General features: G+C 32.5%; 13 protein-coding genes and 6 pseudogenes across 29 annotated transcripts; 11 read left to right on the plus strand and 8 right to left on the minus strand.

Moving 5' to 3' along the window:
* Positions 1-286: 286 nt before the first annotated feature.
* Positions 287-4071, minus strand: LOC111278165 (receptor-like protein kinase HSL1). Its single transcript, XM_022864709.2, has 2 exons — positions 1366-4071; positions 287-1006 (listed from the first exon to the last, which is right to left on the minus strand). The coding sequence occupies exons 1-2, from the start codon at positions 3953-3955 to the stop codon at positions 615-617; spliced, it is 2982 nt and encodes a 993-aa protein (XP_022720444.2). The 5' UTR covers positions 3956-4071; the 3' UTR covers positions 287-614.
* A 15072-nt stretch (positions 4072-19143) lies between these two features.
* LOC111278166 (protein DMP4 pseudogene) lies at positions 19144-20465 on the plus strand (annotated as a pseudogene). Its single transcript, XR_016344135.1, has one exon. The product of XR_016344135.1 is annotated as a protein DMP4 pseudogene (transcript).
* LOC111278483 (uncharacterized) lies at positions 20374-22265 on the minus strand (annotated as a pseudogene). The gene is made up of 2 exons (XR_016344213.1): positions 20791-22265; positions 20374-20467 (listed from the first exon to the last, which is right to left on the minus strand). The product of XR_016344213.1 is annotated as an uncharacterized LOC111278483 (transcript).
* A 2074-nt stretch (positions 22266-24339) lies between these two features.
* Positions 24340-26801, plus strand: LOC111278633 (triose phosphate/phosphate translocator TPT, chloroplastic-like; annotated as a pseudogene). Its single transcript, XR_016344247.1, has 8 exons — positions 24340-24587; positions 24669-24743; positions 24883-24948; positions 25037-25115; positions 25212-25332; positions 25435-26252; positions 26392-26484; positions 26566-26801. The product of XR_016344247.1 is annotated as a triose phosphate/phosphate translocator TPT, chloroplastic-like (transcript).
* Positions 26802-28004: 1203 nt separating this feature from the next.
* On the plus strand, positions 28005-37409 carry LOC111278167 (homeobox-DDT domain protein RLT1-like). Of its 2 annotated transcripts, XM_022864711.2 has the most exons (18): positions 28005-28245; positions 28343-28780; positions 28980-29059; positions 29544-29939; positions 30023-30112; positions 30196-30360; positions 30493-30715; positions 31264-31364; positions 31517-31603; positions 31692-31844; positions 31921-32076; positions 32682-32891; positions 32976-33662; positions 33764-34324; positions 34459-35091; positions 35190-35294; positions 35843-36085; positions 36362-37409. In XM_022864711.2, exons 1-18 carry the CDS (start codon positions 28104-28106, stop codon positions 37109-37111), a joined length of 5220 nt encoding a protein of 1739 aa, XP_022720446.2. In that variant the 5' UTR covers positions 28005-28103; the 3' UTR covers positions 37112-37409. The 2 variants fall into 2 exon arrangements, with proteins under 2 accessions (XP_022720446.2, XP_089621052.1); XM_089764926.1 differs by lacking the exon at positions 28980-29059.
* Positions 37410-37507: 98 nt separating this feature from the next.
* On the minus strand, positions 37508-39472 carry LOC111278168 (uncharacterized). The gene is made up of 3 exons (XM_022864714.2): positions 39024-39472; positions 38352-38782; positions 37508-38149 (listed from the first exon to the last, which is right to left on the minus strand). The coding sequence occupies exons 1-3, from the start codon at positions 39186-39188 to the stop codon at positions 37708-37710; spliced, it is 1038 nt and encodes a 345-aa protein (XP_022720449.2). The 5' UTR covers positions 39189-39472; the 3' UTR covers positions 37508-37707.
* An 860-nt stretch (positions 39473-40332) lies between these two features.
* LOC111278635 (uncharacterized) lies at positions 40333-42331 on the plus strand. 8 transcript variants are annotated; one of them, XR_016344137.1, is made up of 6 exons: positions 40333-40858; positions 40977-41022; positions 41330-41412; positions 41703-41793; positions 41889-42005; positions 42110-42331. XR_016344137.1 is itself a non-coding variant. In XM_089764927.1 (5 exons), exons 1-5 carry the CDS (start codon positions 40745-40747, stop codon positions 41894-41896), a joined length of 342 nt encoding a protein of 113 aa, XP_089621053.1. In that variant the 5' UTR covers positions 40333-40744; the 3' UTR covers positions 41897-42331. The 8 variants fall into 8 exon arrangements, 5 of the variants coding, with proteins under 5 accessions (XP_089621053.1, XP_022720992.2, XP_089621055.1 ...); XM_089764927.1 differs by having other exon boundaries at positions 41889-42331; XM_022865257.2 differs by lacking the exon at positions 41889-42005 and having other exon boundaries at positions 40345-40858; positions 41703-41883.
* An 88-nt stretch (positions 42332-42419) lies between these two features.
* On the plus strand, positions 42420-47629 carry LOC111278169 (myosin heavy chain-like protein). Its single transcript, XM_022864715.2, has 11 exons — positions 42420-42469; positions 42861-42983; positions 44107-44281; positions 44358-44485; positions 44721-44768; positions 44917-45030; positions 45556-45624; positions 45765-45818; positions 46025-46180; positions 47145-47225; positions 47310-47629. Exons 3-11 carry the CDS (start codon positions 44140-44142, stop codon positions 47373-47375), a joined length of 858 nt encoding a protein of 285 aa, XP_022720450.1. The 5' UTR covers positions 42420-42469; positions 42861-42983; positions 44107-44139; the 3' UTR covers positions 47376-47629.
* A 3634-nt stretch (positions 47630-51263) lies between these two features.
* LOC111278636 (protein E6-like) lies at positions 51264-52376 on the plus strand. Its single transcript, XM_022865260.2, has one exon. The coding sequence runs from the start codon at positions 51394-51396 to the stop codon at positions 52093-52095; it is 702 nt and encodes a 233-aa protein (XP_022720995.1). The 5' UTR covers positions 51264-51393; the 3' UTR covers positions 52096-52376.
* A 6590-nt stretch (positions 52377-58966) lies between these two features.
* Positions 58967-61112, minus strand: LOC111278171 (uncharacterized protein At4g28440-like). Its single transcript, XM_022864719.2, has 2 exons — positions 60435-61112; positions 58967-59565 (listed from the first exon to the last, which is right to left on the minus strand). Exons 1-2 carry the CDS (start codon positions 60712-60714, stop codon positions 59375-59377), a joined length of 471 nt encoding a protein of 156 aa, XP_022720454.2. The 5' UTR covers positions 60715-61112; the 3' UTR covers positions 58967-59374.
* Positions 61113-61295: 183 nt separating this feature from the next.
* Positions 61296-67680, plus strand: LOC111278170 (protein DEHYDRATION-INDUCED 19 homolog 4-like). The gene is made up of 6 exons (XM_022864718.2): positions 61296-61744; positions 61862-62001; positions 64120-64197; positions 64338-64621; positions 64970-66971; positions 67449-67680. Exons 1-5 carry the CDS (start codon positions 61660-61662, stop codon positions 65076-65078), a joined length of 696 nt encoding a protein of 231 aa, XP_022720453.2. The 5' UTR covers positions 61296-61659; the 3' UTR covers positions 65079-66971; positions 67449-67680.
* An 844-nt stretch (positions 67681-68524) lies between these two features.
* Positions 68525-75789, minus strand: LOC111278486 (MACPF domain-containing protein NSL1-like; annotated as a pseudogene).
* Positions 75790-79635: 3846 nt separating this feature from the next.
* Positions 79636-80845, plus strand: LOC111278637 (ethylene-responsive transcription factor 11 pseudogene; annotated as a pseudogene). The gene has a single exon (XR_016344139.1). The product of XR_016344139.1 is annotated as an ethylene-responsive transcription factor 11 pseudogene (transcript).
* A 9991-nt stretch (positions 80846-90836) lies between these two features.
* On the minus strand, positions 90837-96528 carry LOC111278172 (receptor-like protein 4). 2 transcript variants are annotated; one of them, XM_022864720.2, is made up of 9 exons: positions 96290-96528; positions 94408-95463; positions 94089-94236; positions 93101-93172; positions 92764-92835; positions 92061-92132; positions 91907-91984; positions 91551-91732; positions 90837-91297 (listed from the first exon to the last, which is right to left on the minus strand). In XM_022864720.2, exons 1-9 carry the CDS (start codon positions 96357-96359, stop codon positions 91173-91175), a joined length of 1875 nt encoding a protein of 624 aa, XP_022720455.1. In that variant the 5' UTR covers positions 96360-96528; the 3' UTR covers positions 90837-91172. The 2 variants fall into 2 exon arrangements, with proteins under 2 accessions (XP_022720455.1, XP_022720456.1); XM_022864721.2 differs by having other exon boundaries at positions 90837-91294; positions 96290-96524.
* A 3666-nt stretch (positions 96529-100194) lies between these two features.
* On the plus strand, positions 100195-105143 carry FES1 (Zinc finger C-x8-C-x5-C-x3-H type family protein). The gene is made up of 5 exons (XM_022864724.2): positions 100195-100454; positions 102340-102871; positions 103003-103229; positions 103305-104725; positions 104946-105143. Exons 1-5 carry the CDS (start codon positions 100295-100297, stop codon positions 104973-104975), a joined length of 2370 nt encoding a protein of 789 aa, XP_022720459.1. The 5' UTR covers positions 100195-100294; the 3' UTR covers positions 104976-105143.
* A 1313-nt stretch (positions 105144-106456) lies between these two features.
* Positions 106457-107038, minus strand: LOC149517673 (uncharacterized). Its single transcript, XM_089765095.1, has 2 exons — positions 106771-107038; positions 106457-106659 (listed from the first exon to the last, which is right to left on the minus strand). Exons 1-2 carry the CDS (start codon positions 107036-107038, stop codon positions 106457-106459), a joined length of 471 nt encoding a protein of 156 aa, XP_089621221.1.
* A 1216-nt stretch (positions 107039-108254) lies between these two features.
* Positions 108255-109307, plus strand: LOC111278638 (auxin-repressed 12.5 kDa protein-like). Its single transcript, XM_022865262.2, has 3 exons — positions 108255-108464; positions 108561-108765; positions 108899-109307. Exons 1-3 carry the CDS (start codon positions 108359-108361, stop codon positions 108936-108938), a joined length of 351 nt encoding a protein of 116 aa, XP_022720997.2. The 5' UTR covers positions 108255-108358; the 3' UTR covers positions 108939-109307.
* Positions 109308-109427: 120 nt separating this feature from the next.
* LOC111278487 (glyoxysomal processing protease, glyoxysomal-like) lies at positions 109428-117397 on the plus strand (annotated as a pseudogene). Its single transcript, XR_016344214.1, has 20 exons — positions 109428-109727; positions 109817-109863; positions 109959-110136; positions 110850-110904; positions 111259-111314; positions 111432-111683; positions 111784-111822; positions 111932-111972; positions 112611-112624; positions 112722-112843; positions 113227-113300; positions 113658-113721; positions 114560-114801; positions 114925-115014; positions 115100-115291; positions 115390-115455; positions 115709-115794; positions 115870-116050; positions 116401-116467; positions 116679-117397. The product of XR_016344214.1 is annotated as a glyoxysomal processing protease, glyoxysomal-like (transcript).
* Positions 117398-118736: 1339 nt separating this feature from the next.
* On the minus strand, positions 118737-121024 carry LOC111278676 (squamosa promoter-binding-like protein 3). Of its 3 annotated transcripts, none has more exons than XR_016344140.1 (3): positions 120300-120821; positions 119376-119554; positions 118737-119094 (listed from the first exon to the last, which is right to left on the minus strand). XR_016344140.1 is itself a non-coding variant. In XM_089764932.1 (3 exons), exons 1-3 carry the CDS (start codon positions 120896-120898, stop codon positions 118974-118976), a joined length of 447 nt encoding a protein of 148 aa, XP_089621058.1. In that variant the 5' UTR covers positions 120899-121024; the 3' UTR covers positions 118737-118973. The 3 variants fall into 3 exon arrangements, 2 of the variants coding, with proteins under 2 accessions (XP_089621058.1, XP_022721038.2); XM_089764932.1 differs by lacking the exon at positions 119376-119554 and adding an exon at positions 120889-121024 and having other exon boundaries at positions 120300-120615; XM_022865303.2 differs by lacking the exon at positions 119376-119554 and having other exon boundaries at positions 120300-120808.
* Positions 121025-139915: the final 18891 nt, after the last annotated feature.

Below are 139915 nucleotides of genomic sequence, written 5' to 3' on the forward strand. Positions count from 1 at the left end.
GTCCATTGACGACCAACTTTCCCTAAGTACTTCATAACGGATTTATTTATAGCTATTCAATTTGATAAACAGAGGGATAAACTACTGTAAAATCTCATAGCAGAGAGTTGTCAAAACCATTTATACCTCGCAAATGGCACAGGTATAAAATGGGATTCTTCCCATGTTTCACACGGCGTATTTACTAAGGTAGTTGGTGATTCAAAGGTTACCTGCCTAAGATGCTAGACAAATCTGCAGCATCACTTTCATCAGTCTGGACATCATTTTCGAGGCCTTAAAATCATAATGCTGGCAGCAACTAGCTTTTCTGTAGACGTGGAATAAAACCTTCATTGTTAATAAATTTACAGTGTACATTAATTCCTTAATAAATGTCCCTCTCCTTTTTTTTCCCCTCTATTTCTTAACTGTGAAAATTTCAACCCCTACTCTCTTTCCAGTTTCCTTCCCACTTAAACAAACCTGTAAAGCAAACATCAAGTGGGTACAATTATTGAAAAGCAAAACTTGAGAGCAAGAAAAAATTAGGGGCATATCACCCTCACACTCCTTTCAGTACCACACCCTTTTGAACTTGTTTTTGTACCAAGCTTGTATGAGTAAAAGTTTTCTCAAGCTACACTTCCTTGATAAGAGGCATCTTCATGGTAATAAGGAGTCAGTTTCCCATCCTTTTTAGCAGCCTTCGGTTGGTTTTCAGCAGCGGCTTCTTGCAACATCTTAACCAACCTTCTCATTGATGGGCGGTTGATTGGGAGTGGATTTGTACAGAGGAGGCCAATGTTGAGGACCTTGTATATTTCTTCTTTGAAACAAGGATCGAGTTTGGAATCAAGAACATGGTCCACTCCTTTCTGATCTAGAGTGGTGCAGACCCACTTTACTAGGTCCTTCTCCCCAAACTCCGGGTCAATTGGGAGTCTGCCTGTGACCAACTCAAGTATAACTACGCCGAAACTGTATATGTCACTCTTCTCGTTCACTCGAAGGGTATATGCATACTCTACACCAAAAGATTCATAGAGAGATTAGTTTAGATTGACTGACATATACATTGAAGGCAGTTAAAGGAGATTTATCAGACAATGTATATGAAATCATAAATATCCAAAATTATTTGAGAATTAAATAGTAGCAAGAGATATTAATGAAGTGTCAAAGAAGCAGTCTAATTAAAGACCGTCCTGATATCCAACACAAGGTTATACATGTACACTAACTGATAAATGGGTATCTATGGTGATTGTTGCAGCGAATATGGTCTATAAAATAGTTCATTTTTTCTGACCGAGCATTCAAAGATCTATAAACTAATAGCAGCAAAAAACACAAGACGGACAGACAAAGATTTCAGCAACTAACCTGGAGCAATGTAACCACAAGAACCAGCAATCACAGACGTAGCACTCTTTCCAGCAGCGTCGACCACCTTTGCAACACCAAAATCAGCAACTCTAGCGCCAAAATCCCCATCCAACAAGATATTGTTGGACTTGACATCTCTATGGACAATTGGAGGCACACAATCATGATGCAAATAAGAAAGCCCCTCAGCTGCATCCATAATAATCTTGAACCTCGTTGGCCAATCCAATAAACCACCTTTACTACTATGCAACAAATCACCCAAGCTACCATTTGGCATGTACTCGTACACCAAAAGCTTGCAATCCCTGGTGGTACAACAACACCACAACTTAACAATATTCTTGTGCCTAATCTTCCCCAACGTCTCGACCTCAGCTCGAAACCCATCATCATGAACCTGAGCCTGACCTTTCTCAAGATCTCCACTCTCAAAACCCCTTTTCACTCCTCCCCAAAGCTTCTTAACAGCAACAGCCTCTCCATTACTAAGCACAACCTTGTAAACTTTCCCTGAAGATCCTCTCCCTATCAAATTATCCTCGTCAAGACAATCCAATATCTCATACTCACTAAAACCCAACTTATGAAACGACATCAAAGTCCACTTAGACTTATCAATAGCCCTTGCTTTCTTATAACTCCTGTACTTGAAGTAAAACCAAACCACACCAACAACAAACACCAAAGCAGCTAAAACAAAAATGGATCTAAGCAACCAAACATAACCTTTGTGCTTATCTCCATCCCTCCCAACACACGAACCAATAAAATTCCCACACAAACCAGGATTCCCCAAGAAGCTGTTTTTGTACATGTCCTTATCAAATAAAGGCGGTAATTCACCGGAGAACAAATTATTCGACAGATTAAGCTGATTAAGCTTCAAACTCTGCAAGCCGAATGGAACTCCCCCTGTTAACTGATTATTGGACAAATCAAGATAATTCAGTAGTGACAAACTCCCTATTCCATCAGGAATCCTCCCTGAAATATCATTATCAGCTAAATTCAACTCGTTTAACTTCTTCAACGACTCAATTCCACTAGGCAATTCCCCTGCCAACTCGTTTCCATGAAGATCAAGAATCCCTAGTTCATCAAGCTTCACTATACTTCTAGGCAGCAACCCACTAAACTTATTGTCACTAGCAGAAAGTTGAACTAAGTTATCTAGCAAACCAATTTCTTCGGGGAATGATCCAGTAAACTCGTTCCTGGATATAATCAAAAGCGACAGGTTCGCAGCATTTGCAATTGATTCCCCAATTTGCCCTGAGAAGGAGTTATTAACAAGCTCAAGTAAATAAACGCGAGGAAGACCCCAGAACCTGGCGGGAATTTCACCGGATAATTTGTTGTAACCGAGTCGGATCCGGGCCAGGCTCCGACACTCGGCTAAAGTCGACGGTATTTGACCCGAAAACGAGTTGTATATCATTAGAATCTCTTCTAGGTTCCCTTTCTCGCATAAACTCGGCGGTATGGGGCCGGTAAATTGGTTGCTGGAGACGTCGAGCCATCTAAGCGGCGAGTTTTTGCCGAGATTTTGGGGTAACTCTCCAGAGAGTCGGTTCTGAAAGAGTCTGAGTTCGTACAGAGCTGGTGAGTCCGCGATACTCGGTGGTAATGTTCCTTCGAAGTTGTTCTGATAAAGGTTGAGACTTTCAAGTGGCAGCCGAGTCAAATCGTCCGGAATCGTTCCTGTTAACTGGTTCATTGATGCGTCAAGGAGTCTCAGATGGGTCAAATTCGAGAACCCGCGAGGTAACTCGCCCGTCAACGAGTTGTTATACAGCTCAATCTGAACTATACTGACCAACTCAGTGAGCGAACTCGGGATCTTCCCCACCAAGTGGTTAATGGCGAGGTCTAAATCGGTGAGTTTCTCGAGTTGACCCAGCGAGTCTGGAATTCCGTCAACTAAATTACATTCTGTGAGCCACATAATCTCCAAGTTGGTTAAGTTGCCAAGCTCAGGCGGGATCCGACCAGGACTAAACGGGTTGTACGATAAATTTAGCATTTTTAACGTACTAATGTTTCCTAAAAATGCGGGGATTGTTCCGTCTAGGAGGTTGTAAACCAGAGACAAAACCTCGAGCTTTTGGAACCGACCGAACGACTCCGGAAAATCTCCCGATATATTGTTAGCAGTTAAATCGAGGTATTTAAGGTTAGGGAGGTCAGCCAAAGTGTGGGGGAGTTCACCAGTGAGTAGGTTTTGAGAGAGATCAAGGTGGACGAGATTTTGACACGTGGAGATGTCGGAAGGGATGGTGGAATTGATGTTGTTGTAGTAGAAGTTAATGAAGGAAAGGTTTTGGAGACGGCAGAGGAGAGAAGGGAAAGGGCCGGCAAGGTTGGTGTTGGAGAGGTCAAGGGAAGTGACAGAGCCAGTGGCTGTGTCACATGAAACGCCACGCCAGTTGCATGGGGATGGGTCACGAGGGTTCCATGAGGAAAGGGTGGAGTCAGGGTCTGAAAGGGAGGCTTTGACTTGGAGAAGATAGAGGCCTTCTTGGTTGAGAGAAAGGGAGGGTGAAGGGAAAGTGAGGAAGAGAAAGGAGAGGAAAAGGAGAAACATTTTTGCTAAAGGGGGAGGGATGAGGAAGAAAGTGAAGAGTTTTGGTGTGAATATATTAGAGTCAGCAAAAGAGAGAGAGTTTGAGTAAGCTTTTTGAACGAGAAAGATGGCGTTCTGCCATAAGAGAGACACAAATGATAATGAATGAATGAGAGAGTGGGGAATGTTATGATGTGGGCATTTTTATTGTTGTCTATGGTGAGTTTTAAACAGAATCATGGAGGGAGAGAAAAAATGCAGCGAATTCAAACTAAACTGCAAACTGAAAAGGGTACAGGCGTACAGCGATAGGAAACTAAAAGCAAAGAAAATGAAATAAAAATGGCTTCTTTTTGTTTTTTTTTTTTTTATTCCAAAAAATTGTAAACTCGAAAGGATGGTTTGGAGAATCAATGGGGTTAGTCGGTCAGACAAGGAAGAGGAAGCCAAGAAGGGCGCATCAAATCGTTCGCATCACGGGGAGGTGATGGGAGGGAATGATCTCGAGGAAGATAATAAAAATCAGATTAATGGTGGAGATTTTGAGAGAGTAGTAAATTATCAGTGAGACAATGAATAATTCTGTGTTTTATTAAAACTGCAGAGCAGCGGCGCACAGAAAAAAAACAGCAATCCTTTTGTTTCGTAGTGTTATCTTTCTTTGTAGTTTCGAGTTTCCATACTTCTGAGTCACTCGTGAAAGCCTTGTACTTGCTTCCAACAGGAAACTGTTGCCCGACGGTTTTAAACTTTGAACAGAGTAAATGTTTCTTCTCAGGGCGAACAAATACGATGTCATTTGGCAGCGCAGAGTCAAATTCAAGAACCAAGATTGACGCTATTTCGTTGTCTCTTCGATGTTTCTTTTACCGTGGCAAAACTAGAGGCAAAGATTTTAAAACCGGTTTGACCGCTGGTCGCATTAAAAAACAAAATGAACGCATAAATTTTATGACGAAATTTATATATTCGTACGATATAAAAATATTAATAATTTATATATTTATATTATATTTTATATAAAAATTATAATATATAATTTTTTATTTTATTAAATTTAATTATAATTTTTATTAAAATTTTAAATTATGTTATTTTTATATATTTTATTTTTATTATTATCATGTTATGTTTTAAATTGTTAAGTTCAAAAGTTTAGTGGTTTTTTTATTATTATTACGACTTCATTAATTTGGTTCTTTAACTACTAGGAGGGAGTTAATGATAAACTCATGAAAAAATAAAGCTACTCCCAACAAGGAAAATCAATGTGCAAGTAAATTTCATTAATAATATGGTGTAACTTTATAGAATTAAGATTGGGAAGTTGAGGCCAATAAGAATGAAAAGTGAGTTTCCATGAAATAAAAAGGGAGTTCTTCAAGTCTTTGTGCTTTGTCATGAAAGTTTTGACTGGTAAGAATGAGATGGTGAAGTGATCTCATTCCACAATTAATTATAGTTAAAGTTTCTAGAATAAAGCACATTTAACATTTAATGCTTTACAAATAAGTAAGACATTTAGATTTATCTGATTTAAATTTACAATAAATAATTAAATTTAGTAATTTAAAAATTTAAGATTTAGAGCCACGCACCATGACAAAATTTGATATTTCGAATTATTACATTTACACATAGTGGACCCAATGTTTTGGTTTTTTCTTTTTAACATCTTTGGTTAGCAAAATTTAGTTTTACTATGACTTTATGTTGAGTCCTTGACTTCTATTTTAGATTAAAGGAAATGGAGTTATATTTACATTAACATGAAATTTGTGATTCCATTGATGTTTTCAGCACTTAAACAGGTCCAATTTCATATTGGTAGAATAAATTTTTTGTTGATGACTAAAAGTTTCGTCTTCATTAGTTGAGATATTTGGATATTGAGGGAAAATAGAAATATGGATCAGATCAAACAGTAACTTGAAAAGTGAATGACAACAGTGAAAGCAAGCTGTGGAGTGCTTGTTAAAAAATTTCCCTAATTTGTTGGTTCAACAAGTCCCATATGATTCCACATTCTCTGGAACTTTTTACGCAAAATGGGTGAGTTTTTGAACCACAAAGCCCTGTATCAAGACACTTGCCTTAACCATGTGGTCAGGACTCAGGATCAGGTTCTTGTTTGGTCTAAAAACTCTTTGAAAATGGACAATGGTGGGCTGACTCTACAGTTTTCTTTGAGCACGAAACAGTATTTCATACAACTGTCATAATAAGGAAGAAGAATAAGTGAAATCGAATAACTTCAATCTACAGGTGACAATGCTACTTTCTCGTATGAAATATCTGTGACTTGTAAGATCAAACCATATAAAAACAAGTAAGTTTAATTCCCATGAACATTTTCCATTTCCATTCTCCAAGCTTTCAGGAAATTTCCTGGATCCGAGAGGATGGAACGAGGATAAATGTTGATTTTTTTTTTTAAAGTTTGCAGATGCTACAGTGCAATTATTTTCAAGATTAAATTATTACTTTTAAATTTTTTATGCCTTTATTTAAAAAAAATTAAAGTATTACTTTTAAATTATTATTATTTTTTAAGTTTCCATTAATCATTATACCAAAAAAAAAATGACTTCCAACAACTAAATTTATGAACCAACTTGAAACTAGTATATATATTTATTCATCATTCTGAGCCAAAGTTAAAACGTAACACAGAAGTTGGTAGACTAAATAAGGATGAATATTAATCTTCGAGCTCCTCATATATTGCTAGTATTATATATGGCGGGAAAGTTTGGTAAGACACATTCAAAATCATATTAACTACTGTTAGAAAATAATTGTACCCACAAAATTTAAAACAACATGACCTCTAATTTTGTAAATATCTAGTCCTGGAAAGGCAATTTCATCTTTGTAAATCAAATCTTTCATTGACTCGTAGAAGGGATATTTCTTCCCAAGTTATCAATAAAGGTTCACTTGGAAGCAAAGTTTACGTCAACAGTGCATGCCTTGGTTGATGAGCATGGGCGACGTCTGGGCTGGCCACTCGAGTCACCTCAATGGCCTGGGATTGGAGCAAAGGGTTATCTGATATGCCTTACAAAAGTAACAAAACGATAATGTTTGGAGTTTTGTGGAACCCACGAAGGCACCAACCGCAAGTGCTGCACTACTGCTTTGAGACATTGAGTAGACTGTGTCAAAATAGATTTGATTAAATCGAAAAACTTGCTACTGAAACTGAAGTCGTGGTACATATTTTTCCAGGTTGGCTGCTCGCTTTCCTCACCTTGGCCATGATGCAACACATAGCACACTGTCTAGTGCTCACCTAACCACAGTTCTGGACCTGCTTGTTTGTATGTGATTGCTATTGGTGGCTATGGAAAAATGAACTTCTGTTTCTAAAAAGATTTGAAAATCAAACAAAAAAGACTTACAATATAACTATTGAGATGGGTCCATGATTTGATTGGAATTAGTAAAATTTTTCATATAATATATGAGAAAAAAAAAAGTAATCCAACGATTGGATTAACTGGATCTAATGTAAACAACCTTATCTTATATTTGTACAAGAATTTGTTTCGTAATTCAAATCCATGACTTCCAGATCATATGACAGTAATCTTATTGTTGGGAAGGTTCTCCTCTTATAATATATAAGAGAATTTAAAAAAAAAAAATCAAGGGAAGAGTAACTTAAATCTTATCCCTGTTAAATCTTAATTTGTTTAGCTAAGATTAGTATGATAGTGTAGTAACAATGTAAATTCCAAACTATGTGGTTTGGATAGAAATTTTCAATTACATTTTCCTTTAACAATTCTTCATTCCTTTTAAAGTCTTAATTCGATTGGTTTGGTACACTTGTTTAAGACAATATTTCTGTTATCTTCAAGACATATGGTGAAACGAAGAAGAAAAAAAAAAAAACTGAAATGGGAAATCGTGTTCAATTCAAAATTTAACAAATGCTGCCAAAATGGGCGTTGCATAAAGCTTGTGGAAATCAAAGTGTCAAAAATAGAAGAGATTAAATCTCCTATACATTGATGGCCTTCATGACAATCAAGTGTGGGCCAAGACAGTTGTATAAAAGATTTGAACTTTTGCTAACTTTCAAGCAATAAAGCCATTTCCATTAATGAACAGGAAATGCTAATCAATACCTCAATATCTAGTTATATAGGTTAAAATAATATTTTAAAAAAATGTAATGAATGACATGTTTCTTTGGGAATTTAACAAAATTAATGCATTTAATATAAAATTTTTTCTAAAAAATAATTAAATAATTTTTAATCAACGTCTAAAAGCATATGTTCATCGAATCTTAATAAATTTAGGTTTGTGGGGTTAGATCAAATTTTAAAATTATAGAATTTAATTAGACAGTCTCGTGGGATCCACTTCCCATCACTTGCAAATCCAATCCTTAATAATATCAACTAAAGACAAAGATGTTTGTGTCAATTAGTATTCGCTTACTAATTAAGCAGCAAATTTTTTCTTTTTATTTTCTTATAAATAAAAGAATTGTTTTAATTGTCGATAAAGTTTCAATTTTTTTTTTAATTTTATAAGCGAATTTGAAATTTCACCATATTAATTTTTTAAATAAATTTTTACCGAATGTACTGGATTGCTATATGTTTTGAATCATATGTCATCGAGTGGGTCAAGAACGGATCCCCCATTAACATTCAAGAGATCCCATGTGGGTGGTTGTCCCATAATTAAGATGTTACCACACATCAAGATCAAGGGTCCCAATGCTCGGCTTAGCCCACACATGGACACACCACCCACCATTTTTCATCCAAGAACAAGTCAAACAATTTCAGATCTTATCATTGACAGTAATTCACAATCATAAAATTAAGTCACCATTTTTGGGTCCCATTGGAATTTATTTTTACAACATTGAACTTAGTCATCCATAAAAATTAATCCAATTGATAAAAATTTTTTTTTCATCTTAATCAAAAGTAAAATTTTGAATTCATTGAATCATATATAATATTATATTAAAACATACATAAAAATTTGATAATATTTATATACGTGGATGCTTAAGTAGACATCTTATATTATTGACACGTAAAATATTTTTCAATAACTTTATTAAATCAATTATTTAATTTTTAAAAATTTTAAAGTTTCAAAATTTACATTTATCAAAATCTTTCAAAATGCAAAAGATTTATCTTAATTTAAATCTAATAAAATATATATTTTCATATTTCACTCTTATCCAATTCAAATAATTTTTAAAAGTTAAATTACTAAATCTTAGGAATCATAAAAAATTATACACCCTCTAAATTAATATTCATATAAATTTAAATAAATAAAAATTTATGGTTGAACCACTATTATTTACCAAATTTTTGTCTTTATTTTTTTATAATTTAAAATAAAAAATATTTTATCTTAATTTAAAATTACACACATCTAAATTTAAAATTATACTAACTTCTTTTATCTTAATTTAAAATTGAACTTAGATAAACTAAAATTTTTTAAATTAAATAATTATTAAATATATATTTATGATTTTTTTCTCACAATCAATATTTTCTTCTTTTCATCATAAAAGTTTGACAAGATAAAGTTTCAAAATTAAATATGAAAAAGTCTTTCGTGATATATCATATGTATAAATCTTAGTTTTTATACTAAAATAATATATTCTTTTAAAAATTTATATAATTGTGAATAAGGGATTAACTTTCTCATTGATATTTGTATATAATTTTACTTTCATAATTTAAAACTTTCATAATGCTTATTTAGATTTTTTCATAATAATTTATATATAGACAATTTTTTTTAATTTTAAACTACAAATTATAAATGATTATGATTATTTTTATTTATCTATATATAATATAAAAATTAATAAAAATTAAAATTTTAAATCATATATATATATATACAACATACAAGGTTATATAATCAAAATTACTTATGTGAATGTCTAGGTGCATAATTTCTTTTAATGACACATGAGATAATATTTACATTATTTTATTTATCAAATAAAATTTTTTAATAAATTATTTAAATTAAATATTTTGGATAATTATTTAAATTGAAATCAATATCTACCTAAAATTAAAATTTTTGCATAAGATTGAATTCAAATATATTAAATCATAATTTATCTTTTCTTTTTAAATTTAATGGCAGTTCCAAATATATATACTTAATAAAATTTTATTTTCTATCAAATAATTCTATTTAATAAATTATTTAAATTTAATATTTTTAGATAATTATTTAAATTCAAATAAAAATCTATCAAAAATTAAAAATTATTTAATAGATTATTTAAATTTAATACTTTTAAATAAGTTAATAAATTATTGAGTGGAAAGTATGTATTTTTAAAGTAATAAAAGCTTGTATCTTTATATGAAAATATGAAATATTTGAATGTTGATTAAAAAAGTTAGATAAAATATGTTTTTGCTTTGAAAACAAATATAATGTTTTATTTATGTTCTAATTCAAATATTTTTATATTATATATTTAATTTAATTTATTTGTTTCTCCTTAGTTCATAACTATTTTTAATTTTGCTTAGATTGATTATAATTAATTTTTTGTATTATATATTTTTTTGTTTTATTTATTTCTTTAATGTTTTTATTCTCTGTTAATTTATTAATATATTTGCTTTTATTATTGTAAATATTTAATCTTGAGAAATTAATATGTAAATTTATATTCTTTATTTTTTTTAGCTATACTTTTTATTATTAAATTTCTTTGTCTACAATAAATGATATGAGAAGAATGATGATCACTACCATATCTAACTCACAAAAAATGCTATCAATTATGTTAAAAATGATTAAAAATAAAAAAAAATATTTCAAAAAAAATTTTAAAGCATAACATAAAGAATTATTGTTTTCCTTTTATCTAAAAAATAATTTTATTTTGTTAACATGTATAGAAATAAATGTTAGCCCAATATATTTGTGTCAAAATAATAATTAATAAAAAGAAAATGATTATAACGAAATTAATAATTGTAATTTGTTATTCAATCAAATATATATATACACCACCTAATCAATATTATGATAAAAATAATTATTAATTTTAAGTCTTTAAATATTGATTCTTGATTTTTTATCAGACAAGAAAAAAGCGATAACAAAATTTTCTATATTTAACAAATAAATTGAAAAAAATATCTTTAATGAAAAAAATTTCATAATTCTTGAAAATTTACAAAAGTTTAAACTTTTTTAAACGAATAATAACATTTATAATATGTTATATACAAATTATCATTTAATTGTAATTTAGCATTTATAAATATAAGATTATATATTAAATAAATAATTAAAAAATAAATTTAAAATTATGAAAAAAGTTTATAAAAATCCCGTACATACGGGTTAAAAAAGCTAGTAAATATATATGATAGCATCCTCGATTTTATTTTTTAAAAAAATTAATACCCCTTTTTGCTACATTCCATTACAAAAATTTGGTTACAAAAATGAGAAGAATATTAACTTGGGAAACTATTGAAACCAATACGTTAGGTGGGACATTATATCAACGAAGATGACAAGTCACCCCGCGTGAAAAAGAGGCGTCAGAGTTGCAGGAAAATGAGCTTGACAAGCTTTGGCTAAAGCATGATATATACATATATATATATATATATATATATTTGATAACTTTGCATGTTTTTTTTCTAACCATGAGTTTTACTTTTATCCCTTCAACATGGACAATCAAATGTGTCTGCCCTGAGTCTAGCCGATCATTCTTTTGTCATTCTGATGTTCGAGGATGATCCTCATGCCCTTGTTTTTTTTTGTTTTAGTCAAAGATTGTAGTTTGTAGCATGTGTAAAAGGGAAGCTATAAAAGAAGAAAGAGGAAATGTTTAATTTTGAACAACTTTCATGAGAAGATTTATGAACAACTTCAATACCATTCAATGGTCACTGATTTTTTAGTTCAAGCTCATAAATCTGCAATTCTTACAATTAGTTAAAGACATTCATTTTCTTGGTTTTTGCTCCATAATGAAATGCCTACTTTCTTACACAGGAAGATCTATATAATTATGAGCTCCAATCCTTTTGCTGTCACAAGTACTGTACCTGTTAGCTTTTTTTCCTCTTTGTCGACAAAAGTTTTAGCTGAAGGAAAATTGTTTCATTTTAAAAATCAAAGTAAATTATCAACCTAATTAAAATTTATGAATTTATCAAATTTTTATTTTGTAATTTTTTTTAATTTATAAATCATTTAAATTTGGGTGCTAATGCATCCAACATTCGCTCTTTATAACCTTTATTGACCCTCATTGATTATCTGTTAGTCTTTATTTATGATATTTTAGGTAACCAATTTCTACATTCTTTTTTATTATTACAAGTTGAATAATGCTGAGTTATTGTTCGAAATGTTGCAAGAAATATAAAAATTTGTTCATGTTTTGATGGAAGATGAGAGAGATAAGATCAGACATAAGCACATAATTCTGTCGACAAGGCCTGTTAAAGTTAGGAAAACTAGGCTTATTTTAATTATATATGGGAAAGGGATTTGGAGGGGAAAATATGTGAGTCCTAAGAACAGGAGAGACGACAGCCCCCTCTCAATGACTTGACAAAGTACTAGGAAGTACAAAGTCAGTTCTTTCGTCGTCACGTTGATGTGTTGCCATGAGAAAGCAGTGGAAGGAAAAGAAAAGAAGCAATTTTTTTCCCGAATGATTTATGGGATGCAATTATTTTCTCGATTAAAGCAAATGGAAACATAAATTCCCCAGCAGCTAAATCCTCAACAAAGGTTATGTCTAATCTAATGCATGCTCTCAATGGCTTTGAGTGTGAAAATATAAGCTTTTTTGGGTTTAAATAGTAGTTAGGTTAATTTTTTTTGACAAAAATTGTTTGTAGATAATTAGGAATATTTTATATTTTTTGATCAATTTGATAAATATAATATCACATTAATTTGGTTATATTATTTTTATTTTTTTTCGATCTTTTTATTTTGAATTCTTAATTTGAGCATTACAATGTGAACGTAAAAAATATATATATTTTTTTTTTTGTTATTTCAAAGTTTTGACATTTATCTCGGAGTTTGGTACCTAACATATGTATGGAGATGGTTTATGATTTTTTGTATGATGAATAAAAAAATAAGTCGAAGTTTAATTTAATTAGTTTATATAATATTTTTAAATTATAAAATTTAATAAATTTAAAAATTAATTTTCAATACTTATAATTTTTTATTTACAAATGATGATCTCCTTTATAAAAATATATATAAACAATTTTTTTTCATTTTAAATTTCAACACAAATTTAAATAAGATTACTCAAATCAAGTTGGTAAAACTGATGAATTGATATTTCTTATCAATCAATAGCAGCAATTTTTCCCAGTTTTCCTATCAAATTAGAATTTCTTATAATTAAATCAGCAAGATAAAACCTATCTACAAACATGGTCCTACAAAAAAATAAAAACAAAATAAGCAGAGTTGATTTTAGCTTCATATGCCTGGTCTAAAAGATAAAATTTTAGTGGTCCAACCACCCAAGACCAGCTTAGCACCTTTTTTTTTTTCTTTTTTTTTTATCTCAATGATTAATCAGTCTTGTTTTGGAATTAAATGTTAAAAAAAAAAAAAACAATTAGTACAGAACATTACACTCCTAGTGCAAGAACTGTTCTAGCTAACCCAATGACAACCCACAACACTTTTTTAAAAGATTAGGAGTTATTTTTTATATGGACCCATTAGCCAAGATTTGAATGGGGACCAAAAATCAAATCCTTTTTACAAACTTTGAGGGAGGTATATGCTTTGATTCATTATAATAAGGTTGATAAAAGATGCAAAAGGTTAGTTGAAGGGCAAATGGTGGCTCCAACCCATTTGAGTCTGTTCTTCAACCACAATCATAATTGTCCTCTTATGCTTCAATTCTACATTTCTACCATTCCCACCAAACCCCAACTTTTCTCACTCTCTTTTTGTAGCAAAAAGAAGCTTTAATTGCATCTGTTATGGCAAAATTTTTTGCCATTTTCATTGTAACTTTCTCTTCTTTTGGTACAAACTTGAAACTCCTTTCTTGCTCTTATGAATGTTTAGTGGGTGATCTACTTGGAAAGATCAGAAAAAGATTTTTTTTTTTTTTTGTTCTTTTGGGTTTATATTTCATTAATCTGTGAGGACCAAGTATGTGATTTTCTTGATTCTGTTTATTCAAAAGCAAGTTCTATTTCTATACAGATCAAAAGGGGAGGGAGAAGATTTGACAGAACATGTTATTTGCAACAGACTGGTTAAGCACTAGTGCATTTCTGCAAACTGTTGCCTACCCACTTTTGATTCTAATGAGAAAATGGCTTTATCACCTTTTTTAACTGACAAAAGGAACTTGTTTTTCCACTGCAAATTAACTCATATCCAGCACTAAACATGCAGTTTTTCTCATGCTAATGATGAATCTAGCATATTTTAAAGATGATTGAATACATTTGTCTATCATGTAAGTTAGAAAAATGTGAGGAATTTTTGCTGTTGAACTCCAGGCTGAGGAATCCCATGTTATGTTAACTAATTCCATTCGAATGTAAGAAAATTCCAAGAACATGAATATAAAGAACTTGCATAATTATCACCACTGCTGTAGTTTTGCTGATTATTATTCTATAATCGTGGTCAACTAATCATCCAAAATCTGTTTCGGTTGAGAGACAATTTTAACCCAAATTATTGTTGAAATTGAAGAGGACAACAAATTCTATTTAGATTGAACAGAGAGCTTGGTCCAAAATTCCAATTTCCCCTTGATCTTTGGTTCTTGTAGGACCTTCTAGTTAACAAAAACAATAAAAAGAAGTTGTGGCAAAGACTTAACGGGGCTTTTGTTGCTTGTGACTGCCTCTTTTCTCCTACACAACTGTCAAACCATGTCTTGTGAAAGAATCATACGATGCAGAAGATCTGCTAAAAAAAACAAGCCATGTTCTGGATTTGGGTCACTCGAACTCAAGGTTTTGGCTGTTTATAGTAGAAGCATATATGAAACAAAGGATGGCATTGAAATTGCACGTCATGCATGCCTGACCACTACAGTTTTTTTCCTCTTTTTATTTCTACTTTTCTATAGTTTTCACATACGACTATATTGCCTGGATATGATATGTTAAATACAGGTTGAGGCTGTAGGCAAGAATTTGACTATACTGTTCAAATAGGCTAATTCCTAAGACAAAAGATGGAATTGGTGTGTGCATTGTGCAATACATATCATTGTAAAATTTTCTTGTAGGAGAAATTACCCATTTTTTATCATTATATTAGCCTGTAAATACTATATACCTTTAATTGACGCTGATAATTTGAGAAGAAAAACAATTAAGGAGTGAAATATAGTACTCAAAGAAAGGCAATTATGAATCTGAAGCTTAATCTAAATGATTCACCTACTTCTCTTAAGAGGTGGATCATTGTAAAGCTGAGAATCAACCTTCGGCATTTGTAAATTTTTCAACCTTAATTTTCTTTTGGTTCGGATTTCCTTTGTAAAAGAAAATAAAAAAGCAATTCTAATGTTGGTAGCTAGTAATTTAGCCTTTGTAAAAAGTGAGGTCATGGCTAAGCCATCATTTAGACTTAATTTCCTAAGGTTATCACCTGAATTTGAGGGAAAAGGTCAGGTAGCTTGTCAATTGGTACCAGAAAACTGGAGTGAGGGGGGAACCCATTGAAGAAAAGGTTGTAGCTCTCAATTATTAAAGAGTGTTGGTGTAAAAGAAATTCCTTGTGATGAAAGAAAGGTCAGACTCTTGAATCAGCATACTTGTTTGTGCAGCTGGGCTAGCCCCATGAGTTGGTTGCAAAAGAGTGGCTCATTCTTATTGCAAATTGAGAAAGTTCATCATCACAAAACTAACTACACAGCCTTTTAAACTTTCCCCTTTCTCTCTCTCTCTCTCTCTCTCATGATTGGAGAAATTAAGAAGGAAATTCTTTTGTGCTGTTAGAACAAGGTTGAGCAAGAAAGAGATTTCAGGGTTACAATTAGACAGAATATATCAGTTAACCATTAATTTGTCTTTTATTTCTTTGTTTTCTGACAGTGCAATAATCAAACATTATAGAGAAAAAACGACATAGGCTTAGACATTGACAACTTCTCATGTTCCTAATTGCTTAGAAGAAAACAAAGTCATAATTTTAGGGTCCATTTTGATTGTGCTATTGCTTGTGCATCTTGAAAACATAATCAGAAGTAATAGCTAATGTTGGAAATGATGATGATTATTTTTCCCTCTCTCTCTAATTTCTAGCCAAGTAGCTAATACTAATTCTTAATGCTACATGTACTAACCGAAAATATTAATAAGTAGATAGGCAAATACACTCATCATTTTAAACATTATAATTTCATTTAACCAAAAAGGCAAATATACCATTAATATGTTTCTTTTTTGTTATCTAGATTTGAATCCATTTAAAGATTGTGAGAATGTAATTTTTTATAATTTTATTAAATTCGACGTAAACAAAAATTATTTGGGTTAATTTAAAAAAAAATGTATTGAATAAAAATAAAAAACTCTGCCATTTAAAAAAAAAAAAAAAAGAGAAAATTTTGGATTTGAGACCCAAGATTTTCGTATTAGGATGTGAATTTAGGCATGCATGGGACCTGCCTTTTATCACCATGAACAGTCACAAGATCATAAGCGAAGAATATTTGAGGTGGGTGTGAACTCAACATTAGAATGATTGCCTAATGGCCCGCAAAAGACAGCAGATTCTTCTTGATTCAATGGCAGTTAATGACAGATTAATTAATCCTGAATTCCCTGATTAAAATAGATTATAGGCAATTTCCAAGCTCTAGCTTGTAAACAGCTACCTAACTATTTTGGACCAGATACTGCAGTCAAGCATTCTACTACTACAAGAAATTCATTAAATCTGGGAAAAATTAATGGATAAATATTCATATATATATATATATATATATATCATAAACAATCTTGTAGATATCCACCCCAAATTGCTTTTCTTTACCAAATTTTTTATGTGTCATCTCTGGAAAGAGGCAATATAAAGCGTCTGTATGTCACAAAACTGATCAACTTGTTATCCTGCCTTCATCATCCGTCATGGGAAGGGCCATCAGGGGCTGAGCTCTCAACCCATTCAATCTAATATATATATCTAATATATCACAATCCATAGTTTATAGTCCAACACTATATATATATCTTTCGGTGGATGGCAATGTTGGACTATAAACTATGGAGTTAATGGTATGAAAGCAGCGAAGTCGAGAAATTACTGCTTACCAATAGCATTCAGAAACCAAGAAAAAAGAATTGATCAATTGAGCAACATCCAAGACTAATCATCTAGTAATTCGACGACATTTATTTTAACTATTATAAACAGCTTTGTAACAATCAAGGTTGGGTGAAAAAAAAAATCCATCTAGCCAACTAATCTAAAACATTTCGCTTTCTAATCAATTTTTATTTAGTAAATCCAAACAATACATCCCTTTTTTCTAAAATTTAAAATTTAATTAAATTAATTTTTACAATCATTTACTAAATTTAATTAAATTGATTCATACCATTATTTTAAATATATTATATTTTATAGTAATACGATTACAAATTAAGAATAGAAAATTGTAGGAATCTTTTTCACCTTCTTTGGTTTAGTTTGACGTTGGAAGTCTTCCAGGAGTTGGATAAACCGAATAAATTTGTAGTCAAGCTTGAGCACATCATCTAAACTTGACCTAATAGCCTATAGATATGGTCTGTTTACCAAATAATTAACAAATTATATAGCGTTCATCCACTTGCCTAACATGATACCAATAATCTTTTGTATGGTTTTTGCACTTTTCAAATCAAGACTAGGATTCTGTCTGGTGTGGTCCGAATGATATCCCCATTGGGCTCAATCGTCTGAACTTTTTGATCCTAAATCACGAAGGCCCAATCCTTCATTGGTCTTTCTGAGGATATATTGGATCACAGTCTTGCCAAACGACTAGTTGGGCTTATGGTTGGCTGGTTGATATTGGGGCTGGCTTACTATGAAAAGCTCATTGTAAAAATGTTCAATGTCTTTTATCGTTTTCGGATTGTGCTTAGCGTTGATTCTTTAGTTGAGTTTCTCTTTCCAATGTAAACACTAACATGATAATCTAAATCACGAAATTGTGACATAATATAAATATTATACACAAATAAAATATAAATATGATATGACTGAAAATTATAGTAATAATTATGTATGGATTTAACAAAATAAAAATTTTATATTTTATATTTTCGTGTTGACATAAATTATGATTTAATAATTTTTATATCAAACATAATATAAATATATGAATTTTAGTATTTTATATAATACAAATACATAAATTATTAGATCTATTAAACACTAAATTAAGATGAAAAATCAAGGAGTTAATTCTTGTTTGGGTAGCTTCTTGAAAATGGGCCAGTTGATGAAGCAGGCCCTCTTTCAAGTGAGTCCATCAGATTGAATGAAATATTTGCGTATTAGCGGACGTTTTCATCCGTTTAAGCAACTCATTACTTGACGGCTTGGTTGCTTTGCTTGAAGATTAAACAAAAAAAAAAACTAAAGAGTATGAGGTCTTCCACCAATTCTCAAACACAAATCACATTAGAAAATACCTTACGTCCTTAAAAACGAAAGCTAAAATCTAAAAACACTAAGCGTAAACTGGTTTGATGGGAGGTTTCTTTTCGTTTTAAAGACTTGTTTTCAGTTCCACAATAACTTGAACTAGCCATACAAAATGCCTTTCTTTACGGGAAAGAAGGAAAAAAAAGATTTGGGATGGACAATCAAGAAATGCCCTTATTTCAGGGTATTATGGTCGGTCAGCTGGCATCCTGCAAAAGTTTTACTGGGAATCAAAACTTACTAAATTATACATAATCCTATGTTTAAACTTGCACAAAGCAGGATTTGCGTCAACCACAGAGGGGATTCCCCATTTGATCTGAAGTTAAAACGTGCAAGCGATGGCTGTATGCATTTCCCTTTTGGCAAATAGATTTTGGGTAAAAAAAAAAAACAGATTGAAAGTGCAGAGATGGTAGCCTCTGAAACAAGCATAAAAAAAATTGATTAATGTGAAGGTTCCCCATAAAAGAAGACAGCCAGTTCACATGCATTGCGTCTCAGCAAAACAAGTGGCTTGCTGATTGGACATAAGCAACAGATTTCTCGTTGGAATCAAACCTAATCGGTACAGGTTTTTTTTTTTTTTTTAACAGACTTTTCTTGGTACAATGTCTAACGGTCATGAAGAATACATGACATTAAACTACATGGACATTAGCCGCTCTTCTTAACTTTATCCAAGTAAACTTTTGCATTAACCAACGTGGAACCAAAACTCCAGTTCTGGAATGGTGGAAGATTGCTTTTTCTATATTTTGGTTCCTTTTCCTTGCAAGGCATCACTTCATTGTCTTCCCTTCCTTTATCTCCACTCAAAAAAATGTTTATTTCCATCTCCATAAGTACTGTTGCTCAGCAAAGACCTTTGACAACCAGCCAAAGTGAGATCAACGTAACAGGAAAAGAGAATTGAGAAAGCTTCAGTTATGGAGATTAAGGTACAAGGTGAAGAATCTCATGAACATGGTGAACATAAAGTACCTCTCCTGCAAGATTTGCCTGAATCTGAAAGTGAAAAGAAAAGCCTCATACAAAAGGCAATCAGTCAAACATTTCAAAGCACAGCACATTTGGCTAATCTATTGCCCACTGGAACCGTTCTCGCTTTCCAACTTCTCTCGCCCATATTCACAAACCAAGGCAACTGTGACTCAGTCAGTCGGTCCATGACGGCTGGCCTCATACTGCTTTGTGGATTATCATGTTTCCTGATGAGCTTCACAGATAGTTTCAGAGACAAGAAAGGCAATGTCTATTATGGCTTTGCCACATTTAATGGGTTGTGGGTCATTGACGGTTCAGTCACTCTTCCACCGCAATTTGCTGCAAAATACCGTCTGCATCTTATAGATTTCATGCATGCCTTCATGTCAATACTAGTATTTGCAGCTGTGGCACTATTTAATCAGAATGTCGTAAGTTGCTTTTACCCAACACCATCAACTGAAGCTCAGGAGATCCTCGCAGCACTGCCAATTGGGATAGGCATCTTTTCCAGTATGCTGTTTGTTGTCTTTCCTACCACACGGCATGGAATTGGCTTCCCCCTGTCTGCAAATTAACATTTTCCCCTTTTTGTAAGAGATTCAAATACCCGTATGTTTCCAACGTCATGAAACTCTTCTAATACCAATGTGCTCATCCTTCACTTCTGATCTCTTCAAGAGTGCAGATGATGAGACCACTTATTGTTATAACTCTATAATCTCAGTCAGCTTTAACCTCTTGGTCCAGTTGCTAAATAAACTAGAATTCTTTGACAATGATCCTGTATTAGTTCCCATTAAGGAAAGTTCTTAGAGAATGATCCTGTATTAGTTCCCATTAAGGAAAGTAAGTAACAAACCATAATACATGGTTCAGAATTCAGAGACATCATCAGTTGCATAAAAACTCAGTCAGTAAATAAGTAAATGAGAAATGAAGTGAAAATCCAACAGCAAACAAGTGTTGCTGAATTATGTCATTGTAGGAAAAGAGAAAAGGAATGGTTTGTTGTACAAGTAATCCAAGTAATTGATGAGACAAATATATTTAAGTGAAAAGTAATCAAGTTAGATTAGAAGGTAAGGCTATACCAGACATACGTATATAATTGGAATAATGGAAGCATAAGACCCATAGTTGCATACCAAATCGAAGGGCTTCATCTTGAATTTCTCTGCAAGCTTCAGCAAATTCACTCATCATCTCAACCTGAAATAATTCAACAGCTTCGTGAACCATTCCTTGATCCCAAAATACACCAAGAAGCATACTCCATGCTCCCTCTTCTGGGATAAATCCGTCAATCACCATTTCATCAACATTGCAAGCAGCTTTGTGTAGGTCCCCTTTCTTACAGAAGGATTTCATAAGAGTCTCAAAAGTCCCAGTCTCAACAAAGCTGCCCATAGTCCTCATGGCTAGATATGATTAGGAAGCTTGACTTAAATCACTCTCGGTACAAAGGCCTTGGAGCACCATACTATAAAACCTAACATGATGACTCCAAGTTAAATTGGTTTGGCAAGGTCCTGCCTAAAACCAACTCATCAAGAAAGTTAGAAGCCTCCTGAATCTTATTAATATCACAGAATTCACTTATGATCTTCCCATATAACCCTGCATCAGGTTGCGGGCCATGAAGTTTCATCCTATCAAGAATCTTCACAGCTTCTTGAAGCTTTCCCTCTTTACATAGTCCATGAATTAAGGTACTATAAGTTATTTTGTTGGGTTTGCAACGTTTTCTAACCATAGTCTCTAGTAGTTCCATGGCTTATGAAGAACGCCCATCCTTGCAGAGGCCATCCATTAAAGAACTGTAAGCAAACACATTTGGCTCAATGCCATTGCTTTTCATCTCCTTAAGCAATCCTAATCCTATAGCTTCATTTATATTCTTTGACTGACATAAAACATGTATCAATGAGGAATATGTAACAACAGAAGGAGAACATCTCTCGTTTTCATCTCTTCAAATAACTCCTTTGCTTGAGTAATCTTTCCAAATCTACACAACCCATTAATCAAAGTCCCATAAGTATAAGAATCTGGAGAATACCCTCAATTAGGCATCTCAAGAAATATATGAAGAGCAGAATCCATTGTTCCATTGTTCTTGCAGAATGCATTAATCAAAATATTGAGAGAGGCAACATTAGTGGAAACTCCCACTTCTCTCATATGCCTATAAAACCTCAAAGCAATCTTTCACTGATTCTCTCCAACCAGAATATCAAAACACAGTAATATAAGATTTTCTTTTACTAGGACCACATTGGAATTCCTTTGTCTTATCAAAGACCCTCATGGCATCCAATGGCCTACGAATCCTTCCATAGCCTCTACAAACAGAAAGGAATATATCTTCCCTTATATCACACTTTTCCACCTTCATTCTATCAAGGAGATCTTCCACCGGTCCAAATTTGTTCGCAGACACTCAATTACAGATCATAACACCAAAAGTGCTGTGATCATTATAAAAACTGTTGGCGTACTCAGCTGTTGCCGAATCAAACATAGCAAGAGCCTTATCTATATCCCTCTCTGCTTTTATTAAGTGCACGAGTTGGGAAGGAGTGGTTTTCTTCAACCATTTAAAACGCAATGTTGATACCCATTAATTTAAACTAATAACGAATACATAACAGCAAATTTTGTCCTTAAATTTATCATCCCAATATACTCAAATGGGAGGCTCTAAAATTTATCAAAAGCCCAGAAAAGAGAAACAAACAATACATTGGAAATTTTACGTGCAATAACATGAACTGTTTATGCATTGGATTGGTAGCGTGAACATTTTATCGAACATTTGGTGGGTGGAAACTAAAAGAATAACTAGCAAATAATCAACGCATAAGAAATCAGATTACAAAAACTTAACGGAAAAAAAAAATACTAGAAACGTCTTCAAAAGCATATTTAAGAGAAAGAAGAATCTTATAATTCACTATCGTGAAATGAATCGAGTAAGACGAAAATGTTTGGAAAATCAAACTGCTAGTGCGGTTCGTCATCGGTGATGACCAACTGTTTTACGGCTTGCGCCGTCGCACTCTCTCATAGTTCATAAACCAGCCCGATGCAGGCCGAATGTGGCCCATTATTATAGCCCATGAGAACCAAACCAGCCCAGTATTTTATAAGCTTAAAAAAATATAGCCAGCTAGCTTTGTTGGGCTTTTTGTCATATCCGCATATCCAACCCAAGATGCACAGTCTCCTTGTTTTTTTTTTTTTTTTCTATAAAGTATAAAAGATAAAATCGAATAAAACGAGTAAAATATTTACAACTCCACCCCCTCTTTATTTTTTTTGTTGATTTCAGTATCAAAACACGTCTTGAAATATTATTTCGCACGCCTTTAATATTTTTTTTATGCTAAAATCTGTTATTCAACTCAACTTTCAGCAAATTTCTTGTTACCTGATAAAAATTGCGTCACAATTGTAAAAGTTTGAACCGATGAGACATTTATGCTTAAATATGGAATTTGATAATATGTTCTATTAGCTAAACTTAACGTTTCTCTCCAAGAGAAAGAGCAGGGTCGACAATCCAACATGTTTTTGACGGTTTCGATCTTACCTACTCCTATGAGATCGATTTTTTTTTTTTTTTTAAGTTTTGGGTTGGATCAGGTAATGTTATGAAACAATCGAAATCGAGTCGAATTTGAATTTTAAGCAAATTCAATCTGATCTGATATTATATAAAAAATTATTTTTTAATTAATTATTTAATTTTTATTTATATATATTTATATAATAATATTTTTAAATATTTATATTTTTAAAAAATATTTTATATTTAAAAAATAATATTTTATTAATTTTAAATTTAAATACGATTTATATAATATCGAATCGAGATCAAATTTAAATTTAATAATACATAAAATTCATTGAATTCAAAACGAGTAAAATCTATCTCGAACTTGACCCATGTCAACTCGAGATAAAAGACAAAATCCAAGATCTTTGGAGCTTGACATGAGGAAAACACCAAAAGACAAGAACATGAAGATGGTTGAAAACTTGAAAGAGGTGTCCTGTTTATTAGACAAACTAACATGTGTCAACACTATAACTGAATTCGAAATCTACATACACCAACCCTCTCATGTATGTTTGCGGTTTTTTAAAGGGATTATCCCTTGGACAAGTTAATATGTTATTTGAAATTGGTATTTAGGGATTGTGAATTTAAAAAAATTTATGTATATAATATTTTTTTCAATTAAGTAAGTAATCGAGTAAAAAGATTGAAAAGTAGATTAAGAATTAACAAAAAAAAAAGAAAAGACGAATCACCTGAAATTGAAATTATTTTTGTGAAATTAATTTTCAATTTTGTGCTAGTAGTTTACACTTTTAACCTCACAAGAAAAAGAGATCGGAGACGATGAGGAGTTTTGAAAGAGAGGCGATAAGATCTGGCCCCACCTGTCGGCTCTCTCCAGTGCCTCTTTTAATACTCCTTTTTTGTGCCCCACACTGTTTCTCCACGGTTGATCAAAAATCCCCTCGGTTTCTGATCTTTATTCTACTTGATCAAGTCAGAGGACGCTGTATATTATCATGGGGGATCAAAACGACGTCGTTATTCCAGAATCACGAACCACTAACATTTAAAAAAATTGTTAATACAATACACACATTTCATTTTCTCTTCCTCTCTCTCAGGAGCAATGGAGTCGCGATTGTTGTCACGCGCTCCCACCGTTACTGGCCTGCCTCAGTTCAGGCCGAAGCTCTCGCGAGATAGCGTCAACGTATCATTTGCTTCGGCTAAGCCGATCGGAGCCGTCGGAAAAGGCGGGAACGTGATATGGGGAATGCAGCTAAGGCGGGCTCTGCTACTCGAGAGCTCGACGGTTAGTAAGCGAGAGATTTTGAAGCCGGTTTTAGCTACGGCGTGGTCGCCAGCCGACGGAGGGTGAGGTCTGTTTCCTCCATTCTGACTCGGTCAGCTCGTCCACGCTTCAGTCTCTAACTCACTGACTCGTTGTTATTGCAGGGACGCAGAGATCGCTCCAGTTGGCTTCTTAAAGAAGTATCCCGCTCTTGTTGCTGGCTTTTTCTTCTTCATGTAGTAAGTACAAAACCCGGTCAACAAGTTTAACCGTCAAACATTACCGGGTCAAACGGTGGTTAAGATTCGGTCAAGATTCAAATTTACTTCAGTTTTGTGAAATTACATCATCGTCCTCTTGTTTTTTTTTTTTTTTCAGGTACTTTTTGAATGTAATATTTAACATTCTGAACAAGAAGATTTACAATTACTTCCCCTACACCTAGTGAGTAATTGAATTTTTTTGTACATTTTTTTTTTAAGAAAAAAATTGGTTTTGATTTAAGGCTATTTTTTTGGCATTTTTAGCGCAGTTTTGTGTCGGTTATTCACTTGTTCGTTGGGGTGGTTTACTGTTTGATCAGTTGGGACGTGGGCCTCCCCAAGCGGGATGTAAGTTAGCCTTCTAATCCCACCATCTCAGTGTTACAGTATTTGTTTTTTTCGTAATTACTGATAATACTATGTAATTGTTGTTTTAATGTGTAGCCTATTGATTCAAACCTACTGAAGTTGTTGATCCCCGTTGCTGTATGCCATGCAGTAGGCCATGTAACTAGCAATGTCTCCTTTGCAGCTGTTGCCGTCTCTTTCACCCACACAATCAAAGGTGATCAATGACATTACATGAATCTCTTCAACGTTCTGTCTCCAGGTTCAGTTCACTACTTCTAATCTGGCTCATGAAGTCATAACTTGTTTGTTTTTTCAGCTCTTGAGCCTTTCTTCAATGCTGCTGCTTCCCAGTTCGTACTTGGACAATCCATACCAATTACGCTATGGCTGTCTCTTGCTCCCGTTGTTATTGGTTATTTCTCTATTCTCTGTTTGATCACCAGCTCATTCGAAATAGTTCAAATGTAAATTGTATTCTCTTAATGGGCTCCAGCTCTAATTGTGCAGATAAACAAACTATAAAACTCTGCTATGATATTGGCATATTGCACTTGAATTGTTAATGTGCCACCATGTTTGGGTATCATTTAAAAGAAAACTGAATGCAGGTGTATCCATGGCATCACTGACCGAGCTGTCATTCAATCTGAGGGGTTTCATTAGCGCAATGATTTCTAACATCTCCTTCACTTACAGGAGTATCTATTCCAAGAAAGCTATGGTGACTTTCTTTGACACTCTTAACCTAATTTCTTTTCGAAAGAATCAAATAGAGCTCCTCCTTTCCTCCTGGTCTTCACTTCCTGATAAACATTTTATGATAATTGTTGGTTTTTCATGTATATGCAGACCGATATGGACAGTACAAACGTCTATGCTTATATTTCCATCATTGCTCTCTTCGTCTGTATTCCCCCAGCCATCATTGCAAGTGAAAAATGCTTTGAGGTTTTAGATAATTAAAAAACTAAAGCACATAGTCTTTTTAAACCTTTTTTTCCCACCAGCCTGTTGCAGTTCGAGGGCCCTCAACTGATCAAGCATGGGTTCAATGATACTATTGCTGAAGTTGGTATGACTAAATTCATCTCGGATCTCTTTTGGGTGGGAATGTTTTACCATCTCTACAATCAGGTGCCTTATCTTCTTTTTTTTCTTTTTTTATTGTTTAAGTTCTATTCTTGTTGTTGATGTATGCTACTATAAATCTGTCCAAACATGATGGCTCTTGCCATTGTACACATGGAAGCTGATGAAGATTTTTGGTATTCAGTTGGCTACCTGGAGCGGGTGGCACCACTTACCCATGCAGTTGGCAATGTGCTAGAACGTGTGTTTGTCATTGACTTCTCAATCCTGGTCTTTGGTAAGTTTATATCTTACACTCCTTTTTGAAGTATTCTTTCCCTTCTAGTGTCAGCATATAATGGCAACATACTTCTTACAGGAAACAAGATTTGAACACAAACAGGTACAGGAACAGCCATAGCAATTGCTGGAGTGGCAATTTACTCTTTCATCAAGGCCAAGATGGACGAAGAGAAACGAGTAAGTAAAAACATTTTGACATTGATTGCTCTTGTAATTGGCCTTTAATTTAAAATTGAACTAATCTAGATATGCAGATTCTTAAAATAATGCAAATGGGATATTTCTTTTTTTTTTTTGCAGCAAATAAAATCAGCGTGAATAAAAAAAAAAAAGCATAAAAATAGATATGATAATTCGTGTATTTATATCATGTAAAATATTAAAATTCATATATTTATATCAAATTTTATATAAAAATTACATGTTAACACAAAAATATAAAATATATATTTTTTATTTTCTTAAACCCATAAATAACTTATTCTGTCTCTCAAATTAAGCTTTATTTCATTGAAAATTGAATAGAACAGATGCCAAAAATAAAAGATATCATGTGAATGGTAAATGATTGCGAGAGTTTACAAATTAAAATGCAAAAAATAAAACATGATTTAAAACAGACATCAATCTATCGAATATAATCTTAACTCAATCGGTTTAATTAATTATTTTATAATCTATTTTTTATCTCAAATTTCAGATTATGATTTTTTTATATTAAAAAAATTAATTTCCATCAATACGGATTATACTATCTTGATTCCGGACGGATGGATTAGAAAATAAAAATATATGATTATTTTTTATGATGATGGAAGAGAGGGGTATACTTTTACCTATAGGGTATAGTTTTTTTTTTATGAAAAATGAATTTAATTCCAAGTGTCCCCAATCTAGCCAGGGTTGGTCCATCATTTCAGCCCAAATTTTATAGATGGACTATATTCATCAATCCGAACATGAGGGGAAAAGGCAGGGCCCCACAACAACAACATAAACAAATATCCGAACCGAAGGGATCCAACCCCCCCCCCCCCCCCCCAACAGGCTCAGAGCTGAGCCTCAAGCCACGAACACAACATCCCTAAAACTAACTCACAAAAAATACAAGAAAATAAATAAATAAATAAAAAAAACAAAAAACAACCAAAAATGAAAAAAAATTTAATTTATTATTATTATTATTATTTTCTTTTAGAAGCCCAGGAACAAACACAACACATCAATTCAATAAAAACAAAATCAGAAAGACAAAAAAAAAAAAAAAAAAAAAAAGGAAAAAGTCAGTGCTACAAAAGAAAAGAAAAAGAAATTTTTATTATGGAATTTGAAGTTGGAGTCAAGAAAGACTTTTATTGTTGTTATTATTGTTCTGTTCCTAATTTCACTTTTTCTTTTCCTTATTTTCCTTTTGTTTTATTTTTATTATTATTTGATTTATTTTTTTTCCTTCTTTCTTCTAATTCATTGTTCTTCTTCCATAATAATTCTCATCCTTTCCCTTTCTTGACTTTCACGATATTTCGTGTTTTTAAAGAGAGAAAGAGGAAAGCAAGAGAGAGATAAGATCTTTTCTTTTGAAACCCTAAATTTTCCTCTTTGATTTTGGATCTGATGGAGTCTGGTTCAGAAGAAGAGAATAATCAGATAAAAAATCAAAATAAAAACGTTAACAGTTCCAATGAAGGTAACGTTAAGCCTAAACGACAGATGAAGACTCCGTATCAACTCGAAGTTCTCGAGAAAGCCTATGCTCGTATGTTGTTCATCTCTCTCTCTTTTAACTTGTTGAGAATTTTAATTTCATTTTTTTTTTGAAATTTCTGGTGATTTTTCTTTTATTTGTTTCTTAGTGGAGACGTATCCATCGGAAGCGACGCGAGCGGGGTTATCGGAGAAGTTAGGATTATCGGATCGGCAGTTACAGATGTGGTTTTGTCACCGGAGATTGAAAGAGAAGAAGGAAACTCGTTTAAAAAAACCTCGAAAAGGCCCAGCGCCACCACCGGAATCTCCAATCGATGAGTTACGGGCCGGGCCAGAGCTGGACTACGGGTCCGGATCAGGTTCGGGATCTAGTCCGTATATGGACTCAAGGAAGTTGGGGGGAAGTTCTTCTCGGGGCACGATGGAGGATGCGCCAATGGTGAGTAGGTATTATGAGTCGCAGCAGTCCATAATGGAGCTGAGAGCAATTGCTTGTGTGGAGGCACAGTTGGGGGAGCCATTGAGGGATGATGGGCCTATGCTCGGAATGGAGTTTGATCCATTGCCTCCCGATGCATTTGGAGGTATAAGTAACTTGTTTTTCTGTTATTTGAAAGTTTGATGATTTTGTTGTTTCATGGAATTTTTTTTTCGTGAAATGTAGACTACATTGGTGCTGCATTATTTATGGATTTATAAAGTTACATATTGTTTAGTGTAGTTTATGTATAGAGCCTTGTTGGTGGAAATGCATGGATTTTATTTCATTTTTTTTGTGAACAGCAATTCCTGAGCCACACAAGAGGTCTGGGCACCCTTATGAGAGCAAGCTATATGAGCGACATGATGGCCAGTCAAGCAAAGTTGGTTTCTCAAACTCCATTTACGTTTAACTGCTAGCATATTAAGAAATTAGAATGATTTTGGGGTTGAAAATGTTGTGATATTCGTAATTTTGTTATAACAATTTCTCTATTGTAGGATGAATTTTCCATTTGTTTTTCCCAATTATTTGACTTAAAATTTAGTGACAATACATGTTGCTGAACCCTTTCATTTTCAGAATGCTAGTTTTCCCTTCATTATGCATGCTTCTTTGGGACAGGTTAACTGGTTCAAGAATGTGGCCTCTTTTGTTGTGCTGACTGTTATGTAGTTGGTTTAGCAGTCAAGGATGTTTAAATTGATATATGGCTAGGATGATTATCATTGATCTTTTTTTTGAGCCAGAAGTTATGCTTTATTTAAAATGCTTATTTACTTCTTGTTGTTTTGATGGGAATGAAAATTATATTACATACTTGATATGGGTTTTTCTTATTTATATCATATGAGCTATAATCCCAGGTTGCTGCAAGGGCTTTTCATGAGTATCAGTTTCTCCCAGAACATTCGAGTCTTAGGTCTGATGCATACGGACAAGTTACTCAATCTCATTTTCATGAATCCCCAGTTGATGGTGCAAGGGCTAGAGCTACATCAATTGTGCATGGAGAGGAACCATTGTCTAGGGTTCATGGATCACGAGTTTGTCTTTTACCTCAACAAGACAAGACAGGAATTATTCTTTCATCATATCAAGTGGCTGATGATTCTCTTGCTGAAAGGGAGTCATTTACAAACGGCAGAATAAATGCTCAGTCTATTTCCCACCCAGTTTTGGGATCTGAAGATTCATATATGTTGTCTGCTGGGCAAACCTTGAATAATGATGCTGATCTACGAAATGATAAGAAGCGCAAGGTGCCTAGTTTGGTAGATTATGTTTCATATATTATTTATTTCCTTCCATGATTTCTAATTTTATATAATCTTTCTTCTTGTAGAGTGATGAAACTATAATTGCAAGGGAAGTTGAAGCACATGAGAACAGGGTCCGGAAAGAACTTGAGAAACTAGATAATAAGAGGCGAAAGGTTTTTTGATTTTATTGACCTTGAATTTGGCTCCCTGGAAAATCCTCTTTAGTCACTCATATTATGAAAATTGTTTTTCTCAGAGTGAAGAAAAAATGAGGAAAGAAATGGAAAGGCATGAACGTGAAAGAAGGAAGGAAGAAGAGAGGTTGATGCGTGAGAAGCAGCGGGAAGAAGAGAGATCGCAGCGTGAGCTAAGGCGTGAAATGGAAAGAAGAGAAAAGTTTTTGCAGAAAGAATATTTAAAAGTAAGTTTGAAAACCTTAGCCTGAGTTATTTTGTGGATAATATTGTGACTTTAATCATGAATGATGAAAACTCTCTCTCTCTCTCTACCACTTCTAGTCATTGGTTTTGATTTTGGTTTTACCTTCTTATAGGCTGAGAAAAAGAGACAAAAGGAAGAGCTTCGCAGAGAGAAAGAGGAAGAGAGACGTAGAGTTGCCAGGGAGAAGGCAACTGCACGGAAAATTGCTAAAGAGTCCATGGATCTTATTGAAGATGAACAGCTAGAACTCATGGAGTTGGCTGCTGCTAGCAAGGGAATACCCTCAATTATTCATCTTGATCACGATAGTTTGCAAAATCTTGAGTCATTTAGAGGTAAATGCCACTTGACATTTGTATTTGTCTGATTGCTATCTTGATTGGTGAGCATTTTGAACAAGTGAAAAAACCCTAAATTTCTGAGGTGACTTCTTTTGAAAATAATAGGCTCTAGTTGACACCGGTTCCCTGGTTATTGAGTATGTTATTTACTTGCTTCACAGTTGAAAATAATATATTTTCAGATTCTCTTGAGCTTTTTTTTTTTCCCTTTCCCTTCAAAATTCAACCATTTGGATGAAAATACTGGATGCAACTAACATAATGAATGTTTTCAATGTGGTTTGTTTGCATAATTTTGTGTTCTCCCTTTAATGAATAATTAGAATTAATTCTTGGTTAGGAGGATATGATGCGAGGTGTATTAGTCATATTTCTTTCACTTGGATTTGCAGAAAGGTTGTTCTGTTTCTCTCTTACTGTCTATGTTTTATTTTTCAATAATTCTTTGATTTTTCATTGTTTGATGGGTCATGTTCTTTTCCCCTCTATTTTGATTCTTTAGCACCTTTGAGCCAATAGTAACACTAATATTTCTGTTTTAGATTCTTTAAGCCTGTTCCCTTCCAAGTCAGTGCAATTGAAAAGACCATTTGCCATTCAACCATGGATTGATTCTGAGGAGAATGTTGGGAATCTTCTCATGGTATGACATACTCATCAGTAATGATCTTTCTTATGCTTTTCATATCTCTGCAGTTTATTTCCTAAATGATTTAAGGTAATATTATAATTTATAAGTTTGGTGCCCTTTATTTCTCAAGGTAAAAGGTCTAAGAACATGGTTTCATTTTTCAGGCATGGAGATTTTTGATTACTTTTGCTGATGTTCTCAGACTATGGCCTTTTACTCTTGATGAGTTTGTCCAAGCTTTTCATGACTATGTGAGTTTCTAAAGGAATATTTTGTTTTCTCATTTTGATTTTTTATTCAGCTTTCTGTTCTGTGATATTCTTACCATTTTGATATCAGGATTCAAGGTTGTTGGGTGAGATTCATGTTGCTCTTTTAAAATCAATAATAAAAGACATTGAAGATGTTGCAAGAACACCAGTGACTGGAGTAGGGATGAATCAGTACTGTGCTGCCAACCCTGAAGGTGGACACCCTCAGATTGTTGAAGGGGTAAGTGGTGTTATAGGTTTGTTCTGGTGCTTATTTTTCATTGTTGCTGAACCCTTTTTCATTTGGTGTCTACTAGGCATATTCCTGGGGTTTTGATATCCGCAATTGGCAGCATCACTTGAATCCTTTGACATGGCCTGAAATTTTCCGGCAATTAGCAATATCTGCAGGATTCGGACCACAGTTGAAGAAACAAAGTGCTGCACGGACCTACATGGGTGATAACAATGAGGTTCTTGTAACTTTGTGGCACTAGTCTTTTTCTTCACGATGATAACCAACTTCTTTCTCCCATAACAGTATTTAGTGTGTCTCTGTGTATTTATGTTATAATGGGATGCTTTAAATGTTGGATATGTTTTTGGGAACTCCCTTCTTTAGAATATGTCCATGATTCCTAACAAATATCCCTTCTGATGGTTAAGATGGTGAAGATAAAAGAGTACTAGTAAGTGATACAATTGGAAATCCTCTTAGATGATCTGTGCTGTTATATTTTTGGTAATTATACTTTTAGTTGAATTTGATTTGTTGTGTTGCATACCAATAATATTTTCTAGAGATAACTATTTTCTATCAGCATTATGTCAGGATGCATCTTAATGTACAATATGTTAAGACGCTAATAGATTGCCTTATTATAATAGATTATTGTTCGTTCATTGTTGCTCTACACTTGATTATTCTAGGGCAGCATCAAATGTTTAAATAGGACAAATTTGAGGCTTTGTGTTAGCATCTTTAAGTTGTTGTTTGCTTAAGTGAATTGGTACCATCAGATGTTAAACATTGGTATTGGCTTATTGTCTGACTGTATTATTGTATCTGTACCTGCAGGGTAAAGGTTGTGAAGATGTAGTTTCTACACTACGCAGTGGCTTAGCAGCTGAGAATGCATTTGCATTGATGCGTGAAAAAGGTCTATTATTTCCAAGAAGATCAAGGCATCGCTTGACACCTGGAACTGTCAAATTTGCTGCTTTTCATGTACTTTCACTTGAGGGAAGCAAAGGATTAACGGTGTTAGAACTTGCAGATAAGATTCAGGTGAGTTTGGATTGTGTTCCTATTAGTGTCAAATTAGTTTGTATCTTTTACGTTCAATTTCCTAATTTATCTGTTTCCTATAAGAAATCTGGACTTCGGGACCTCACAACTAGCAAGACACCAGAAGCTTCTATTTCAGTTGCTTTGACAAGGGATGCAAAGCTTTTTGAAAGAATAGCTCCTTCAACATATTGTTTACGGCCTGCCTATAGGAAAGATCCTGCTGATGCTGAGTCCATACTTGCAGAAGCAAGGAAAAAGATTCGGCAATTTGAAAATGGGTTTTTAGGTGGGGAGGATGCTGATGAAGTTGAAAGAGATGAGGTGGAAAGAGATGAAGACTCTGAATGTGATGTTGATGAGGATCCTGAAGTTGATGATATAGCTACTTTGTCGAATGCAAACAAAGATGCTGAATATCATAAGAATGAAGTAAACACTTGTTCAGGAAGTGAAAAAGTCCATGCAACTGAAGATGCACTAAATGTACCGAGTGTATTTGATAAGGATTTTCCGTCATTCCCTTCAAATACTGTGAAGGATGCCAATGGTCCAATTAACACTAGAACATTTGTTGCTGGTGAGAAGATTGGAACAGGCAATCCTGATCAAAAGAATATTGAAATTGATGAAAGCAAGTCTGGTGAGTCATGGATTCAGGGTCTTTCAGAAGGTGAATATTCTCATCTTAGTGTTGAGGAGCGCCTTAATGCCCTTGTTGCCTTAATTGGTATTGTGAATGAAGGGAACTCTATCCGTGCTGTGCTTGAGGTAGATCTCGAACTACAGTTTTATGTCATGATTGTGGTGTTGCTTTAATCATAAAGGCACTTGTTATTTTCGTCTTTGTAATTTGATTTATGAATTCACAGGATCGTTTGGAAGCTGCAAATGCTCTTAAAAAGCAAATGTGGGCTGAGGCTCAGCTGGATAAAAGTCGTCTGAAGGAAGAAACTATTTTTAAAATGGATTTTCCATCTGTCATGGGAATCAAGGCTGAATCTCAACTGCCTAATTCTGCCATAGAGGGTAGCCAAAGTCCATTTCCTGCTGCTGATAATAAAAATGATGAGGCATCGCCAAGTATGCCAGAAGACCAAAAACCCTTGCTGTGTTCACAAAATGTTCAGAATGACCTCAATAGTTATCCTGCTGAAAGGGCCTTGGTACTTCAAGAGGCCTCCATGGTTCCAGATAACTTCTGCACTCAGCAGCATGGATATACTTCTAAAAGATCACGCTCACAATTGAAATCATACATTGCCCACAGAGCAGAAGAGATGTATGTGTACAGGTCATTACCACTTGGCCAAGATCGAAGACGCAATAGATACTGGCAGTTTGTTGCTTCTGCTTCTAAAAATGATCCTTGTTCTGGCTGGATATTTGTTGAATTACATGACAGAAACTGGAGGCTGATTGATTCTGAAGAGGTATGTTATTCTTAGAAAGAGAACTCTGTTAATATGTATTGGGATGAATTGCTAGACTAGTGCAACAAACACTATAACTTTTGTATCTTGCATCTGGTTGTTTTTTCTTATGTAGTCAATCGACTTCTCTGTAGGCCTTCGATACCCTTTTGTCGTCTTTGGATGCACGTGGAATCAGGGAATCCCATTTAGGGATAATGTTGCAAAAGATTGAGACTTCCTTCAAAGAAAATGTCCGCAGGAACTTGCAGTGTGCCAGAGCTATGGGCCGAAGTGGGAGCTCCAGTGAAAATGAAGCTTATGAAATAGATTCTAGTCCTGACCTTCCTGCCAGTTTTGACAGTCCTAGTAGTGCGATCTGTGGATTGAACTCTGATGCATCGGAGATATTACCTTCTTTCAAAATTCAGCTTGGGAGAAATGAAAATGAGAAAAAGTCAGCATTGAAGAGGTACCAAGATTTCGAGAGGTGGATGTGGAAAGAATGTTATAATTCCTCAACTTTGTGTGCCATGAAATATGGGAAGAAAAGATGTGTGCAGCTGTTGGCTGTTTGTGATGTATGCCTTGCCTCTCATATTCCAGATGAGATGCACTGTGGTTACTGTCACCAGACGTTTAGCTCCATTAACAATAGTTTTAATTTCTCAGAACATGAGATTCAGTGCAAAGAAAACAAGAAGTTAGACACCAAGGCTACTTATATTCTTGATTCTTCTCTTCCCCAGGGAATCAACTTGCTAAAGTCCTTGTGTGCTATAGTTGAGGTGAGCTAGCAACAACTAACTAATGAATTTTTGTATAAATTGGAATTTTTGTCTTAGTTAATGTCTCTATCTTTTTGTTTCAAAATTTTCACTGGCAGGTATCTGTTCCTCCAGAAGCCCTTGAATCAATTTGGACTGAAGGCCATCAAAAGATTTGGTCCAGGAAGCTGAATGCATCTTCTTCTGCAGATGAACTCCTAAAGGTTTTCATTCATTTTAAGTAGGGCTAAATTCCCAAATTGGGATTCAACGATTGCCCAAATATTCATTTGAGGATTTAGCCTATTATTTTGATTAATTTGGAATGTTAAGTTTTTAGATTTGTCTAATGAAGGAAATTTGACAAGCGAAGTTAGTAGTTATTGTGAATGGGACTAACAACCTGCCATTAGTCTCACTATATAATCACTAACTTAATCATTGATTTTCCTTAATTAGACAACATTCTCAAACGAAAAGTCGTGCAAACATTGAATCCTATCTTTGGGCATTTACCCTTTTCGTTAATGGTGTTTATGACATTTACCTAACCAATCTGCCAAGTTCTTTGCTCATGTTTCTTGTTCTTGCTTTGCTTTTTTATTATTCTGAGGCTCTCTTCTAACAGACACCCCATTTCAATGTGCCTAATATGAAGAGACATTTCTTGCTAACTAATCACTGATGTTACATTGCCTATCAAATTATTAAATATGTTTTTTGGATTCAATTCTTGTCTTGGTCTACTCAGATGTCACTTTTGTCTTTCCAGATACTAACTCACCTTGAGAGTGCCATAAAGCGAGATCATTTATCATCTAACTTTGAGACGACAAATGAATTATTGGGTTCTATTCTTCTATCAGAGAGGGATTCTACTGATTCTGTGCTTCCATGGATACCCCAAACTACTGCAGCTGTAGCTTTAAGGCTTTTGGAGCTTGATGCGTCCCTCATGTACGTAAAGCGGGAGAAAGCTGAACCTTATGAGAACAAGGAAGCTAGAGCATATATAGTGAGTGTTTTAATGCCTTTTATCCCTTTCCTTGAATCCTTCATAGCATGTGGTCCGTGTAGGTATATTTTAATGTGAACTATCAGTAGGCTAAATGGTTAAATGTTCCTGGTATTTTCCAGAGGTAGGCATTTTGTGGATGTGCCTAGAATCTAAGTGACCACCTAACTTTTCTCCCAATTTTTTTCCCCAGTCATGATATTATGTTATTGCAGCTTACTGGACTTTTCCATTTAATTTTGAAATGTCAGCTAACCATTTTTGTCAAATATGCAGAAGCTTCCTTCAAGAACCTCTCTTTTCATCAAGAATAAAGAGCTTGACTTGAAAGAGCTCGACCAAGATGAGCCTATGAAAGAAGAAAACTTTGCTAACCTGAGTAACAGTAGGCGCAACAACTATAAGCGGGGAAAAGGGGGTCGTGAACAAGGATCTGGTAGAAAGTGGCAGAGGATAGCATCTGGTTCCAAATATCATACCGGCAAGCGAAGTGCCATACAAAACAATAATTTAAGTCTCCATCTCAAACAGCAGGGCCGAAGAGCAAATGGTCAGAGTTCTGGACGTGGCCGCCGAACAGTTAGAAAGAGAGCAGAAAGGAGAGCTGCTGATAATACTACGATGACTTGTATGGCTGATTTTGTTAAACCTGAGGCCAGTGTTGTATCTGCAAGAAACTTGGATGAAGAATGGAGGACTGGAAAATTCAGTACGATGCAAATGGTAAATCCTCCTGATAGTAACAGTGCGGAAGAGGAATCTGATGACAATGCCCAAGGTGAGGAATATGAACAAGGAAACTGGGAGCTAGATTTTAATGGTGCCACTAATGGGTGGAATGCAGAACCAATAGAAGCTAGTGATGAAGGTGACGAAGCTTATGAAGACGAAAATGTTATTGATCAGCTGGGAGAAGAAGATTCAGATGGAGATTTGGAGATGAGTGATGCATCAGATGAAGTAGCAGATAAAACTAGAAATAATGATGGCTCGGACTCAGCAGTTTCTGAAGATTATAGTGATTAAAACTGTTGCATTTGGAAAAGAATTTGGTGACGGATGAGCTGCTTCATGTTTTTAAAGTTGCAGCTTCAAAAGCGACAGAATGAGGGCTGGGGGATCAGAATACTGACGCAGCCCCTTCCCTTTCGACCGTAAAGGTTAAGTAATTATAGAAGATTAGAGATTAATACAGATCTGAAATGCGATTGATTGCAAAAGGTTGCCAACATGAGGGCATTCTTTTAGGAATCTTTAAAATGTCATGGTTCTTTGCATAACAGAAATTTATTAATAAAGTTTAGGTATTCATAGTTTTCCACCATGAATGATTCTACTTGTCTAAATTGGAGGGCATATGCACCACCTTATTCCGAGGACCTCCCCAATTTAAATCAGGACTCGGAATTTGTGAGAATTGGATGACATGAACGAGCGTAAAGATTTGCATCATTCAAACATATATGTACATATAGCAAACAGTATACGTTTATGAGGTACAAAATTGTTCGATATCACAACTTTGCTTCTTGATAACAAATGCATTACTTAATTACAAATCACGCAGCACGCAGCATTGTCGATTAAGAGGAAAGAGGTGAAGATATTCACAAAGTTTCAACTCAAAATTTACCCAGTAACTTGTTGATTCCAGACTTCTGCTCAGCAGTCAACCTCGTTGGGAATTTAATATTGAAGTTGATTCTCAGGTTACCTCTCTTTGAAGGGTCTTTTGGAAACGGCATACCTTCCTTTGGGACAACCTCCTCATAGTTTGGATGAATCACATTGCTGATGGGGACAGTCAAACTCCTTCCATCCAATGTTGTAAGATGGACAGTATAGCCTGTTAATGCTTCGACCAGCGATATGTTTTGCGTGACAACCAGGTCATTGCCCTCGCGTGTAAATATACTGTGCGGTTTTTCATCAATTATGAAAACAAGATCTGCAGGGATTACGTTCGGTTCTTCGTTTCCTTTCTCAGGGAAGGTAATCTTTGTCCCCTTTTTCCAACCAGGCTTGATATCAATGGTCAGGATTTCCTCCACTGGCAATGTCATCCTGCATCACACAGTAAAATTTGTTTGGTCACCATGCTTGGAAACAGAAGAATGATGCAACAACGAAACAGTCGGTATAATTTGGTCTGGGATCTTTTCTCAGATTGGAATGAGTATTACTCGTGTGATTCAAAATGGATTCATACTAGCATGCACAAATGATCAAAGAAAAACTCTTGCAACAATTGAAAAAGCTGACATACCCGCTAGCATCTGCAATTTCTCTGGAAATCTTCATCTTCTTTGTGGTTCCTTTATATAACTCCTCCAGGCTACAAGGCAACGTATTTTCAATAGGAGGAGCCTTACGAGGAGCCTGATTCATTGGTCTTCCTTCGCCAAAGGAACTGAATATATCATCACCAAACATGCCGCCAAATGTCCTCGTACCACCTCTCATCCCACCGCCAAAACCACCGCCTCCCATGCCCCCAAAGTAGTTAGAAAATCCAAAAAACTCAGAAAAAATGTCATTAGGATCTCTGGGGTTGAATCCGAACACATTTGGACCATCTCCAGTTTGGAAAAATGTTGCTCCACCAGGTCCACCGGCATCTGGAGGTGGTACTTGGCCTTTTAGCCCTTCTTCACCATACTGATCATAAATAGCTCTCTTCTGTGGATCACTCAGAACCTGCAAACATTGAAAGTTGGTCACTTCTTAGCATGAATTTAGACTCTGTATATACGTTAAGATGAAATTTTACATTGATAGTCAATCTTAAGATCTGAATTGAGGAGACCCAATGATAAATATTTGATTTTAATACGAGATAAAGAATTAAGCTTTATTGATGATCATGCTGATTCTAAATAAAGGAACCCAAGTTTTCTTCTGAGTTTTAACAATCAATTAAAAAAAAAGATAAGCTAACCTCATAGGCTTCAGAGATTTGCTTAAATTTTGCTTCAGCTTCTTTTTTGTTCATAGGGTTCTTATCAGGGTGCCACTTCATGGCAAGCTTCCTATAAGCCTTCTTCAAATCATCATCTTTTGCATTCTTGTCAACTTGCAGAATCTTGTAATAATCTACACCCATCTTCTTTTCTTCTTCCTCTACCTCTTCCCTTCACTCTCCTTTATCTATCTCACCTTCAAGTTAGAACCTAGAAAACTGTATTTGTGACAGATTTAGTGTGTTGCTGGAATCGATTCGGAGCAGTTAGCTTTGTTTTAAGGGTAAAAGGCTGGCAAAAAGAATAAATAAAGATGTCTGGAAGACAATTGGGAATAATCAGAAGAGTGTGGAAGTTTCCAGATATCGTGCGAAAGGACCAAGCATCAGCTACACTATTTGTCCCGATTTCATGTTCCTAAGCGGACAAAACAACCTGTCTCATTAGTTTTACAGTTCAAAACATTACATTAGTTACTTAAAACACACGTTCAAATAATCAATAGATTTTTTTTTTTTTTGGTAAAAATAATTAAAAGTTGAAACACTTTTTACAAAAGAAAAGATATGTAATTTTAAGTGAAAAAGGGATAATGAGAATTAGAAATTATTATGAATAAATACACAATGACTATCTCAACTATGAATAAATATTAGTAAATATTAGATTCGTTAAATTATAAGAATAGGATATTTCATTTATAAAATTTAAATTTGATTTTCATTATAAACAATCTTTCTTGATAAATAATACTATAGGTGAGGCAATTTATAAATCTAATACTTTAATGTAAATCCTCATCCATATCTATAACATATATTGGATTGAGATTATTTTTTTAACTTAATTTTTTTAAAACAAAAAAATTTTAACTTAAATTTCGAAATTTATAAATAGTTAGATAAATTGATAACAAAACACACTAGATTACATTCAAAATTATTATTTAGTTTATTTGAATACTATTTATCATCAAATCTCATTTTGTATTTTCTTAGCAATATATATATATATATATATATAGGCAAGTAACCTCTTCTAATTTTTTTTAAAAGGTTATTAATAATTTATTATTCTTACACTTATTATGTAATTATTAGTGTTTTTAGGGATTTTTTTATAAAATTCTTTTTAAATATTCTTTCAATTGTATTTTACACTACCAAATTGATGAGCCAGGCCCTAAACTGTATGGCATGATTGAAAATGGGCCAAGGATTGGGTAAAGTGGGCCCATCTCTTAAGTTTTCTGGGTCAGATTCTTAAGTATATCTGTCTTGGATCTCGGATTTTGGATCATGGATCGGATATTTACCTGCTGTCGCTTCAATCCCCCCAATAATACACGTGTCGCCGGGGAAGGACTATGCACCGCACGTGAATTTCTCACGCCGACTTATACGGCGTCGGCTGCTTTCCAATCCAAACTGACAGTCTGGACCAGCTATTTGTCAACCTGGCATAAATTTAACCTAGATTTCACGGTTGTCAACTGAGCATGTCCACATCCTATCATTTACCTCTCCGAATTTAATCCGTTTATTCAACCGCTTCCAACGTAAAATTTCTCAGTTGTCAGTCCAATGGCTACTCTTGTATCAAGAAGTCCAAGGCAATCGACGATGACGCCGCCGTGTCCGTGGCGTCGGCGGTGATAAGGATAGTGGTTAGGAAGCATGGTTTAGGCTTTGGAGGCTTGATGGATGGTTTCTTGAAGAACGTCCCAATTAGCTCGCAAAAGGATATTTTACATCACGTTGAGTACGCGGTGGCTCAATCGCGATTTAGTTTCGACGATTTCGAAACTTATCAGGTAAGATTTAGGGTTTCGTTGTTGGATTGAGAATGGATTGTGACTTTTTTTTGAAATTTGGCGGGAATTTATAGATGCTTTAATATAATTTGATTTTGACTGTTTAACATATTTGTAGGCTTTGGCACATAGTGTGAGAGATCGTTTGCTTGAACGTTGGCATGGTACTTAGATACATTTCAAGAGGAAAGACCCAAAGCGAATTTACTTCCTTTCACTTGAATTTCTTTTGTGTATTTTCTTACCTTTATCTAAGCCTTAAAATGATTGATGAGTTTAAGAGCTCTCTAAATGTTTGGTTATGCATTCTATTACTTTCCTAGTACCTATATTTATCAAATCTAGAGGATCAAACTGGGGTTTCTATTACACAGTAGAATAGTTTCTTGGATTTACAACTTATTATGGTTTGTTTTCATTGATTTAAATTTCGTTCATTCTAAACAACTTCGAGTAATTTTTAATTTTTAGGCCGTATCAACCTTGGCATATGGGACCCATTTGCAGATGCTCTAAGCCAGCTTGGTTTTGAGTTTGAGGTTTTAGCAGAGCAGGTTAGCTTGACATTTGCATTTTGTACTTCTTGATTGTCCTAATCTTAGATTGTTATTATTACTCAGCGGATAGATTAGGAAAAGAAATTGTTTGATTGTGAGGAGAATTGAAAGCATGGAGTATATATTAGAGGTCATGTTATGTGGGAACCAAGATTTGAACTTTGTAGATTCTTAATGCATGTAGCAAGCAAGCTTTCCTTACATTCACTTGTTTTATATTTTATAATTGGTATACTCATATAAACTACTAACTTCGCTCTTTAGCTTATTCATTATGATATTCTAAGGAAGGAGATGCTGCCCGGGGTAATGGAGGCCTTGCTCGTCTTTCAGCATGTCAAATGGATTCTATAGCAACTTCGGACTATCCTGCAGTGGGTATGCCTGTATTCTATATTTTGCTTGTAAGATTTGTGGAGGTATTTCAAGTAAACAAGTTGAAAGTAACTCCTCTCTGCCTTGCATTGGGTAAGGGTTCTGAATAATGATTCTTACTGGTTTTGAAACCAAAATGGGCTGTGAAGCTGAATTGCATATCTTCTAACAACTATTGGCTTATCCATAATCTGTACTAGTCTTCTTTTTTCAAGGTCAGTTTAGGAAGTCTTGCATCAACATCTTGTCATTTACATCTGCATAACTTGCATATCCTCTAACAAATATTGACATGTATGTGTAATAAATCTAATTCCAGGGATTTGTGCATCTTTTTCTATAATTATGGATTACGCTACCAGAATGGGTTGTTCCATCAAGTCATATTGGATGGCTTTCAACGTGAATAGCCTGATTTTTGGTTGAATTTTGGAAACCCTTGGGAGATAGAGCGGGTTCATGTAACATATCCTGTGAAGGTTTGCAAGTACTTAATTGTTTTAATCTGTTGTAATATTGGATATTTGACATTATCTTTCTATTAGTTTACTATTCTGTTTTGTTTACTAACTTCCATCTTCACTGCCACTATTTTTTTTGGATGGTTAAGTTCTACGGGGCTGTTGCAGACGATTTTTTGAATGAAGAGAAATATAAAATTTGGGCTTCTGAATAAATGGTAAAGCAGTAATTCTTTTCATAAATCAAAGTCTGCAAACATTTTGTATGGTTAACTATTGGCTTCATTAGCAGTAAATTTGGGTCGAATATCCTTGGTATCCTTTTACATTAATTGTCATTAAGATTATGTAATGAATGATTTTCCTTTATTTAAAATTCCTATATTTAAAAAGCAAAGGTAGAATGATTATGTCTTCCAAAAGTAAAGAGTCAGCAGTGCAAAGAGATTAGGATGATGAAATGATATAATGTACAAGTGATTGATGCAGAATTCTCCTCCACCTCCCAAACCCCTTTTCCAGAACTATTTTAAGAAAAAAAAATTGCTTCTACTCAGTTCAGCTGCTTCTGATTTACACGGTACCTAATGTGTCCTGATTCTGATGCAGCACTGCAGGACATGAGTATCAAGAACAGGCAGCATGAAATTTTTGATGAATGGATTTTTGCTTTTAGCTACGATAGATGGTTATGCAGTTGAAATTATTGAAGAAATAGGGGAGGATAACGTGGTGAGTTTTACTTTAAGTTAACATTGACCTATCAATTGACACTGAATATAACGACACACAAACATAATCAACAATATTAGTGGGACTAGGTTTATGATAAGGTTTCTCTAAGTTTTTCTTTGGTGCAAAAGTGCATGAAGTTGCAGCACTGTGTGAGAAAGGACGTGCTCTTAAAGTTCCTCTGCAATTTGCACTTGTCCCATGGTATATCATGGAACTTTGTCCCCCCCCCCCCCCCCCCTCCATCCCTTCATTCAACAATACTGTGTATCTCAACAAAGGTGTTATACCCTTGTTTTCTTATAGAGTTTGAGCAGCTTCTGACATGATTTGAATTTCAAGTGATTCAGTGTCATTCTGTTACTATACATAGAAGCTATCTAGAGGCTTAGGTAACTCTTGGTTTATCATCATGTAAAAATTAGAATGCCTTGAGGATTTAACCGTGGACACGTTGAAACAACGGGCAGCTGCTGATGAAGCATCCGTTGATCAAGAGAGATGGACTGAAATGAGTATTACTTTTAGTACTGCTGGCTCTGCGACAATCCAAAAGTGTGCTGGAAAGATTCAGGAATTCAACGCCCCTTTTGAAAACAATTTCATCTTCGATGTAACCTGTAAAACTTCTCGTCTTATGGGTTCCACGCGCCGGGAGGCTGATAAGCGACTTGGTCCGTGGGCAGGATTTTTCAAAATTAGACTTGGCGCGGCTCAAAACATTAGTTTATTAAAAAAAATTATTTATTTACCTTTAAAATATATATAAACATTAGCAATAAAATAAAATATTTTAATATACACGGGCCAGCTTAGGTGAGTTGAGCTTGAGGCTGGGTTGGACTTGAGTCCGGGCTAAGCTTTTAGGTATCAACCGGATTTGGCCCGACTGGAATCACGGACTCTTTGTAGATGTGGCATTATAAATGGATTCTGCTCGTGGAGAATGCAGTTTTTAATTTAAAATATATATATAAGTAAATAAAAAGAAAAAAATAGTTGGTATCTTTCTATTTTCATCGCGAAAGTTTTTCGTATGTAATTGTTTTTGTTCTAGTCAAACTCCCGGATCTAAAGCTATAACCTTCGACTACCTACGCTTGCGACGTGGGAACCCTTGCAGGAAGAAAGAAAAGATTGTTAACAAGAAACAGTAATGGCGGCTTATCTGATTCTCCTTCCTGCCATTCTCACTTGTTTCTTCTTCTTCTCTCCCACATTCCAAGATCAGCAAAATAACAACCACAATCCCTTGATCCGTGAATTGCACGACGCCAAGCTCAGGATCTCTCGTTTGGGTAAAATTTCCTACCTACTTAGAAACAATTACTAATCTTAAGCTTGATTCCTTGATTGTTGTAAAAATGGACGCAGAATCTATTCTCGAGGAAAGAATTCAAAGCATTAATGCTAAAACCCTTTATCTGAAGGAACGCGAGAAGCTTCTTGACGACATGGAAAACAAGATCACTTTTCTGCAGTCTGCTCTATCCAGTCTTAAGGTTCAATTCTTTCCTAAGAATCTTTGCCGGTGTTTTCGCTTTGTTTCATTTGCTTGAATTATTATTCAGATTTATTTGGATTGCATGTCTCCCTCCATTTGATGTCTCAAAAGAAGAAAAAAAAAAGCAATTTGAAAGCAGAAGATTGAAGAGTAAAGTGCATTAAATTAGGGTTTATTCAGTTAGGAAAGTACATATTAAATTGACATGTTATTTTGTATTATATTAATTGCAGGATAACTCATTACTTGCTGATGAAAGGCTTAAGGCTCTAGAAGAGGAGGTTCGTTTTGAATGCTTATATAAATATAATCCCTGTTCCATTTTTCTTTCCTATTGGTTTCCTTGCCTGTTGTTATTGGTGATTGACAAGAAATGTTTGCTTTATTGCAATATTCAACTGACTTGAGTAGTAGGCTTCATGATCCTAGGTACGACTGCTTTGGGCTGTTTTGAGAAAGAACAATTTTGAACTTCATGTTTTAGAATCGAAAGCACAGGACAGTGAGGATAAACTGGAAGTTGTTACTTCACAAGTTGAGAAGGTCAGCATTTATATTCATTAGTTCATTTCTGTGTAGAGACTAGAGACTTTGCTTGTGAATGATGAAGGCTTCTTCTTGTTTGTCACTTCAGAGTTTGTCAGACATAGTGAGCATCTAATGCTGAATGACTAAACATTTCTCTGTTTATGATCTTTAATTAACTTAAAGAATTTTCATCAATAACAGAAAAAACGCTTTAAACACCATCTTGTTGTTGTTCCAATTATTGCAGTTTTCAGGTTCCCTCATTTGTATATTTTAATATCATTGTTGGCGGGTCGGGGGAATCATTTATGTACCAGTCACTGCTAAGCTGTATTTCTTAAATTAAAAAAGAAATATTTTCTCCTGGATGCGACCATAATTTTTCTGAACTCAATCTTGGTTAATTTGGCCTTTCTTTTGATTGTGATGTGTAGAAGATTTTAAAAGTTTATTCCCTTTTGATTTTATTATCTCTTGATATAACTGATGTTGAAATCATTTGCATTTTACTCACTTAGAGTTTCATTCCCTTGCTTTTAGATGGCAGAAGTTGTTACAGAACAATGGATTCAAATTCAACATCTTGAGCAGGCACTTCAAATTGCTGAGGTATTGTCTTCCTAGACCCTAATGATATCAGTTATATGTTAAATTCATATAGAAATTTAATTTAAAAGAACAAAAAAGAAATTAAAAGTTCTGGCATTATAACAAATCTTTTATTTGCATCATTGCTTTTTGTCTTACAGATGAGGGCATTGCAAGCTCAATGGCAAAGGGATAAGAGATGCACATTCTTGAAGGTAATATAATAAGTTGACGTAGTCTTTCAGACCTTTTTGTTTTCTGTCTTGGTCCATTTGAAATTTATGTAAAATTTTTATCTTTGTATATCAAAGCATCATCAACAACTATATCTTCAATAGTTCCTTCTAATTAAAAGGAAATATATTTTGCCATATGCTCATCTTTCATTTGAGTCTTAATAATATCTTTTATGTGAAAATAGTTCATTAGTCACCTTTCTGGAAGACATCTTCCAAAGATGTTCAAGGCATTGGATTCTTATTCCTTGGGAAAAGGATCTGCCATAAAATACTACATGTCTCAAGCTCTGCAACAATTGAGAAGATTTTACTCAGCAGCTAAAAAGTATCACCATGAGGTATGTTTAATACTGCATGTATGGGATTTTCTATAATTGATATGTCTGAAAAAGAATGATGTTACTCTTGAAGGTCTTCACATGTCAAAACTTTAATGAAAGTTAACATTGTGAAAGTTTCCAACAATAAAAATGAAAAAAGCTCACTGGAAACATATAAATGTCACTATTGCCCTTGCTTCTCTTCAAACTCCTAAGCTGTTTGAGTGAGAAGATTCTAAGATACAATGGCTGCAAAATTGCATAATCTCTTTATTCTACTAAATCAGTTTTGACACTTAATCATAGAGACTGATATATGGAAACTTTTGGTCTCTTCCAACCTCAAAAAAATGAAAACTGGTGAGATACTTGGTTCTGCTAATAAGATTGTGAGTATTCATAGAATCATGGTTCTATCAGCCAAAAACAAGTATTTTTTGAATCATTAGAAAGTAGTACCTTGATGACTTAGATTATGAACCTTCATTGGCTCTATATTAGAGGCCCATGCCAATGTTGCCTTGAATGATATCAACCATATGCCAACATTAATTACCTAGGCACTGAGATTGTTTGCAAGAAAAGGGTCAAGAGTTGTCTTGCACTTCCATCATGGAATCCTCTTCAGACAATCATCTCTATTGGATGTATGCAAACATGAATTCTGCAATCTCATGCTTTACTTCAAAATATTACTTAGTCCTTGAGTGATAAAATTTCAATTTTCCTCCGAAGGACAGAATTGGGCTTGCTGTAAAATTTAAGGAGTTAATTTTACCAGCAATATGAATTTCACCAATCTGTCTACTTTGCGCTCGTTGCAACCATTATATGGTTTACTGGAAAATACATGTAAACAGGTTTGATTAACATGTATTTCTCTAGACAAAATTGCCTAAGTTCAAAGAAGTATATCCCTTCCCTATGAACTTTTGCCTTTGCAATAAATAAATAGAGTTCTTTCTTATCTGTCTGTTTGCAGTTGCAAGGTTTCATCAAACAAGAAATGCGAAGAAATGAATTTACTGCAGCTTTTGTCAATGATGAGCTGGTATTCTTTCTGGTATGTTCTCATGTATCTACTGGCTTGTTCTGTACCTGAAGTTTTACTTGAATATCTGGTGTAATTCATTTTGTGGTATTTCAGGCTTCTGCTTTGATTACCTTCCCTATATTGAGTGCTTGGATGCTGCTGTTATCACAGTTCAGCTAGGTCAAGAACTCTTCCATTCATAGGTATTGGCTTACCCTGAAATAGTTGATATCATCGGAGATGATGCAGTTTATGTTCTCTTCCCTCTTTTACATTTTGGTTTTGCTTATCAAAAGGTGAAAGAAGGGTTGGCACATGCACGCCCTACTGCACCAGGTCAGTTGGTTTATAATCATCAGTTCACATCAGTGGTTGTCAATGACTCGATTTTACATGGAAATATACCAGGGTCCTGATGAATATATTAATATCAATGTCCTGGGTCCAGATCAATACAATATGATAGTAGATTGATCCAAATTTTGATGTGTCAGGCTTATACTATTTGTAGCTAACGAAAAATTCGAGTCCGACCATTCAATTGATTTTGTGTTCAAAGATAAATACAAGACAAATGCATACCTTTACACCTTTGCACATTGGAAGTGTTTCAAGCCCGTAACAGTTATAATCAGCCATATTTGATTTTTGGTTTTACGCGCTTTCATCACAATTATGACAATTAGCGCAACTGCTGCATGAATATTAGGCTTAGGACGGAAGACCAAATTATGACCCCCTGCATATTCATCGCCCATATCTTTGGTTGTAGCTATAATCATAAGGTCCGTACCAAATGATTCTCATAATTGTTATGATTATTATTTTACTTATTTTTTTAATCTCCTTATAATTGACAACTTGCCTATCTATTTCCATGAAAATCTGACGTTTAACCACTTTGGTTCTATTGACTTCAATCAAAGAAGGCGGTGACATTCATTAATCATGATTAATTCTTAAATAAAAACAAATCAGGAAAGTGGTAAGTGGGGATTGCTGGTAAGAGTGATATCGGATTGAATTTGATTTTATTTTTGGGATAATGATTTTATTTTTTTAGGTTTTTTATTTTTTAATTTAAAATTTAATTTGAATTTAATATTTACAGTTAATATTCAAATTTAATTTAAATTAAATAAAAAAATTAATCGAAGTCAAATGGAATACTACAGTTTCAAATCTATCTCTGGTTCTTTCGAAATTTTTTCACTTCTAATTGCCAGTTTTGTCTGTTGCTGAACTTCAAGAAACTCAATTCCGAGCAATTTTATTGCTTTCCGGTTTCCCGTTGCGTGTGCTAAAATCCTTCATTTTCTGTCACCTCCCAACCTAATCCATTATTCAGACTGAAAAACGATGGGAGAGACGACAAGGGAGCAAAAACTCCAAGCCTTACCCTGAACTGGGACTTCCATCCAATTCTCTGCAATAAACCCACCACCGACAGCTTCTCTCCCCTTCACCTGAAGTGGGGACTCTCTTTTCCCCATAAGGGTCTCAACATAACAAATGTAAAGGGATTTAGATTGAGACCACAATCATCAAGCAAAAGTTCAAAATGATAAAGCAAAACCAACAACAATAAAGGGTTCAAATTCGCTTTGCTTAATCTAAAATTTACCTTTAAAGGCAAAAGTAAGCTATCCTATAATTCCATGACCCACTTGAACCCAACTAAAGACTTTAAATTTATTCGATGTACAACTTACCCCGTGAATTTTCTTGATATATAACCTATCATACTCCAATTACGCTAACTGAGTTTGTATAATTCAGTTTAGTTGAATTTTGCAGGCAGCTACACTTGGCCTTGAATTTTTCACAATTTTTGGGGCCATTTCATTGACTTTATTCAAGATGTTCAGATTTTGGTATTAAAAAATGTGGTCTGGTTTAGTCAAACTTGGGCTGACACATTATTTCTACATCTTCTGCTTCGTTACACTCGTCACTTTGGATACATTTTCCTTTCCGTTAATTTCTCTTTTCAGTTAGGCAAACTTTTTTGAAAATTGGTTAGGAGTTGATCGCCAAACGGATACCAGGCTGAAAAGCCCATCTACCGGTAATCACGCAGCCAAACTCCGCTTAATCCAGGGAAAGGAAAAAGAAAGCAAAAGTAAATGCCAAAGAAAAAGAAAATAAATTTCAAATGATTGGTCAAACACTAACGTTGACAATAAAGCGTTTATAATTCTGTATCATTTTTTTTAATCCAACCTTTCCTTTTTTTCTAAGCCCTAAGGACTAAACCTAAAATCCAAAAAATGGTAATGCTGAGTTGTGAACTATTCATCTGTCGTCCCCAATCCTGTCATCCTAAACGCGAAAACTATGAACTTCCATGTCTTCATCAAGAGTTCCCCCAAGACTATACTTGAAGTCTTACGTACTTTTAGAGGCGAAATCAAACAATAACGGGAGCCAAATAGTGAATTGAACGAGAGAGGAGGTGATGCATACATACTTTCATGTTTTATCATGATAACAACTTCTAAATATTACATTTTGTTTGGTAAGAAATATTAACCAAAGTCAGGTTCCTTTTGAAAAACAATCCAGTAATTGCTATCAGCTGTGGCTTCATGTTTTTAATCTTGCTTTGTTATTGGTTGAGCCATTGGTGTTTGATTTTGAATGCATGAAGAACAAAGGTGAGTCAAAATCATTATGAAGAGAAGTTTTCTTCTTTTCTTTTTACCTTTTTCCTTTTTATTTTCCCTTTGATATTGGCTCCAATCATTTTCTTAAAGTTTATTAAAAGCATTTGGTGACCAGCATTCAATTGCAATGAAGAAGAATACGTTAGGAGATGTTGCTGATTTTGCACTCTAACGATATTATGAATTGCGAAAAAAGAATACCTAAGGAAATCAGGAAGAGACAGATTTTGGTTAGAGATGAGGACTTCTCTTAGGATTGGCAGCTTGGGTTTTTTTTATTTCATCTTCGTATTGCAACTCAAATTCTTCCAACACCACATTGATTGCCAAATTTGGATGCATTTAAATTGGGATTTAAGGATATTTCTATTGGTTAAAATAAATTAAAACATTACGAATAATTTATTCTCATATGATTCATGTTCAAAAAATTGACATAAAAAAAATCGCAATTAAATCTATTATATTATATTAATTAATTATATAAATTAATTAAATTAAATTTTAAGTTCAAAAAATTAAAAAAAAAAATTACATCATATTGATTAAAGAAATTTAAACTTAAAATTTTCATTAAGAGTCTAGAGGGTCAAAAAATGGTATATACAATTTCTTTCCTTTTCATCAATGCACCAAAAACGATTCAACTTCTTTTTTATATATGAATTCAATGTTGATCATATGAACAAGATTTTGCCAATGTAGAAAATGATACATACTACCAAAAATATACATGATAAAATTCCACAAAAATGTGAAGTCAAGTGTTGTGGGTCCTTTGGTAGGGAATGCGCATGGCTGATGGCACTTTAAAGAAAGGGAAGCAGCGTAGAGATGGGGCCAGACCAGCAGTTCTTCCGTCCTGTAGACAAAGAACAGAAGGGCAGCACATGCAAGAGAGGAACTAAAATGCCATTATTTTATGTCCCACCCTCTCCCCTCAATCCTCGCAAAAACATTCGCTGCACCTTTCATCCAAACCCTTCTTCAGTCTTTCGTTTCTTTTCATTTTTTTCTTTCTAAGGGTACCCTCAATGCTTCTTTTTCCCCATTGAACATACCCTTATTGGCCAATAAGGTCAATTTAGCTTTTCCTTAGAAGATACGAAATACTCAAAGAGTTTTATCCAAATTAGAATAAAAATACTTTGAACTAGTAATTTTAATAGAATTGTGGAGATTATGTGGACAGTCGCATGAGGGAATCTTGAACACATGTTTGCCACAGTGGGGAAATGGGATCATAAAGAGTGCACCAAATTATATCTAAAGAAGATATAAATTATCATTAGCAACAAGCACAAAGGGAAGGACTCTTTTGATAAAGTTCTCTGCCGTGCAATGGACCACAATCATCACCATTCCCCCGTTCCATTCGCACCTAATTGAGTAGAAATTTTTACATTATAAGCGAAAACAAAAGGTTGGTCTTTTCTATATAAAGATTTTGTATCATCACAATTTCTCATAAGTGAGTAGTACTACTCACACATACACACACAAACATTTGCTGCATTTCGCTTTCCCTTTCCATGGCTTCCTCATCAAAACTCATCTCCATCCTGTTCCTCTTTGCCCTCTCCTCCATGCAAATTCATGCCAGGGAATTATTCAGCAAAATCCCTGACACCAGAGAGCAAGAGCATGAGACCTTCATTCCCGAGACGACCCAAAAGACGACCCAAGAGCAAGAGCCAAGGTTTATCCCTGAGACCCAAAATGGCTATGGCCTTTACGGGCACAAGTCAGGCCAGCTCCCTCCCAGCACCACCACCACCACTACCAAAGAAACCTATGAACCCTATGTTACCCCTGTCAAATACCACCCTGATGAACCCTACAACAGCATTCCTGCATCCAACAACAACAACAATAACAAAAACACTTTCTATTACAAGAAGAATGCCTACGAGAGTACTGAGCAGCAAAACTTGGGCGAGGCCAGGTTCACAGAGAGAGAATGGAGCACCAAAGAAAACCAGTACAACCACTACAACGGGAACAATGGGTACAACAATGGTGAGAAACAAGGCATGAGCGACACTAGATACTTGGAGAATGGAAAGTACTACCATGATATTAAGAACGATAACAACTACTATCCTAACCAGTTCGAGAACTCCAGGGGATTTGCTTCAAGGAACGAGTTCAATGAGAATCGTTACAACAACATGGGAAGGTACAACCAGAACCAAGAGGAGTTCGAAGAGAACGAGGAAGAGTTCGAGCCATGATCAGCTGTTGTACCCTACAGTTGTGTGAAGAACATCAAAATCAAGTAAAACAAGTATTGATTTTAATTAGATATGTTAAGTATGGTAAGTAATTAGCAAAAAGAGTTAAGATCAAGATAAATATTTATTAATGTGTCTTGTGATTACTTTGTGATCTTCTAATTTTCTGGTTTGCATGCTATCCTTTGGTTTGAAATATCAAAATTTTGAGACTTATGGTTTTTTTTTTTTTTACTTAATCAAATAATTTTATTGAATAAAAATGTAAGTATATTCTAATATGGTAGCTCTTTGTTTCTCTTGCTACATTGAATTTTGGTTTTCTTTGCAAAAAAAATTACACTCGAAAAGAAAATCCACCAAATTAAGAGCAAAAAGCCAAAAAAAAAAAAATCAGCTTCTTTAGATTTTTAAATTGACATTGATAAAATTTAATGATGCGCAAGGATAATCTTGGCAGCCTCACTAAAATTGTGATCCAAAATTTTAATCTTTCATGATACTTTAACTATCTGATATCAATATTGGACCTTTTCCTCTTGTCTTCTCTAATTGATGAACCCCACTTCACCAACCATTAAAGAACCTAACTAAAAAGTTAAATTCGAATAAGGTAGCGGTCATATTCGTGAAAATGTCGATCCAAGGATTAGTACATGCTTCAGCGTATTATCAGTGGGAAATCCCCAAGTCGATGGTGTTATTGATAGAAGCCGATTTTCAACTGCCATCAACAAAAAAAATGTCTATGTATGTCTCCCCCTTCCGTGTGATGTTATGCCCCCCCCCCCTCCATCGCTATCTTTACAGTGATAAAATATGCCTTTTGGTACACAGTTGAGCACTTGCAAATTAATCACCATTTGCAAGAGAGATATGTGAATCAGACTATTGATGTTTCTTGATAGCGGTTGTTGATGCAACGGATAAAATTAAGAATTGTTGGATTGCATCTGTTATTAGGTATTGTCAGTTCTAAAGATCCGATAACCTTCCCGGTCGGTTTTGTCATTTGAAAAAAAAAAAAAAAAAAAACCCAGATGATAGAACGATGATTCTTGCTTATAAAACCATAATTCAATCGTTGGTTATCAGATGTGATATTATTTATCCTATTTCGGATGAAAGTTTGTCAATTTATTGGTATTAATTAAGAAAGATAATCCACCAAATTGATGATCAAGAGGTAATTATGCTAGTCGTGGTTGGTAAACAACAAGCAAGGGAAAAATATGTAGGGTCACCTAGAATTTTTATCATCATAAAAGTAAAAGTTGGAAAAAGAATAAATATATAAAAAGCATATAATTCAAAACTCTAAAGAAGGAAAGTGAAAAATCATCCATTTCAATTGGATTTTCTTCTCCGTGAATGATGGATAATAGACTATGATCTTTTTCTTTTTCCAACTTTATTTGTTGTTCTCAAGCTTTAGGTTCCTGTCTTTTTGACTTACATATTAACTCGTTGCAATCCAAAGACTTGTGTTTTTGAAGGTCTATATACGTATAATATACGTCACTGTGGAATGTTTATACTTTATAGCATAATTTTGGGGGTTTGGTCAAGATAATGATAAGAAGCACTTGGAAGTCTGAGGCTAACCCGAGTAATTATTTGGGACAAGGGTGCCCTATCAGCAAAGCTGTTCCTGAAATTTTTAGGTACAGTGTCTTTATCGATATGGAACCCCATTTCAACAAGGAAAATTTATTGAACCCCAGAAATAGGAGCATATAATTGTAGGAGTATTCATGATGGTGGGGATTGAATGGTTAAAATTGAAAAAAAAAAAAAATAGAAATGGGCCTTTTGAAAGAGAGATATGATAGTAGTACGTAGTACTAAAGTAACAAACAAATAATTACACCCACCCACACTTTCTCAATTCCCTGTTCATCCCACCATTGCTAGCTGTATATCCATTTTTATCATCATGCTTTTCATTCCCAGAACTTTTAAGCATTTTATGAAAATTATGACTAAGTTTTGGTAAAAAAAAAAAATTACATGGAAAAGCACATGCCGAGCCCACACGATATTTTTTCAAGTAGGGAGACAGTAGTGCTACCAGAGATGGATCATAACAAATACTACTATTTCCTTTGTTTTTTTTATAATGCTTTCAACAGAAATTAATTTCTGATCAGTAGATCTGCTTTACTTTTTTTTTAAACTAAAGACATTAGCTGAGGCAGACTTATCTTTCCCTGTTTCCATATCTTTAGGAACAAAAAGCATCAACTTGTTGCCTTGCCAGGCTGGTGAGAAAGCAAGATTCATAGGGGGGACTGGATGGATGGAGCTGAGCTAGCTTAGCATCCACATAATGTTGGCATAAAATCAGGGGATGTTTGGAGGGTCTATATTGACTATCATCCTACATTGTTTGCATTAGTCAATAATAATAATAGTAATAAATCATATTCACAAACAAGCTTTTGTAATGACTAACAATTTTGTTTACCTCTAGCTCTTCCCTAATAAAAATAACAGGGGTTGAGACGAAATGGAGGTATTTTGGAATACCTCTTATAAATGTTATGAGAGGAAACAGAGAAAGGACAGCAAGTACCAATGTTCGACCTCGGGCATGACACAATTTACTTGGTGCCTCAACTCTGAAGCCACCAAGCCATAGGGTCTGCGGTGTCCTAATTTCTTTGCTGAGTTTTCCTAAAGTAGTAATCTTCGACCCTAAACCACAAATGAACGTGAACATGGAAAAATATTTCCTTCTTTTTTCTTAAAAGTTAAAGCTACGTTTGATTGTTTTATTTGTATAAATAATATTCTTAAATTTAAAACATAAAAAAATAACTTAGTAATTTTCTTTTTCTTCCATTTTTACTCCAAATTTTCTTTGAATCAAACAGTTTGGAGACCGTTGTTAATTCTAAAGTTTCATTTGAGAGCAACTTGAAAAAGATAAAGGATGTCCTACAGAACCGCAGGGCTAGGCGGAACCCTGCCCCAGCACCTAGTGCCTTCTGTTCTGAGACTTCTGGGAAGTGCATAGGTTAGAAACTAAAACAAACTTGATTGGGCTTGAAGACTCGATGTGGCCTATGGGCTTGTAAGCATCGTTCTCTGCTCTCCTCTCCTCTCACGATTGCCGAAAGACGAACTGTATTATTCCGAGTTTCAACGGTATCCTGGGGATGCTAAATATTATCAAATCCGCCGAGTTTTGACCAAAATTTTTTTATAGGATTTTTGGTCAAGTGTTATTTTATTTTTTTAAAACAAATCAGAATTAAAATTTAGGTAAACTCATCCCAAATTAATATATATATATTTTTTATTATTATTTATTTAATTTTATATTTATATATATTATATTAATAAAATTATTATTTAATACTTTAATTTAAAATATTATTTCTATATATAATTAAAATATAAATTATATTAAAAATAATATTTTATAAATATTATATTAAATTTAAATTATTAAATTAATTTGAAATCATATTAGTTAGAATTTTATACTAATCAAATCTAAAAAAATATAAATAAATAATATTTTAATATCAAAATCGATATATATATATATATATATATATTTTATGAAGATTAAAATCGGGACAAAAAATCCTCTGGACCGGTTACAGTGCCATCACTAATCCCATGCACAACTCACAACATTTAACAAATTAAGCACAAAAATCATCAAATTTCATCAGATCAAGCAACCAACTAGAATGGTTACATGTATAGATTTAATGTCAAAGCGAGACTTCAGCGTGATGCAAACGATTCTCAAAAATTAAATAATCAACTATCAAGACTAATAAATCGGGCCAGTTAGTGTCAAAGATCCACATAGATGCGCAAGCCAAGAACCATACGAGACGAGAGCATATACACACAGAAAACGCCATTGCTAAATTCAGAAAAAGCCTAAAACCATCCAACATCTCCACCAGCAAAAATCTCCGCCGCTTCCCTAGCGACCGCAGCGACGAGAACCGCCAAACTTGAGCTAAACCCTGTTTATATTTATCCCTGTCAATAGAAGGATATAAGAACAATAATGATTAGTTATTTCACTCGCATTGCAATGATGTACGATGAATGTCAAAGAGTTCGGATAAAGTTTTTGATAATTGCACTCTAAGATAAGCATTCTAATCTCATATAGAAATATTTTAAAAAGTTACTATGATATATATATATATATAAAAGCTTAAATTCAAACTTGTGATATATTTTTTGAAATAAAATAATGAAATTTTCGAATCAAGATAAATAATATCTCATAAATCATGTGCGAATCTCTATAAATAGTATCAAAGTCACAGTATAAGTTTAAAGGACTAAACTCCCCTTGAGGGGATGATATAATACCCACAAAATTAGTCTATAGTTTGATATGATGAAATTGTGGGTGACAATGGAAAAGTCTCTTCAAAACCTTTTTGATGGCATGTGTTGTACTTTAATTAGTTGAGTCATTTAGGAGAATTTAATATTTTAAATTTTTAACTTTTGGATTTCTAACAATTACATATGTTTAACTTTGAATTACTGAAACCCTTTACTTCTGTAACCGATTTGGTCAAATTTTAAGTATTTTTTATAATACAAAATGTAAATTTTCTAAAGATATCAAAATAATTACCAGTCGAACGAGAGCTAACAGAAAACATACATAAATTACAGGATTACACCAAATATTTCTCTTAAGATTTTAAAAGTAACTCTCACAATGTAGCACTTAGTTTTTGTCTAATTGGTGATCACAGTATGAGTTTAGAAGACTAAACTCCTATTTAGGGGATGATATAAGACCCACAAAATTAGTCTATGGTTTGATATGATGAAATTGTGGGTAACCGCGGAAAGATCTCTTCAAAACCTTTCTAATGGTTTGTGTGACACTTTAATTAGTTGAATAATTTAAAAGAATTTAATATTTTAAGTTTTTAAATTTTGAATTTTTGACAATTACATATGTTTAACTTTGAATCATCGGAACTCTTTACTTCTATGGCCGATTTGGTGGAACTTTAAGTATTTTTTATAATACAAAATGTAAACTTTCTAAATATATCAAAATAGTTACCAGTCGAACGAGAGCTAACAGAAAACATACATAAATCACAAGATTACACCAAACATTTTTCTTAGAATTTTAAAAGCGACTCCATGTAGCACTTAGTTCTCATTCAATTGGTGATCACTTTGATATCGTTTATGGAGATTTGCACCTAATTTAAGAGATATCATCTAATTTGACTCGAAATCTTACGATTTTATCTAACAAAAAATACTTCATAAATTTAAAATTAAATTTTTATTTATATATTATAACAAAATTTTAAATTATCCAAATATGAGATTTGAGTATTATAGCGATGGAATTTAAGGTCTTTAGATGCTTTTTCCTGTTCATAAGTTTAACAAGGTGATGAGTAACATCCTTATTGGTCAACAAGTTGGATGGAATTAAGTCGTAAATAGGTGCTTTTGAAGTTTTTATACTTGAAAGATAGGATAAGATGATGACGATGGTAATATATGGTTATTCTTATTTATGTTACATTTAATTTTAACCACTGTTAATATTTGGGAGCTGTAAGGGAAGAAACAGTTTTTATATTGAATATTGTCTCTGAAAATTTGAATTTCATGCTCATATAGACAATTTTGTAGTTTGCAGAGGAATTTTTATTTCCAGGATATTGAAGTTCTTGGACCATTAACCTTCCTATCGTGTCGTCTTCTGCTTCCATTGGTCATGTCCATTTTCTTTAAGTTGGGCTGGTTTGATTTGAGTTTATGATCAAGCAGACTTGCGGAGTCTGCCTTAATGGGTTCTGGTTCTAGTCTCTCTGTTCCAATTCTCTCATTTTGCTTGTCGAAAATAGAAATGTGATTTGACCCTTTATAAAATCCAGTCAAAATGAGAATTGGAATAATATTGTTGTTCTTGTTTCGTATGGATAAAATTGTTATGCATTTCTAATACGATGCAATCCATTTCTTGTACTGTAGAAGGATGATTGTGGTTGGGAAGCTGGAGAACGGTTCATCTCCATGAAAATTCAATCCACCTTGGAGGACATAATACATTTTTTCTCCTTGGTCGAATATGAAAATCCGATGTTATACTACATTTGTTCTGCCAGCATCTCGAAATAGGTATCAGATGGAAATAGATCATTTTGTGTTTTGGTAAGTTAAATACCAGTTATCACCAGATTTAATTCTTCCTGTTTTTTAACCTCGTAGCTTTTGTCCAATGAATTATTTATTTGATTACTTCTTAATCTGAAAGGGTGATGTGACGGCGTTTGGATTTTGCTTTTTGTTCTAGAAAGCAATGGCTTCTTCGAGAGTCACCAACCTGTGTGCTCTCAGATTTGTTCAGCTGCTTCAGATCTGCATGTCCAATACAAAACTATACCATGAATAACACCTAAAGGGCGAACCTCAATCACCCTTTCTCCATTCTCTCGTCCAACGCCCAAACCAACTCCAGGTTTTACAATGCGTCTTACAGCCAAAACTCTGGTTAGTGCTTCATTTGGATGATTCTCATTGGTCATCCAATCTGTTAGAGATGTAAGCCAGACACTTGCCGTGGTTGTATTGTATCACTACACATGCCCCAACTAGTTGAATATGAACCTTTGCGGCCTGTTGGCCCCATCAATCAAATGAATCTTCGACACATTCTGTTCCTAAACTGAACTTTGCGTCCCGGGATAATTTCATAGTAAACCATAAACTGAGAACATCTTGATATATATAGCAATGATCTCTGAATACAGCTCCTGATTGTTCAGCCTAGTTTATTTCACAACCCAAATAAAACCAGAATGCAGAAGTTCTGTGTCATGTATGGCCAACCAAGAACTGAAAAACTTGCAAAGACATTTGTCAATTTAATCACATTAAAGTTTTACATCACTTTGAAGCAAATATTTTGATGAAGTAAGGACTGCCTATAAGTTATTAAAGCAAAGAAGAACTAAAAACTCAATACAGAAGGATTTTACTATCAATACTTGAATATCCAGATGCAATTTGATCAGAAGAAAGAAGCAGTCTTCTTCACAGTCAACTAGTACTAAACTAAACCATTAGATGTTAAAAGTATAATGGAGTGAGACCGACCATCAGCAAGATTTCTATACCAAACCCAACACTTTCACAATGAAAACTGTACCGTAATAGCATCTCACCCAACATTATGAAGAGTCAACAAGAATCGTTATGCCACTTCATAAGAACTCCTTCAGTATCAAGTCACTGAGGTCCATGCAGTCTATCATTCTTCAACTATATTAACCAACTCATACTCGACAAGAGATAGATTGTTATCTTCTTTAACAACAAAGTTAGAAGGATCAGTGACCTCAATGCGGCCCCATTTGTCAACAGACAGCCTCATAGAACCCTTAAACATATCAATCTTTGCATTACGAAGGATTACAGTGGCACCTGGCTTCAGCAAGTCAACTGCAAAACAATTCAAGCATTATCATCAAATTGCAGGGGTTTAGAGTAGCATTTTCAGCAGGTCTACTGGTCTCCCAACACACCACCTCCATGGAAATAAGATTGGATTGAAGTGTCTTTCTCTCAATAATTTCTTTATGCAAAACACAATAGAAAACCCAATACATGCACCCAAGACATGTATGTGCAATATTGTAAGTACCAAGCAGTTTCAACTGTTGTCAATGACTGTCAGTTTGGAACCTCTGGAAACCCAAAAACTAAAACAAATATGAGTAGATAATTTTTGCAATTGTGAGCAGGTGACAATCTCACAGACAAGCCATTAAGATTAACTATGATTAATACATTAAGGATTTGAATAGCAATTGAACCAATAATTAGGTTCTTGATTAATTTAGTATATAATCTTTGAGGGTTTTCATAACATTTCAAATTGAGAAATAAAAGAAGTAAAATTCAACACAACGGCAAATCCATTTTATCACAATATATTAATAGAACAAGAAATTAGTTCACTTTGCTAGAGGCTTATCCAACCAATCAAGAAAAAATCAAGAAACTTAATTCATGTAACCAAACTGAAAACGACATCAGAATAGTAAAGAACCCGTAATGACAGCTAAAGATAGTAGATTATATCAAATTCACACTTGCAGTAACAAAACAAAGAAAAAAAATTAAAAAAAGAAGCTCACTAAATGCCATTGCATCTTTAAAACAAGCCAAAAAGAAATGAAAACCAAAGGAAATATCAAATCTTTTGGTATCAAGAATGAATCAAAATGTACCCTTTTAATAGAAATTAAGATCAGATCCATAAAGCGTAAAACTTTTTTAAGAAACAAAGAGAGGGTTAGAAAATGGACCTTGATCATTACGGGCAGTGAAGAGGACAGTGCCTGTCTCGTCTCCAACAAGGCACTCAGCGATGCGGGTTTGGCGGAGATGTTGAGAAGCAGCTCGACCCTTTTTAACGACCATGTTAGAGGACAAGACCTTGGCGATTAAGGTGTGGCCATTGGTACCTGGTTTTAGCTGATCCACTTTCACAAACACTGGTTTTCTCTTCTCTGTTGTTTTCCTTTGTTCTTGTCTTTGTTGCTGTTGTTCTTCTTCTTGTTGCTTTTGCTTCCCTTTCGTCGCCATTGATTCCAATGCCAAAACTTGTTTTCTTCTCTGCTTTTCTTCTTCTTTTGGTAGTTTTTTTATCAGAGCCCCTGGGAGAACGAGAAATGAGGACGCCCTAGAAGTTAGAACACAAATGGAAGCTTTCTTAGTTTTCTCTCATGAAAGTGAAACTAGCATTAAACGCCGTCGTTTTGATCAAAACATTTTCATCACTATTGGACATACCCTTGAACCAGTGGATTCTTAACTTTGGATAATACTAAGATAAGTAGTAACATCTCTTGCAACAGGTTATGGAGTTCAATTAATGCTTGTTCTAATCTTTTGGATTAAGGATAATGCTTTGTTTAATTTGTGAGCTCATTTCTGTTCAAGGGCGCCTCCTCTTTCTTCTCTAACGTATCCCAAAAATGGTTCCTTATCTTGTAAACTTGAGTGTATTGTATTTAGCGAAAATGAAAGGCAGCAAATATAGACCACTAGTTAGTTACTAAATAGAACACTAAAAAAGAGAAAAAAAATAGTAAGAAAACCCCGACATTTGCTCTACATCACATCTTGTCTAGAGGCTTTTCAGTCTTTACTACCACCACCACCTCATTTCTGTGTCTTGAATCGTCATTTTTTGAAGCTTCTCCGCAATCCTCATCAGATTAAGATATATTTTTTTAATTAAAAGAAATGGTCAATTTTTTAACCATAAAATCATGCTTCATCAATTATTAATAAACAAATAATCTACCATCTCTTTCTTTTCTCTCCTTGGAGATGAAAGCTTATCGAGATCAACAAAGCCAAAGGTCTCAGATAAAAAGTCAAAGAAACCCAGAAATATATAAATTTTGAAGGGAAAAAAAAAGCTTCAGCAGATATTGATATATTTTTCTTTGTTTTAAAGATTATATTTTTGGTGGTGAATAGTTATTGTTATTAAATAGCCAAACTCAACCTTTGGGTCTTTCAATGGATTCCGATTTCTGGACGTCTCGTCTTGCAGCTGCCAAACGCCAATATAATTTGCAGCACCATCATCAGAGCTCTCATCTGGGTTCGTTTTTGTTTATTTTTTGAACATTTCATCGTTTTTTTTCTTGTTATCTCATTTTTTATGTTGGTTTTTTTTTTTTTTTTTTTGCTTTGAAACATAAACAAAAAATAAATAAAGATCGTTTGAACATCGACGACTTTGAGGTAGAGGACGATGTACGACCCGTATTCCCATGTCCGTACTGTTACGAGGATTTCGATATCGCGTCTCTGTGTTCGCATCTCGAAGATGAGCATCCCTGCGAGTCAAAAGCTACGGTAAGCAAATTTCACTAATAATTTAAAAAAAAAAAATTTTTTTGGTTTAACGGGTAGAGACAGAAAAATCTTTCTGTTTCCGATTTGGGTTATGTTTGATATGGTACGAGGTTGTTCTTATAAGTTTAATTCAGGCAAGCTTTTATAATAACCTTTTTTTTTTTTTTTGGTTTATTTTTTATGCAAAATTTGTGCTTTCCTTTATAGAAACGGAGTAAAACAAAAAAAAAAAATTATATTTTTGGTTGGATAATTTCTTTTTCTTTTTCTTTTGTGGTATCTTCTTTGATTTATATGATCAAACTAAGGTTGTAGCAGAGTTGCTTGCTGCTATGGTTATTTTCTTGTTAGGCAATTGTGCAACCATCTGTGTAAGCTTAATTTTAGTTTTTTTTTTTTTTTTCCTTTTGGTCTCCTTTAGCCCTTCTGCTTTTAGCTGAATAGGATTATAAAATGATGAGGCAAACATTTATTGGATTTTGTTGGATTAGATTATGAAATGAGGCAGATTTGATGCTTCCAGAATATGATTAGAATATCATACGCTAGTATTGCTGCTCAGTTTTGAACATTGGAGTGTGGGGGATGAGAGGAACCTTAAGAATGTTAAGGATAACGTTGTTTTTTTATAACGATTCGAAGATGCTGCTGATGATTTCAGGACCTATTCCAACGCCACGGGTGATTTTATAAGGATAAAGTTTGTGGTTTGAAGGTTTGGTTATTATATTGGATGCTTGATTTGGAAGAAGAGAAATTTAAATTGCTTTAATTCCATACACTTACCATGGGCCGAAAGGTGCCCGAATGAAAGATAATTGGGATTGGTGCAGACCTGGTAATTTGTATATTTATGCTATGTTTTACATGAAAATTGCATGTCACAATTTGTGTTGACACAAAACCATTAAATACATTTTTTTGGTTTTATTAAACCTATTATAGTTATTGCTAAAATTTTAAACCGTGCCAACTTGGTGTCCCTTTTTTGTATTGTGTTCGTGTCGTGTTTTAGATTTCCAGGTCTACAGTTTTGGTGCCTATGACAAATGACAATGACATCAGTGATTCTGCTACCAAGTGGACTTGCTTCTTTCAGTTACTAGACAACCATAGCAATGCCTTGGCGATCAAATTAGATAGTTGCTTAACAGACAAAATCTTAGGATTTTTTCAATCTTTACGCAGTTTTAATGTGGTACAAGAAGAAATGAAACTAAAATATTCGATTTAATTGGTGTGTTAATATATTATCTGGTTTCACACTTTCTAGATGGAACTTGAGGCCTTGTGTAAGATAAATAATTGGTCATTTAGGCTGCTTAAACTTGCGTTGGAATTTGATAAGAGTTTTGAGCCACTTCTTTCTATTTCTTTTCATAATGAATTAAACTATATACAAAGAGAAGAACTGCCACTAGATATGAAGGAGCTTGAGCAGGATTGTTGATGTTATTTTCATGCAGGGAAAAGATTGCTACATTCAACAGATAAAACTTGGGAAGTGTATATACATGGAAAGGTACGATAGGTGTGACAGGTAGAGAATGTTATGCTTGAGAATGAGCATTGAGTATATGCTATTGCTAATGGTAGATCGGAATGAGCATTTGGTATATGCCATTGATGATGGAGGTAGATTTGGATGGCTAATCATTTCCTATGTATGAAAGAATAATTAACTAGTCTTACCCTTACTTTTTGGTCCATAGTAGATTATCTTACCCCTTCCCTCCCACCCAATCCCTAGTGAAGACAGAATTCAAGCTCAGGTCCACGGTACATCCACCAAAAGGCTTTTACCAACTAGCACTGTGGCACCTTATACAAATCTAAACATATTTCTTAGTTTTTTCCTTATTATTCTAATTGAGAGATTTTTTTTTTTTTGCTGTGATTCCTATTCTTCATTCTTGCTCATATGAATGTCTTCTGCAATATTTGTGTCCAAAATTGTGTAAATGCAAAATTATTACATGGAGGAACAAAAACAACTAGTTAAATCTTGTTTATTATTCTTACTTGTTGTACTTAACCTTAGGATTTATGGTGGAAAAAAGTTTCCATTGATGTTTTCATGATGAATTGTCTTATACTGCATCAATCTTTCTGTTACAGATTTGTCCAGTTTGCTCTGTCAAAGTTGCGAGAGACATGCTAAGTCATATCATGCAGCAACATGGACATTTATTCAAGATATCCTTAATCATGAAACTTCTCATTACCTTGTCTTTCTCTTCATCTGACTTGGAAATTATGCATGTACAGCTTCTTTGATTCTTTATGTAGTCTGAAAAGTTGAATTGTTATGCCAGTTTCCCTTAACAAAAGATTACTTGCAGAGACGTCGCAGGTTACGGAGAGTTGCAATTCCTAACAGTCAGGCACTGTCTCTCCTGGGCCGGGATCTCCGTGAAGCACATCTGCAAGTACTTCTAGGGGGTGGTGCATATAGGTCAAGCAGTACTAATGTGTCTAATGCAGCTACTGATTCATTCCTTTCTTCACTTTTGTTGAATTTCCCTGCATCTGAAGCTGAAGAAATTACAAAATCTGTTGTAACTAGTTCCAAAGACACTGCTGCAAAAAATATGGCGCCAGCAAATATGTGGAAATCAAGGTAATGGCTCCTATCTTTTCTACGTAGAGAATAATCAATAATGTTTTAACATTTTCCCAATCCTTTCAACTTTTTGTTAAGACGTGTATATTTCAGTTTGCAACTTTGATGCAATTCTAATAACCAATCCAAGGAGTACCCTTTTACCTAGTGGACAGCAGTGTGGTTCAAAGTAAGGGGTTAGGTTAGGGATTCATGTGTGTATGACCATGCCGAAAAGCCAATTGGAAAACTTTGATATTGGGATATGAAGCATCTCTCTTACCTCTCATGTATATCAATTATTCATAGAACTGTCGAATATAATTCAGATTTGGCATCTTATTTTTACGTTTTTCTTTCATGCAGTTTTGATCCTTCTTTGAGTTATGAAGAGCGAGAAAAAAGGATTCGGCAAGCCACAGGGAGAGCAGGTTTTGTCCAAGATCTGTTGTTGTCAACTCTTTTGAATGATTAACAAAAGCAGTAAGTCAAATGAAAAATAGAGTTAGTTATCAAAATCCTGGTGGGAGGCATTTCTGGGTAGGATTCTTAATGATTTCATAACGTTTGACGACCCGATGCATGCCTAATCTGAATGTTGAAGCAACACCTGTTTGCATCATGATAAGATCCCCATCCTTTTATAGCTCCTTTTCAACCAGAACTGTACTATATTGTGGAGTAACAGTGACCTTTCTAGTTTATGTCTAAACTTAAATTTATGAGATGCTTCTTACTTTGAAAGATAAAGCTCTTTAACTAAAGTTTCTAGCGTAACCCATTTATAGTGTGTAGTTGGTTCCAGCAGGAAGTGAGTTGAACCAAGGGAAAATGCTGCTCGTGCGACCTTTTTTGGGCCTATGCTTGCATGGGGTAAACCAAACCTCTCTTTTCTTTCCATTTTTCGCCATTTCTACACAACAAGAAACATTCACTTCCCATTGCCCGTTAAGTTCTTAGTTTACCATGCAAAGCGGCACCTTTGTCTGCTCGCTACGTGGATAACATTTGGAAAAGAGCTTCTTTACTGGCTTGCTTGAATTCATTACATTAATTCACACACCTTAATCTCTCATGCAGAAAAATTAAATCACTTGCATCTATTAATGGAATTTCTTTCAGGCTTTTCAGTTTTTTTATTTCTACTAAACAAAGCATGGACTTTTATTCCCACTTTCTGATAATTGGTTCTGCAATAACAGTTCCTCCCTCTTAACGCCACCCATCTCCAGCGTTAGCAATCTGACATGACATCTAAACCACTGCGGTGTTTCACGTGCAGTGCAGTAACTATTGACCTCCAACTTTTCTGATCAACTGAAGTTAACGACTCTCACCATCTCATCCGGTGGTCTATAGATTAGTTATGATAATAATGATTAAATCTCATCATAGATAAACTTAAACAGGGTCGGTTTTTAAATAAGCCATTGGCCTTATTTTGTGTTTCAAACTTTCAATTAAGAGAAGAATAAGAGACTCACTGAGATCATGAGCCAATAATTTTCTTATTGGGAGGCTCTCCTAGATATTAAACAAAGATTTAGCCAAACTCAAATCATTGAATTGATCATTGTTCAGAGTATTATAGAGAACCACTTGCAAATCAAAAGTACCCCGTAAAAAGATTTAAAAAAAAAAAAAAAAGAAGCCAACTAGAACCATTAGAGCAAAACCAGTGGTTGGTGGCGGCGGGTTGGTCACCAAAGCCTGTGGCTAAAAACTAAACCAAGAATGGCAGTTGGCAGACAAAACGATAAACGTCGGTTTGCAAACCAAATAGTAGTATAATACACTAGTCAGGACATAAATTTCCACGCTTTTCCTATACACCTCAGCTACACCATTATCCATTAAACCCACCAAACTCAAACGTCTGACAAACCGTTTTGTCGAAATCTCGAGCTTGCAAGAGTCGGAGTCAGTTCCCAATCACGTTTCATTTTCGTGCATTAAAAAAGTGAATAGTTATTGGAGGAATCTATTCTCTTGTCCACATGGGATATGGACATGGATATGGACATGGATATGGAATACTCGACTATTTATAATACTTGGAGATAATTATCATTTATTTGATTAATCGTTGCTTTAAGAACAAGTTCAATTACAAGGATTTAAGGGGTGCTCCACTTTTTTCTTATATTTAAAGAGTTGAACAGAACAGAGTCTTTGAAAAAGAAAGTCTTTGTTTTTGTGCTGCGGGTTTTCTAGTCCTCTGCTTTCCTTGGTGATAACGGACTTTGATTGATTTTCCAATGATGGTAGAGCTGTTGGTGTTGGGGTGTACGGGAATTGTGGTGTTCCTTCATGGGGCCAATTTCTTCTTCCATGTTCTCTCTCAACACCTCGCCATTCGTTCTCTCAGGTTCGTTCAAGTTTTAACTGTTACTATAATTGTCAACTCCTAAGTCTTTTCTTTTCTTTGTTTTCCTTGTCCGATTTGATTGGATTAAGATTGTTTCTGATCAAGCTTAGGTTTCCCTGTCTTTGTCTAAAATTCCTGAAAGATTATCTTCGGATTGGATGATAACTCAATCCAAGTTGACAGAGATCAGGGTAAGGTTTAGTATTTCACAGGAAACGATCTGGGAAAATAAAATCTTCAGACAAAACCTCCTCTTTCATAGAAAAGTTTTCCCTTTCATCTGTAGCTTGAGATATATCTGTCCCCCACACTACAGGGTCCAGACTACTGCTGCTGCTAAGCCCTTTTTTTTTTTTTGTCAATTGAGAACTTTTGTATTAAAATTTCTGGTTACAAGCTTCACCTTGAGTATTTGTCGAAGCATTAACTGTTCTTAAGCATTAATAGTTTTAACGTATGATTTTGTTTGGTTTGCAGTTTCTTGGGATTTGTTGGGTGGTAGACCAAAGACAGAAAACATAGGTGATTCAATTTCTTCACGCAAGCTGTGATGTGGATCCTACTTACAGTTGCTGGCACGATTTGTAAATATTTACGTATAATCGAAGGCTTTGCCATAATGTAGAGCCAAAATCATCTTGTATAATACTGTATTCTATCCATTTCTACACCAAAATTTGGCATTAATAATATCCTTCTGGTTATGTTATTGCTCATGTTGAAATGAAATCTGATTTCGTTTATGAAGAAATTCTTACAAGATGAAAATTTCGTGTTAAGGATTCAATCTCCTCACCGAAAAAAAATGTTAGTGGTACTTAAAAAGACAGATTGTTCAAGATATTAACAAGAAAATAAGCTTTTTTTTTTTTAAATATAATTGAGATTCGTCATTGCAGACTGGAATATATTCTTCTCATATGTTTTGTTGGGCTGTTTGGTGGATGTTTAGTGAAGTGGGAAGACTATTGGTGGAAGGTGATCTTGTGATAATGATTGAAGCAACCAAAAAAAATATGTTGCAAAATTTGCAAGCGAATGATTTGGTGATCTTTACCCCACGTGGTGTACCTCAGACTCTCATCATTCTTGTTGGGCTTGTTTGGTGGAACCAATTTTTTTAGACAGTGAAGGAAGAAGATAAGAGCGCCATGGTATTGCTAAAAGAAAATCCAAGTAATGAGATCGGTACCATTCAAGCAAAGAGAGTTGGTGCATTGAATAATCAACATTTTCTGGTTCAATGGATTCACTTTCGCGTGCTGCTGTCAAGATCATGCCAAATTCTCGATATTAAGTATTTTTTCCAGAATTAATAGACAAAAGAAAATATGGTTAAAGGTGAAATTTCCAATGCTGAAGGTAGTGAATGTGAATAGATCGGAGTATATGACAGTCAAACGTGTAGAACTAGAAATCTCACCCATAGATTCCCTAAAAACACAAATGAAAAGAATGGTCCTGTGCCAAATGACATATATTCAAGGTAATTTCGAATAAAATGAAGTACATGATAACATTTACAAGCTGTACAAATAATGTGTATTCCTCATTTACTTTTCTCTCATGAATGTTATACTTTCTTTTGACATTATTGTTAACGTCGAATACTTGGCTTTGATTGAGACTCTGCCACCTTCTACACCAAGTTTGGCTCCAGTAACTACCTAATATCCAGGGGGGGTCCTCAGGTCCTCTAACCGTCTCCTTTGTGTCTACGAAGTTTATCATTTTTGGTGCTCTAGGAGATGAAGGTGGACCTCCTGGAAAAACTGCCGAATTTAAACCCACTTTAGTTGGCTTCTGATCTGGTGGATTCAGTCCTGAACTGAACCTTGTAATAATCAACGTTGAGAAGACTCCTGATTTCCTAGACAATGTTGAGGGTCCATCCCATTCTGATCTACGGATCTTAGCGAAGGCCGCTATGGAGAATCCAAGCCTAAGGAACGGAACTTTCCTCATCCCAAAAACCTTTACCTCAAACCAAGCCTTGGTCACTATGGAAGCAGTGTCATCAAAGAAGGTTCCATTGTAGTGTACAGGAGCAGTGCATGCATGTGAAAATATGCTCGACTTGACGGGTCAAAGTACCCACGTTCTGGCACATCGATGGCCTCATAATTGTGATCATCTAGGAGCTGGAGGATTGTAGGAAGAGTTGAGAGATGATGAAGATAAATTGTTTGATGGTCACTTTTCTTACCATCGAATACAAGTGTTACGGGTCGAGATTCAAGTTCTAAACTCGTGCAGGGACATGAGAATGGACTCTTTCACGTCCCAAACCAATCTAACACAAAAAACATTACATGAATATTTTAGAGTACGGGGTTTGACCACCCAATACGTTACAAAATGAAAAGATACAGCAAGTGCTTGAAGAAAAGCTAACAAAAGAACAACAAATTGTTAGAGATTACAATCCCTTGATTCTAGAAGATTTGGTGCTATTGCATAATTTTTGATTTGTTTAAATCATGCTGAGCACCGGACCTTCTAGAAGCTTTTAAATTTGATCCTCTCAAGACTATATTCAGGCATGCCCACACTTGAGCCCAATCGTGCACCCGTACCTTAATCATTAGTGCTCCCACTTGGATTTGACTAGATGCCTGCGCAACACTCACCAGCACCTACCCTTGAGTTTGGCTTAATCTCGATGAACTTGAACACCTTTAGTCTTGATATAACAGGCAAAAAATTATTGGCAGCATATTCGATCAAACGGGTGATTTTCTCGCCTACTGCGGATCCCATACTACCCTCATAAACTGAAAATCCATAACCCCGATTGCTATAGGAATACCGTTTAGTTGACCCATACTTGTTTGAATAGCGTCAGTTAATCTTGTCTCTCTTTGATAAGAATCAAGACGATCTTTATAGGGCTATTCGTCATACTCAAATGGATCAGAATCAATACCATCCTTGGGTTTGGCTCAATCTTGACGAACTTGAACACCTTTCCTGAGCTTTTAGAGTCTTGATCACTGCCCACCCCATTGTTCTGGGCTAATTTCCCACAACTTGGACCTCTAGTATGCCTTAGGCTTGGTTCCCTTGGCTGTCGGACTGATCCCACTAGAACTTGAATTGTTACTCAACTTGAAAAGAACCCCTAGCCCTAGACAAGCTTGTGGATCATGACATTATCATAACATTCTCCCACACTCATTCTAGCAATGCCCTCATTGCTAGGGAGATGATGCACCTACCTTGCACGCTAATTTTAACTCCTGCCCTGCAAACCAATTTTTCAATATTTTGGTCTTATACCCGAACATACTTCCGCTGGACTCAATCCTAAGTTTTTCAGCATTCTGCTACAATGGTCCCTTATATTCGTACCACCAATGCTTTATGTGCTTCCTCTGAGTTGCCCTTGGTACACTTTTCTATGAGAACTCTTGTTGCACAGTGGGACTCATGCTGTGACATTCCACTGCCACCGGTTTCCTTTCATCAGCTCCTCGAGGTTCTAACCCTTTGGTAGTCTCGACTAGATCTGGCCACTCTTTTTTTGGCTCTTTTTGGCTTTGTTTACCCCTGCCACTTTGCCTTCAGATAGCCTTTCTACCCATTTGATGACTGAAAGCTTCGGGCACTCCCTGACCCGATGTAGATCGGTACAAAAATAGTAATTCATAAGCCCTTTGCCTCTGCTGTCAGCTCTATCGACCTTATGAAATCTAGGCTTCCCCACAACCCTTTCTTCGTCCGAGGAATAAACATCGATGTCTTGTTCACTTTGGCCTTTCCTCTTCAGCTTTGGAGATTTGGTGCACTTAACTTCAATCAATGATTCCGTAGCAACTCTAGCCCGACTCGACTCCTACACGCCTCTTTGTTGTAGCTCGACCACCTTTACCTACCACTTTAGTCTATCAATGAAATGCCTAGGCACCTCCATTCTTGATTTTAAGCTTGCACCAGTAACCATGACATCTCATAATACAACATAGTCAACCTTAAGCCTACTTAGCTTTTTTTGCAAAATTGTCACCACAGACTTTAACACCTCATTACACTACATGAGCCTTTTCATTACCTTATTCGAAGATTTTTCAATGTCCTCGAACTGATCTGAAGAATGGCCTCTTCACATTTAGCTAATCTAGTACACATCGGCACATATCCTACTAAAACTTCCCCCACTTATTTGTAGGTGGACACTCATCGAACACCTTGTTTTGGCTCTCTATCTGGTTTTTCTTAGCCAAGTCATAGCTCAAAACATATAAATTGTTCGTGCATAAACCAAAGGATTACCTCAACTCTAATAGGCACTCAAGCAATCCGAATCTAGTTCCCCCAAACCAGCACACTAGCACAACACACACTATTGGGCACTAGTCTGTACACTCACTCAACACACTAGCCTCTAGTTAGGCATCAGTCAGCACACATGCACAGTACACCCATAGCACACAACAACAAGTTATCGAGCACTTGTCTTGTACTCTAGCACACCTACACCTAGTATACTATGAGTGTTTCACCAGCACACGAGTACAATAGCCCTTCTAAGATGCCTATGCCACATAACAAACTGCCCGCAACACATAGTTGAATGTTCACATACATAGTAGGATGCCTACACACCACACCAGGATGCCCGTACTCAAGTCTTTCGACCTACGCCAATGCCAACTCTGGCTCTTCTTGTCACGAGCAAGGATCTGTTGCACACTCCCAACCATGGCTCTGGTCACCACCTCTGGTCTAAACCAAGCTTTGATATCCCTTGGTATTTGGTTCTGTCACCTACTTTGAAAGGTCCCCCAAACTAGGCTCTGATATCATTTAGTATCAGATTCTATAGCCTACTCCGAACAAGGCTCTCATACCACTTGTCACTGATCAAAATTCAAGCTCCAAACTCGCACAACTCTAAGGCACGAGAATGGACTCTTTCGCGTCCTAGATCAACCTAACACAAAAAATGATGCACGAACAATAAACTGTGGGGCTTGGCTGCTCAGTACGTTGCAAGATGAAAAGGCACAGTATGTGCCTAAAAAGGCTAACAAAAGAATAATAGAAAGTTTAAGGCAAGAGTAAGGACGTTATTACTCAATAATTTTAGTCTGTGTGTTTATGAGGGTGGGGGACTCTCTATTTATAACTGAGTCTCCCTTACATTTAGTGCGTGAGATATATTCCTAAACTCTAGAGATTACAATCCCTTGATTATAAGATCTAAGTTACAATCCTTGATTCTAAAGGATTTGATGCTGCTGCACAATCCTTGACTTGCTAAAATCATGCTGAGCACTGGGCCTTTTAGAAGTCTCCAAATTTGATTCTTTCAAGATTGTATTCAAGCATGCCTGCACTTGGGCTTAACCGTGCGCCTGCACCTAAATTATCAATGCACCCACTTGGGCCTGATTAGGTGCCTACGCATTGCTCACCAGTGCCCATCTCTAGGCTTGGCTCAATCCTATCGAACTTGAAAACTTTCCATGAACTTTTGGAGTTTTGATCACTGCCCTTCTCATTATTTTGGGCTAGTTTCCCATGATCTGAACCTCTAGTCAACCTTAGGGCTTGATCCTTTTGGCTATCGGACTTTGTCCTGCTAAAGCTTGAATCTCTGCTCAACTTGGAGAAAACCTCTAAATTTGGACCAGTTTGTGAACCGTGACACAAGTGTATTCCTGTCATAGGTCGATTTCCAGTATCAACATGCAATTGGTGGATCGAAGAAGCGGTTGGAACTCAGGACTTGGTCAAATGAGAATGTTAATCACATGCACGAGTTCTGGTGGAACAAGTTCAGCATTGAACAGCGAATACAGGATACTTTTTAATCATTGCAAGCATCCTGCAACATTATGAAGGCAATATTTCCTAAAATAATATGTGAAGATGGTTGGATTACTTTTTTAACTTGGTTATTGAGCCCCATTTTAATTTAGATTTAATGAGGAATATTTAAGGAACTTCACCTAAGCAGCAAGCAATCATAAATAACTCAAAATGTTAAAATAAATGATGCGAGTATTATTGAGTGTTTCAATACAATACCTGCATAGTATTAGCATAAGCCCCATAAAAGTGAACTGAAGTGATGGGGATGCTTGTTTTCTGCTCTTGAGACCGAGAGGCAGATCATTGTATAGGGGAGACCATTGTCGAGGTAATTGAAATTCTAGAAAGACACGGAGTTCCTCTATCGGTGGTTTATCTGCATGGTATTACCAATCATTAAAGGCCAAGATCAGTGCTCACATGCGCCCCACAGTAACAAGGAAGGAATAGGGTGATAGGGTTTCCAAATTTTAGATTGATATTTCAGACACTTATGTAGTAGTATGTATGTTCATTGCAATACACATCAAGACAGTTAGCCTTGGAAAGACCAAACAGACAGTATAACAATTATGCAAACTCATATCGTAGGTACAAGTTCACTGCATGGCTTAAAAATCCATTGCCCTGAGCACAAGGAACATTGATGTGACATTTGCTGACTGTGATATAATTGAAAGCCATTGGCTATGACTTGACCAAAATCGATGCCTCCCCTTCGAATATAAATATTCGCAAAATCCTGCAAAAAGGAAAAGTACAAAAAATCAAATGAAAGAGTCACCTCCACTGGTTGCTTCTTTTTGGGTGCAGTTCCAAACAGCTGCTGGAATAGACACCAAGAAACTTGCATTATTCTTTGAGCGAGTAACAACAGGCGGCTTAATTGAAGCAGCAAGCACCCCATGAAGGTCCCAGGGCATATAATGTTCTTCCTGAAGCAATATATAGAAACAAAGTTGGACAAAAATATTCCCCAGGGGTTGCTGGCGCTGTTCTTTAATGAAATCATATATCAATAAGGTTAAATATAAATTAATTTGAACTGTAATCCTTCTATCATCTATCTCACATTATCATTACCTCCATTACTGCTTGCCAAGGAAATCTTAGGATACTGTGCATAGCAAACATTCCCCTGCAAGTTATCTAAAAACTGTAGTTTTATCAACCCCAGAATGCAAAAAGAAGAACAGACTAATACACATGAACAATTCTTTAGATTTTCCGATTAAATGTACCTTAGGTTTTTCTGAAAATTCAGTAGTGTTTGCATCTTTTTAAAACCTATCATCAGCTAATTGCTTTAAAGTTTCCTGCACTTCATTGGGGTGAAGATTTGAATTTTGTAGTTGTTTTCCGTGTACAACATCTTTACCTCCCAAACAATAGTGTGAGTACCATATTTTTCAATGAACCTGGAAAAAACATAACTGGAACTGATTTATTCATCAAAATCGAAACTAACACCCACAATTAACCCCAATGGGAGCACTAAAGTTATAAGTGCAGTTGTTTTTTACATGTTATGTCAGGAAAAAAAAAGGAGTGCAATTTCATTACAAAGTAAGAAGCCAAAAATCCAAGCAAGTCTTTTAGGGTTTATGTTTGGAGATATTTTTATCTTACAATATTTTCCCAAAATTTATTATTTAACATTGTTGTTAACCTTGTCTGGCATGGAAATATAATTATGACGTAATCATAATTCTTAACTATTTGGAGATATTTTTGTTTCGCAATATTTTCCCAAAATTTAGAAAATGTTAGCCTACTTTTATAGACTCACATGGAGGAGTATCAGTGTGGAGTATTTTCTTTTCTTTTTTGTAATTTTTACGTTAATTAAAGAAAAGAAATATGGAGATGAAAAGCCGAGATTAGGGGTAAGAAAAAAATTTTAGAAAAACAAAAAATGATTTGAAATAGTAGTATTCGATTTTATAAGAATTATTTTTTTATTTGGTTTAAATCAAATTTAAATATTAAATATATATATGTGGTTCGGATCAAATTTTGAATTAAAAAATGAAAAATTAAAAAAAATTAAAACAAATCAAATTATATATTTTTCTTAATTTTTATATATTTTTTAAATTTTTATAAAATAAAAATAACATTATTATATCAAATTTTATTTAAATATATTAAAATTTTATTTTAAAATAAAATATAAAAAAATTTAAAACTTAAAAATCAATAAACCAAATAGAATCGATAGAATTTGAATTAATTTGATTCGAATTGAATGAAAATTCAATTTAAATTTGGATAAAATTTTAAAATTTTATATTATTATATAATATTTTAAAAAAATAAAATAAAATTTAATTCTATCCAAACCGTTATCCTCTCTCTAACTTAGATTTGGTGTAACATTTGATCTTAATAATTAGTGAATGATTTTATAACTGTTTTTTTTTTTTAAGTTAAGAATTGGACTTAAATTTTAAATTACAAACTTGATGTTGAGACCCAAAAATGTACTCTAATTAATATAAAAATCCGCTTATAAATTTGAATGCCAATGTTAGAGGCTCAAAACGACCAAATCAATAAATTGCAGCTTTGGGTCCATCTAACTGAAACGATGAGCCGGCAACAAAAGCTTAGCCCAACTGCTTTGACCGGACCAAAGCCATCTTAGCCGAACTACTTCAGTGAACCCCCGCGCATGTTGTTGGACTAGGATCATCAAACAGTTTGAAGCTCCACTGTTTTTGACTTGTTGAAGTTCCTGCAAAGGCAGGTCTGCTATGACTTTAACCTTAAAATCTTAAAACAATTTGTCGACAATATTTATGATTTTTTTTTTGTCTGAGATCTTTAAATTTTCGATAATAATTTTGAATCTCGATTAATCTAAAATTCAATCATATTAAATCTCATCAGCAAAATAAACTTTTAAAATTATTTTTTATTCATAAAATTTAAAACTAAAATTTTATTTTTAAAAAAATCAAATTTTTTGCTACTCAAATCAACATACCTTAATATTCATGGGTTATTTTGTTTCGGTAGGTTCAAACCCTAGTTGTAAATTTGACAGCCCCACCCTTCCAAGCCGAACAAATTTTCTAACAAGCTACAACTTTTTTGGGTTTTCACATGCGAAGAAAGTCAAAAATAAGGGCACGTCGCTTCCCAGAAAAAGAAACATTGCTGGACAGCAACATTAGAATTCAGCGTCTAGTACGTGTATAATCTGTGGTCTGTACTTCCAATTCCAGTCTATGTTCCCATTTGACTAAATTTACCTTCCAACCAACTTGCGTCATTTTCTGTATTCATCATTGCTTTGAACATTCTTTCAACATTAGCATCCTAACCATGCTTGACAAAAACAAAGCAAACTATGCAATGCATGGAGAGTAAACTAACAGTGGTTTGATGAATATTTTGCGAATATAAATTGATTTAATTTATTCATGTATGATTTGTTTATAAACAAATAATTCGTAAATATATTATTTTTTATTTATTAAATTTAATAAATAATATTTTAAAATTTATAAATTTAACAAACATTATAAATTGTATTGATATTTGATTTATTTATGCTCGTAATGACAACTATTTAATTTTTAAAAATTAACATTTATGAAATAAAGGGATATCTCTTGATTAATAAACTTTTTTCCTTATAAAAAAATAGTTTGTGAGTTTTTTTTTTTTCTTTTGTTCTTGTATAGCAATGGTGTGATTCAAAACATGGGTTAAAAGTAAAAAAGATAATCAATGTTATAGCAATGGAGTTTGAAGCAAGCATCGAAGAAACATTAAATTATTTTATTTGGTAATGGTCAAAAGGTTTAACCTTGCAGATAAATTCCTTTCTTCTCTTTGAATGAAGCTATCAAGATGCAAGAGCAAAGGTGAGAAATCAAATGAACACAAGACTTCTAACAACCAAAATGCTTCTAGATGTTATTCTAAAAAAAAAAAAAAAACCATTTTCTTCACGAGATCAAAAGGAGCTGTTGCTATGGTGGCCGCTCAATGTTGAATCATCAAATACGAGGACTTAAAATCTCCAGAGCCATAGGCTTAGGCCAGGACTACTGACGACACGGAAATCGCTACCCGTGGAGTCAACGTGCTTCATGCTTTTCATGGCTGCTGTGTCAAAATCTCGCTCATCTATTACGTCTCCCCTTCCCCACCTGCTCCTTGCCCTGTTGACTCAACTTGTCAGAATCTTGTTTTTTTCTTTCTTTTTGCCAATTCTAGCTATTAATAAAAATAAAAATAAAAATGCATTGATTTAGTCTCATGGTGTTAGAATTATAAAAAAAAAAAAAATGTTTATTCATATGGGGAAGATTTAGGAGATGTGGTATGGGCCTAAAATTTCTTCGGAACAGCCTGCAGCAGAAATTTTGGTGGCTGATTTTGGAGCGTGGAATCTTGGAAATTTTACGGGCAGCCACCCAAATGATAATTAGTGAATTGGTGGAATCTAGTTAGCGTGACATTAGCAACAAAAAGCGATTTTTCGTATATTATTCACTTATTATTATATTTTGATAAGATCATTCAACTTCGTACTGTGTCTCGCCTTCACCGACCAAAGAATAAATAAATTAATGCAGGGAAATTATTGAGCAATAATCGTGTGAATGTAAGAAGTTTCATTCGTGATCCCTCTAGAAACTAGATGCCTTTTGATTGAAAAAAAATTAATTTTCGTTAATTTTTATATAAAAAATCACAATCTAATAATAAAAAATTTTAAATTTATTAAATATATATTTTAAAAATAATTACATAAACTAAAGTTAAAACATAAATTCAATTTTCATTGCATTTTGTATAACTCGTAAATAACACTTTTGTCGCTAATAAGAAACATTAGAAACATTATTATTATTATTATTATTATTATTATTATTATTATTACAAACATTGAATAAGGAAAATTACTGTAAATCAAGTTATATATATGATAAATTTTTCTATATTAAGATATTAAAAATTACCACTAATAGTTAGGGATGTTATAAACCATATGCCTTTTTTTTTTCAACAATTAAGGTTTTGTTTGATTGATAAAAAATAAAAAATTTAAATGAAAATGAAAATAAAAAAATAAATAACAATTAAAAATTAAAATATTTTTAACGAAACTTTCCTTTTATAAACGGGATTTGATCTTTTGGATTTATCAACCAATTAAAATAGGATAAGATTGAAGCAACGAAAAACATGCCTAAGCCATAACAACAGAGATCTGAAATTTTGACGTGCTCAATATTTCGTAATTAAAACGATAAACAACCCATATTTATGAGGTTGACATGAAAATGAAATCAGCTTTTGCAAATAATAAAATCAAAGCTGTGCGTGTGAAAGCCATCAATTGTGTTGGAAAGCAGAAGCAAATGCTTTCGCTTTGCGTTGAGCTAGTAAATGCCGTCAAAACTCGGTGGATTTGATTGAGAAATTGAAATGAACAATGAGAAAAACTGTCCGCCGGCCAAAATCTATTTCCATCAGTAGCCGTCATCTTTTTTTTTAATTATTTTTTAAATTATCAAAATTTAAATTTTATCGTTAAAATTAAATTTTTAATAATTATAATTATTTTTAATTTTAGTTGCTTTAATGTTAAGGACCCTATAGCAGGGGTCTATTAATAGACCATTTTTTAATCAAATTTCGAAACCAAATCCCCAAATATAAATTTCTTTAATTTGTGCCCAAATTTGGAGCAAAATGGAAAGTATTGTAGAGTAGCTTATCTAATCAAAATCCAGTGTCGCTGAGTTGCGATCAATCGAGGCAAATGGAAAATAAATATTAATAATAGGCTCAATGTCCCTAATAGCTCCCTTATTTGGTCATGCATTTAATGCCACGTCACATCAACCATGACTCGCCTCCCTTCTAATTGGCCAACTTTCTGTAATTTACACGACAGTTAACATCTCTAATCTTATGGCAACGTGTTTTGCGTGGTTTGTTAAATAGTTAAATAAAAACTTAATTGTATCCAAGAGGTGCGTGTGATTCACGAGAGAATTGGAGGGAGTGGGGGAAGAGAGTTGTCGGATACTAAGTGTCAGAAACTACCCGAAGTGAGCAGCAGGCGTAAGGAATAAAGGAATCGTGGCGAGATTTAATTGGGTAGTGGACAACTGCTGTTTGTCCGAGTGACCGGTTCAAATGGGATTAAACAAAGGCGTGGTTGGGGGTTCTTTAAAGAGCCTTAAAAAAAAAAAATTGAGAATAGAAAGAGAGAGAAAGAGAAAGATGGGGGGAATAGAGCAAAGTAAAGGCAGCCCCCACCCGCCCATTCCTTACATCCAAATCAAATAACCGATCCTAGTCACGCGGCGGGATAGCAGAATATGCCGACAACTTGTTCAAACTTCTTATTCTCACTTTACCTCGTTACTTCACGCGCTCTGATTCTTAAGTATTTTTATTTGCATATTTATAAATCAATTTTAAATTATAAAATATTATTTTTTATTTTCATTTTATATAATTAAATTTTTAAAAAATATATACTTCAGTAAAAAAAAAAAAAAAAGGAAAAAATTCACCTTTCGGTGTGGCGTGTGACGAACGAGAGAAAGAGAGAGTGACTTGGCGCACATACCACCGCAGCAATCAATAGTACTATAACAGCCGTTAGATAATGATAATGATGATATAACATGTGCTATCTTCACGACAACCCACATGCCACGTAATCCGGTTCTTGATTTACATAACTGCCACTATTCCCCACTCTTTCTCTCAGCCGCCCCCTCAGTCAAATCCGTCGTTGACTGGGCCCCTCCCTCATTTAATTCCTCTCCAAGTCCATCTTCCCTTCTATAAAACCTCCTCGCTTCTCCATCCCTTCTCTCTCAACCCCACACCATTCCCAGTGTTTTATTTCAACAATAAACAGATTAAACGTTACACAAAAGGTTTTTTAAAACGGAGAGCCTTTCCCTGTCTAAATGGTGCCGAGAGAGAAAACGACGACCGCCGTTAAAGGTAACGGTAACGGGAATAGTAGGGAGGTTCATTTTAGAGGAGTGAGGAAGCGGCCATGGGGCCGTTACGCTGCTGAGATCAGAGATCCAGGGAAGAAGAGCCGTGTTTGGTTAGGAACTTTTGATACGGCTGAGGAAGCCGCCAAAGCCTACGACGCTGCAGCCCGGGAATTTCGCGGCGCAAAGGCAAAGACTAATTTTCCCCTCCCAAGTGAAAACATCAACAATCGTAACAACTGTGACAATAATGGTAATAACAACAGCAACAATCAGAGCACTAGCCAGAGTAGCACAGTGGAGTCCTCAAGCCTTGAGCCGGCGCTCATGATCGATTCTACTCCATTGGATCTCAGCCTTGGACACGGGGCACTTTCCGGGTACAGATCTTCAGCCGTCAGGTTTCCTTTCAAGCAAGTTTCACAGGTTGCGGATGTTTTTACCGCTGGTGTGCCGGCTATTGCGAGCCCTCAAGTTTTTTACCTTGATGCGTTTGTCCGGCCTGGTTTAGTGAAAGGACATCAGTATCAACGGATGAGATTCGATAATCGTGACTTTCATGCGACGTTCAACGGTATAGTACAAAGCGACTCCGATTCATCGTCGGTCGTTGATATGAATAATCACGAAGTCAAGCCTCGTCCGCTTCTCAATATCGATCTGAACCAACCTGCTTTTCCGGAAATCGCCTGATTTTTTGTTTCCGCGCTAATCATAAATCCGGAAAATCAAACATTTTATTTTTTGTTAAAATTTATTTTTCCGACCTTTAAGTCCTTAAGAAGAAAACCGAAGGTAGATTAGAAAAAAATGAGAAAAAAAAAAGAAGAAAGATAAAATTACGGTGAGAGCTATTAGTAAGTTGATGTGATCTATTGTGATAAATAGTCCGACCATAAAATCAACGGCGGCTGAGGGATGTGAATACTTAGCTGATGATTTCCTCTTTTTTTGCAACATTGAAACATCAGTTTCTGGTTGTTGCTCCATAACTAGTTACTGTATTTGTTTTTCCTAATGAGTTATCACAAAAAAAAAAAAAAATCCTTCAGCAGTTCCCCCTTTTGTTAATTTTATGTTTATGGCCTGTTTGGATTTAATAACCTCTTTTGGTTAAGTTGGTTAGTGAATTGATTTAATGCCAACTTTCATTATTTGCAAAATACTATCATTCTAATTTTGAAAATCGAGATGGGTTTCAGTAATTGCCATTTTTAACACTATCGAAAGGCAAATACCAACCGATTACAACCAGAGATTCCTCAAAACTATGTTTCTAAAAGAAAATTAGAACAGATTCCACAAGATATCCAAAACCTGGGGCAAACAAAATTATGTAACTAACCGTTTTGTGATGTTTAATTGCTGGCAATAACTAAAATTTCATGCTTGTTGGAGAACAAATCAAGAGATTTAAAGATGGAGGGAAAACCGGCTGGTTTGTCAATTATTGGTTCTACAATCAATAACTTTGGACGGTTCGGAATTTAATTGCAAGATTCAATGTAATCTTTGAGATTTTTTTGTTTTTCTTTGTTTTACTCTGAAACGGCAATGGGCGTGAAAGGAAAACAAGCGGCGCGTGAGGGGGGATAAAACATAAGGAGCGGGTTTCTTCTAGTTAGGAGACCGAAAGGTAATTGTCGAGATCCGTGTCTGAACGGAACGGCCCTCCGTTCCCTGCGGGTGTTTTTGTCTTCCACTTCCAAATCTAATCATTACGGTAATTTTTTTATCTTTAAAAAATTTTTAAACACCAATAAGGGAATAAGGAAGGGAACGTTACAAGACGGGTCCGCGTGGACGCGGGCGTTGGAAGTGGTAGTGGGGACGCTCGGCTGCCGCTTTTTGTGGCCCCCGGTCTTTGGTCGTCGATGTCTACGCTTAAAGATTTCGCTTTCCCACGTTTTCTTTTAATAAAAAAAAAAATCACTAAATCATTAACCAATAATTTTTTATTTTCATTATCCTGTTATTATTAAACTTTATTTTTAAAAAAAATTTTTTGCCAAGCATATCCCGTAGACCCATACCAATTCGGGTCAACCCAATGTTCCTCACGCCGCGTAATTTAAATTTAATTAATTTGTTTTAAAAAATAATTTAACATATTTAAAATTTAAATTATAATTTTTTTTATTTTTGTATTATTAAACGGTTCAGAATTTATGGGTCTGACATTAAGTCACTAATTTGCAATTGTCATGCATGGTGAACGACATGGCATGACAAAAAAAGGATTATTTTTTAATACTATTTTAGTAATTAAAAAATGAGATATAATAATAAAGGTAGTGGGAATAGAAAAATAAAGAAATAAAGATGGGGATTGGGGATGGAGAGTACGGCGCAGGGAAGCCGTGAGGAAAGGTTAGGTGTCGGTTTGGGACAGACAATTGCGCCGGCGGGTTAGCTTGTTTGCGTTAAAGCTGATTGCTTTGTGGGACCCATTTTTTGTTTTTCTCTCTCCTCCACCGCTTGATTTCGATAGACAAGGCTGCCGCCTGGTGCTGCGCCACGTTTCGCGTTAAAGAGAAAGAGCATTAAACATATTTATATTAAAATAAAATTTAGAAAAAATGCAACCGCCAAGTAATAATAACAGAGGGGGGGCCGAAAGGCGAAAATGGGTTAGGTGGAAGGCAGGGTGTGGGACTGTGGGGGCGGGGCTGTATCTAGAACTAATAGCCTTATCTCTCGGCTTTTTAAGTGGACTTTTGCTGCCTCTTGAGGTGACACTTTTCTCCCAATCTATTTGTTCATTTTCTCTCTTTCTTAGCTACTTATTTTTAGAGATAATGTAGAGATAATGGATCAATTTGATTTAATTTTTTAAAATAATATTTAATATTATAAAATTTTTAAATTTAAATTAATATTTTTTAAAATTAATTTAATTTAAAATAAAATTTATTGATTTGATTTAATTTATTAATTTTAAAATTTTTTGTTTTTATATATTATTTTTATAAAATTTTTATTATATTTATATACAATCATTATTTTTTATAAAAATTTAAAAACATAAAAATTATATAATTTAATTTGATTTTTTTTATTTTGATTTGAATTTAATATATATTTAATATTTAATTTAATTTAAATAAAAAAAATTAATCTAAATCAAATTAAATATTATAATTTTAAATTAATTTTTATTTTATTTTTTATTTTTGCGTATGTCAACACTTCATATCTCTCTCTCTCTCTCAAGCTGTTTTTCATTTCTAACAGGATAAAGCTACGTCGTTTTCGCCTTATAAATTCACTTATTTGTCATCTTGGCCTTGTCTAATTGTTGTTTAGTAGTTATTAAGCATAAAAATCTCTGCGTAAAAGGTTTATTTATTCCATCACTCATATTTTTGTCCATGTCTAATCGTTGCTTTTTCCTTTTTAACGTTTGTCCTAATTCTTAACCTACAAAGATTGCCTGCAACTATGAGAAGTACAACACAAGCTATGGAAAAAAAAGCATGGCCGAAACATGAGTGAATGCAGGGAATTTAGACGCTGCTGTGTGTAATTCAAATAGGGTACTGACGATTTGTAGGGTGGCATTTTGAAAGCGAAGCGAAGAAGCTAGGAAATGAAAGCTATGAATTAGCCATCATCGTCGCCCATGTCATCAGGAATTCAGGATAACGTTACAGCCGTCAGACACGGTGTGGATAGAATCTGACAGCGCCAACACGTGACGACGAGATACGTAACTACATGTTTTCATTCCCTTGTCTTGTCCTCTTTCTTTTTGATCTGTGCGTTGCAACAAGTAATGGATAGTAATCTCGAATCTCTGGCGTCCTACAATATTCGTTTATCGCAAGTACATTTTTCCCCATGTGAACGTGAATCTAAAAAACAACCCTATCCATTTCCTTTGTATATGTGAAACAACGTCAATAATTTTCACATGAAAAATTAAAACAAATACACAAATATTAACACAAATATTATAGTCGTTCCTGAATTAAGCTGCATATTAAATAATAGTTGATTTAAAGCGGCAACATGGCGAGCTTTCTTCCATGATTGAAAGCCACATTAGATTGCTATAGAAACATGATACAGGCTACAATAAAACATAAACAGAAAGAAATCTACTTGGGATTGGATGGCTTAATCGTACAATCCCCACAGCTTTGCTTTCTTTTTTTTTTCTTTTAGTACGAAAAACTTTAAGAGTAGAGGTGATTATCCAATTTTCAATATCAAGGTAAGTTGCTAATTCAAATAGAATTTATCGATTCATTAGATTTTCATTTACAATTTTTTTAGATTTACAAATCGCTTACTTATGAAAGACTATAAGAAACTCAAACCGTGATATTTAAGCACCAAAACCTCATCCCTTACCACTTGTGCCAACCATCGTTAGTCCCGTAGCTTTGCTTTTGAAAGCTGATACGAAGCCAAACTTTTAGACGTAAGTCGCCAAGTTTATTCGTCGATCATGTTCCCCACTAGTTCTACAATGAGTCATGAACTAGAGTCTTCTCCATGATGGTATCCTACTATTGTTCCGATACCACTAAGAAGACCGGCAATTTCTAGTCAATTTGTCATCATTCATCGCCATGGAATTTCTTTGCTAGTGCGAAGCATGAGCCACCATTACCATATATCTCCCCGGTTTCTGTCTATCTTTAATGACTTTTGGTTATATCTGCATTGATCATTCTTCTCCACTATAATTTTTTTTTTTTTTTTACAACCCATTTTCATCATATAAATTTAAACCCTCATTCGAAAGAATTAGTAGTCGTTTGGATCTCATCGTATCAAATTCATCATACTTTTAATTTAATCAAAATATCAACTTTAATGAAATTAATTTAATATAAATTTTTTTAATCATAGTTATAATAATTTTTTTATTGCAATTATAATAAATTTTATTAATATTTTTAATTTTATTATAATTAATTTTATTATCTATCCAAATAGAGCATTAATAAAATTCGCATTAATTAAAATCCAAAATTAGACAACAATAAGACCAAATCGTGGTTGTAATATGAACATATACTTTAAATTTCATTGTGTTTGGGTCTACTTTTCCCTTTCCCTTCTTCATTGCTCTTTCTTTTCTTTTCTTTTTTTTTTTTTAAACAAACAAATGAAACGAAGCGTTTACTTTTGTCCATTCTCTTACTTTTTTTTTTTCCCACCTTTTTCAAGCCTTTCTCGTTCCCCCTTTTTCTCATAGGCAGCAAGTGTTTCATCTCCATTTCATCGTACAATCTCTAAAACATAAATAAAGGCATAGAATTATAAATGTTTTTTTTTTTCGTTTATAAATTCTAAACCCTGTGCCAAAAGTTTTTATTTCCATGCAAATTAACAAGCATTAGAAAAGTTGCTAAACACCCTTGGCATTGCAGGAACCGGGGATAGAAACCTGGCCAATGCCCCGTGGCTCACCGATCAAAACTTTAATCCTCCCCTTATTAGGAGAAAACTTATATAAACTTTTTTAAACGAAGTTTGTAAGTTTTTTTTTTCAAAAATTATTTAATAAAAATTTTAATAAATAATAAATTGATAGAATTTAATGTAAAAATTAATAATATATAAAATATTATTTATAATTCAAATTTAATCGATATTTATTCAACATTAAAAAATTTGTTAATATTTTTATTAAAAAAATTTATTTTAAAAAATGTATTTATTAAAATTTATAATTTTAATTTATATAACAAAATTTTTTAATATATTTATTTTAATTTTTTATTTTTAATTAAAAATTTTTCAAATTTCACTTGAAAAATTTCCTCTTTTTTAAGTCTTTCCCCCTTTATTATTCCATTTTAAAGGAAAACAATTGTTTCAAAGTCATAGAAAATATACTTACTAACAACCTTTTGGGACCATTTTTTTTATATTAAAAAAAAAAAAGAAAAATCATTTTCGTGGGTCCCTCTTTATCTCCATGATCTGGAGATGCATTGGAATGACTGTTTGCTCGTATTTAGTAGTTTTGTTCTTTTAAAAGATTTAAAGATATTCCTATATCAGCTCCTTTGTACATTTTCCACACTGGGCCCGTGGAATTAGCCAACAGGATTTAGCCACCGTCCAACACATTTCATATCCAACGTAACTATCAGAATCTTCTTTACCACTGTCAAAAGGATGCGTTTAGACTAAGCTTTTGATTCTTCTTTTTTATTTTTTAATGAACTATAATAAATTAATTGACAGGAAAATAAATCAGAAAAAATAAAAAAAAAAATGTTTTTAAAAGCGGTGAGTGAAAGTCAAAACCAATCGTAATGACCACTTGAAATCTCATACACCCATGGATGAAGCATGATCCATCATTAATGGCTGCCACGTAATTAAATATGCGGGAAGTGGGAATCGTAATCCCGAAAGGATAAATATTGTTTGGATAAACGATAAGATTAGATGTAATTAAATTAAAAATAATAATAATATTATTATAATTATAAATAAAAAATTTTAATAAATTTTTATATTAATTTAATTTTATTAATATTAATATTTAAATTTAATTACATCGCTTTAAAAATAGGATGAAATTCGAACAGATATTAAGGCATGAGAAACACGAGACAAGGAAAACGGATTCGTGTGAACTATTAAAAACGACGTCAAACCGTCGCTGCCGCCGTTACCGACAGGATCACGGAGTTTCTCTCTGTACGATAAAAGAAAAAGCACAAAACAAACAGACTACAGAAGCAAAAATTTAGTAAAAGTAGCACTTACTATTTCTTTTGTTCGTAACGTCAGGAGTACCCGTGACGCATTGCCTGCCGACAGATTCGTTGGTGAGGAGCGGCCGCAACGTTGTAAGGTTGCCACGTGCAGTTTGACGAGGGGTCCACTTTTGAAAACGTTGTAGATGGGGACCACCAGATGAAGTGGGTGTTTGAAATAACGGCCTGTTGGGTGCAGCAGCCGCAGCCGTGATGATGGTGATGAAGCCAAGTGACTGGTAACGCACAGAAGCAAAATGTAAAAAGAAAGAGAATCGCAGAAAGTTAGCGTGTTTGGGCTGTTTTTACGTACTTTTTTTTATTATTTATAGAATTAAGTATTAAAATTTTGAATTTTTAATATTTTATTTAAAAATTCTTTAAAAAATCCAATAACCAATAACTCTAATCAGTCTAAATTCTTAAAAAAAAAAAATTTACCTTTCCTTAATCTTGCAATCCGGCCGTCCAATAAAATTAAAATTGCCCCCAAAACATTAAAATCCAAAGCTCCCAGCAAGCTTGATTTCATTTTCTAGTTTGATGAAGATACATAATGATTGGTGTATAAAAAAGGGAGAGTAGGAAAGAAAGTGGTCAAACTGTAGCAATTTGGAAACGGCATTGATGAAAAATTGTTAGTTTGATACTATGTAGTGAGCCTTGGATTAACATATTCAATTCGACAATGAAATTGTCTTGATTTGCATGATGGTCACAAATCATGGTGGAAAAAAACCGTCGTCAAAACGTTACACACCATATAAAATCCAACGAAAGAAATTCTGTTTGGGTTGATTATAAAATGAAGTAACATGATTTAAATTAAGGGTAAAAAAAAATTAAAATAAATAAAAGTTAATTTCAAATTATAGTGTTTAGTTTTTTTTTATTTGATGTGAATTAAATCCATATATTAAATATATATATATATTAAATTTATATAAATTTAAAATTTTAAAAATAAAAAATAAAACCAAACTTAATTATATATATTTAATTTTTATAAAATAAAAATAATTATTTTGTATTTAAATTTATTTAAATATATTAAAAATTATATTAAAATAATAAATAAAAATAAATTTTAAAAATTAAGAACTGAATTAAATCGATAAAATTTAATTTAAATCATATATATAAAAATTCATTTCAGATTTAAATTAAATTTAAAAATTTATATATTATGTAAAAAATCAATTAAATTTGATTCGATAAATTATTATAACATTAGAAATAACAATTCAATCCATTTTTAGTGAGTTTTGATTTAATATGATCTCTTGAAATCATTTTTTTTTTTTGTAAATTAAATTTTAAGCCAAATCAGATTAGATAATAGTAAAAAAAAATCGAATTTAAGTTGAAATTGCATTTTAGATAAACGCTACTCGAGTAAACCTGATATATATAATATTTTTAATTAATCATTTAATTATATATATTTATATATTTATTTAATTTTATATTTTATATTTAAAAATAATATTTTATTAATTTTAAATCGAATCGAATAAGATATAATTTATATAATATCAAATCAAATTTAAATATTTAAAACTTAAAAATTATTAAATTAAATTAAATTTAAATATTATAAATATAAAATCAAATCATATTTAAAAAATACAAAAATTTATCCGACCGATCTATTTTCATCCATGTGTAACGCTTAATTTAAAGTTAAAAAAATGGTTAAATTTAGAGAAAAAGAAATACATGGCGTAGGTGGGGGTGCCGTCATTCATTGTTTTTCCTTGGCATGTGCCGAACCCCATAGCCCCAAATGTCGTCCCATCTGGGTTTCCCTAGGCCACGTCAATCAATTATGGTTTGTACCATTTGTCAATGGAGGTACCAGCAAAATGGCGTGGGAGTTTTGGTGGAAATTAGTGAAAGAAAATGGCTTTTCCCAGACCGCCTCAAGCTTTTTGTCAGTGTTGGTACCTTCAAAATGGTATGGGTGTTTTGATGGAAATTGGTGAAAGAAAAAGACATGATTGGATTGATTCCTTCTAAAACTATACCTTGTCGTAAACTAGAATATTTTACTTTGTTTTGGCACAAAATTTCCCACATCGTTTAAAAAGCAGTCTGCTGTTGTAGAGCGGATAAATTTCAATCACAGCACTAAACTTTTTATTATGATTTCAATTTTATCCTTAAATCACTTTTTTTTTTTCCATTTGATTTTTCAACCTTTCTAAAATGGTTTTACTTTGATGCTTTTGATGCTTTCATCAAACGTTTTTGTTACAAAATAATAATTAAAAATTTCACATAGGTAATACATATCATCCTACATAGGCAATTAGAAATCATTATACGTGGACATCCATGAATACGAATATTTGAAGGATCACAATGAAACTATTTTGAAAAAGTTTGAATTTTAAATGAAATGATTGAGAGATTAAGGACCAAAGTGAAACTAGAATATAAAACTTTGAGACATAAGTGAAATTTACCTTTTATAGTACATTAGCAACATCACTTTTTAAAGCCGATTTGGGTTTTCTTTACATTTTTACAGTTTGTGGAGCTGAATTTTTCACTCTTTCAAGCCCATATTTCCCTTTTCTTACACTCAAAGCACAAGCAACTAGGGGTGTTCGTTCGGCAAACGTAAATCTACGTCCTCAAATAATGCAAAAGCCACACGCTTTGCTTATTGCTTCCCATTTTTACGTGACAAATAAACAAAGCTTCCACTTTTAAGTGTCCAGTCCCCGGAACAATCCTCACTCTCACCTCACCAGCGCGTGTTTCAAGTTTTAAATGTTTTTGTTTTGTATTTTTATTTACGCAACATTAATTCCTTTATGTCTTGAAACCAGAGAATCTGTAATCTGTATGGTTTCCGGGAGGCAGTCAGGAATTCATTTTTCACCGTCTGATCAAGTGCCCTATGCCGTGGGAAATCGACGATGGATAAGTTACTGACTGTATTTTGCATGAAAAGAGAAACATAAATAATTGATAAAAAAAAACAGCTGAGAGTTGTTTTATAGAAAATGAAGGAAAACATATATGTATACAAAGGTTCTTCGCTTTTTTAAATGATCTGACGATTGTTTTTGTTACTAACTCTCCTTTTCAAGTTTTTTTTTTTTTTTTTTTCTGGCTTTTCACAGCCACGAAAGGAGGAGGTTCATTCAAATCTATAGGCAAGCCACGTCGAACAATCCCGAGAAAAATTTTATCTAAATTTTTTTCCTTACACGGAGAGTTCCTTTTTTATTTAAATAAATGGACAACCTTTGATTCTCATATCTATGAATTTTAACTTTGAAGCTGATCTAACGGCGGCCATTCATTTCATAAACATCAGCATAAAGACCTTTGCTGTATGTATTATTTATTACAACACACAGAAAAAAGGTGGGCCTAGCTTTTAAAAATGAAAAACAATCTTAAAAAATAGAGAACCGCCGTCTGATTAGACGTGAGAGTAGAGGAGGCTGTCATGTGCCTATACTCCTGGCCGGTGCTTACGTATGCTGTACTCCGTTTATACGGCATTGCTAGCGGCGCATGCCTCAAATATTTCAGTATAAATAAAGAAAAGAAAAGAAGAAAAAAAAATGTTTGAACATGGTGACGATGATTATAAGTGCGGATGGCAGAGCACCAGAGCGCATGGGGTGGCGTGTTACGTAATAAGTGAGACCCCACGTAGAATGTACAAACGGAGTTGTCCGAGTTGCAGGAGACAAGAGCGAGTTGCTACGGTACTGAGTGAGTTTAATTTTGAGGTGTCGTGTTTGACTCGGTTTTGAGCGGCTGTGGGAGTCAGGAAAAAGTGGTGTCCAGTGTTGGGTTGGGTTTGGGTAAAGTGAAAACTGGGGAAAGTGCCCGGTGAGAGGGTGATGTAGGCGAATGAATGCAGGTAACTGCCCATGATCCTGACACTGTGACACATGATCACGTGAAGTTATTTTCATGGTATTTGGATTCTGTTTTCATCTTCTGTTTATTTTTTATTAATTTATAAAATTTTTTAACCATCTTTGAGGATTGTTGCGTCATGACACGTGTTAGAATGAACAATGTGCAATAGGCCTTTCCCAAGTCATCATAAAAATTTATTTGCATAGAATTGTAAAAGAAAAACATGACCGGTTGGACATACACATTTGCTAACATTCTAAACAGCAGTCTCTTGAAAAAGAAAACGAAGCAAAGAAAATATAAGCATATAAACATATAAGCAAAGAAAATAAGCTTACAGCTTACTCCTGTGAGAATTATGTCCACTGTTTCCATTCTGCCAGGACCCGATGGAGCCAGTCGACGTCGATTTCCTTTCTGAATTTACTACAGAGAAGATTAGGTGGATAAATATTGATTTTGTATATGCACTAGTTCTTCAATCTGTTACAAGATTTCTTTTGCCAAGATTGATTAAAAAAAGAATTGAAGCGATGTACAAGACGATTCACTTTGCTGCATTTACTGTCATTGTTGAGGTATCTGACCTTTTAGATGTGATTCTATAGGCTTTTTACAGCTTTACCGGTGATGATTTCCGGAGGGAAGGAAGATTAGACAGCATCATGAACTAAAGAAACTGAGAGGGCCAAATCAACTAGGTTGTTCTGCAGTTCGTATTCATGATCGAATGAGAATCCAGCAACCCAAACAAGACGAAGAGTTGGAACACTAATTAATCACGATAGCAAGCTAGGTCCATTCTCAGCAGCTGTCCGAGCATGGCCATGATTATGATGCCTCGACATCTGGATATCATGCGACAAGTGGGTCCTTGCCTTTGCATAGGGAGCACCTCTTGCTGCTAAAGAGAAGGAAATATAAAATATGCAATGAAAAGAAAACTAATAAATGTTGCTAGTGCAAACTTTGATTTAATGTCCTTGTCATCCCATATTCTGGGTAAAAGAAGCAACTTTGCAGGCATTAATCACATAGGGTGTCTCATTTTATACCAGTCCAAGGGATCTAAACCAATTGATTTTAACATTCAAAATAGTTATTAGGCCAAATAAAACTGTTATAATTGTTATGAGATTTATCCCGAAGGTACTAACCTGCAATCTGCTTTGATCGAAGTATATTCTGCCGCCTTTTCCACCAACACACTGAACAGATAACAAGCAGTAAGAAACACAAAGATGCACCAAAGCCAATGCCAACTTTTGCACCAGCAGAGAGATGGGGTCCACATGTACGTAATCCAGGTATGCCGCAGAGACCAGCATTATCGGTGAAACTGCATACAACTAGATTAAGTATCTGGGACAGAACTTGGAATAATAGACGTGTAAGTGCATGCTCTTGTTTTCATCTTATCTAAGTATTTCTTTCCTTATCATCATTATGTGACAAGTTCATTCCTCATAGAGAAACATTTCAGACCAATACTAACAAGATTCTGAGAACATACTTGAAGCTAGCTCCATTCAAAAGCCTTCCTCCAAGTGCAGCTGGAACTCTTCCTGACAGAGAGTTGCTGTTAAGATTCCTGCACAATGAGAACTTAAATCAAACTCCTCCTTTATATGTTCAGATTCCAAAGTTAATCAATGGTTGAATCTTACAGTCTGCGTAATGCAGTCAACTGTCCTAGGCTTTCAGGAATTGATCCATTGAGGAAATTGTAGGAGAGATCCCTGCAATTTATATCCAGACATCATTTCGATAAGTTGGATAAAGTTCAGGGAAACATAAATGATGAACTGAAATAGTCATGTGCTTCTCATAAGCTTAGATATTAGATCAAACTCAAATTGTCCATTAAGAGAAGAATGTAAATTTCGTGCATGCAGAGTTTAATGCCCTTTCAAGCATGACGGCTACTGAAAGGATATAACTAACAACTCCATGGATGCATCATTGATCTACAACACATTAGACATGATGATTTTATCAAACTTATCGTCACATGTTCATGCAGAAAATACTGACAAGGTTTACAGTCATTAAGTTGTAAGTTGTTTTAATCAATAGCTCGTACACATTATGTTCCACATAACTTGGGAAGTAAAAGTTCTAATGAAGAAAAGTTTTGGGTCCTTGAAAAACCTCCTCCCAACACTATAATGTGTCTGTCTTTAAAAATGAAAAGGAACAAACAAGTTACGCAAAATCTATCATGGAGAAAATAGACAAGAGTTGTCCTATATATATGACAGTCCTAACTGTATAAAAAGTATATTATTTCAAAGAGTTTGGAATGTAAATATAGAAGTTAATACAATCAAAAGTATCTTCAAGAAGGACAAGAAATAATGCTACACTTACAATATTTCTAAGCTGGTGACTGTTCCAAGTGACGACGGAATGGTCCCATGAATTGAGTTTCCACTCAAGTTTCTGTAAAAGCCAAGCACATCATAAACAAGAGAAAGGGATATTAGGCATATATGAGGTTCATATTTTGTAAAATTAAGAGTAAGCAAAACCCTTGCAACAGTCTGTGAAAGCAAATAAAGGCAAATAAGTTTTATGTCAATGCTACTATATTCTCAAGGTCTAAAACAACAAGCAGATGAGGCCCTGCCCTTAGATCATGATTAATGCCCAACATAACAAATAAAAGCAACTATAATGAAAGTGATGGAGAACTATTTGTACTTACAAGTTCTGCAGGTGATGTAGTTGGGATATTTCATTAGGCAAGAAACCCCTTAGACCTTGATTGTCAAGACCACTGATCATGCAGAAATCAGAAGGCAATAACTTATAATATACCAATATAACTGATGAAGAGACTGTATCTTAAGCTTTGCATGAATCTCATCACAAGGTTGCAATTAAAAGTTTAAAACATTTAGATTCTAGGAAACACTTTGCTATACATATAAATGTGCACTACAGCACCGGTGCATGGCAGGCAGACTTTAAATAAGTGATGTGGTTCCTTTCCAAAATCTAACCAGTGCATTTAGTTTGTCATGCATCCACACTTCAGGAGTCACAGATGAGAATGAATAAGGTGCAGAAATTCAGGCCTAGTGGGTTAGGGAAAACCAAATGGAAGAGTAAAGCAGGGAAAGGAGATGAATAGAAGCATCTTTGACTTTTTCTTGCTTCTTGTATGTTACAAGCATTGGTGTTGAAGTGGATAAGATTAATTCACTAGCAAATTGGAGTAAATGAAGTGGCTGAGTAACTAGGTAAGAGAATTCTATATAGGTGGTTGGGAGTCTATGATTCCATGCTTGTGTATAGCAAACATATTCTCAGTACTTATTTAATATGACACCAACTATGTAGAATGATGTTGGTTAAACCTTGAGAACTTCAAATCTACTTCAGGATAGCAAAAAGCTGAAAACAGTTTATGACTAACAGCATCCTTAATGTGGAAAATGTCATAATCACTGGCAATGTAGATTACCAATATTAGAACTCTCTTTTTTTTTTTGTTGCTTTACTGAAAATTAAATATTCATAATACGTTTTAGCATATCAAGAACAGTGGAAGAGGCTATGCCATAGCATAGACATCAGTTTCCTCCACATAAATCATTAAATCAACAGAAGCAAATTGAAAATAACAGATAATATCAGCAGAAAATAATAATAATGAAACTCAAAGATAGGGCAAAAGATCAAGAAAGTACAGGCCATCAATGAACCAATTGCTGCCAGAATTATCAAAATGACAATCTGCTCCACTCCATGGATGCTCCTTGGGAACACATGGGTCTCCATTCCACCCAAAACGATTAGGAAGCCCCAATGCTTTCTTCAATGCCTGTAAAGCCCTAACTAGAATCAGGAATGATTAAGAAGTTAGTAAATGTCTACCACCTTCCAGAAAGAACCTTGCTTATATGCAGTTAAAAACGATTTCCAATACTGGGTCCTATCATAGACAGCCTATACAGTCTACTGAAGAAATAGAAGCTAAAGTGTACAAGTAATAGAAGAAAGTAATACCTTCTTCTGGTAAAGTTTGGAACTCTGCAGCTATAATTTCAAAGACCTCAATGGCATTAAGGATAGCATGATTGCCATTTTTAGGGCGAAGGGTTATTGTCAGAGTCCTTCCACTAAGAGCAACAGTTGTGTTAAGTACAAGTGCAGTATAGCGGTCTCCACTCATCTCCACAACATCTATGTCTTGAAATACAGTGTCACCATTAATCAGGACATCAAATACCCTTTGCCCTGCACCGGTGATAGTAGCATCAATCTCTGCAAAATGTAACCATAACGAGTAGTTCTTATTGGGATCCACATCCATTGTATAAGCTAAATCTGGCTGACTATCAGTACTAACAATAGCACTTTGGTAAAGGGCTTCTGGATAGAAGTTTGGTGCAACTGAAGCTTGTTTAATGCTACTCTCAGTTGATCTTGGTTCATCAGCATTTTGGCCAAAAGTTCTGATGGGGTTCCAAAATCTATCTCCACCCCAATGATCCCCACTATAATCTTCATCAAATTTTGGCTTTGATGTGCCACAAGTCAGTCTTGAAGTTGTTTTCAAGATTACACCTTTACCCCACTCTGGACCAAAAAAGTAAGCTTTATCATCAACTTGAAGAATTTCAATAGAAATAATTGCTGGATCTCCATGACCAGTACTATGGAAGCAAATAGATACTGTGCCATCCAAAAGAAACACAAGGGCTTCAGCAAACACCTGGTCATCATGGCTAGTCCAACCTGAATTCAAAGAATGAATTAAGGTGCCTTCAACAGATACATCAAATAGAGGTTCATTATCAAACTCAGGCTGTGCAACTAATCCAAAGAAAATCCTCACAGAATAGTGCCCCTTTGGTACTCTATCAATATTGTAGCAATTTTCTGGACCTTCAGATAGAGGGAAATAGCGAAGAGATTTTAGTGGAGGAGTGATGAAACTTGGTAGTGTTGCATTAGCTGGAATCCCCCCTGTGTATGCAAAATCTTTATACCAACGTGCATAGGTTGGTGGGGTTTGGACATTTTCACGAGCGCCACAGCTTATGCGCATAGCAAAAGGTGCTGTAGTAAAAAAACATGACAAAGTTTAGCACCAAAAACCACCAAATAAGAAGAAATCATTAGAGAAAAACATGAAAAGCGAATATTCTTTTATCCACAAGCTGTAAGCGAAAATTCATTAATGCAAAATAGGCAATGCACATATAATAAGCTAGTCCACTTAAAATTTCCAAATTACTCCTTTTAGTTTTCTTATTTCACAAGACAAAGTTCCATTGCAGTAAACAGCAATGAATCAATGCGGCATGGAGCAGACAACCATACCTACAGAATCCACAAGCAACCGGTTTGGTGATGGAAGAATTGTTCTCGTTCTTTTGCTTTTTTTAAATTCATCTGTAATTAATTCCTTTATTATTTCCAATCACATATCATACAAAATATAAAAGTACATTTAAAATTTTGGTTTCGATCATTTCCCTACATTTTCTCGTATCCAAACAGGATCCAAACCGATCAACTACCTCCATACTTTGATCCAGATTCCAGACACTATCTACTTAAAATTTCCACAAAAAGCACATTCATATCCCCCGATTCCGTTACATTTGACTCAATCCTGCAACTCGTTAACATCAATGCGAAAAACAAAATTCACAATTCAAAAATCAGCCAATCGAGCAAATCACCAAAGACGAAAACGAACGAACCGTAAACTGAATTATAAAAATCCAGACTCGTTTATAACAAGCTCAATCAAAATGCAAGTAATCTAACACTTCAAATATACCAAACCGAGTCTCGAAGCAACCAAAAAAAAAAATCCAAACAACAAAATTAAATCAGAAATTAAAAAGAAAAAATCATCACAGTAGTGGAAGCTAACCAGGCCGAGCTGAAGATGAAGAGAGAGATAAAAAGAAAACGAGAAGCCATAAGAGAGTAAATCTTAGCATCTTAGCTTAAGCTTCGATTTGCTTCCTCCTTTTTTGCTTTTCTTTTTCACATTCTCTCTATCTTTTCGTGTTCCTGCTCTTTAGAGAGAGAGAAAGTGATTGTAGTAACTGCTGGGGACGTGTTTGCACCAACTGTTGGGGAATTTTTAACTTTTTTTTTCATTCATTATTAGTTGACTCGTGAAAGAAATTAGGTGATATTAATGTACAGGTGAGCTTCATCAATGGGCAATGGAGCTTTTGATCTGACGGCTGCAAAGGTGATTAGAAAACGTTCAGTCAAGTCGGAATTGTACGGGTACAATGGCGGTAGAGATCTGAAAGAGGGGCCTACCTTTCTAGGAATGGTGGTGACATGAGATGATGTTTGCGGGTGGAGGAAATTGCTAAGATAAGTCCAAATAAATTTTTTATTGCTATTTCCACGTAAGATATGCGTTTGTAGAACAAACGACAAAACACAGAAGCCACGTGACGAGGCGGAGAGAGCAATAGTCCACAGGACGAGGAGGAGTGAAAAATTCGCTGAGTTTACGAAAATGAACTTCGAGGTTCATTTTGATTTTAGATCGGACGGCCGAGGATGCAAGTCAAAGTTGAGAATTTCTTTTGACCTTTATTGCAACACGAATTGTTGCGCAATCCTCGGAGTAGTGCGTGCCAAAAGTAAGCAGTAGGCAACTAAACTGAGAAATCGGGTCAATTGCCACAATATGGTTCTATCATTTTTTTTTTCTCTTTTTTTTTTTATCATTATCATTTTACTATGAAAAATTATCTTATTGATATAATTTTTAAATTTTAGGATAATATTAAAAAATTAAAAAAATAAGCGAGCTATATATTAATTTTTAATTTTATTTATAAAATTTAATAATTTTACTACCAAATTATGTAGACACGAACTCTTTTATAATTAATGAAAAATTCTCTTATTTATATAATTTTAAAATTTTAAGATAATATTAAAAAAATTAAAAATAAGTGAGCTATATATTAACTTTTTAATTTTATTTTAAATAATTTTACTATCATATCATATTATATAAATACAAACTCTTTTATAATTATGTATAAATAAATGAGTTAATTTTCACATTATAAGCAATTCTTTCTTATAAGTGCGTGATCCATCATAAATTAGATTCTACTAGAGTTATCAAGAAGTTTGATGTCGTTTAACTTTAATCACATTTATAACATTTTAACTAAAATCAAGTTTATTAATTAAAAATTAAAATTATCTAATTAAATATTTAAAATAAAATTTATCTATTTACTATAAAATAAACTTTTATTACTATAATTAAAGTATATCAACATTTTGCAATAATCTCAACACAATGGAGTTCGTTAAGATAAAAAAAAACCTATAAAATTATCATAGTTTGTTGTTGTATTTATATATATTAATTATATATTCCTATTTTTAACAATAAAAATGACCATAGTTGTTATTATTAGGCATTTAAACAAGCATTTAATGATTTGGTAATGAAAATAATGGATATGGTTGCAGTTGATTAATTTAATAGTAACATTATAAGTATTTATTATTTTGGCAAATTGGAATAAGCACTCGTGTCAAATTTATTTTTGTTTGTTAGGTTAGCTGACACACCATGAGAGAGACGTTACAACAATTCATTAAAAGAAAAAAAAAACAGCACTTCAAAGTATTTTTTTAGAAGAAAGTATTGTCTTTATTGGCCTTTTTTTCTTATGACAAAATGACGTTTCCAGTTTAGTTATGTCTTATGTGGACATATAACAAGAGATTATAAATGGTTATGGAATCGAATCCCATGCATGCATGGACCACACTTTCTTGTCTAATTCGGAACTATGATCTGATATCTAGCAAATGAGGTAAAAGCAATTGTGTATTTACCCTTTTTCTTGTTTTTTTAACTAAAATACTTACAAAAATGACACAAACATGATCCTTTCTTGTCGATTTTTTTTTTTTAAATTTTTATCTTCTTGACTTTAAAAAAAGATACTAACTCTTGTATATCTTCGGAGCATGTAGGCCGGGGGGGGGGGGGCGGCTGTTGGGATGTAATACATGCTCAGTTTAACTATGATTAAAGATATAATCAGATCGAGTAGAGTTAATACAATGAAAAATTCAAATTCGAATTCAACTCTCAATAAAAAATTTGATATTCGATTCAAATTCTATCAAGTTTTATTTTTTTAGTTCGAGTTTGATTCATAATCGAAATCAAGCAACTCAAATTTGTTCGATTAAACTCAATTAATATGTTAAAATAAATTCAATTCTTATACTTAACAAAAGCTTTATTCTTATATTCGACAAGAGTTCAAACTCGAATTTGAAATATTTTATTAATTAAAATAATAATAAAAATTTAAATATAAAAATTTAATTAGACTCGCGAGTTACTCGAACCTGATATAAAAATACTCGAATTTAGCTTGATCGATAAGTCGAGTTCAATAATAATTGAATCGAATTTAAATTTTATTCGAATCAAATTCAAATAACTTACGAATACTAATATATCACTTACACCTTTAACCATTACAGTTTTTCTTGCATTTGCATGTCTAATATTAAATGTATGGATTTCAAACATCAACATGCTCGGCTTAACCACGTCAGTCTCTGGCTTGGTTGTGTGTTGGCTGCTTCCATTGTTCTTTTGGAATCTTTAATCTTTTATAACAAACGTTCCTTTCGTCTATGATTGAAGTTTTCTTTGTTTGGTTTCCAAAATAAAATGATAATGAGTCGTGAAGGAATGAAGCTTTGTTATTTATCTGCAGCCCAACCACAAAACCGGCCCATCGGAGGTGTGTCCCAAACCATGGTCCAGTAGATCTTCTTGAACACTTAAAAACTGAGGAATATGTGAAGTTCCGCATCGTTCTGATTGCAGTCGTCGCGCCGTTTTTATTAGATTTTATAGTTTAAAATATGATATAATAGGATGAGACGAATTAAATATGAAAAGAAAAAATAAAAATTATGTTTGATATATAAGATGATGAATAAAATAAAATAATAATTATTTATTATTTTATATTATATTTAATTTATATTTAATAAAAAATTATTACAAGAAATATTAATTATTTTTTTAGTATAAAATAATTTAATCTTTTCAAAAAAAGATTATTTTTAATTTTTAAGATTGAATTTATGTGTTTTATTATATTTTTAAAATTTATATTAATAATTTAAATTGTATAAATTTTAAAAAATGATAATTTAACTAATAAATAAATTATTTTATTATAATTCTTTCATATTTAAATATAATATAAAATAATATTATTTAATATAATTTTATTTTATTATAATCTTATATATCGAATAAATATAAATGTGATATGATTTAAAATTTTAATAATAATTATATGTGACTTCAACAAAATTAAAAAAATATATTTTATATTTTTATATTAATATTAATTATTACATATAATTTTTATATAAAATATAATATAAATATAAAAATTTTAATAATTTATATAATATAAATATACAAATTATTAAATCTAATTTTTATTAAAGTTTGATTCGTACGGTAAATAAGTTTACAAAAAGAACATCACATCAACAAACTCAAGTTTTAGAATTTTAAATTAATATAGAAATATCAAGTTCAAAGGCCATTTAGAACACATCATGGGCCATTAGACTATTTAGAACCCAAAAACCAAGGTTCAAATCTTTTAGGCTGAAGCCGGAGCTCAATTTCCAAAAATCAAATCACGCCCTAACAGAAGCGCGTGGAGAAGAAATAGGTGGGGGTGCTTATCCCGATGACGAAAGATAAAGAATTAAAGATCACACTCCTTGAGTGCGTAGTGCGCACCTCAGTATCGCATAGCATCACGACCTGCCTCTCCTCTCCGCTCCCTCCAGTTCACGGACGCCGTTGAAAGCGCCGGGCCCAGCCGCAATGCCTCTGTCAAACTCCGCTGCTATTCCATGCGCCGAGAAGGACGATGAAAGAGGCGCCGCCTCAACCACGGAGCGAGAAATCAACAGCTCTGATATGGAAATAGACGACGAAGATGATGAAGGAGAAGAGGATTTGCAAGGCTCTTCGAATCGAAATGGTTAGTCAACCCTAAACCATTCGTGGATTGATTTTTTATTGATTGATTATGAACGTTAATCATATGTATGATGATGATATTCTTGTTTATTGTTTTATGACATTTCATTGCTCTAATATAGGAGATTAAAATTAAATATTTGCATGCTTTAAAAGTAATGATTTTTTAAATTGATATACAATGGCCTTAGAAGATTGTACTATCAGAGGAAAAAAATAAAAAATTAATTCTTAATGTTGGAAGAAAGATTTAAGGGGGGGTTTGGTTCGTGGAATCTTGGATTTCGGGGGAAAGTGTAATAGCCGGGAAAGTTTGATACCTGGGGTTTTGTTTGATTTTCAGGGTATCCCGTAATTAGATTCACTTGTTTGGCATGTATAATTATCATAATCGTCTTGACAAGTTATAGGCAACCTTTTATTTTGTTTTGATAAAAAATACTCAAGCGACAAATGATGCCTTTAGCAGCAAAAGAAAGGAAGGATTTTAATTTTTTTAATTAAATATACCCAATTATGGTGTTTAACTAGACATTAAGCCGTAATTGCTGTATTAAAATATAAAAGAAAATCAATTATGGTGTTTGGAAGAGCTGAACGCCTTATTTGTTTTTATAAATATGTTGGAAAAAGCATCAAATAAGGCATTTGTTCAAAGGAAATGCCTTATTTGAATTTGTAAAGATTTTGAAAAAAAATCAAATAAGGCATTTATTCAAAGAAACGTCTTATTTGTTTTTGTAAGATTCTGAAAGATCGCCTATCAAATAAGGCATTTGTAAAAGAAACATCTTATTTGAATGGTTCAAATTAGGCATTTGTTCAAAGAAATGACTTATTTGATGCTTTTGTATAGATTTTGGAAGATCATCTATCAAATAAGGTGTTTGTAAAAGAAAGCGCCTTATTTGAATAGGTCAAATAAGGCGTTTGTTCAAAGAAATGCCTTATTTAATGCTTTTGTTGCAATTAAGGCGTTTTAAGGAAGAAACGCCTTAATTGATTATCAATTAAGGCATTTCAAATCAATTAAGGTGTTTCTTCCTTGAAACGCCTTAATTGCCACATATTAAAACTAAATTAAAAATAAGGCATATTTTTTTGAAAAAAAGCTAAAACTGAGTTCTAGACTTGCTTTTCAAAAGGGTAACGGATATGTGACATTTTTTATTCAGGTCAAATTTGGAAATAAGTCAACTTTCCCCTTCAGAATCCTAAAATACCATAGGGAGAGGTGGATTTCTGATTCTGAGACTTTGGATACTGTTGAGAACATGACATTTTCCCCCGTAATTGGATCACCCTGGACCAAACATGGGAAACAAATACCCACCATCAAAATTCTGGAGGAAAATTTGTAGATTACCCCGAACCAAACACACTCTAAAGATTTAGTGCACTTTAAGGTTCTGAATTTTAATTATGAGTATTCAACAACTGGATTGGTTTTCAATTGAGCCCTAGTAATTTTGTACCCATTTTTGTGGTTTGCAGTTAGCTTTAACATGCAGTAATGCACTGTTGCTGACCTCTCTCTATGTTGGGGCTTGTGCTTAGATGCTTGATGCTTGATGTGTTAACATTAGGTGAATTGGTCTATCTTTTAGTTGTTCCTGCTATACTGCAATGAAGCAGCAGTGCAGGTATCCCAATTTATTTGTCTCTCCTTTGGCTTGGTAATAAAACAAAATGTAAAGACTTCACCTTTTATAGGTAAACAAATTTATAAGAAAACAAAGTGAAGCAGCAGTGCAGGTACCCCAATTTATAAGAAAACAAAATCTAAAGACTTTATCTTTTATAGGATCTGATTAAGTACTATTTCATAGTGGTGACTGGAAATGTTGGTTATCTCGTCATCTTGATTGAGTTTTTCTTCCATGTAGATGCTAGTAATATTGTGGAGTCCAAGGGGCAAGATGGACGCCTGGGATCAGATTCTTCTATTCCTGGAAAGTTTGAAAAGAGGATACCATCTAAAACCTTTAATGTAGGAGAGAGTAGTGCTAATTTCAAATTTTCTAGTCTTCCAAAGGAGTCATTGGTAACACAAAGGGAGGATCTATGCACAAATTATGAGGAGTTCAAGTATCCAACATCTGGAAAACAGCCTGCAAAGCAAAATGCAACTCAAGATTATGCGGTTAGTGTAAAAGATGCTCGAGTCATTTTAGATAGAAAAGCCCCTGAAGACCGCCATGAACAGCATATTAATAGCAAGAGTCGTTTGGTTACCAATGAGATTATGTATGAGACTACTAATCTATCCAGTGTTACTGGCAAAGAGGTTGCTATCAATGAGATTACTTCAATCCCGATCAGATATCATTCAGGAGGAGTTAAGGCTCTAGGTTTTGAGGAAAAATGTAAGCAAATGGACGCACAAACAGAGGATGATAAGATGAGGATAAAATCAAGGTTTAGTGATTCGTATATGCCTATTATAACATAGAGTGAATCTAAGCTTCTTATTTTGTCCTTTTTGTCAGTGAATTTCTGCCTTCCCTAGATAATACATCCATTGATTTACTAATCAATAGGTTTTACAGATCTGCTGCTTTTCAGACTAGTACCGGAAGTCTGTCCCCTCGTGCTGCTTTTAATAGTGGGAACAAACGCCCTGCACTTATATGTGACTTCTTTGCTAAAGGGTGGTGTGTCAAAGGAAGCTCATGTAGATTTCTTCACATAAAAGATAGTGTGAATAATCCTACACAACAGCCTGAGGAAGATGTAGCCACAGCAAATGGGAAAAGAGCTGTTCAGCTTGATGAAGGTACAAAATATTTTCTGTGCTATGGATGATCCTGAACCTCCTCTTCAATATTTTAATAAGAACCTTATGCACCAGGTTTTAGAAATGCTGCCGAAAGATCAAAATCACCTGGTTCTACTGATTCACTGCCTTCAACAGTTGGAAATAAGATTGCATTATCTTCTCATTTCTTTCCAGAAAGAATGCTGCCATTGGGGCATGATGAAAACCAAAGGTTGCATCCTTTTCATGAAATTAATAAGTTCCCTTTACTCCAGAGTAAGGATAAATCTATGGACACTTCCCCTTTCTGTCAGCAGTTTTCTTCATCTACAGATGATTTGAGACCATCTAAGGATGGAAGACAAAATAATATAGGTCAGAATTTGCCTGCTTCACTGAATGATAGAGGTAGTTCTACCTACAGGAATAGTTTTCTTCCTGAGTATATATCTTCATTAAGTGGCTCAGTTACATCATTGGGCAATATATCTAGTGAGAATCAATCTTATCGTGTCTCAACATGGCTTGCATCATTGCCTTTTAGTTCTTCACGTGCATGCTCTCTTGGTGCTCACAAGGTGTCAGACAATGACAGAGACCACCGTACTTCCAGGCTGTCTTCTTTGCTGCAAGGCTCTTCCCCCTTCTCTAGTTCTGAACCAGAAAACTTTCCAGTAAATGATATTGTCAGGGATCCATTGCGCTTTGCTGAAAATAGAATAAAAATTTCTTCAGATGATTGGGAACCATCAATACCCTTTCGACCATCCTTTTTTGTCACTTATGGCGTATCATCCCCACAAAGCCAGTACGATCCTCTTCGTGATAGCATTGATCTGCCCAATGCAGGAGAGAGGTTTCTTAAATTTTCTTTCTCTTGTCAAGTTCCATCGCCCCTGAATGTAGCATGTCCACCAACATATGCCGATTCTACATCAACGGGGCCACTGGTCCCTGAATGTAATGGTGATAAAAAAACTGCATCTTGCCATAATAGATACCGTGAAAATGTGGTCAATGGTAAAAACTATACTTCTGGAAAAGATTCACTTACAACTGATGCAGATGATGGGACTTTTGCAGCTGACACGCAAAATGGAACACTGGCTAGAGAAGAGATTTCCTCAGTTGCCTCTCATGTCAAAGACATTTCAAAGACGAACAAAATTGATACTGGTCGTGATGGTGGGCATCAAAGTGATGGGTCTAGATTAAAAGTAGATAAGGTTATAGAAAAGAATGAAATATATGATGAGCATAAGGCAAATGGGTACATGCTCAAAGAGTCAAAAGCAATGAGGCACTTCCGTGTTGCTCTTGTAGATTTAATTAAAGAACTTTTGAAACCAACTTGGCGTGATGGTCATCTCAGTAAAGATGCTCACAATACAATAGTCAAGAAAGCAGTTGACAAGGTTCTTGGCACCATACAACCTCATCAAATTCCAATTACCTTCGAATCAGTCAAGCAGTATCTTTCTTCATCCCAACCAAAAATAGCAAGGCTTGTTGAGGTGAGAGTCTTTGATTTGAGAGGTATTATATACTAGGCAATGTCTGGATGCCGTAACTTCTACCAACTCCCTCTCTGCCTCCAACCAAAAAATGTATATTTTTTTAGTGTGAATATTGCATTGCTTTTCTCCATCAATTAATTTGACTATTATTTAGTATTTATATTCTTTTTAATGTTATTCATTCATCAAATTGACATTATTTTTTTCTGTTTTACAGGGATATATCAATAAATACGGAAAATCTTGACATGCTAGGCAGAATGCTTATGTATTTGTACAGTTTTGTGCACATTTTACTAATGGAGGTCCTCAACAATTTGTTTGAGGCTGTGTTCAACATATTAAATTGAGCATACTGGGAGTGTTTGGATTATTCTCATAAATCTTTTCATTAATATTTTCTTTGTTTCCTTTATTTGCTGTATGTAGAAAGAATTTCTACAATATATGTAGATTACTAGTAGTTGCTAAGTCTAAGAGTGTTATTCTTCTTGCCTTGCATGTTAGGAAATCTCCTAAGGAGCTTAAGTTAATCTTTCCATTAGTCCAATGGAACGGTTAATTATGATTTTACTTGTATATATGTAAGATCAGTTAATACATTTTCTGTAAATGGGACGCTCTTTTGGCTATTCTTGAACTCATTGCCTTTTCAACGTTTTTTATGGATACAAGGTATGAGTGAGTAGTAAAAATGTTTGAACTCATTCCATAGTACCCTGCAGTTTTCGATAAAATTTTAGGTGAGTTGTAATCCAAAATTTCATCTTTGTGGTTATGATGACATGAATATTGACATTTATGGTCTCTTATACTTCAGGCTTAAGGATCAAACTGGTCTAAAATACATGGCAGTTTTTATTGAGGTTTACTCCTGTTTGATCATCTTTTTTGCTTGTCTTGCTCTGTTCGCAATGGTTTTCAGATTTCTGTGTTTAGTGATGTCATCTGCATATTGCTTTTCTATGATGTTGTCTTGCTTGTAGAAGGAGATTAACAGGGTGAGGTGCTTATCTCATTTTGCTTAAGACATACCTTTTCTTTAGTGATTTAATAGTAGATATGCCTAAGTAGTTGCTTTTGATTTTTGTCCCTCTCCGTGATGATTTTGTTATTATATATTCACTTAGAATCATGTTGTCACTTACATCATCATAGGCACTGTTAGACTGGTTTCATAATTCATAGGTCAGTTTTATGTGATTAAAAGAAAGGAAAAAAAAAAACCTAACAATTTGCTACTGCTATTTTCCCTTCTATTAAGGTTTGAATCAGAACTATTTGGTGAATAGACTATCATGTGAAGTAATGATGTTATAGTCTATTATAAAACTACAAACGCATTACATAAAAGTGAAAGGTAGCTTCTTATAGGGATATATTCTAAATTTAGAGAACCACGATCATTAACATCTACCAATTCTTGGGAAATTTAGCTCCAAATCATACTTCTTGACAGCCCCTCCGATTTTCTTTAGAATGCCATAATTTATATTGTTAAGTTGTTTAGGTTTGGATATTAACAAAGTTATTAGAATGTGAGAGTGATCATGTAATTCTGTAACTATCATTGTAGTATATCATCCATTTTGAGAAAAGTAAAACCTCTTTATGCAACTTTTATTCAACTATGCTAACTCTAAAAAGTCTGGTTGATTCAGACAAAATTCTTCCACCTCAGGTGGCAGATTCAATTCTGAAAAAATGAAAAAGAAGAATAGGCTTTCATTAGCGTAGCTTGATATTTTCTTGTGATGCAGCATGTGCTTTCATAGTTGGCCTGACAGCTGGGCATTCTCTGCATGGAGAGACGAATGATTGAAATAATTTCTGGCCAAACCAAGATCTCGAGGCAGTCTGCATCCTTTTAACTTGATTTTTTGCTTGATTTGATTTATGAGAAACTTTTGTGTGATCGGCATGGTTGTCAGCTGGCATCTTGCTACCACAAAGAGATGGTGGTTGTGATTGTTTTTAGCCTGGCTTGTTGGCTGCCCGAGATTGTGCTGATTTCTATAAGAATTCTAGTGGCAGGAGATGACTGTTGGAGATTATCATGTCAGGAAGGGAATTTTTCTTCAAGTTGTGGGGACTTATACCAGGTGTAACAGAAACAAACTCGAACTCTTGGTTATCTTTATTGTTCTGGTACGCTCTTTCGGTAGTAGACTTTGATTGCTGATCTTGAATACATACAAGGCCAGCAAATGAGAGAGAATCAAGTGAACTGCTATCAGCTGCAACATGCACGGAAATCATATTCTGCATGTGGGTTCCCTTTGAAATTGTTGTGAATTCGGCTAATGGCATCCAAACCTTACATACACCATGTTCCGCGGGATATTTGGATCAACCATTTTGTTCCGGTTTGTTTTTTCTTTAATCTTTTGCTCTGTTTGACTGTTGTGTTTTCAACTAATTGTGAAATCCCGATATGCTCTAAACTTTTTATAATTTTAGTTAGTATTGGTGGTTCTGATAAAAAGCAGACAAAACGAGTGCATTGGTTCATCAGTAAAAACTTGAAGGAATGTATAGACTTTGAAGAATAGGCAATTTGTGAATTTGATCTGTCACTAACTTTTATTGTTTGTTGGGTGGATTTACCAATGAAGCATGTGAAGTGAAATAATAAACCTCTGTCTCTTACTTTTAGATCTTAATGAATTCTTAATGATTCTGTCTTCTTTTTCATTGATTCGAAGACAGTTTTTTTAAGGAGAACCACTGAAATGATAAAGATCTGAATGTTGGTTTTGTTTTTTCATATTTGCCAAATGTTTGTAATATGTAATTGGTTTTTTTTATGCGAGGTGGGGGAAGAATCGCAAACCATGAAGTAAAAAATCAGGTCAACATCAGTTTTTGGTGATGGTAGAACTGATAATTTAAAACATGAAATAAAAATTATACAAGTAAATGATATAAAAATAATATGATATAAAATTTTACTAAAAATTATAAATAATTTAATAAAATTAAAATAATGAATTTTATATTTTTGCGTATACATAAATTGTGATATAATTTTAATAATATTTAGTTACCACCATCTAATGCATCGTAGTGTGGATTATTTTGCTTTTCTTGCTCTTTTTGGGCCAACAATTTCTTAAATGCCTGTGGACCTCACTTACATGTTAGCTTGGGAATGAACAAAAAATGAAAGTGTTGCCCGAATCGACCCCATTGGAATGCTTTTTTTTAAGCACAAACAATCATGCAATGTAAAAAACTACCAACAAAACAGAATGGTAATTTCAGTATCACATAAATCCTGTCGAGCATCATAATTAAAAGGGAAATTAGTGGGCATCCCATGATCAAAGGGATTGGGACCCACGTGTGACTCTTTGAACACGACTTCCATTTTGTGTGGACCCCAATGATTGTTCTAAAAACTAGGACAAACCCCCAACTTACTCTTATCAGATGTTTAATTTGAGAGTAGATATTATTTTGCGGGTCCCTTGCTTTACTCAGTCAGTCCTCATCCTGATTCATCACTTTGGATGCATTCAATCAAACATTACAACTAAAACTCTCTCTATATAATCAGCCACCAAAAGCATTACAGAGTAGAGAAATCAGGAAAGAGATATAATCAAAAAGAAAATCAAGAAAAAAAAAATGGTTCTCCTAGAGAAACTGTGGGATGATGTAGTAGCTGGGCCTCAACCTGAACGTGGTCTCGGCAGGCTGAGGAAGATCACCACCCAGCGCTTGACAATCAAAGGTGTATATATTAGCCAAAGCAATTAACTTCATTTGCATGGATTTCATCCTATATATTGATTTCATTTGTGACTCTGAATTGATCTTTTTTGGTTAGACGAAGGAGAAGGGAGCAAGTACCAGAGGTCGATGTCTATGCCGTCGAGTCCAGGGACACCGGCGACACCAACTACCCCGGTGTCAGCTCGTAGGGAGAACGTTTGGAGGAGCGTGTTCAATCCTGGTAGCAACCTTGCTACCAAAAGTATTGGCGCTGAGGTTTTCGACAAGCCACAGCCTAACTCACCTACTGTCTATGACTGGTAACAGTTTTTTTCGAACTACTTGCATGCATGGATATGTCTGACCCGTCACCATGCGCTTGAGTTTCATAGGCTCTTTTAATTTTGCTTTTGAGGCCTAGAGATGAAGTACTTGGTTTGGATGTGATGACAGGCTTTACAGCGGGGAGACCAGGAGCAAGCATCATCGCTGATCGGGTGGTGACCTGCCAGCAGGCAGCTAGCTAGCAAAGGCCGCAGTCGTCAACCAGGGGTTGCATGAATATAGGGTGTTTTCAACTTTCAATGGGCCAAGTGTCCTTGTTTTGATGTTATTGTTATAACGTGTCTTAAGTAGAAGCAGTAGATGTTTGAGAACCCTTCTTTTTGTGAGTAATAAAATTCCAAGTTGTGGCGGAATTTGCTCAAAACGCTAGCCCACGGTAGTTAAATGATCTTTTGTCATTCAAAACCCGACCGTGGGCGGCGGCGATAATACTAATTAAATAAATAAATTAAAGGGTATTGTGTAATGTGCATAAGTATGTTATTTAATTTAATAAAAACATTGATTTATCAATTAATTTTGGATTTATCTATATATGTTTATATGGTTTAACCATATGTATAATTATTGCATTTATAAAAAAAATTATTATTCTATTCATACATTGAAGAAATGTATTTCCTTTTTTTTTCTAATTTTTTATATTGAAAAAATGTACTAACCATTGAGTAAACTATTTTGTTCTTTCAAGAAAAAAGAAATTAATAAAGAAAAAAACAAAAAACACGAATCTGCCGTCACGTAAGAGAAAAGGAACAGAACAGAAAGATTGGGCCCATCAATAGATCCAACGGCCACACCTTATCGATTAATTCTTTATTACATGTCAAGGAATTCTTTTGATTTATTCTTTAAGATTTTTTTATCAAAAATGGGTCCCCAAGAAACAGTCAATTTTGCCCGAAATTTCTTCGTTTTGGTCAGAGCTCAAGGCCCTGTGAACCCATTTACCTTGCAACGTTGTTTTTCTTTTACTTTATTTGGATATTTATTAGATTTATATTTTACTTTTTGAAATTTATGTAGGATCCAAAGCGGTTGAAGATGAGGAAACATGCCTTTCATCAATACCAGTGAGTTAAAATTTGTTTGAGTTTAATTTAATTTTTTTTTCTTTTTCAATTTGTTGGGTTAATCCTTTTTTTTAATCTGTTTTTGGGTATTGTAGTTCTGGCAAAACGACACTGTCAGCTTCAAGGATGCTATTACCTGACACCCTTTACAACACTGAGGTGGCTATGTCTATTTGGGACAGTGATGGTGGTTAGAATTTGAAGTTGGTTATGACAGTTGCTTCTGTCGTTGAGCCTTTTCTTACAATTCAACATCAAGAACACCGTTCTCAGGTAGCAATATTGATCTTTTTCTTTTTTTTGTATAATTGCTTATTGTTAGAAAATTTTGAGAAAATAGAAATAATAAGAAAGAAGAAATATGACTTTAAGATTTGAAGAACATTATTTTAAAAATAATTATGCTTATAAGATACAATAAAATTTTCAAGCTCTCAAATTAGAAGTAGTAAAATTGGTCAGGTAAAAAGATTTATTAATAATAAATGAACAGTTACAAAATTCTTATTTAAGAAGTCATGATAATTTGTATAGTTATATTTTTTTATTTAAACAAACTTAATCAGACAGTTATGTTTTCCTGTTCAATCATATTTATTCAAACAATTATCTTTTGCTGTTCAAACATACTTATTTAGAATAAAAATATTTTATTAATATTTTGAAATTTAAAGAAGTAAAAGATACACTACATTCTAAATTACCAATAATCCCCTACTAATTTGAAATGTTGATGCTTAATCTTTAACTTTCACACTAATAAATATTACGAATACAAAATGTATCTTCCATTTAAATCTTCAATTAGCGTATATATCTTAGAATTCTAACAAAGTTGATGGTGTTCGCAAATTAAACCTCAACTTTTATTGTTAAAATTGAAGATATAACAAATATAATACTTATTTAATCTTTTATTAGGGGTTTATAACTGCTTTAGTACTATTATGCTCATGGGCTTATCCTTATTTATAAACATTTAAAAGAAAGTTTCAAATTTTCTTGTTGAAGTTATGATCGCTTTAGTATTAGTATGGCCATGTATTTATCCTTATTTATAAATATTTACAAGAAAGTTTTCAATTTTCTTGTTGAAGCAGCACCACTTCAATATTTACATAGGTGGAGTTTCTTATTTATATCTCCATTGCTGTAGACATTTTATATGCTCCATTAAGAGTTTAATCTCAACCTCCATTTATTCAATGGTTCACGCTAGTATTTCAAATATCTAGAATGGGTTGACTAGTGTTTACAGACACATAATAATAACTTCTTGTTACCTATTAAATTTTGTAATTAGAGATTACTAATTCAAAATTAAGTTCTCATTATTGGTGTCTAAAAGAAATTTTAAACCCATTCCACTTGTGGTTCTTCTTACCAAATTTTTAGGTACCATCTTGATAAGAGGATCTACTAAGTTGTTAATGGATTTAACATATGTTATGGTAATTATCCCAAATTTTATCAATTCTCTTATATAGTCATGTCTTAGACTAATTTGTCTAGATTTTCCATTATAAATTTTACTATAAGCTCTAGACATAGTAACTTCACTATCACAGTACAAAGAAATGGTTGTCATTGATTGTGGCTACAGTTCTCTATCCATTCATAAATTTTTTAGCCATTCTGCTCCCTTACTTGTTGCAGCTAAAGCTATAAATTCAAATTCCATAGTTGAATGTGAAATGCAAGTTTGTTTCTTGGATGCTCAACTAATTGCACCACCTCCAAGAGTAAACATCCAAACTGAAGTGTATATATTGTCATTTAAATTAGTGATTCAACTTGCATATGAATATCCTTCCAAAACTGTTGGATATTTTGAAAAAAATAAGTCAAAATCTTTAGGTCTTTTAAGATAATCAAGAATTCTTCCTATGACTTTCCAATGACTTTTGCTACGCTTATTAGTATATCTTGATAACTTGTAAACAACAAAAGCTATATTTGGTCTAGTATAATGCATAGCATAAATAATACTTCCAATAACGCTAGCATATTCAAGTTGTGCAATTACATGACCTGGGTTTTTTGTTAACTTTATATTTGTGTCATATAGAGTATTGGCTTTGTTTATATTAAGATACTTAAACTTATTAAGTAGTTTTTTAATATAATGATTTTGATTAAATTCTAAACCCTTGTTATGTCTCTTTAACTTTAATTCTCAAACTAGTATCAACTTCATTTAAATCTCTCATTTTAAAATTAGAAATTGGATACCTTTTGATTTCATTTATGTCAATCATATTAATACTAAAAATTAGCATATCATCCATGTAGAGACATATTATGATTATAATCTTTAGTAAATTTTGAGTAAGTGCATTTATTCACTCCATTATGTTTAAAACCATTGGCTAATATGATTGCATCAAACTTTTAGTGCCATTATTTAGGAGTTTGCTTTAGCTCTTAAAGTGACGTAATTAATTTACAAACTTTATTTTCATTACCTGAAAGAATAAAACCTTTCAGTTGTTCTATGTATACTTCTTCCTTTAAGTCACCATTTAAAAAGGCCATCTTAACATCCATTTGATGCACATGTAATTTATAAACGAAAGCCAAAGTTATAAAAACTCTAATAGATGTTATTCTAGCTACCAGAGCATATGCATCAAAATAATCCATGCCTTCATTTTGTTTAATACCTTTTGCAATTAATCTCGCTTTAAAAGTTTGAACAAAACCATCTATATTATATTTATTTCTAAATACCTATTTACATCCTATAGGTTAAAATCTAGAGGTAAATCTACCAAGACCCATTTATTGTTGGACATAATTGAGGCCATTTCATCATTAATGAACATCTCTTGAAGTCATAGCTTCATTAAATGTTTTAGGATCTTCTTCTACATTTAGTAGAATTGGTGTTTTATTAAGCACTTTGGTTCTATTTCTTTCTATTAAGAAGATAATAGAATCTGAAGAAATAAAACCAGAATGCAACATATTGTATTTTCTAGTTCTTTGACTCTTTCTAAGTTTAATAAAATCATTACTTTCTTTTCTTTTATTTTCAGTTGTAGGAATCATTTCAATTTGTTTCTTCATATCAATTTTAGTATCACATATAAACTTACTTTCAAAAAATTCTACATGAATAGATTCAACAATAACATTAGTATTTAAATCAAGAAGTCTATATGCTTTTGAATTCTGTGCATAACCAATAAAATGCTTTTAATATCTCTAGGTCTTAATTTTGATTTATGAGAATTAGATACTTTATAAAAGGCAATGCACCCCTATACTTTAAAATAATCCAAATTTAGTTTTCTGTCATAATTCCAAAGTTCATGTGGTGGTTTCAAAAATTTCTTTGAAAGAATTCTATTATATGTATAGCATGATGTTAGAAGTGCTTATGCTCAAAGATTTAGAGGTAATTTAGCATTTAACAACATACTATATCAACTAAGGTTCTTTTTTTTTTTTGGCTAAACCATTTTGTTGAGATGCATAAAGGGCTATCTTTTGATAAATAATCCCATTATCTTCACAAAAAAGAGAAAATGAATCTGGAAAATATGCCCCACCCCTATTAGTTTGAAGAATTTTGATTTTCTTGTCTTTTTTATTTTCAACAACTGATTTATATTCTTTGAATTTATTAAAAGTTTCATCTTTTGCTCTTATTAGATACACAAAAGTATAACGATAACTATCATCCATAAATGGTATAAAATACTTTTTTTCTTCCCTTGTTAATAAATCATTTAACTCACAAATATCAAAATGTACAAGTTTTAACAACTCTGTATTTCTTTCAAATTTAGGAAAAGGTTTCTTAGTCATTTTTGCATTGACACAAATTTTACATTTAATGTCATGATTTTTCTGGTATGTTATATAACTATGCTTAGACACATGATTCATATATTGATAATTTTAATGTTTTAATCTAACATGCGATAAAGAAGAAGAGTGTTAAACAATATAAGCAGAAACATTATTTATTTCATTAATACTTAGTTCAAACATACCATCATTGAAATATTATTGTCCAATGAATGCACCATCTTGTGACACTATAAATTTATTAGACTCTAGTACAATCTTAAAACTTTTCTTACATAAAAAATATGTAGATACAAGGTTCTTTCTACTCTCATGAACATGAAAAACATTAAGTAAAGTTATGTTCTATCATGATGTGAATTTTAATTCACCCGCTCATTTTTCAATTACTTTGGTAGGAACATGATTCTCATAAAGATATTTTCTGATCCCTTGCATTCGTCATAAGTCTTAAACTACTCTTTGTTGTTGCAAATATAAATTGTTACACTAGAATCTAGCTACCAATCAGATGACTTATTTACAGTAGCTATATGAACTTCGATGCTCAGATTGATATTGTGGTTGAGGATAAGATAGGATAAGGCTGTTGATTAAGTAGGAATGATAATTTTTTAAAGTAAATTTTGAGTTCTGTTTAATAGAATAGTGTTTTTTTTTTTTTAGGAAAATATGGCGTGAATTTGGACAAAGGATCTTGTCAATGGCTTACCGCATGACCACTGAAAATGGTGAGCCTTTAAAATTGTTAATATGCCTACTTAGAGATTTAAAAGCTTTAAGAACACTTTATGCACAGTAATATTAGGTCATAGTTTGTTGCACTTGATAATTTTGATTGCATATATTTCTGATTTTGACTAACCAATGAATTTTGAAGGTTGATGTTCCTATATCATCCCTTGCTTTTCAATCCCTTGTTGAAGCTTCTTCAGGCTCACAAGAGCATGGATGGGAGTTTGGTCGGTCATTGGCTTCAACTCATCAGCCTTCAGTGAATGGTATTCGGACGCAGGCAAGTATCAAGCGAACTTCTTTCTTAATTGTATTTGTGTGGTCAGGCTTGTGTCAAAGCAGCTTTGTGGAACTTTTATGTGAACTAAATGTTACTCTCCTTACTTAAAAGTTGTTAAGGTCTTCTAACACTTTGAGTGGCTATTTTGGTGTTAAGAAGAAATTCTGGGCACTACAGCATTGTATTCTTCAGAAGTGTGAATTTCTATCATTGTGTTCTTTGGCGATCAGTTGTATACAAACAGAAATTTTCTCGAGAGAAGTATTTACTTGGATTAAATTAGTCAAAAAGTTGTTAGTTTGCGTTTGCCATAGATCCTGGTATTTTTTTGTGCCCATGTTTGGCGAAGCATTTTTTTCCTTTATTTGTTCCTTGCTGGAGATCCAACAAAATCTGACCTATAAGCTTTATTTCAGATTCAGTAGTGGTAGGGGATTCGAGCAATCCTAGTCTTATGGCCAGGTCAACAACTAGAATTGCTATCCTTGGAGTTAACTTTTATTTAAATGTAAACATTCTGATCACTTATTACTCTTTCCTTTTTGTAAACATACTGTCTGATAGCAAACAAAAAAATGTTTCGAAATGTTCTGGGAGGTATGATTGTTTTGCATGCATTAGCCCTTAACCTTAATGTTGTGGATTATCATGAATTAGAACCTACCAATTATTGGGATATAACCTCTGAATAAAAGGGGTGAATTTCTTCTGGCAACGGGATCTCCTTTTGTCATCTTCTCTCCTGTGCACTTCTTTAACAGGTAATGCTTCTTCCCTAGGTTAATATCTTTTACATTTTAATAAGCTAACATTGACAACGACCAACTAGTTTTCATCAGTCCAAATACTGAGATCATCGATCCTTGTAGAAGATGAAATAGAACTAATCATTTTGGGATTTAACTTTTGCAATCAAACTATCAATACTTCTCTCTCTCGATATGGTATATCTTTTTGCTTGCTTATGTTGTCTCCGGAGTTCTACTGTTTAATTAATGTAGTCGTTTGAACCAGCGAATCAGTGGGATCTGTTGCCAACTGCTATCCACCTAAATCATCTGACAGAGCATTGGTGATGGCCGACATTCGATGTCTCCCTGGTTAGGATATCTCTATGCTTTTACTACCTTTGCTACCACTTTACCAAGTTCTAATTATGATTCGATGACAAATCTACCAGGAACGGAAAGTGGTAGCAAAGGTAGTAAAAGCAGAGATGACTTTATATTACAAATCTGTTCTACCAGGGGTATCACAATTTCCAGCAATGCTTGAAACAACTGCTGCTGTTCATCCTGGTGGAAGTGGTGGTGCTGTTGTCAATTCAGATGGTCGTTTGATTGGACTTGTTGCAAGGTATGGTGGATAATAATTGTGCAAAAATGAGTTCAGGGACTATTCCAAACGTGCCAATCTGTGCTGTATGGTTATGCATTCCTCATGATGTCTCATATTACTTTGACATCATATTTGTTAGTGAGAAATGCTGCTTTGCATATTCTTATTGCTGATTTGCTGTTGTTGTAGGCTTGTGATTGGAGTAAATCGTTCATATTATACAAGATAGTGAGTTAGTGGCAGCATTTTTTATTGTGCGTTACTTTTTAACTAAGCCTCATTTTTTTTTGTTTGAATCTTGTGTCTGTTTAATTAGGCTCCAGTGCTTGCTGATTAACCAATTTTAACGAGTTACATTCTTGAAACAGCAATGCCAGGCATGGTAGAGGAACAGTTATACCACATTTGAACTTTAGATTTTATGCCTATCTTTCAGTTTGCGAGAGACAGGTTAGTTAGGATAGTGATGGTATACTATGTTGACTATAAAAAAAACTTCATTTTTTTCTCATTCTCCTTATTTGACTGCTAAAATTTAGTATTGATTCTGTAAATCCTTCTGTGCTTTCTGCTTTGTTTAGATTTTTTTGTCATTTTGCATCAAAAGGAGATAATTTGGAGTTCTCTTGATAAATTTCTAAATTAGTTTTGTTTTTCTTCAACAGACATGCAGGATTTTTCGCTTCTGCAAAACCTTGACCAACCACATGAACACGTTTCTTCCGTTTGGGCATTGATGCCTCCATTATCTCCCAAGCCAGGGCCTCCGCCTAATCTTCCAGAGCCGCTACTAGAAGATAACAACAACAAAGAAGGGAAGGGTTCTTGGTTTGCTAAATTCATAGCTGAAAGGAACGAATTGTTGAAGAGGTCAGCTCAATTTGGCAAAGTGGAAAGACTCCCTAATGAGATTCTTCCTAGTAAGTTATGACCATTGGCATTTTTCTTGTGCTGTAAGAAAAAGAATATCCGCCAAAATATGTAGAATCAAGTTCCAAACCCCCATTTGACGATGACTCCAGCTTGCCTGAATTGACTCTATGGATCAGACAAAGAATGGATGTTGCGGGAAGGAGTCTGCACGTTTGGAAATTACATTTGTCAACTTCATTGACGTACAAATAAGTGAATTAATTGCGTTTATTGATGGCCTTCTGTACTTTCATTTCCTCCTTCAATGATTCAAGTAACAGCATTCCACATGGAAGAATATTAAGCTATGTTTGCTGACCCAACAAAGTAATAGTGGATGTTTCAAGAAGCTTTAGTTAAGATCTGTGATTCTCTTGGGGTCCATTTCATTATCTAATAGTTATTGTATTTTCTTTCATATTTCTAATAAACTTCCTTCAGTTTGGGTGTTGATCAGTTAGAAGTACACGATTTGGCAGATTCTTAAAACCCCATTTTCATTAAATTAGAAAAGATTCGTGAAGTATCACATTTTAAAAAAATAAAAGAAAGAAAAGAATTTGAAGATATATTAGCTTCTTGTCTGGTTGCAGGATGCTCCTTAATCCAAGCTTTGTCAATGAACTGATGGTTAAACCTTTAAATTCCTAAACTCTGTGGAATTAACATTGGACAAATTTGTATAAGCCAATACATATGATTTATTGATTGGGTACCACCATATGGTACTGGCCAAGTGGCCATTGAATTGCTTAAGGTTGTACACTGTTACTGATACCGAGAGAGACCTCACCTTTTCCCCTTGTTCTCCACTTCTGCCCTTCTCCCTTCTCTCTTCATGACAGAATTTTTAAGACTGTGAGCTCTGCCGTGCATTGGTACAGGAAAAATAAATGTGAATATATAGGTAGTATGGCATCGATCCGATGGCTCCAAATTTAGTTTTGTTCATTCCATTAGGTCTGAATCAGACAAAGATTAACTAGTTTAGCCGGTTAAATCCTGTGGTCATGATCCTAAAACTGCTAGGGTTCGTGGGGTTTATAAGGAGTTGGCTTTTCCACGTTATTACAAACACCAAGGCTAGGCTAGGTTGTTTGTTTTATATCCTTTTCAGTCGCATGCCAATTGTGCCAAACTCTACCCTATCTGCTACCTAGGAAACAAGATTTATACACAGTAGTTTCGACCACACCACTTGATTTGGTGATGGGTTAATCAACAACCTTCAGTTCCCGTGGGCAAGCAAAGGAAGGCTGATGGGTTAATTACCTCGTACCAAAGGCGGTGGACGTACGCTTTTCAGGTAAAAAATTAATGCGACATTTGATTTTTGGCACATACAAGAGACCGGAGACCACACTCAGCCTTAGGAACCCCACCCTGTTAATAACGCAACAAAGCGAGTTCCTACATTCAATCAAAAACGTGTAAAACCTTGGCACTGGGAAAACAACTTTAATCAACACATGAGAAAGGACAAATTGCAGCGACGTTTTGTGTTGCCTGTTGGCCAACTAAGTACTTTTTGATGAATAACTAAACTTGTTTGACAGGTAAAGATAATTAAAGCGAATATTAATCCATTATAATGAATCCAAAACTCAAGATTTTGACGAGGCCTTGGGGACTTTGGAACCCATTTCTTCTGACCAGATTTGTTGCCAAACTCTCTCAAATAAACAAAAAATTATTAACCCTAATGTCAAGTTTTCATGGAAATATTTATTGAACATGTTAGAAATGCATGGAATGAAACAAGAAGCAGAAAAGAAAACAGCAGACCAAGAGATAAAAGAAAAAAGAAACCCCGATAAAGATGCATAAATAAAAGTCATGTAGATAATAGTCGATTATTTTTCATGCAGAAAATAAGATTGACAGAAGACAGAGAGCATGCTTTGGAATCATGCAGTTGACATCCAAACTGATTTTGATGAGCATTGGAAAAGGCCTCTTATATATGGGATAATTGGAGTTTTCTTGACTTTTTTTTCTTTTATCTTATAATATATAGCTTGCCTTCTAGTTAATAATTTGAGCCTTCTCCTTGATATTCCGATGAGCTTTTCCGGCGCCGCTCGTTGTGTCCAGCCAAGCGCCTTCGACAACTCCTTTTTGCTTCATCGAACTCTGATAACTCATGAAACCTGCAGATCACCATCATTTTAAAGAGATGAAAACGAACTGCCAAAAGATATGAAAAAGTAGTACTTGACCCTTTTTTCCTGGTCTAAAGTCGAAACGATCTAGTTCTGATTTCTGAGCACAAAGAAAAGGGAAACGTTTTTGTTTCTGTAAGTTATTTTGAAAGCATTATCATGGATTCAAGTGCAGCCACTGGCCATAAATGCAGGAACGTAAAACAAGAACCCTTGGATTAGTGAGTCTGTAATGCCTGTGTAAAGAGCATAAAAATAAACCCCAAGACCTGCAAAATTCCTGGATGAACCAAAGAAATTAATCATCTTCCTTCAATGGCATTTCAAGGCACATGATTGTCCAGGGTACGGGTTCTTGTATTCTATCATCGTCAGCCTACCGTGAATGATCTGCTATGATGAATCAGTGATCTTGATTTGTCTTTCATCAAATTATGAGGGAGACCCTCTGAGAAACAAACAAAATGTACCACTTAAAAAGGATGGATATCATCACTCTATCAATGGAATTTAACAATTAATCCTCAAATATTCACCCTCTTCCCATTTAGACATTAATCTCTGAAATGTTACATCATGCTGCGGTAGTTGTGTTAGTGGAATATACAAAGATAGTCTATATGATATTTGAGATAAAATTATTACTATTCATATATTATTATGAAAATAGAAGTGGGGTTCTTGGTATACCCTTTATCATTTATCTATAATAATTCAAAATCATAATTACATAATATTGAGCTCATGTCTCTATTTTTTGGTAATTGCTTATCAAGTGCTTTGCCTGTATAACTTTAATTTTGAAAAAAAAAAAAAAAAAAAAAAACTAAGATTGAAAATCTAATGTGATATGTTAAAGCAAATAGCATTTCATGAATAAAAATAAATAATCACAGAATTAAGTCAATAATCTCTTGTTCAAGTCAACATTGATACCATTATCTTACAGTTTAATTACAATGTTAAAATTCATAAATAATATTTACAAAAACAAAAAGATAGGGTTAAACAATTAGCAGTGCCTTGGTGAATGAACCTCATTGATTTGTTCAAGGTTTAATGAGTTCGCTTTTTCAATTAATTTAAGCTACAATATGAACCACATGTCAATATGTCATAGGATTCAGACATCAATAAAAGCACACAACGTTTGTAAAATATGGATGGAAAGATTAGGGTTTGGGAGTTCAAACCTGCTACATTGTTGGCAGAAGCGTTGATGGAGTCCAGCGACTGGAACCATGGGAGCCTTGGCATGGAACTCACAGACCTTATGGCGCCTGTGGTACCTCTTGGCACTGGTCATGTCAGCAGTACAATTCTCAACCTGACAAGCAGGTAGTGTTGACCCTCCCGCCGCACTGGATCCTCTCTTGCCTTTCTTCTTCTTTTCATCATCTCCAAACCCTATAGCACCAGCACCATCTTCATCCTCCTCCTCGTCTTCATCCTCCGTCATTTCCTTCAGGCTCCTCTTCCCATCAGCTTTGCTTGTTGCCATTTTTGGTTCTGTGAAAAAAACAAGAGAAAAGTAGGAGATGAATGAGATGAAGAGGGCTGCAGACAACAATGAAGAAGAATAAAAAAGACCCAGAGATAAGAAAAAGAAAATAGAGAGGAGAGTCATGTGTGAGGAGCGCAAAGTTCCATTTCTACCCCCGTCAGCATTAACTCAACAGTGAAAGATAGGAATCTAAAGGGCTTAATTAGCTGTACAGAACAAAAAAAAAAAAAAAAAAAACACAATTTCCACTCACAATCAAAGATTATATGGTACTATACCTCTCTCCATTTTCTTGTTTTTGAGTGAAAAACATCACCCTCAATGAACCAAAGCAAAAAATAAAAAGAAAACCAATAAATTTTGTTCATATTTTCCTTGTATTGGATGGCTTGAACCATTCATTTTCTACGGCGGCTTCTTTCTGCTCCAATCACGGAGCTAGAATTTCTGCTCGTTTCCAAATCCAATAACGACAGAAGTTGTGGCAAAGACAGATTTATCCATATATCAATTTAGTTGATACATACATATATATATATATATTAAACTATATATTAAATAATCTGTGTTCTTGACTTGTTCCTCGATTCAATTCCTAAAGTTTTTCCCTGCGTCTGCTTGAAGTTTTCTCTTTATTAAATTTGACAGTCCTTTTCCTGACATGGGGACACAGCTCGCTGGCATGTATCTAAAGTTGTATTGTTGAATGGTGAAAGGTTAAAAACCGAATTTGAAACCTAACTTAGTTAATTCATATAACGAATGACAATTAAAAGATTTAAGATTCAAATTTAAACATATACAATGCTTAATAAGTTGCGCCTTCTTTAAAAAAAAAAAAAAGTTAAAATCCTTTGTACATGGTGGTCCAACGAGTTAGGCTTAAGTAACCTATCAAGCTTCAACGCGTCTTGCATGACCCTCTCAACTGTCATATGTCCTAAGCATCCTATATATTCTTCTTCCTTTTTTCATTTTTCATTGTTTTTACATTTCATTTTGGAGTAGCCAACTGGTTTGCAGCTTAGTGGGAACCTAGCCCTCGTGCCAATGTTACTATTTCCATCCTCAATAAACTAGGACCACATTTCGTACATCATTCTGTAGATTGGTCCCCATTGTCCAGTTGTACGAGCTCATTGGTCAGCTGCGCTCTTCAGCATCAGATTCAAGTTAAGCCAATTCAATTCAAGAACCTATGCTCATCTGGGTTCACGTATTGTCAGCTTCTCTGTACTAAAAGGAACTGCCAGGCATTCAATATACACGTTGGCTAATACCCTAACTTTGAAAAGTTATAAACTTAACTAATGAACAAAAACCACTCTTCTATTCAACAGACTCAAGTGTATCCGATCCTTCTATGCTCACTTGAGGATATATTTATAAAGATAAAGCAAGTTTTTTCCAGGAAAATTTGGTTGAAATTACTAGAGCCAAGAATAATTGAAAAAGGAAAGAAAGAAAGAATACTGAGTAGCCTATCAGGTTGTTTGCTTTTTTACACCTTTCAAATCCATTGCAGTTGTCAAACACTGGATTCCAAAAGGGACTTGGCAGACAAGACAATGTGGATAATCATACTTACATTCAAAAACTAAATTAAGAATAACGAACACAAGTTTGATAGGTTGGAGAAGAAAAATATAGGAACAGTTTCTTGTGAACAATCTTCATTCTCCTATATCAATGGTTTTCCTTTTGCAACAATGAAACATCACAAAGTACATAATACAATAAATATATATAATTTATTTATTTTTGAATTTGATTTAATTAATTCATATAAATATTGTGATATTCAATAAATCTGAAATTTAAATTTTATCACTTCAATTCTTTTCTCTATCTCCATACTATGAATTTTTTGTGAAAAAAAATTAAAAAAAAACTTTATTGCCAAACTTAGATACTTGAAAATAGAAAAAAAAAAAAAAAAGATAAGAATATGGATCAAAGTTGCAATTACATCTCGGAAAGTCACATAGGGTTTAACTAATTTCGTTTTTCATAGTTATAGTTTTGAAGCTGTCACACCCCCTAATCCTTACTACAAGGATGTAATATACTTTATAATCTTCCATATCTTCATCTTTCTCTCTTTGCTGTTAATTTGTGGATATGGTCCTGGAGGCATCTCATTAATCTCAGCCTTTTATTGGCTAAGACTAAAGGCAGCATAATTAATTAGAAAAATAATAATAGTAATTTCAAAAGATAATATATAGTAGTCAGTTTGATTTTTGTTTAATAAAAACAAAATGACTCAATTTACAAAATAAAAATTTTTTATGAATTATGTAGTACATGATTTGCTATTGTCAATTTTTTTATTAAATATTTAATTTGAGATTAAACATTTATATGGTTATTCAATTCATAATTAAACGTTTTATTTTATATGAATAAAAATTAATCGTTATAAAAAAATTATAATTAGGGATACATTTGGATTAAGTTTTGTGCCTGTCTCCTACGCACCATTTAGTTGTGTATTAATACTAATTTATAACTACAACCAAAATAATAATAATAATAATAATAATAATAACATCAGTTTCATAAGAAACACAACAAATTTTCTTTCTTTCTTCTTTTGGTCCTAACTTTCAGATTTTTCTCCCCTCAGCTCCTGTTTCTCTATGAAGCCTCCCATTATTCTGTTCTTGCAAAGGGCTATCTTTCTTTTTCATTTGTTTTTTTTTCCCTGTTCAACTTTTCTTTTAGTATTTACTTTCTCTCTTTAACTGTAACTCCTTTATTCACAATACAAGAAAATTAGACATTTTAAACCTTACCTTGTTGAGCCACTAATAGCTTGTCCATGCTCAATCTTTGCCAAATTTGAAATTTTGGAAGAAACCCAAATTAACAAACACCTAATCAATGAACCCCTTTTTGTAATTTTATCATTGAGAAGTTGGAGATGAAAAAGGTGTCTCAAAGAAATGAATTAAGGAAGGGTGAAGGTTACAAGGTGTGCCTATTTTTTTGTTAAAATTTGGTTTATAATCTTTGAGCTCTATAATTAGGATGATTTTAGATTATTGGTTTCAGTTTTCTATCTTTTTCATTCATGTTTTAATTCAAAATTTTTGGACAAACAAAAATTTATGTGGTTTAATTGTGGGTTTTTGCATTTCATAGGTATTATGGTATAGATTGCTGATTTTTTTTTTTTGTATAGATTAATATTGAGTAATAAAAAATTTAATGATTGTGGAAAAAAAATCCCCATAACTTTGAATTTTTATTTTTTTTACTTTTTTTTTTTAATTTTTAAACCATATTTAAAATAGTAAGAATGAAATGATTTGTCATTTTTTCTAAAAAATAAATCTCATTTTTAAAATATTTTTAATTTTTTATTTAAAATGATACTTAACCGCTAAAAAAGCAACACATGACTTTTTTTTTATTTAATTATTATTTTTATTAGAGTTAATAGTGCGTGTGAAATGCGCACAAATTTTTATTCAAATAAACCTTTAATTGTAAATTTTTTATAACATTTAATCATGATTAGTATACAATAATACATTTAATATTGATATAAGTTTAATCCTAAAACAAACATTTAGCCAATATTTTTTCTTTCATCTTTTCCCATCATCATTTGGACAAGTGCCTAACAGTTTGCCATTATTAAATCAACCAAACTATATATTGATAATGATTCGAGGGAACAATAAAAAAATCGTAAATATTAAAATATTAAAACTAAAATTTATTAAGTATTACCTTTTAAAATAATTATATAAATAAATAAATTAAATATAAAATTCCAAGCAATCGATTTTCTTTTTCCTAATTGATTAGAACAAAATTAGTTGAACATTATTATGAAGACAATGACCCATTTTCACTCATCCAATTATGCAAAAAATACTGTCAAAATCACATCATGTCTATTTGTTGCCATGGGAAACAACTCCTTTCTGCTTAGTTGAAGGAAATGACAGATATTATTATTATTTACTTCAATTTGAAATTAATTAAATAGCATACTTAAAGACTAATCAATGGCAAACCAGATTCGACCTATAAATTAAACAATGAAAAATTCAGACAACTCCTTATTAATAATTAAGTGAACAATAATGTAACTATTGCATAATTTTTGGTAAAATATAGTACTCTTTGGACAATATTCAACTTCTCTTGTGCTTTGATCGAGCCAAAGCCCAAAAATTCATGTAAAATTGCAAATGAAACCATTCACTTTTTTATATTGTTTTTTTGCCTCACCACCTAGAACCTAGGATTTGGCATCTCACTATGACATTTATCCATAAAAAAATAAATAGGTAAAATCATACATCTTCGTCTTGATTTTCATTATTTGAATTAGATTGATTATTCACGAGTTGTTAGGAAGTTAAATTCTTTTTTATCATATTTATTAATTAATTTTTAATTTATTTAAAATTTTATTTAATTAAAAAATATAAAAAGACAAGTTAAAAATTTATTAAAAAATTGATCTCCTATTCTCATAAAATTTATCTAATTATAAAAAAATCCAAAAAATTAAAAATTATTATGGCGACTATGTTGGAAAATGAACAAAAAGCAATATGAACGTTCTATTTTCAAATCAATTGAAAGATAGCTTAATTTGTTCTAATAGATCGAAAAGATAGGAATAAAAAAAAAGAATTTATCATTAGAAAGGGAGAACTTCCCTATTTCTATCTATTGATCTAAAAACTTCTCTATGCCACCAATTCATTGATTTCAATCTAAGGTGCACTTTGCCTTTTTTCATATAGTTTTGACACTTATTTAGCAAGCAAGACATTAATCATGACAGATAACTACAAAAAAATTTTAAAAATGAAAAGGAAAAATATTGTAAAAAAAAAAAAATCGGATGACGTTTAGGGAATAAAATGTAGGTGGGACCCATCCAAAAGGAAAAAATAAAGAGAATTGTTTTTGGTAAAAAATAGATAGGGTCCCCCAAAAATAAAGTAAGTGTGGATGGGGTGGTGGGATCTAAAGAAAAGACAGGAAGTGTCATAAATTCGCAAAATTTATTTTATGAATATTAAATGGATTTTACACGTTAAAATATAAAAATATAAAAATATAAAAATATAAATTATATATTAAAAAGATAGAAAAATTAAATAAAAAAAATACATTAGAGTGTCACGTGCATTCTATAGAATCTTCGTATATATACTAAATTTAAAGTATAGAAAAAGAAATTATGAAAAAAAAAGAAAGTGAAATGAGAATTATACATGGATTTATTAAATTAAAATATCAAATAATAATTTTATTGATATAATATATAAAAATAAGTATAAAATTAAATTAATAATAAAAAATATATTTGTATCATAGATTAAAAAACCAAAAAGGCAAAAAACTAAAAGAAAACAAAATAAATCTCGATGTGGTAACGATAACTTTGTAATATCAATTTTTTAAAATTATCAAATAATAAAAAAATATATATATATATATTCAATCAATAATATCAAATGAGCATCAATTAAAAAAATTAAAATATAAAAAATATTTATTAATTGTTTGAAAAGAAAAAAAGAAAAAAAATCAAATGACTTGGCACGTGATATATTTTGATATCGAATAGGTCACACAAAATTTTTAAAATCTTTAAAATATTTATTAAATATATAAGAACAAGAAAAATTAAAAAAAAAAAGTAAAAAAAGAAACACGCTCTATGACTTTGGTATCAAATCAGTCTTATATAACAAGAAATTTAAAATCTTTAAAATTATTTATAAATACATTTAAAAAAAGCAAAATAAAAAGAAAGATTGGTAAAAAAAAAAACAGATCCTACCTTTAAAAAATATAAATTAAAGAAATGTTTATGAAAAATTTTTGAAACAAAATTTATGAAATTAATATATTAAATAATAATTTTATTAATATAATACACATATTTAAATGATAAGTTCTTTTTTTTGGAAAATTTTTATTATGGATTAAAAATAAAAATTAAAAGAAAAGAAAAAAAGGCCAAATAAGAAAAAAAATCAAATCTAGAAGTGACATTGACCCATCCATAATATATTTTTCTTTAAAAATTATCAAATGAAAAAAAGAAGAAAAAAATTAAAAATAAATTTCTAATCAATAATATAGACATCCCCATTTTGTTTGAAAATTTTTGTGATATTAAAATGGGTTTCGAATTTTTATAAATGAGATACAAAACTGTAATTGGGTTTTGATTACGAAACTGAATATTGGGTACAAAGATTAAAAGTAAAAAATTTTATTTTTATTTGTAGTTTAATTGTTATTGTTATTGTTTATTTGGTCAAAAAGTCAAAAAAGTTCAAAAAAAATGATGATATTTTGCAAAAAAAAAAAAATAGATTCGATTTTGGATTCTGTTGAAATTGAAATTTTAATAATTTTTGTTTAAATACTTGGTCCTTTATTAATGGAAAAAAGGGAAATATCCCAGAAAAGTTAAATATTGAAAGTTTTGTTTAAATCAAGTGAAATTTTGGATTTTTTAAACTGAAGTGAAATTTCATCCCTATAAAAAGACTTTAAAATTCAATCATAAAATATACAACCAATAAGCAATTACAAGCAATTAGCAAATTCAAGTAATCATAGTAGTATAAATCTTTTTTGAGTCTCGATTTTAAGAATTCAATTTTTGAGGTTTTTGAAAACTGTTTTGATTCTTAAAGTTTTGTTGAAAGATTTTGGGATTCTAGGGTTTTTGAAAATTTGTGGATTGGGTTTTGATTTTTGAATTTTTTTGGAAGACTTTGGGATTTTAGTTTTTTTCTGGGACTGTTTTGGATTTTTCTTCGTTTTTTGGAATTTTTTTATTTTTTTGTTTAAATTTTTGGAATTTTTTTGGGTTAGCTTGAATTTTTCGATGATAGTTTGATTTTTTTGATAGGGTTTTATGATGGTTAGATCAAAATAAAATGGTCGATTTTTAGGTTTCTTGGAAATTCTGAGTTTTGGTTGAACTTTTCAATATGGTTTAAATTTTTCAATGTTAATTTAAATTGATGAATAAAAACTCGTTTAAATAGCAATTTGAAGGTTCAAAAAGAATCTTTATTATTTATCATTTTATTTAATTATCGTTTTATTTAATATTTAATTATTTCAACAGAAATTTTATAGTTTGTGTTTTCCTAAAAGAGAACTCTTTTATTGTAACTAAACTAACTAATTGTAACTTTAGTTCATAGATAGAATTCAACAAAAAAATGTTCTTTATTATTTTAATTTTTTAATGAAGTGACCGGAATCTAGAATTTGATTAGGTTTTCAAATGGGATTCTGGAAAGAGGTCAAAGCAAATTCTAGGTAATGAGAGAAAAGAAAGGCAATTATAAGGAAAAAGGTTAAAATTTGATTTTTACTAGTAATTGAGGCCTGATTTCACCTGGTTTGTTGTATTAATTTTTTGTATTTTATTGAAATAATATTTGATTGAGTTAGAAGTTAGAACAAATGGATAAAAGTTCTTAAAATAATTGAGAAAAGAAAGTAACTATAATATCAAGTAGAAAATGTTAAATGTTAAACATAAACATTAAATAAAAACTATTATAGAAATATTAAATAAAAACTATAATCAAATGCTTAATAGTCGATTTTAGAAAGTCATCTACTAGAAGCCTAAGGAAATAACAAGTCCACTAAGAACACATCAACAAGAGGAAAGTCTAGTTCTGACCCAAACTAAGAAATTTTTGCTTTCCCTCTACCACTATAACTTTGGTAAAAATCCCTTAAGGACACGTGGCTTTTCTTCTACCCATAAACCCAAAAAAAAAAAAAGAAGTAGCAAGCAAAGATCCCTTAAGGGATACCTTTTATATAAAGTATATTGATATCGAAACTGAATGATGTCATTTAAAGGAGCCTTAAATCCTCATGTTTACCTGTATATGATCTGTGTGTTAACTCATAATCGACCTGACTCAAATTGCAAGTTATTTTATTTTTTTTTATTTTTTGGTTTTATTTTTTATTTATGTTTCTTGTTTTTTTTTTTTTTTTTTTTAATTTCATTTTTTTTTAAATTTTGATTAAGTTAAAAGTGATAAGGAGAAGAAAAATAAAAAAATTTGGTAAGATTTTTATAGTTTTATTTGTATTTTTTTATAATTGTTTTGCATTAATTTATTATGATGTTTTTGCATGGATTTAATTTATTTGCATGATTTATTTTTATGATATTTATTACATGATATCTTTGCATGATTTTTTGTATGATTTTTTTATATATTTGCATAATTTATGTTGCATGTTTTAATTTTAATATTAATACATGATTTTTTCTTGATATTTTGATAAAATTTTATGTGACAATATTTTGTAAATAAATAAAAGAAATTGAGATTTGATTTTTTTTATAAAATATTTAATGAATTTGATGACGAAACTTTTTTAAGTGAATAATAAGTTTGTTTTGAGCATTATTAAGTTGAGGATTTTTTTTTTTTTGTGAAAACCTATTTTTTCAATATTTAGATATCAAAATTAATTAAAAAAATTATATTTTTTTAAGACTTAAACAAGATAACATATGATTAATTTGATACAAGTTTGGGCATTGTGAGAGTGTTAAAACCTTTGCTACATATAATCGACTCCTGAACTTAGTTCTATTGATGTAAATCAAAACATATTTAAGTGGTCAATCACATTTAGATAAAAATAATATTGATGATAATTCTGCATTTTTGTGTTTAATGGGTATATTCTTAAACTTAAACATAATAATAAATAATATCAAATGAGTTAAAAAAATTTTAAAAAAATAAAAAATGTAAACACCTGGCATTACTTTGGTATCAAATGAGTCCTATAAAAAAAATAAAGTCTTTAAAAAATATTTATAAAAAAATTTACAAAAAGGAAAAAGAAAACGAAAATAAAAAAGCAAAATAAAAAGAAGGATTAGTAAGAAAATAGGTTCTATCTTTAAAAAAAATAAATTATAAAAACATTTGTGAAAAAATTTTATTAAATTAAGATATTAAATAATAATTTTGTTAATATAATATATATTTGAATGATGTGTTCTTCTTTTGCAAAAATTATATTACGAATTAAAATAAAAATAAAAAAGAAAAAAATGGTTGAAAAAAAATCTTATATAGATGTGACTCCGACATCTTTGTAATATCATTTTCCTTTAAAAATTATCAAATGAAAAAAATAAATAAAATTTTAATCAATAATATCAAATACAACTAACATTTAAAAAATGTTTAAATATTAATATGTATATATTAAATATTAAAAAAGGAAATAAGAAAAAGTGAATAGAAAAAATTTTATAAAAAAAGAAAAAAAAAAGGTTTAGACACATGCATATCCTTAGTATCAAGTGGATCAAACAAAAAAATTTAAAATCTCAAAAAATATTTGTTAAATATATAAAAATAATAATAGAAAAAGAAATAAAAAGCAAACTCAGGGCATACTTTTTGTGTCAAATGGATCATATAAAAAATTAAATGAAAAAATGAAAAATAAAAGAAAATGACTTGATATGTAGCATACTTTTAATATAAAGTGGATAAGACAAAAAATAAAAAATCTTCAAAAACATTATTAAATATATTAAAAAATAATAAGAAAAAGGAGAAAAAAAACACGCCACATACCCTTAATATCAGCAGATCTTATAAAGAATTCAAATTTAAAAAATATGACAAATAATATCAAATGCGAAAAGAAAAATAATAGAAAAAACTAATAAAAAGCAAACACCTAGTATGACTTTGTTATCAAAAAAGTCCCAAACAAAAAGAAATTTTAAAATTTTAAAATATTTATAAAAAATTCAAAAAAAGGAAAAATATAAAGAAAAAAAAGTGAAATAAAAAGAAGGATTAGTGAAAAAATGGGTTATATATTTAAAAAATATAAATTATAAAAATATTTATGAAAAAAAATGAAACAAAATTTATTAAATTAATATATTAAATAATAATTTTATTAATATAATATATATAAATAATGAGTTAAAAATTAAAATTAAAATTAAATAAAAGGCCAGAAAGGAAAAAATTATCAAATTTAGATATGACGTCGATATCTTCGTAATATCTTTTTTCTTTAAAAATTATCAAATGAAAAAAAAAAAAGTAAATTTCTAATCAATAATATCAAATGTATCAAACATTTAAAAAATGCTAAAATATTAAAAATATATATTAAATATTAAAAAATAAAAAAGTGAATAGAAAAAATAAAAGAAAAAGAAAAAAAATGATTTAGATACATGTATATACTTAGTATCAAGTGAATCAGACAAAAAAATTTAAAATCTAAAAAAATAATTATTAAATATATAAAAAGAAAAAAATAGAAAAAGAGAAAAAGAAATACAAAGCAAACCCATAACATACTTTTTGTATTAAGTGGATTACACAAAAAATCAAAAGGCAAAATGAAAAAAAAAAAAGTAAATGACTTGATATGTAACATAATTTTAATACGAAGTATATGAAACAAAAAATAAAAAATCTTCAAAAATATTTATTTAATATATTAAAAAATAATAAGAAAAAAAAAAAAACAACATACCTTTAATATTGGTGGATCCTATAAAAGAATTCAAATTTAAAAAATATTTATTAAATTTTAGAAAAGGAAAAGAAAATGGTAAAAAAAAAAACTTAGTATAAAGCAGGCCATACATTAAAAATTTTTAAATAATAAAAAAATATTAAATATTAAAAAGATTTTGAAGAAAATAATAAAAAGCAATAAAAAAATTAAAAACTTAAAAATAATTATTAATTTTTTTAAAAGGAAAAATGGTAAAAAATTAAAAAAAAGAAAATGGTATAAAATAGGTCCCAACCAAAAAATAAATCGTTTAAAAAATATTTATTAAATATGTAAAGAAAATTAAAAAAAAACCAAAAAAAAAAGAAGAGAGAGAGCGCTAAAGAAGTGTCACATGGCGCAAAGACTGAAGGCTCTATGTATCCGTACAAGAGTAAAATTTATATTATGAATTAAAAAATCGTTATTAAATTGGGTTGTCATAATTTTTCTACCCTGTAATTTGAATAACTTGAACTTGAAATATTTGCTTGAAAATGGATATAAATATCTTTCACTTTTCCAAAGAAAAAGGGACTGCCGAAATTATTGGTCCTATTTGTCATGAAGAAGACCAAGAAAAATATTGGGTCGACTATCGTCCATAATTTTAGGTGTCCTTCGATCTTACATTTGGGCCGATCCAAATCTTTGTTGTATCCAGTTCTGTATCAAACCGGATGCTATTTATTGCTATCAACAACTACGGATAGCCTGCTAAGGCCCAAGTCAAAACCAAAAAAATCAAAGGTTGTTTGGGCTGTGCCCATGGTCCATTTAATTAGTTCAAGTGGTTCATCGCTGCATCCGGTTCATTGATTGATGTATGAGTTTTTAAGTAACATTTGAACTTTTTTCATCGAATTATTTAAAAAAAAAAAGAATATTGGATGTCCAAAATCCCTAACCAAATCAAGCTATATTGTCGTATGCAAATCATAGGAATTTGAGGGACCACCGATCCACTACCACTCTTCTTGCAACGCCTCGTCAACACCTTATAACCACAAATAGGGTTTAATAATTCATCCCATATTCATCGAATTTTGATTCGACATAGGAATAGTTTTATTTTTTTTAAATTTTGTTTCGAGTTAGGTTGAATATTTAAAAAAAAAAATCGAGATTAAATTTTGTATAAATTTGTTTTGATTCGATTTCATATATATTTTATTATTTATTTAATTTTATATTTATTTAATTATTTTATTATATTTAAAAAATAATAATTTATATAAAAAATATTGTTAAATATATTTTATATTAAAAATTAATATTTTATTAATTTAAAGTCAAATCAAGTGAATTATAAATTTAAACATATATGAATTTTATTATATTTAAATATAAAAAATATTATTTTAATATTAAATCAAATAAACCATATTCGACCCAATATTTTTCTTGGTCTTCTTCAACCAATAATTTCGGCAGTCCCTTTTTCTTTGGAAAAGTGGAAGATATATATCCATTTTCAAGCAAATATTTCAAGTTCAAGTTTTTCAAATTATAGGGTAGAAAAATTATGACAACCCAATTTAATAACGATTTTTTAATTCATAATATAAATTTTACTCTTGTACGGATACATAGAGCCTTCAGTCTTTGCGCCATGTGACGCTTCTTTAGCGCTCTCTCTCTTTTTTTTTTTTTTTTTGGTTATTTTTTAATTTTCTTTAAATATTTAATAAATATTTTTTAAATGGTTAGGACCTATTTTATACCATTTTTTTTATCGTTTTTCCTTTTTAAAAACATTAATAATTATTTTTAAGTTTTTAATTTTTTATTGCTTTTTAATATTTTCCCCAAAATCTTTTTATTATTTAAAAATTTTTAATGTATGGCCTGCTTTATACTAAGTTTGTTTTTTTAACATTTTCTTTTCCTTTTCTAAAATTTAATAAATATTTTTTAAATTTGAATTCTTTTATAGGATCTACCAATATTAAAGGTATGTTGTATGTTTTTTTTCTTATTATTTTTTAATATATTAAATAAATATTTTTTAAGCTTTTTTATTTTTTGTTTCATATACTTCATATTAAAAGTATGTTACATATCAAGTCATTTTTTTTTATTTTGCCTTTTAATTTTTTGTGTAATCCACTTAATACAAAAAGTATGCTATGGGTTTGCTTTGTATTTGTTTTTCTCTTTTTCTATTTTTTTCTTTTTATATATTTAATAAATATTTTTTTAGATTTTAAAATTTTTTGTCTGATCCACTTGATACTAAGGATATACATGTATCTAAATCATTTCTTCTCTTTTTTTTTCCTATTCACTTTTTTTTAATATTTAATATATATTTTTAATATTTTAGCATTTTTTAAATGTTTGATACATTTGATATTATTGATTAAAAATTTACTCTTTTTTTCATTTGATAATTTTTAAAGAAAAAAGATATTACCAAGATATCAACGTCATATCTAAATTTGATAATTTTTTTCTTTTTTGGCCTTTTAATTAATTTTTATTTTTATTTTTAACTCATCATTTATATATATTATATTAATAAAATTATTATTTAATATATTAATTTAATAAATTTTGTTTCAAATTTTTTAATAAATATTTTTATAATTTATATTTTTTAAAGATATAACCCATTTTTTCACTAATCCTTCTTTTTATTTCGCTTTTTTTTCTTTATATTTTTTTTTATGAATTTTTTATAAATATTTTAAAATTTTAAAATTTCTTTTTGTTTGGGACTTTTTTTATAACAAAGTCATACTAGGTGTTTGCTTTTTATTACTTTTTTCTATTATTTTTCTTTTCGCATTTGATATTATTTGTCATATTTTTTAAAATTGAATTCTTTATAAGATCTGCTGATATTAAAGGTATGTGACGTGTTTTTTTCCTTTTTTTTATTATTTTTAATATATTTAATAATATTTTTGAAGATTTTCTATTTTTTGTCTTATCCACTTTATATAAAAAGTATGCTACATATCAAGTCATTTGCTTTTTTTTTCTTCATTTCTTCTTTTAATTTTTTATACGATCCATTTAATACAAAAAGTATGCCCTGAGTTTGCTTTTTATTTCTTTTTCTATTATTTTCTTTTTTATATATTTAACAAATATTTTTTGAGATTTTAAATTTTTTTTGTTTAATCCACTTGATACTAAGGATATGCATGTGTCTAAATCGTTTTTTTTCTTCTTTTTAAAGTTTTTTTCTATTCACTTTTTCTTTTTTCTTTTTTTAATATTTAATATATATATATTAATATTTTAACATTTTTTAAATGTTAGCCGTATTTGATATTATTGATTAAAATCTTATTTATTTTTTTCATTTGATAATTTTTAAAGAGAAAGGATATTACAAAGATGTCGGTGTCACATCTATATTTAATTTTTTTTCAACCATTTATTTTTTTATTTTTATTTTAATTCGTAATATAAATTTTGTAAAAGAAGAACACATCATTTAAATATATATTATATTAACAAAATTATTATTTAATATCTTAATTTAATAAAATTTGTTCATAAATATTTTTATAATTTATTATTTTTAAAGATATAACCCATTTTCTTACTAATCCTTCTTTTTATTTTGCTTTTTTTTTTCATTTTCTTTTTTCTTTTTTGTAATTTTTTTTATAAATATTTTTTAAAGACTTTTTTTTTGTATAGGACTCATTTGATACCAAAGTCATGCCGGGTGTTTGCTTTTTTTTACTTTTTTCTTTTAATTTTTTTAACCCATTTGATATTATTTATTATAACGTTTAAGTTTAAGAATATACCCATTAAACACAAAAATGTAGAATTATCGTCAATATTTTTTATCTAAATCTGATAAACCACTTAAATAAATTCTGATTTACATCAATAGAACTAAGTTTATGAGTCAATTACATGCAGCGAAGGTTTTAGCACTCTTACAATGTCTAAACTTGTACAAAATTAATCATATATTATCTTGTTTAAGTCTTAAACAAATATAAATTTTTTTATTAATTTTGATATTTAAATACTGAAAAAAAATCTTTAGGTTTTCACAAAAAAAAAAAAAAATTCTCACCTTAATAATGCTCAAAATAAACTTATTATTCACTTGAAGAGGTTTCGTTATCAGATTCATTAAATATTTTATGAAAAAAAATCAAATCTTAATTTCTTTTATTTATTTACAAAATATTGTCACATAAAATTTTATCAAAATATCAAGAAAAAATCATGTACTAGTATTAAAATTAAAGCATGCAACATAAAATTATGCAAATATATAAAAAAAAAATCATACAAAAAATCATGCAATAAATATCATAAAGATAAACCATGCAAATAAATTAAATCCATGCAAAAATATCATAATAAATTTATGCAAAACAATTATAAAAAAAATACAAATAAAACTATAAAAATCTTACCGAATTTTTTTATTTTTCTTCTCCTTATCACTTTTAACTTAATCAAAATTAAAAAAATATATGAAATTAAAATAAAAATAGAAAAAACATAAAACATAAACAAAAAATAAAACCAAAAAATAAAGAAAATAAAATAAAAAGAAAAAAAAACTTGCAATTTGAGTCGGGTCGATTATGAGTTAGCACACAGGTCATATACAGGTAAACATGCGAATTTAAGGTTCATTTAAATGACATCATTCAACTTCAATATCAATATACCTTATATAAAAGGTATCCCTTAAGGGATCTTTGCTGGCCGTTTTTTTTTTTTTTTTTTTTTTTTGGGTTTATGGGTAGAAGAAGAGCCACATGTCCTTAAGGGATTTTTGCCAAAGTTATATTGGTAGAGGGAAAGCAAAGTTTTCTTAGTTTGGGTCAGAACTAGACTTTCCTCTTGTTGATGTGTTATTAGTTCGGGTCAAACGTTAGACTTTTATGGACTTGTTATTTCCTTAAGCCTCTAGTAGATGACTTTTTAAAGATCGACTATTAAGCATTTGATTACAATTTTTATTTAATATTTCTATTAACAGTTTTTATTTAATGTTTATGTTTAACATTTAACATTTTCTACTTGATATTACAATTACTTTCTTTTCTCAATTATTTTAAGAAATTTTTATCCATTTGCTCTAACTTCTAACTCAATCAAATATTATTTCAATAAAATACAAAAACTTAATACAACAAACCGGGTGAAGTCAAGCCTCAATTACTAGTAAAAATCAAATTTTAACCTTTTTTCTTATAATTGCCTTTATTTTCTCTCATTGCCCAGAATTTGCTTTGACCTCTCTCCAGAATCCCATTTGAAAACCTAATCAATTTATAGATTTCGATAACTTATTTCAGAATTCGACATTGAAAAATTTGAACTATATTAAAAAGTTCAAGCAAAACCCAGAATTTTCCAGAAACCTAAAAATCGGCCACTTTATTTTGATTTAACCATCATAAAACCTTATAAAAAAATCAAACTATCATCGAAAAATTCAAGCTAATCCAAAAAAATTTCAAACATTTAAACAAAAAAATAAAAAATTTCCAAAAAACAAAGAAAACTCCAAAACAGTCCCAGAAAAAAACTAAAATTCCAAAGTCTTTCAAAAAAATTCAAAAATCAAAACCCAATCCACAAATTTTCAAAAACCCTAGAATCCCATAATCTTCCAACAAAACTTCAAGAATCAAAATAGTTTTCAAAAACCTTAAAAATTGAATTCTTAGAATCGAGACTCAAAAAAGATTTATGCTACTGTGATTACTTGAATTTGCTAATTGCTTGTAATTACTTATTGGTTGTATCTTTTATGATTGAAGGTCTTTTTATAGGGATGACATTCCACTTTAGTTTGAAAAATCCAAAATTTCACTTGATCTAAGCAAAACTTTCAAGATTTAACTTTTTTGGGATATTTCCCTTTTTTCCATTAATAAGGGACCAAGTATTTTCAAAAATAATAAATTATTAAAATTTCAATTTCAACATAATCCAAAATCGAATCTAAAATTTTTCTTTTTGCAAAATATCACCATTTTTTTTGAGCTTTTTTGACCTTTTGACCAAATAAACAATAACAATTAAACTACAAATAAAAATAAAATTTTTTACTTTTAATCTTTGTACCCAATATACAGTTTCCTAATCAAAACCCAATTGCAATTTTGTATCTCATTTATAAAAATTCGAAACCCATTTTAATATAAAAAAAAATCCCAAACAAAATGGGGATGTGATTAGAAATTTATTTTTAATTTTTTTCTTTTTTTTTTCATTTGATAATTTTTAAAAAGAAATGTATTATGGATGGGTTAATGTCACTTCTAGATTTGATATTTTTTTCTTTTTTGGCCTTTTTTTCTTTTTTTTTTAATTTTTATTTTTAATCCATTTTTTTTAATTTTTATTTTTAATCCATAATAAAATTTTCCAAAAAAAAGAACTCATTATTTAAATATGTGTATTATATTAATAAAATTATTATTTAATATATTAATTTCATAAATTTTGTTTCAAAAATTTTACATAAACATTTCTTTAATTTATATTTTTTAAAGGTAGGATTTGTCTTTTCTCTTTTTTTTTTACCAATCCTTCTTTTTATTTTGCTTTTTTTAATTTATTTATAAATAATTTTAAAGATTTTAAATTTCTTTTTATATAAGACTCATTTGATACCAAAGTCATGGAGCGTGTTTCTTTTTTTTTTACGTTTTTTTTTTAAATTTTCTTGTTCTTATATATTTAATAAATATTTTAAAGATTTAAAATTTTTTTTGTGTGACCTATTCGATACCAAAATATATCACGTGCCAAGTCATTCGATTTTTTTTCTTTTTTTCTTTTCAAACGATTAATAAATATTTTTTATATTTTAATTTTTTTAATTGAAGCTCATTTGATATTATTGATTGAATATATATATTTATTTTTATTATTTGATAATTTTAAAAATTTGATATTACAAAGTTATCGTTTCACATTAGGATTTATTTTATTTTCTTTTAGTTTTTGGCCTTTTTTGGTTTTTTAATCTACGATACAAATATATGTTTTTATTATTAATTTAATTTTATACTTATTTTTATATATTATATTAATAAAATTATTATTTTATATTTTAATTTAATAAATCCATGTATAATTCTCATTTCGCTTTTTTTTTTTCATAATTTATTTTTCTATACTTTAAATTTAGTATACATACGAAGATTCTATAAAATGCACGTGACACTCTAATATATTTTTTCTATTTAATTTTTTGATCTTTTTAATATATAATTTATATTTGTATATTTTTATATTTTTACGTGTGAAATTCATTTAATACACATAAGATAAATTTTACGAATGTATGACACATCGTCTTCCTATCTTTTTTTTAGGTCCCACCACCCTATCCACACTTTATTTTTGGCGGACCCTATCTATTTTTTTCCAAACACAATTCTCTTTTTGTTCCCCTTTTGGATGGGTCCCACCTACATTTTATTCCCTAAACCTCATCCGACTTTTTTTTTTTTTTTACAATATTTTTCCTTTTCATTTTTAAAAATTTTTTGTGGTTATCGGTTATGATTAATGTCTTGCTTGCTAAATAAGTGTCAAAACTATATGAAAAAAAGGCAAAGTGCACCTTAGATTGAAATCGATGAATTGGTGGCAGAGAGAAGTTTTTAGATCAATAGATAGAAATAGGGAAGTTCTCCTTTTTTAATGATAAATTCTTTTTTTTATTCTTATTTTTTTGATCTATTAGAACAAATTAAACCATCTTTCAATTGATTTGAAAATAGAACGTTCATATTGCTTTTTGTTCATTTTCCAACATAGTCGCCATAATAAGCTTTATTTTTTATTTTTTGATTTTTTTCTTATTTTTTTCATTTTTTTGGATTTTTTTTAATTAGATAAATTTTATGAAAAAAGGAGATCAATTTTTTAATAAATTTTTAACTTGTCTTTTTATATTTTTTAATTAAATAAATTTTTAAATAAATTAAAAATCAATTAATAAAGATGACAAAAAAAAAATTTAACCCCTACCAACTCGTGATTAATCAATCTAATTCAAATAGTGAGAATCAAGATGAGAATGTATGATTTTACCTATATATTTTTTTATGGATAAATGTCATAGTGAGATGCCAAATCCTAGGCTCTAGGTGAATGTGAAAATATTTAGGTGAGGCAAAAAAACAATATAAAAAAGTGAATGGTTTCATTTGCAATTTTACGTGAATTTTTGGGCTTTGGCTCGATCAAAGCACAAGAGAAGTTGAATATTGTCCAAAGAGTACTATATTTTACCAAAAATTATGCAATAATTACATTATTGTTCACTTAATTATTAATAAGGAGTTGTCTGAATTTTTCATTGTTTAATTTATAGGTCGAATCTGGTTTGCCATTGATTAGTCTTTAAGTATGCTATTTAATTAATTTCAAATTGAAGTAAATAATAATAATATCTGTCATTTCCTTCAACTAAGCAGAAAGGAGTTGTTTCCCATGGCAACAAATAGACATGATGTGATTTTGACAGTATTTGTTGCATTATTGAATGAGTGAAAATGGGTCATTGTCTTCATAATAATGTTCAACTAATTTTGTTCTAATCAATTAGGAAAAAGAAAATCGATTGCTTGGAATTTTATATTTAATTTATTTATTTATATAATTATTTTAAAAGGTAATACTTAATAAATTTTAGTTTTAATATTTTAATATTTACGATTTTTTTATTGTTCCCTCGAATCATTATCAATATATAGT

This window comes from Durio zibethinus, chromosome 8 (assembly GCF_047325235.1).
Source record: "Durio zibethinus cultivar Kanyao isolate XHJ-2024 chromosome 8, ASM4732523v1, whole genome shotgun sequence".
NCBI classification, from domain to species: Eukaryota; Viridiplantae; Streptophyta; class Magnoliopsida; order Malvales; family Malvaceae; genus Durio; species Durio zibethinus.

Excerpts from the sequence above, each read along its gene's own strand:
- LOC111278171 (XM_022864719.2), bottom strand. The coding sequence starts at position 60,714 with ATGGCGACGAAAGGGAAGCAAAAGCAACAAGAAGAAGAACAACAGCAA. Across the intron at positions 59,566-60,434 it reads CACTGCCCGTAATGATCAAG|TTGACTTGCTGAAGCCAGGT; the intron begins GTCCATTTTCTA and ends ATTGTTTTGCAG.
- LOC111278169 (XM_022864715.2), top strand. The coding sequence starts at position 44,140 with ATGGCGGCTTATCTGATTCTCCTTCCTGCCATTCTCACTTGTTTCTTC. Across the intron at positions 44,769-44,916 it reads TTAAGGCTCTAGAAGAGGAG|GTACGACTGCTTTGGGCTGT; the intron begins GTTCGTTTTGAA and ends TCATGATCCTAG. Across the intron at positions 45,031-45,555 it reads TTACTTCACAAGTTGAGAAG|ATGGCAGAAGTTGTTACAGA; the intron begins GTCAGCATTTAT and ends CCTTGCTTTTAG.
- LOC111278168 (XM_022864714.2), bottom strand. The coding sequence starts at position 39,188 with ATGGGTGTAGATTATTACAAGATTCTGCAAGTTGACAAGAATGCAAAA. Across the intron at positions 38,783-39,023 it reads AAATCTCTGAAGCCTATGAG|GTTCTGAGTGATCCACAGAA; the intron begins GTTAGCTTATCT and ends CAATGTTTGCAG. Across the intron at positions 38,150-38,351 it reads GAAATTGCAGATGCTAGCGG|GATGACATTGCCAGTGGAGG; the intron begins GTATGTCAGCTT and ends TGTGTGATGCAG.
- LOC111278638 (XM_022865262.2), top strand. The coding sequence starts at position 108,359 with ATGGTTCTCCTAGAGAAACTGTGGGATGATGTAGTAGCTGGGCCTCAA. Across the intron at positions 108,465-108,560 it reads CCAGCGCTTGACAATCAAAG|ACGAAGGAGAAGGGAGCAAG; the intron begins GTGTATATATTA and ends TTTTTTGGTTAG. Across the intron at positions 108,766-108,898 it reads TCACCTACTGTCTATGACTG|GCTTTACAGCGGGGAGACCA; the intron begins GTAACAGTTTTT and ends ATGTGATGACAG.
- LOC111278636 (XM_022865260.2), top strand. The coding sequence starts at position 51,394 with ATGGCTTCCTCATCAAAACTCATCTCCATCCTGTTCCTCTTTGCCCTC.
- LOC111278676 (XM_022865303.2), bottom strand. The coding sequence starts at position 120,733 with ATGACTCTCCTCTCTATTTTCTTTTTCTTATCTCTGGGTCTTTTTTAT. Across the intron at positions 119,095-120,299 it reads TTCTGCCAACAATGTAGCAG|GTTTCATGAGTTATCAGAGT; the intron begins GTTTGAACTCCC and ends GGTGATCTGCAG.
- LOC111278635 (XM_022865257.2), top strand. The coding sequence starts at position 40,745 with ATGGATGGTTTCTTGAAGAACGTCCCAATTAGCTCGCAAAAGGATATT. Across the intron at positions 40,859-40,976 it reads ACGATTTCGAAACTTATCAG|GCTTTGGCACATAGTGTGAG; the intron begins GTAAGATTTAGG and ends ACATATTTGTAG. Across the intron at positions 41,413-41,702 it reads TTGAGGTTTTAGCAGAGCAG|GAAGGAGATGCTGCCCGGGG; the intron begins GTTAGCTTGACA and ends TGATATTCTAAG.
- LOC111278170 (XM_022864718.2), top strand. The coding sequence starts at position 61,660 with ATGGATTCCGATTTCTGGACGTCTCGTCTTGCAGCTGCCAAACGCCAA. Across the intron at positions 62,002-64,119 it reads CCTGCGAGTCAAAAGCTACG|ATTTGTCCAGTTTGCTCTGT; the intron begins GTAAGCAAATTT and ends TTTCTGTTACAG. Across the intron at positions 64,622-64,969 it reads GCAAATATGTGGAAATCAAG|TTTTGATCCTTCTTTGAGTT; the intron begins GTAATGGCTCCT and ends TCTTTCATGCAG.
- LOC111278165 (XM_022864709.2), bottom strand. The coding sequence starts at position 3,955 with ATGTTTCTCCTTTTCCTCTCCTTTCTCTTCCTCACTTTCCCTTCACCC. Across the intron at positions 1,007-1,365 it reads TTGTGGTTACATTGCTCCAG|AGTATGCATATACCCTTCGA; the intron begins GTTAGTTGCTGA and ends CTTTTGGTGTAG.
- LOC149517673 (XM_089765095.1), bottom strand. The coding sequence starts at position 107,038 with ATGCCATTAGCCGAATTCACAACAATTTCAAAGGGAACCCACATGCAG. Across the intron at positions 106,660-106,770 it reads TGACATGATAATCTCCAACA|CTGACAACCATGCCGATCAC; the intron begins GTCATCTCCTGC and ends GCAAGATGCCAG.
- LOC111278172 (XM_022864720.2), bottom strand. The coding sequence starts at position 96,359 with ATGCTAAGATTTACTCTCTTATGGCTTCTCGTTTTCTTTTTATCTCTC. Across the intron at positions 94,237-94,407 it reads CCAAACTTTACCAGAAGAAG|TTAGGGCTTTACAGGCATTG; the intron begins GTATTACTTTCT and ends TCCTGATTCTAG. Across the intron at positions 92,133-92,763 it reads GTCACCAGCTTAGAAATATT|GGATCTCTCCTACAATTTCC; the intron begins GTAAGTGTAGCA and ends TATAAATTGCAG.
- LOC111278167 (XM_022864711.2), top strand. The coding sequence starts at position 28,104 with ATGGAGTCTGGTTCAGAAGAAGAGAATAATCAGATAAAAAATCAAAAT. Across the intron at positions 30,113-30,195 it reads TAGATAATAAGAGGCGAAAG|AGTGAAGAAAAAATGAGGAA; the intron begins GTTTTTTGATTT and ends TGTTTTTCTCAG. Across the intron at positions 33,663-33,763 it reads CTATCCGTGCTGTGCTTGAG|GATCGTTTGGAAGCTGCAAA; the intron begins GTAGATCTCGAA and ends ATGAATTCACAG.
- FES1 (XM_022864724.2), top strand. The coding sequence starts at position 100,295 with ATGCCTCTGTCAAACTCCGCTGCTATTCCATGCGCCGAGAAGGACGAT. Across the intron at positions 103,230-103,304 it reads AGCTGTTCAGCTTGATGAAG|GTTTTAGAAATGCTGCCGAA; the intron begins GTACAAAATATT and ends CTTATGCACCAG. Across the intron at positions 104,726-104,945 it reads AAATAGCAAGGCTTGTTGAG|GGATATATCAATAAATACGG; the intron begins GTGAGAGTCTTT and ends TCTGTTTTACAG.